This window comes from Arachis ipaensis, chromosome B4 (genome assembly GCF_059453495.1).
Source record: "Arachis ipaensis isolate K30076 ecotype BB chromosome B4, ASM5945349v1, whole genome shotgun sequence".
Classification (NCBI taxonomy): domain Eukaryota; kingdom Viridiplantae; phylum Streptophyta; class Magnoliopsida; order Fabales; family Fabaceae; genus Arachis; species Arachis ipaensis.
The window spans coordinates 121131625-121275803 of record NC_142439.1 but is presented as its reverse complement, the minus strand read 5'-3'; the positions used below and the strand labels follow the sequence as shown (position 1 = coordinate 121275803).

Genomic DNA, 144179 nt, shown 5'->3' with positions numbered 1-144179 from the left:
ACTGATTACAGAAAACCTTTATACTTGCATTTTTTGTTATCTATTCTTTGTAATATATTCTTCTGATCTCATGTAATCAATAAATAAATTTAGGTGTATATGACTGGTATTTTTGTGTATTTCAAGTGATTGGAGTGTAATTGGTGTTCTTTTTTGTAGGAGACCTATTTTTCAAAAAAGTGAGTTTTAAAGACCTTTCTGAGGAGAACAAAGAAATTTTTAGAAGGTTCCAAGGAAAAACATTAAAGAATCTGACCGATTAGATGATGGATATCGGTGTTGACAACGATCAAGATCGCCTAATGTTCAAGAGAATTTTCATCTTCTATATTCAAATGGTGTTCTTGTTTCCAACTACCATAGACAAAGTATCTCCTATCCACATGCCTCCAATTTTTTTACTAGACAACATAACAGAGTGGAACTAGGGCAGCCATGTCCTCGATTTCATCATCAAGGGAATATCCAATTACCGTTTGAAAAAGAAAAAATTGATTATTGGTTGCCTCTATGCCTTGATGATAGTATATTTTCATCAAACATAACACATAAACAAGAAAGGAGAAGCAATCCCTGGACTACCCTGGGTTAGCCATTGGAATAGGGAGCTACTGGTTCAGAGGATCAGAGCTGAAATTGACGGTCATATGGTAACTGAACAGAATACTTTCTCTAATTTGGGTGTATTTGATTTATGTAGATGGTGTAAACTAACGTTTTAACTGTTTCAAGGCATCGTCATGAGGGCAGAAGTGAAAAAGAAATTGAAGAAAATGAAAGAGAAAAAAAAGAAAGAAAAAAAGAAAAAGACAAAAAAGAAGAAGGTAAATTCATCCGAGAATGATTCATCGGAGAGTGAATTTGCTTTTTCCTCTGAGTCTGAGTCTGAACAAGACTCAGAGGAACCAACAGAAACAAGGAAACAACCCACCAGGACAGCTAAAAAGTAAGTAATATTGTTGGGTGTATTTTGTCATTTTTAGGGTATTTTTTGCTAATGATTGTTTACTCTCTAGAATGGTATCCAGAAAAAGAAAACAGATTGTAGAGGATTCCTCTTCAAAAAGTGAAAGTGAATCCGATGATGAGTAAGATTCTGAAATTGTCATTGCATTGCTTTCTTTTCTGTTTATTATCAAAATTTGATGTATTAACAGAGTGTTTTTCATTTAATTTCAGAAGTGAAAAATCATCACTAATAATAAAACAAAAATCAAAGAAAAATTATTCAGACTTCACCCAAAAAGTATGTATTGCTTTCGGGGGTATTTTATCATTAATTTTGTTGTGTTTGTCTGATTAATACTTTTTTTTATTTCCAGGACACAATCCAAAAAAAGAAAGCACATTGTTGAGGATTTGTCTTCTGAACAAGAAATTGAATCCTATGATGTGTAAGATACGTTGTAAAGCTATCTTGCTCTTTATCATCAAAATTTTATTTGTTAACATATTCTTTTGCATGTACTGTCAGAACTGATGTAAGAACTGAAGAAATACAAGAATTCTTCAGAGAATCAAAAAAGAAAAAAACCAATGAAAAGGCTGCACAGGGGTATGTTGAATTTGGGGTATATTTCCAATTTTAAGGTGTTTTTTGTTGCTGATAATTATTTTTGCTTTCCCATCGACGGAAGCTCACTATGATTCATCCAAAACGTAAGATCCTTTATTTGATAGAATTTCGAGATCATGATTTAATTAAATAGTATTTTTACTGAATGATGTTTATTTTGTGCTTAGAATGCTGGAGGTGAACTTAGGAAGAGAAAATGATCTCGTCTTTCAAACACAAATGGATCAAAGCAGCTAAACAGACCCATGGATAGTATGTAATTTATGTTTCTAATGCCATTTGCTTAATTCTTTTGTTACCATCTGCTTCTAATTCTATATATATTTTCTATAGAAAAAAAAAGTCCTTTAATTTTTTATTCAAGAAAAAAAAGCAAGATAAAAAAGAAAAATCTGCAACTACGTAAGTTCTAAAAAAACAGAGGCTGTGTTTCTTTTCAATGCTTCAGGTGTATTTTGATATTATTTTGGTGGATTTTAGGTTGGGTGTGGAAGAAGAATCAGTCGGTGACCCAGCTCAATAGAAGATGATCATTATTCGGATGGAGACACATTTGCAATCTGAACCTCTTGATATATGAGTTTTACAACTAAATTTCAACCTTCTAATCATCTACTTTAAGGGAGTTTGTTAACTTTTTATTTTTGTCTTGTTTAGAGTTCCAATTCAAGTATGCATGCCTCCCTCGCAGACGACAACAACAAGACCTATGCAAATTGAACCATCCCCCCAAAGTTTCCGAGCGAGAAAATTAGCGAAGAAACAAATAAGGGGTAAGGAATAATATTTGGGTGTATTGGTTATTATTTGGGTGTATTTGTTTTTTATTTGGGTGTATCTCATCTGAATTGAGGTGAAATTGGTTTTTTCTAATTTAAAGCCTTTTCTCTAATCCTGCAATACTCCACAACCCCAGCAACCTGCTGAAAGCACACCCATAGTGCCATCAGCTCCTTCTAAAATATAAGTTCTACATAATATAACTCTCTTTTGATATCATTCGTCTATTATTATTCTTATAGTATCTTATATGTCAACATGCAGTAATCCACCCCCTCAAGCTACTACTATATTGACGATGATGACTAGGACAGCATCCTATGTACCAAAAGAATTTCCGACGCCATCATTCAGCCTTGGCTTCACTGATTCGAGTCAGGAAGAAACACTGACTCAGGAGGGGCGACCGGGATCTGAGAAGGAAAAAAGTCCTGAGACACCAATACTAATTGAAAAATTACAGGAGCTGGTGGTAGCCTTGAATTTTGTAGAGGATAGAAGTCCCTCGCTCAAAAAGCAACCTGCTGACCAATTTTTTGAAAAGTTTGAAACTCCTGCAAGGAGGAGGGAATTGTCGGCTGACCTGAAAGAAAAGTGCTACCTTTGGGCCACACATATAAAGGCCTACGAGGATGGAGGCACTAATAAGTGGGAGCCAATGTGCATCCTTCATGCTCAACAACCAATGCGGATGTCAAAAATCTACTTCACGTCTTTAAAAGCTCGTTTAAATATTGAAGCTGAGGTAATCTTAGAATAAGCTTAATGATTTTATTATGAGTTGTGGCTGCAATGTTGATTGATGTAATTAATTTGGATTTTTTGTTTTTCTAGATTGTCACTGCTATGTGTCTGATTCTGAACAAACAAAATATTAGAAGATTTGAAGAACAAATTTACTGTCTCCCCCTAGTATTGTGGTAAGGTGTATTGAACTCAATTTTGGGTGTAATGTATTGGGTGTAGTAACTATTTTTTTTCGGTGTTACATAAATGCTGCAGAATATGGCTATTAGGAATCATGACAGCGGTGAGTTCTTACATGCAAAAACAAAAAAGCCATTTGACATTGAAAACTACAAAATGTTCATACCTTTTTTGGACCTAAAAAAATTGGCATCCCATCCATATATCACAATTCTTTCATTATGTGCCAATTAAACTAACACACTGTTTAATGTGGCCATACATAAGATATTTGCACTTGTTTTCTATGCGGAGCATTGGTGGATAAATTTTGTATCCTTGACCCGTATCACAAGAAATGTCCCTCCCCAACCAGATTGCAGCTTAATAAATTTTTGTAAGTTGATTCTCTTATTTGCATTTTAATATTTGGATGTAGTTCTGTTTAAAATAAGGTGTACTATGGGATGCTTTGGGTGTAATCAGGTATTAAATTTAGTCTTTCTTATATTTTGCTTTGTTTTTTATTTTTAAGGGTATGTGATTTGCTAAATGAGGGTATATGTCGGGAGGCACCTCTCAGAAAAGACGATCATGAAATTGAACCGACATACATCAACATTGCGGGCCAAAAAACGGAGTATAAATCTTTTTCTCTAAAAATTTTATGTTTTCTCTTGTTGTCCTATTTTAATTTGCTAATTTATTTTTGGTTTTCAGCTTTGATTGTGAGATTTATGTAATGAAATGGCTTGAAATAATTGAGCCTGAAAACATTAAAAAGGGAAAATATAACTGGGAGAATTGGACACAGGTAATTGTATTTAAAAGTATATAACTCTATATTACTTTACTAAATTAACGGAGTTCAGTAAAAGAATATTCTTTAAACTGTAGGCGAAGGTGGACCACTTTATAATTGAATAAGCTTCGTGGATTCTGTTCGATGAGATGAATTAAGACAGAGATACAACCATTAAGGAAAGCGAAACAATAAGATTGTCCAAGCCATCTGTAGTGTTGTTGAATCTATATTGTCAAATAGATTCAGATGATATTGACAGTTATTAGTTTGAGTATTGTGTAGTCTGGGAATAGTTTGAACACTTTTTGTAAAGTTTCTGAATATTTAATCCAATCTTATTATATTTTTTTTTTTTTTTGCATAAATCAACTGTCTATGTTGTATTCAAAAGCTATTAATTACAGATTCAAAAAAATCAAGGAAAACAAGACCAAACATACTAATACGCCAAATTACTTTTATAATAACCCAAAAATAACCGGAATACACCCAAATTGAGTGCTTACATATTTCCATGGAAAAACCAACCAAGAGTTATGGGAATTCAGAAATTTGAATTGTTAACCTCTTTAGGGATTGAATTGTATACGTATAGTAAATTTAAAACAAACAAATATAAATAAGACACTAATTTTCAACACAAATGGTAGCATCTCAAAAAATATAAAAAAAAAAAAGGGAAATGTCAAAAACAAGAGAATACAAAAATACACCCAAAAAATTCATCGGTACACCAAAATACTGTCACTCCACACCCAAAAATCTATCCTGTGCTACTGGATCTCTGAATTGGTAATTCATAACATGTCCATGATATTGGCTGGAATTTGGTTGTACGACTGATGCGCCATCAAAAAGGTTCAACTGGAAAAAATAAACTCACATATTAGCAAAACTATTAACAAAAATAAACTTAATTACCCCTGATTAAAGAACATCACTTTTACCTCGCTTAGAGCTTTCGTTTTCTTTTTCTTTGAGGCATTTACAATCTGTTTGTCCAACTTTGAACCTAGTCTATTTTTGAAACGTCCTCTTGTTCTCACTCGTGGAGGGCTTTGAAGCTCGTTAATGGATTCTAAATTAGCATTTTCGTAAGAAAATGAACATGTACCCTTGCTTTTGGTTTTTAGTTCTTGCATCTCAACCACAACGTTATCGTAGGCGCGGTGCAGAATCGCAGTGAGATCCTCAGGTTCTGATGCAAATTTGCATATATTTTGCGAAGGAAACACTAATTCGTCAAACTTCTTGCTTCTTGGCTCCAATAGTGGCTCGTCATGGCTGCTCTTGATGTGTGTGTCTCCTCTTTACGTTCTTGCTCCATCGTTCCAATATGTATCTCAGTGACACTTTGTTTACTCGTTCAAAGCTTAACACGCTTAGGGCGTGACGGCACAATATCCCTCTTGACTCGAATAATAACCATTGGCATTTCACTTGGGCTGCTACCATGTCGTATGTAACCACAAACTTGTTGAATGTTGAGTTGAAAACTTGTTCTACAATTTTGTATACCAAATAGCCTAGAGCGGAGTTCTTTAATCTTGTGATACAATTCACCTTCACTCTGAATTGTGCTTGAACTTTTCTGAACTTTTGGTGAGTGTACACGTGTTAAAACTGAGCTTCTATTAAGGATTTTGTTGCACATGACATAATGGTGTGAATATCTGCAGCATCCGATTCTCTCTCTCTCTCTTTGCTCCCTGCTTCCAAGGCAATTATCGTATTGTTTGACGAATTGGATAAGTGAGCTGTTATGTGTAATGAACTTGTTAAAAAAATCAAGCATGCTCTCGCTCCTTTGTGTGCTTCTCATCCCGGCCCAGAAGTGGTGATCGAGATAATCTAGAATCCATATATGACGGTCTTTGTAAAGCTCTACAAAAAAAATACCTAAATCAGAACTATAATACACCCTTAAACATGCAATTTACACCTCTGTTGCAGATTTTAAAAAACATTACCTGAAAGCCACTTATTGTCCACAAGACCATACTTCATCAGAAAATCATTCCAATTCCTATCAAATAATTCTTTGGTATGAGAGTTCCAAACAACATGGCTCATGTCTTGTTCAATTTCTAGGTGTCTCTTGTAGTCGTTTAATTTTCTTGGATCTTTTTCATGATATGCCAAATACACCAACGGTGAATTGTTGTGGGCAACAAGCCTCGATAGCCCTTTGCATTGATGCGCATAGATCGGTGAGAATCCCTTTTGGAGGATTTCCTCCCATGCAATGAAGCCAACATTCAAATAACCATTTAAATGATTGAATATCCTCGTTTTTCATCAAAGCGCATCCCAGAAGTGTTGACTGACCGTGGTGATTCACCCTGACAAAAGAACCAAAAACCAGATTATATGTGAAACAGATTACGACGAAACAGAAATAAAGTCGTTAAATACACCCAAATAATAACTCTCTGCACCCAAAATCATCCAATGTACACCTCTGCTGCAGATTTATAAAACAACATTAATTCAACATCATAAACTAGAATAGCATATTACCTATTTGTATTGCAGGTGGTGTCGAATGAAATAACATCTCCGAAATACTCACAGGTGGCCCTGCTCCTTGCGTCTGCCCAAAAAGCAAGTTTAATCGACTGATCGTCCTCGAGTTCGAGCTCAAAAAAGAAATTATGATTCTTCTCTTTCATTCTTAATAAGTATTTCTCGAATTCTTTTGCATCCTCTAGTTCTGAAACATTTGCACTTCTCTCGTGATGTAATTTCTCACGTCTTTTTCGATAAAATTTAACTCGCGGTGACCTCCAACTGCTGCCACAAATGATTGATAAGTTTTTCTTGGTCTGATTCTGGCTTCCTCGTTATTCTCTATTGTACGACGCACGGACATGCTTAGTTCCCTGTGTTGTTTAAGCATCTCTGCTTGATTTGTACAGCAAGGATGTGAATGATGCAACACGACCTTGAAAATGATCCAAACACCGATGTCCTTTAATATGTGTATATAAATTCTTGCGGGACAACTTAATCCTGCTGAGGGGTTTATCTTCTCCATCGTAATGTAATTTCTCATGTATTTTTCGATAAAATTTAACTCGCGATGACCTCCAGCTGCTGCCATAAATGATTGGTAAGTTTTTCTTGGTATGATTCTGGCTTCCTCGTTATTCTCTATTGTACGATGCACGGACATACTTAGTTCCCTGTGTTGTTTAAGCATCTCTGCTTGATTTGCACAGCAAGGATGTGAATGATGCAACACGACCTTGGAAATGATCCAAACACCGATGTCTTTTAATATGTGTATATAAATTCTTGCTGGACAACTTAATCCTGCTGAGGGGTTTGTCTTCTCCGTCGGAGATATTTTCGATTTCCATTTCTCCTCTCTGCTACATGTAATTAATTGGTTTTTAATTTCATTTCCCTTCTTATTTGTGTTCCGAACTCTTGTAGAAAAATCTGCAGCTTTCAAATAATCCTTGAAGAATTTTGCAGCATCTTCAAGGGTGTTAAAAGTCATCCCAACCTTGGGAACAAACTGCTCATCAACATCACAGAGAAACTGCAAAATACACCCAAAATAGTCCACAATACACCATATTAAAACAGGCATAAACTATAGAATGCAAATACAACTATAAAACCATCATAAAAAATAACAAAAATCATATTCATAACTCATCATCAAACAGAAACTAAAACAATTCAACTAAAACAATAAGACAATTCACCCCCAGTCAATTGAAAAGTCAAAACCTGTAAATACACCCAAACTTTCCCACGTTACACCCAAATATTCCTCATTTACACCCGAAAGTTTGATATAAAATGCAGAAGATTCATCAGAACTAGTATATTACATTTAATTCAAACAATAAACAATGAACAAGAAATTTCACAGGCAAGGTTCACAACATTATTCAGCTCCACAATCATAAACTACTAAAAAAATATTAACTGGAATTAAATCACACCTCAGGGACTTCATTGGATTCAAATTCAAAATCCACTTCGCTCTAGTTTAGTTGACAATCTGAAGTTGAATCATCCATTATCTTCAAAATAATTTCAGAGCTTGATTTCAAAACAATTTCAGAGCTTGATTTCAAAACAATTTCAGAGCAGAGCTTGATTTCAAAACGATTTCAGAGCTTGATTTCATAAACAATGGAAATCGAGAAAAACGAACAAATAGAATGCAGAGAGAAACACACGTAAATGTCGAAGGAGATCGCATAGAGAAGGCACGAAAACACAAAAGAAATTCGAAAAAGAAAACGAAATCCTTTCAAAAAAGGAAGTTATATATTCGTGCATTGATTGAAAAATCTGTTAAGGGGCGCGTGGATTAGACGTGCCAGAAGAGGCGCGTATTAGGTGTAATTGAGTAGATGGACTTGTAAGACTTGTATAGCAAAAACACTTGTATGTGGCTTATGGAGAATAATTATATATATATAATTAATTATTTACTTTAAGTTTTTTAGTTTATTAAACATATTTTTAGTATAAAGTTACATAATAATTTTACAGATTATATTTTTTGATGAGTGATTGGATAATTATTGCATAAAATATATTATTTTTTTATTTTTAAAATAAGTACTCCTCTTCATTTTATGTACACAGAGATTTTTTTTAAGCTAGAATTGCCTTAAAAACATATTTCATTAAAAATTAGTGAAATTGTGAAAACATATTTTTTTTACATCTTCAATGCGTTAAACACATAAAAAATTCTAAACATTTTTATTATTAAACTTTTAAAAAGTGCTTTTAGAATAAGTTTATTATAATAAAAAATTAAAACTAAAAATATTATAGATTTAATATTAGTTATAAAAGTTTTGCCCTAGTTAATGTTAAAAGTCTAGTTTTGCCGCCAATTGAAACTAAGGCACATGGTTTAAGTTACTATCTGTGCAGAGAAGAGTAACAAAAACGGTTTGTTGGTGGGGTTAATGAATTTAAGAAAAAATGTTACATTTTACCAGTATATTTTGCTTCCTCGAATGAATGTTTTAAGGGTAAATATAATCTAAAAAAATTAGATACTCAAATTATAGCCAATTTTAATATTAATTTTATATAGAAAAATTCTGCTGTGATCAAGATTGTGGTGTCTAAAGGTGTGTGTGGTTGGAAGAAATACAAGTATATTTTCAGGAATTTTGAAATGGGAATAAGATATTTCCATATTTGGTTCAAGATTTAAAAAATTATTTTTGGGTATGTTTTATTCCCTAGAATCAAAATCCAACCCATTTCATTCCCATCTTTCTTCTGGTTATCTTTAATTCCAATGGGAATGGAATGTGTATAATAAAGTGAAAAGACCAAAATACTCTTGTTAATTTAACTCCAACCCTTCTTTTCAGATTTTTACTCCTCATTTGATCAGAAACCCAAACCCTAGCAGAGTCCCTCTCCCATCGAAACTAAAACCTAGCCGAGCTTCTTCCCCAAATTCATGGAGGCTCCACCGGCGTCAGCACCGTCTTGCCACCGATTTGAGTTTGCACGATCGCCCCTCACCTTATTCTAGAAGGAAATTCACTTCAATCGTTCGTTTGCGTTTGTGTTCCATCATTGCAGCTCACATCAGTTCACCGCGACTGTATGCTTGCCGTCGTCGCTGACGCGCCTCTAGCCGGATCCTCCGCATCGCGTGCTCGCGTTTGGTCTCTCTCCTCCGTCCTCTCTTGCTTGGCGTCAAGTTCGCCGTCGACGAGGAAGCTTTGCCACCATTTCTCCAGTGCTTCGCATACGGTTCTGTCTCTCTTTCACTTTCGATCTCTCTCTCTCTCTCTCTCTCTTTCGATCTCTCTCTCTCTTGCCCTCTCTCACTTTCTTCTGTTGGTTGCAGGGGATACTAAATAAGAGCAAATTGATTGCTATTAATGTTGGAAACAGGGGCTACCCTCCGAATAAGGTATGTAAGTTGATGATTACGATGTTTTTGACACCAAATTTCTGATGATTTGATGATGACACTGATCTGAGATAGTTAACATCGTTGTTAAGTTTGCATAAGGTCACAAGTTGAAAAGTTATTTTTCACGGTGAGTGCTTTTGAGTTTGTGGTGTTTGAAATTTAAGGGGAGAAAATGAAGGTTAGATGGTGAATTGGTGATTGAGTTTTGGAGCACATAATCTAGTCATGTGTTTGCTGTTTTTCATTGTTTTTCAAGAACCAAAACTGCTTGCAATTCTTTTACTCTGCCAGATATTTGCAATTATGTCATTGAGAGCTAAAAAAAGATAATTTTGTTTCATTACAATTTTGTTAGCTGAACTTGAATTTAATCAACTCAATTTAACTATTATGCTTTTGCATTCTTTTACTTGTGTTCTATTTAACTATGATGCTTTTGATTCTCTTTTGCTGATATCCTACAATCAAACTTCAAGCTGATTTGGATTAGAATTGAAGTTCTCTAATTTGTATAAAGCATGTCTGTAGCATTCAATTTATTGGATATTACCTTTCATTAAAATTAAATGATGATATAGAATTTCACTTACAATGACAATGTATATTTCACTTAAATGATCATTCTTTTAGTATAAAGTTACTATAATTTTTTGAGCAACAAGCGATGGACTTGCTGGAATGCTAGCAGTGTCAATAAAGAAATCTTCCAGTGTAGCTAGGGATTTTAACTGGTTCCCTAGGGAAGCTATTATTTTCTAGCACTCTGCAAGCTTTTCGACAGCCAGAGCTAGATCCTCCTGACATAGCAGAGATCATATACATTACATGAGTTGGCCAGAATTTGAAAGTCTTATATAGACACCATTCCATGACCTCAAACTTACACATATTCACAATAAAAGTGGTTTTATTACGAGTTAGTGTCCAAGAACTTACTCGCATATATATATAACTACTTCCTCCAAGTTATGTAAAAAGTTTTGCTAGCGAGTGTCCATAGAACTTGTTACGGAGCTAAAAGTGGAATATTTTATAAAAATAATGAAATGTTTAAGTTTCTAATCCATTGAATGAATTCTGTGATATAGTTTAGTCAAGTTGGGATTTACTAACTAAAGGACAGACTTGAACAATTTCAAAGTTATCAAGTAATGTTCTGGGTATCAGGTTCTCAGGACTTGATTGTCAGTAAGAGTATACTTCACGTTTAGCTTAGTCTAAAAGATTCAAAAACAAAAGAAGCATGCAAATATTAGAGTGGTTGGTAATCTAGCGTTCAAACTCCCTTTTTAGGAGGGTTAAGTTTAGGTGGTTCTATTCTCCCGATGAACAGTTACACTTCATCAACAGTGTTTTCTTTTTCTTTTTTTTTTTTTTTTTTGCAGGGAGGATCTCTTATCATCCTGTCATCTTATTTGATTCTTCTCTACGTCTTAATGATACTCTTCTTTTATCAGGAAAAAAATGTTATTTTACCCAAAAAAATTCTCTTATCCTTCAAGTTGCAAATGTCTGCCACATACTTGTTGTGTATTTGATGTTTGAATAGCAAAACTTACAATATAAAATTTAAAAAGGCTAAAGAAGTTGCCTAAAGCATGTTATGATAGCGTATCTTGTTGAGGCCTGTGGTGCAGTGAACACTTTTGACATGCTTTCTATATTAAAGATGGAATATGAATATTGATTGGTTCATGGATTAGTTATAGTCCTAAGAGGCCCTTTTTATAAGCTTGTTTTAGTATTTGATCTAAGGTTTATATTTTTAGATCCAGCTGCTTTTGTCCAAGGGCACATTTGGCTGCTTATACACCATCAATTGAGAAGGGTCGACCTATATTACAAGAACTATTGGCTATAGATCACTTAATAAAGGAGGTAAGTTTTAACTAAATATTCTTAATATGGTAGGAAAGGTTTTAATTTCTACTTTTTTTTCCTGTCAAATAACATCATTATGAGTATGATAAGATAGGACAAACGGAATTTGGAGCTTGAACATTATTATTTTACTTTCCAGGGTACAAGGGAAGGGGGAACTCTATCCTAATCATCTACCCCATTTAGGCTAATCCCAGTTGGCTAGCTTGAACATTATTTGATGACTATCCTTGATATTTAATTTCATCTGTAGTTTGAGAATGCCAGATATGCTCCCTTTTAAATATTTCAAATAAGTTTGAAGTATGGCTATTAATTTTATTTTTTAAATGATAGAAAAAGTTTACATAGAATAAATAAATAGTTAAGTCTTCTAGCTAAATATTTTAATATTTTTTTTTTTTTTGCAGAATGGATCTCAAACAGAAGATGAAAGTTATTGCCTGCATGATTTTACATTTCAAATTAATGAATGACTTTATGGTTAAGTTGTTGATGATTTGCTATGTTTTGATTATATTGCAATTGAAAAAAAAAAAGAAAAGAAAATGGAATGATAGTTATAGTAGGCAAGTAATAAGAGATGTTAGTGTTGATAGGATTATTTATTTTAGTGATCTAGCAAGTATAGAAAACACAAGAATGGATAGATGTGCCTTTCATGCATTGTGTAACATGCTTAAAAAGGTTGGAAGGTTAGAACCAAGTAGGAATATGGGTGTAGAAGAAATGGTTGCCATGTTTTTACATATTATAGCACATGACGTCAAAATTAGAGTAATAAAGAGACAATTTGTGAGATCTGAAGAAACAATTAGTAGGCGGTTTAATGATGTATTGCTTGCTATTTTGAGATGTCATAATCTCTTACTGAAAAAACCTCAACCATTTAGCCCGGATAGAATGGATGAATGATGGAAATGGTTTAAGGTAATTTATTTTGCTAATGTTATTAAATCTCATATGGTTGGTGTTCTTTAGAATTGAGTTAATTGATCTTTGTTTTGGATTTTAGGATTGCCTAGGAGCCTTAGATGGTACTCATATCAAAGTCAATGTTCTTGAGGCTGATAAGCCTAGATATCGAAACAGAAAAGGTGACATAACAACCAATGTGCTTGGAGTGGTTGCTCCCGATATGCAATTTATCTACGTACTGGCGGGTTGGGAAGGTTCAGCTGTGGATTCTAGGGTATTGCGAGATGCACTATTTCGCAATGGATTTAGTGTTTCCCAAGGTATTTTATTGAGACTTTAATATGTTATCAAAGTAACCATTTGATCTTTCATTAATTTTGTTCAATTGTGTATGTCACACTAGGTCATTATTACTTATGTGATGCTGGATACATGAATTGTAGAGGATTTTTGGCACCTTATAGAGGACAAAAATATCATTTGAGTGAGTTTAATCCACATAATTAACCTAGTACAGCCTAAGAATTTTTTAATATGAAACACTCACAAGCTAGAAATGTCATTGAAAGGACATTTGGAGTATTGAAAGCAAGATGGAAAATTTTAAGGAGAAGGTCATTTTATCCTATTAAAACTCAAGGAAGAATTATAATTGCATGTTGCCTTTTGCATAATCACATTAGAAGAGTGATGGTTGTGGATCCTATTGATGAGATAGTAGATCAAAATATGCTTGAAGTAGATGGGGGACGATCCACCATATTGAGACGAGCGATGCTTGGGGTAGATGGAGGGATCAACTTGCACAAGAAATGTTGAACCAATAGAGAAGAAGACATCATACACGATAATTGTGTTCATTTTTCTATGTATGAGGTTGTCTATTGTAACATTGATTTCATTTTATTGATGTGTTTACGTTCTTGTACAAGAGTTGTGCATCTGTTAGTAAATTTTAACTTTTTGAGACTTCTTTGTAACTTTAATTTGGATAATAGTAAAGCTTTTTAATACATATGTAGTTAGAATCGTTGAGATTTGTTTTATATAAGTTCAATTATGGATTATGAGATAAATTATGAATTATGAAATTTTTGAAAATTTAGATACGTATTTTGTGTTAATTTTAATTAAACATATTTAATATTAGAGATATTTTAGTAAATTTAAAAAATTTAGAGTCAATAATAATTTAACTAATTTTAGTAAATTTAAAAAAATTTAGAATCAATAATAATTTTAATTAAAGATATTTGATATTAGGAGTATTTGAGTAAATTTAAAAAAATTTAGAGTCAATAATAATTTTACTAAAGATATTTGTTATTAGGGATATTTTAGTAAATTTAAAAAAAATCAGAATCAATAATAATTTTAATTAAAGATATTTGATATTAGGGTATTTTAGTAAATTTAAAAAAAATTAGAGTAAAAAATAATTTAACTAAAGATATCTGTTATTAGGGATATTTTAGTAAATTTAAAAAAAATTTAGAATCAATAATAATTTTAATTAAAAATATTTGATATTAGGAGTATTTTAGTAAATTTAAAAATAAAATAAAAAAATATTTTATTATATTTATATTTATTTAAAAAATTAGAATCTAAAAAATTTAATTAAAAAATTTATTTTATTATATTTATATTTTATTATATCTATTTACTAAATTTAATCATTAATATTCTAATTAAAAATTATAAAGATATTTTGAACAAAGTATTCACAATTTCCAAATATATTAAATATAAACCAAACAAAAACTAAAACATTCTTAGACATATTATTAATATTCTATAGATTTTATTTTTACAAACCAAACATATTCCTAATAATGATATTTTTAAGCATAAAAATTAATCATTGAACCACACACATTCTAAAAGGGTCGAAAATTAATTGACCTGTGCAGGAAAGACAGATGGTAACATGGTTGAGCTGCTTCAACTAATGATAATCATAAATGATGCGATTAGGCGGGTGCAGAGTGCGGTAAATTTCGAATGTTCACCGTAGGATATACCCGTAATTACATCTCTAAAAAAGTCTTCTATGCATAAGGTTTTGTATGTAATTATTGGACAAACATTAAACAATCGCTACTGTTTTTAATTTTTTTTTTAAATATTCATCTAATATAAGGTATTATCTAATTCTTAACGAAATATCTTCTCAAATTATTAAAGTTAGTTATTTTTTTTAGAAAAATTTATTATTTAATTAAAAAAATGTCTTCCGAAAATAAAAATTTGAGTAAAGTAATGAGAGTCATTTTAATGTTTACGTACGTAATTATTATTTATTATTAATTGAAAAATATTAGCTAAACATTTGTATTATATATTTTAAATTATAAAGAAGTAAATATAAAATATGTGTAAACAATTTTTATTAAATATACACATGCTATTATAAAATTGTTTTATAATTATTCTCGTTATTTTATTAAATATGCAATTTTTAGTTTGGTTTTTATTTTTTTTAATTATTAACTATTAATTACTATTTTTGGCATTGGCTATCATCTTGACTTGAAAAGTTTTATTTTATAAAATAAACTTCTAAAGTCTGGATATTATTTCGAATCTTTTTGTAAAATGCAAAATATATATTATGCCAGTTTTTAAATAAAAGATAAATTATTATATTAAAATTAAATATATTTCGATAAGTTATATTCAATATATATATATATATATATATATATATATGTTCAAAATGTATAATAACATCAGAGTTGGCAGTCATATGAAAATAAAAAGATACTATTTAAAACTATATCTAAATTAAATATCATTTTAAAGCTTTAGATTTATTTTAAATGTAATCAGTTGGATGTAGTTCGAACTAATAATTTTTTAAATTTTAATATTTATATTTAGAACCTATTAATTTAAATAAAATAGTGTATAATTTTAAATTATAAATTAATGTATCTAAATCATATTAGATAATTTATTATTAATTTTAAAAATAATTAAAAATAATTCACTTAAATATTAAAAAAATTATTAAATAATTTTTTATTGTAAAAAATTAATATTATTACAAAATAAAATAACAATTTGTTTCAGAATTAAAAATAAAATTTATTTAAATTAAATATTAACAAAATTTGATTTAGAAAAAAAATATATAATTTATATTTTATTTTATATGTATCATACTCTTTTTTCATCTTCTAATTATTATACAAATATTCTAGTAAAAAAATGTTTAGTTCTTAAACTTGTATTTTAGCCAATTTTCTTAAAAAAATTGTTTCAGTTTTTGTCTCCACCATTTGTGTTTTTTTTTTTCACGGTCTAGGCCCATAGACGAGCCCAAATCGCAGGAACTGGAGGCCGGAGCCCCCAACCCCAAGACCAGTCTTGGCGAACGAAGAATGCCTCCATCCCCACAACGTGACCAAGCTTCTTCGCCGGTTTCAATCCAGCTACTGCCTTCCGTTGTCTGCTTTCTCACCGTCACCGATCTTCCCATCATCGCCTGCATCGGTGCCTTCTCCTGGATCTTCATCGGTGATACCTCTGTTATGCCTGAATCACCCACTCGATCTCGACTTGCTGGGAGCGCCAAGACAGAAGCTTCACGCCTTTTCCTTCGAGGTTCATCAGCGATTTTGGAGTCCGGTTGTTGCTCTTTGTTTTGTTAATGGCGCTAAACACCTCCTCTGCTCGTCTCTAGCACAGCTTCCACCGACGGCTGCACGCTGGAAATCGTCCACTGACTTACACGACTAAGCCACCGACAATACATGAAACACTAGTACATCTTGGATGGTTCACACTACCACTTTTTTAATATTGCATTTCTTCTCCATCCAATCGTGCTTTTAATTTGTCCAATCTTGCAGACTTTAAAAGTTAGAAATTTACAGATTTATCTCAATGATTTCAAATGATGCACGGACACTGAGATGGACACGGACACGGGACACGACACGACACGGGATACGCTGACACGCGCGAATTTTAAATCTTACGTGACACGGGGAAACACATATATATAAAATATAAAGTAATTTTTAGATAAATTGTAATGATATTTTGATATTTTATTGATATTAAAATATAAATTAAAATTTTTAATTATTTTTAATGTCTTATTTTAATTATATCAAGTATTTAAAATATTTTTTGTTTTAATAAATAATAATATATACTATATCTAAATTTATTTTAAAAATATATATTAAGAATAAGACTGGACACCCAGACACGTGATGGTATTTAGGTGTGTCCAAACGTGTCCGGAGAAGAATTTTTTATTTTTTATTAAGACACGGTTGGACACAGCAGACACGCGTGTTGGACGAGTGTCGGTGAGTGTCGTGTCCGAAATGTGTCCAACACACGAATATGACAACGAAGTATCCGTGCTTCATATAATTTGTCTTATATTTTACGAAAATTATCAAGTATTCAAAGTACTTTTATGGAACATGACTGTTCCAATAAGCAAAAGGTTCTCATATTAATTTTGTCGTTTAGCAATTTTTTGAAAGACTTTAAAATCCTCTAAATTAGACATTAAATGATATAAATGGGAAGCTATAAGAGGTTTGCTGTCCCTTGAGTTGCTGGCTTTCAATAACTGGCTTAATTGTTTGTAAAAGGTATTAATAATTTTTTATAAATAATAACTTTATAATTTTTTAAGACAATAAATAAATAAATTTCAACCTAGTAATGATTTAAAAAATATAAATTCTAATATTTAAAACATTTGTATCTATTTATGAGTATCATTTATCATCAATAGTTTTAAAATTTAAATCCGTTATAATATACCATTAATCAATTAAATTTCATACTTATCATCTCAATTGAATTAAAATATGATAGTTAAATATAATTAATATTTAATTAAAATAGCTATAATAACAAATTTTAATTATAAATATTCAGAATATATAACGTTAGATTTACTTAAACATATTCAATAACACTTTTATCAATATTACTCTATTTTACATCTTCTGGATCAAATAAATTATTTAAAATATCTCTAAGTATGTTTAGCTTTAACACAACAACAAATACTTGTTTGGTATACATTCTAATATATCATGGTTAATAAAGTCTATTTATACTTCTATGTTATATATTTTGTATTTTTATTCTCAATCATTTTTTTTAATTATTTCCAAACATAAACTAAAAAAAATTACAATTAAAATTTAAAATTACACCATAGAATATCATCTTAAAAAAATATTCACACCAATAAATAAAAATAAATTTATCTGCTTATAATTGAGTATACTAGATAATTATATTATCTATTACATAAAAATACTAAAAAATACACATAAATCAATATGGGCAAAAATAACATTATAGGCAAAAATATTAATTTTTTAACTAAGTCCCTATCGTGATAAAAACATTAAAATTAACGGAATATTCTGTTAAATTATATAAAATATTAAGTCAAATATTAGGCATATTCGTTCTATTTAATGGAATATTATGTTAATTCTAATATTTTTGTCACGGCAAGGACTTAATTATAAAATCTGATATGGTATAATGAACTCAATCGGAAAGAAAAAATAGTATATAGATTTAATTGAAAATTCAAACTATAAGGATCGACAAAATAATTAAACCAATAAAATATAGAGTTTAATTTTTGATGCTCAGACTGTAAAATGTTTTACACATTTGTGTAACCACATTTATTTTTTTGGATAACCATTCACACGATCAATGAAAATAGTAATTATTTTTTATGATGTAGTATTTGTGATTAAATGCACATATAAAATTTTTTACGTATCAGTTAAATTCTAAAATATATCCATGATTTAAAGTTATCTTTTTATATTTAAATATAAAAATTATTTGTTACATTATACACAAATTAACGTAAGCAAATATGTAAATATTTTTTATTTGGATTTAAATAAAATACTAATAATACTTTTATAATAAAAAATTTAGATAAAACATATGAAATCTTAAGTTCAAATTTTACCATTGTTAGAATCTTGTTCTAATTGTTATATGTTACGTTATTTTTATTTGAGATTATTCAAAATCTAAATGAAGCAAAATAAATATGTTTAAATTAGTATATTTTAATTTTACGCGATTTCACCGTCTTTTATATTAATATTTTATTTGAGTCAAATAGTATATGTTATTACTAATATTGTAAAAGTTTTATGACCCGTTTAAAAAAAGATTACGTGATACGCAGTTTTAGCTAGTATAATTTATTTAACTATGGCTGGACTCAGAAAGAAGTCTTAAAAATCTTTTCACAAGTGTCAACTTTATCAGAGGAGAATTGGATAAGAAAATTACTAGTTGAAGACCATCTATAAACCACTCAAATTGTACACCCACAACATGTTTTCCACCTCAATCTTGATCCTTAATATTTTTTATATTAAATCTGAATGATTAAATAAATTGGAACAAAAAAATTCTAAATTCGTACGATAGAATAGGTGATAAACTTCCTATATTTTATATATATTCATTTATTAATAGACATTGACGTATATATCTATTAATTCATTTTTTTATATGAATATAATAATAATGTATAGGAAACTTTTCCAATAGTCCAGTCCACTTTTTTGGATCTTTGGTGATCCATGTACGGTTAGGTAATCAGTTAAATATTTGTCTTGTAGTAGGTTGTGTAATATCTTTAATGTCCCTGCAATAAAATGAAAACTGACCACAAGGGTAGTGATAGCTGTTAAGCTTGAGAGTAAAAGTTAAGCCAAAGTTCAGGTGAGCCAGCCGGTGTAATATGTGTAGCTATTGGACTTTATATTATTGTTTTTGGTCAGGAGGCATTGGGCCTAATTAGAGGAAAATGCAAGTAATGTGTGGAGGTTTGAAATTTTAGTTGGATTTGGTATTTGCAGGCCTTTGTATCATTGGTGGCATTGTTGAAAAAATGCTAGTTTCGGTGATCCAGTTAGGGGACAACAATGAAGGCTGTTCTAGAAGTAATGTAGGGACATGACCACAAAAAAAAAAAAAAACAAAGAAATGACGCAGGGAGGGATGGTGGGGAAACGGCAAAAAAATTTTGCTTGTTAATGGAAAACGTTGTCGTTTTTAAATCTCAACCAGTGCCCTAAATCACACTACTTTCATTTCAAATAAATTTTTTTATATTTTTATATTAACTTATAACTTTAAGTGTAAAATTATAAAAAAAAATAAATTTATTTAGAATGAAAGTAATATGATTAAGTATAATTTACTTAGATGTGATTAAAAATAATTGAATACTATGTATAGTAAAAATTTGATATTATTGAAGGATAAAACTAAAATTTATTTTTATGTATCGTTTTTGTCCCCAACATTTTCGTCCTATTTAAGTCCCTAATGTTTCAAAATCGTCTCAATTTTGTCCCACCGTCAATTCTATTAACGGATCCCTAACGGCAGAACAACATTGAGTCAATTTTAAAACGTTAGGGACTTAAATAGGACACGATTAAAATGTTAGGGACAACTTTAGAATTTACCCCAAACGTTGAGAAAAAAAACTGATACTTTACTCTATATTTTATATAATAATTATTCAATCACTCATTAAAAAATTAGTATAATCGATAAAATTACAATATATATTTGTACTAAAACTGTTTAATAAATTAAAAAAATTTAGAAGCAAATAATTAATAATTTAACACACATATGTAATTAAAAGTTTTTTTTGGAAGGGAGACCATGGTCCACGCTGGGCTCCTCGGTTCCGCCATTGGTGTTTGATGAAGAGAGAGATTGAATAAGAAGAATTTGGATTCTCTAAAATAAAGTGAGATCTTTTATTATTGAATATTTTTTTTCTTATGTTTTTCTTGGTCCCACCTATGAAATAAATGGTGATAGATCATATTTTATCCTCTAAAGTAAAATTCAAAATTTAGAGGATCCAAATCTGAATAAGAGAGGTTGATTTGTATTCGATCTTTATATGTATAAAAATATAAAAAATACATAATAGCTCATGTAAATGTATAAATAACATTTTTGAATTAAGAATATATAAAAATCTGTATGTTCATCATGAGAACTGTTCCGGGGCTTACTTAGAACCGGATGGTGGTTGGGCTTGTTTGTAAGGCTCAAGCGCTAAAGGATGGTGGCCTCCGACTTGTTTTACGTCTGGGAGCCTCCGTCTGAGTTATGTATGTTAAAGAATGAGGTGGTACTTGCAAAGACACTCTGATGCCTAAGTTAGCAATGGGGTAAACATGTTTTTAGAGTATTGGAACTTAGAGATACTTGAGGGGTGTCAGTGTATTTATAGGTGATGTGCCAATAACCACCGTTAAAGTGGATCCACTATTAGTGGATAACCGTCCATTTTATCTAGGGGTTGTTGAGGTCTCCCTTCTAGAAGTAGGGGAGAGATTTACAGAGGCAGTTACTCACTTAGATAAGTATGAGCTGCTTGCTTCAGTCTGTTCCAACCTCTTAGAAGAGGTCGGATAAGGCCACTCTTCTTAATTAGCCCTTTTAACTTTATTGGGTCTGACTTATGTTTTGGGTCAAGGTATGAACAAGAACTATCCTAATATTGTTTCTGATTAAATTATAAACTTCTACAAATTCAAATAAATTGAATTTCACAATAATATTATACAATTAACACCACATTTATTTCGACTTGAATACTCACTTATGAACAACACGAAACATATTAACTTCCTGTGGCAGACATGTTTTTGCAAGTTTTTGTTGACGTAAACAAAGGTTTTCAAATTCGATTCATTTTAGCATCGACTTAGCGTTTAATCTTATGAACAATTCTTTTGAATAAGTTAAACTTAGAGTGTATAATTTCTATCAAATTTAAATACTTAAAAAAATTAAGTTGATAATCAATTGATTCGATTAAGACAAATTATAAGCAACGAGTGTCTAAATGAGCCAAAATAACTTGTGCACATTAAAAGTAGCACATTTTATAAATCATTGAATTTTAATAAATATAAATAATTTTTTTTTAAAAAATTATTCAAGTTCTTAATAATAGAATATATTAAAATATAAATAAAGAAGTAACATATAAAATAATAGTAAAAAATAATTATTTTATTTATATATATTAAAAATAATTCGTATTCATTTTGATGAAGTCAAATTTACTTTTTTTTACCTGCTCTTATAAACAAATAAAAAATAACATAATTATAAATTCATTATGATCGAATATATATGTATACCATTAGATACATATAATTTTGACGTACCTAATTTTTGTAGATATTTAAAAATTTTTTAAAAATAATAATATTATTTATTTTTTATTTCTATTACTAATCTTAGGTATAAATGAAACAACTAAAAAATTTTACTGTTTTTTTTTTCATAAAAAGGATCAATTTCTGTATATAATTATACATGTAATATTTTAAATAAAAATCTATTTTAATAATATTTTTAACAAATATAGTTATTTAACATATTTTTAATAGTTATATGAAATAATCTATCATATATCGCAAATTAATATAAAATTTATTTATTTTATATTTTATTTGTTGCAATAAAAAAATATCCTAATATAAATTTTATTTGTTTTTTGGTTGGAATATAAATTTTATTTGTTAAAATAGTCACATTATATTATTGTTGCCACATACATTTAGTGGTCCATCTCACATTCTTGCTGTTATACAGTGTTACTTATTAACCCAATCTTTGCATCGGCTCCCATAACACTCCCGCGACTTGGTTCCAAACAATGGCTTCACAAAAAGACAAAAAATACACTCAACTGCCCACCATGTAATTTTCACAAACTCTAATTTGGTTCCCGCTTCAACCTGTTAGAAGACCAGCCAACACCCTCTATCTCTTTACTCTACCGCATAACTCTATCAATCCATCTCCACCTTTATAATTTTTTAATATATATCTCAACGACTCTGCATTATGGCACAGTAATATGCCAATAAAATTGCCTGGCACATGTGAAAGTTTTCCTAATGTATAACCACAATAATAAGTAACAAAATATTTTATTATTTTATAAATTATATATAATAAATAAAAAAAAAAAACAATATATACAGCAAAACTACTCTCATACTTTATGGCCACTATAGCTATCATTGACTCCATCAGTATGTTACGGTGTTACCATTGACTCTACCAATAAGCAATCCTACGTGTAGGGTCTATTATAGCCTCATTCCTCATCCACTTGACACATGTTGCAGCAACAATTAGACTCGAAATTTCTAAGTAGAAAAAAAAATTATCCTATTTGAACTATAAGTTTTTAGCGGCTAACTTTCATTTAGTTTCTTTGAATGTGACATTATTTTTTAGGGAAATAGTTGGTAATTAAAAAATATTAGACAAAAATAATTAAAATTTGTGTTATTTAATATTTATTGATTATTCAAATAAAAATAATAAAAATATTTTTTTATAAAGATATTTTGTTTAAAAATATAATTTATTTATTTAGTCATATTTTAAATAAAAATAACACTTTTATAAATATTAAAATCTAATCATATCATCCATCATCTAAAGATCAAAAATAAATATTTTTTTATAAAAATAATTATAAAATTTTTATTGTAATATTTTTTTTTTAATTATACTGTTTAACAACAAGTGATATTTAATGCGTGTTAGTAGAACTAACTGGTAAGAACATTGTACTCAAATCAAAAGGATTTATGCAGTACTCATCATCACATTAATTCTTCCCTTTTGGTACAAAAATAAAAACTGGGATTATCTCAGTTATCAACACTAATTATTGCAAACCTCGTCCTATCATTGAAACTGATAAGAGTGTCGCCATACATCAACAACGAAGTCATCTTTCGTACCAAGGAATCTTTCTCACTTGAGGACCGTCGTGTTATATACGATGTTTTCGGAAAACCCGTTTCGACTCTATCAAAGAAGGTTTCAAAATTTTTATACATCACCTACTCCTTCAATTCATCTGCTATATAAATTTTCTATCTTTTTGAGACTTTTAAAATAATACTTATTAGTTATTGAATCTATTTGTGCAGAAAATGTCGATGCATGATCGATGGGATGTTTTCAAAGGCCGTAGCACAGATTCCATTGATTTGTTGTTTACAGTGAAGCGATCAACATTTTTTATCTCCCAGAAAAGAAGAATATTGATTTCAATGTGTTTCTGGCTAAAAATACCACAGAAAGTGTGTGGGACTTTAAGGTTTGTGCTGGTACTGAGAAAAAGTCGTGATATAAGTGCTCATGGATCTTCTTATCAAAATAATTTTCGGAAAAGTTTAGGGCCAGCAATTTTATTGGATTTTGGCCAGCATGTAACCAGCAGAAAAATGTGAGCTATTGGATGAAATCTCACACCAATCTCATACCATTAAATCATCATTGATGGCTAATGGCTATTTGATGGCTACTAATCACAAAAGTTACTGGCTCTAGCATTGTTCTTAATTTTCAAATGACTAAGGAAATTTTATTGTCGCATGGATTCAAAATAATGCTCCATAATGAATCCTCTCTTCTCGCCCTCTGATTTATGCCTCCTAGGGTTTTGGAAGTGTAGTGCCCCTATGTCCGTTACAATCGTGCTCCCTCGTCCCCACTAGTGCATTTAGTAGAGTGTGTCCCAATCGGTATTTAGTGTCCTGAAAACAAACAAATGACTAAAGGAAATGAGTACGTGGAATCAATAGAACAAGAAAAAGAGAAAAAAAAATCCCTAATAGTGTACGAGGAAGATGATGTCTCCAATGGAGTCCAGGAATGCAAAAATAGTGTCATTGAAAAACTAATCACCAATAAGGACATCAATGTCAATTCGATCCAAACTGCCATGGCCAACATTTGGAAAAAACCAAAAAAATTCAGAATCGTTGAAGTAAAACAAAAAACCTATCAATTTTTTTTCCAAAACGAAGCAGATCTCAACAGGGTACTAAAAGGTAGCCCATGGTTCTTTAGGAATGCATGGCTCCTAGTAAAGAGATGGGAGAGAAGAGATGATCAACCAGATCTGGGATTGAGCAAGGTAGACATCAAAATACAGATTTGGGATTTACTAGAGCACTGCAAGACAATAAAGCTAGGAAGGAAGATTGCGGCTTGTATGGGAGAGGTAATGGAGTGTGATCTATACGAAATGGAAAAAGACCAAGAATGATTCATAAAAGCAACAATTAGAATGGATGTCAACACATTCTTTAAGCGAGGAACTAATTTTGGGAGCAGGAATGATGGACTCAAGTGGGCAACTTTCAGGTACGAACGACCACCCACTCTATGTTATTACTGTGGTATAGCTGGTCACAAAGAAACCTCGTGTGGAAAAGCGGCAAGGGATGAAGAACATGGAAAAACAAACTCAAAGGGACTAGGCTCATGGATAAAGGCAGAGATAAGAGGAAGCAAAATAGGGAGGTTGAAAAACAACGCAGAAGACAACCAATAACAAGAGGATCCAAAAGAAGAACTCCAAAAGGCCAAGCTCACTGAAAGACTAATGGCGAAACTAGCGAGTCTGTCAATTACGGATTCATTGGAATCTAAAACTGGAAAAGACCAAAGTGAAGCCCCTGCGACATCTCCCTTGGGCACTTTCCCCCAGCGAAAGGATCTGAGGGGTGATGACAAAAAAAAAGGAACGAGAGCCAGGAGTCTTTAGAGAAGCTAACAATCTATAACAAGCCACTGGAAAATTACAGTGAAAGGGGATAACTAAGCCAGCAAGAAAAAGCAAAAGAAGTCCAGTGTAAAAAAAAAAGTGAGGTAGAAATGGAGGAAGAGGAGCAAGCAGGCAAGGAAAATGATATCCTCTACGAGATCATGAACACAGAAAAGGAAGACAGAGCAAGCTTGGGAAGGAAATGGAAAAAACAGGCCAGAACCGGGACGGGTAAAATAGAGCCAAATAAAGAAATAGAGCCCATAAAAGAAAGATAACCATGATGGAGGACATGAAGATAGAAGACGAAGCACCACTGCAAAGGAAGAAAACAATAACAAGCAACCAGGGAACGGCAGAGGCTGCTGAGCAGCCCTGCCGAGATCCTACCAAGCTCATCCAACAAAAAGCTCCCAACCTTGTTTTCCTGATGGAAACAAGGAAGAAGGCAGATGAGATTAAGAGACTGAGACACAAAGGAGGTCTACAAAATGTGATAGGAGTTGATTGTAACGGTGAAGGAAGACAAAGAGGGGGTGGGCTTGCTATTTTGTTAAAAAGCTCAATTGAGGTAAAGCTTCTATCTATGTCAACAAATCATATAGATATGGAAGTGAAGAAGGAAGGAGAGACAAACTGTTGGAGGGCAACCGACTTCTATAGTTGGCTGGAGATCCAAAATAAAAAATTAAGTTGGGACCTCCTTGATGATCTGGGACAAAATTCAAACACTCCATGGGTAGTGTTTGGTGACTTTAACCAGGTGTTATGCCAAAAAGAAAAGAAAGGCGAAAATCCAATTATTCTGTCTCAAATCAAGAACTTTCAAGAGGCTGTCCAATCTAGTGAACTCCTGGACCTGGGCTATATAGCACGAATCCCCACACCTTCATACTGTTGTACCATCAAGTGCACTAGGTCGTCCAAGTAATACCTGAGCGAGTCAGGGTCGAAATCAGAAGGTTGTTGAATAAAATTTGAATGATTATATGTCATATATAGAGTTATAAGAGTAATGTGTGAAAGGATTACTATAACAGGGTGCTAATACTTTAAAGATAGAGTTGAGAGTTGGAGTTGCTTTGTCTTTCTGAATCAACTCTGGTACTACTGCTCTCCTTGCTTATTGTGAGTGATTTCTTCAATGGCAGGCTGTATATGATTGACACTGGTTTGAGCAGCTGCCAATACTCCTTTGAATTTGAACCCCAGGTTTAGTATGGATCCATCTCTGCTTGAGGGTGAAGCGCGTACAGTCCATTCTCCTTCATGATCCTACTCAAAACGCCACAAACAATGTCGGATCTTCCGGATCAGAGAATGCTGTATCCATGGATTCTAGCCTCTACCACAGAGACCCTAATCTCCCCGATGTCGGCTGAACTAATGTCTCGAGAAGTCCCCATCGAAATCGTGATTAGCCGTCTGAGAGATGTATATTCAAGCTGTTGGTCGTCCTTATCCGGTGAAAGACGCATTCTGACCCAAGTAGACGCGGGTGTTTGTCAGGCACGTTCGTCTTAATATGATGAACAGAGCTAATTGGTTAGATAATCCTATTCACCACGATGAAGTATGAATACACATCTTAGAATTAATCAAACACGGATCGAAGAGAAACAGTAGTACTTTTATTAATTCACAGGACTAAGCAAGGCTTCTCCCCTCAATCTTGGGATGAAGTATCTTGAATAAGATGTGATCCTCCCCTAACTTTAGGGTTAGTTCTCCCTTAGCCACATTAATGATAGCATTGGTTGTGGCAAGGAAAGGTCTTCCAAGGATGACACAGTCATCCTCATCCTCTCCTATGTCCAAGACTATGAAGTTTGCAGGGATGTAGTGGTTTTCAACTTTAACCAAGACATCCTCGGCTAAGCCAAATGGCTTCTTCATGGTCTTGTCTGCCATCTCTAAAGAGATGTGTGCAGCTTGTATCTCAAGGATTTCTAACTTCTCCATTACAAAGAATGGCATGAGGTTAATACTTGACCCTATGTCACACAGAGCCTTATCAAAGGTCATGATACCTATGGTGCAAGGAATCAGAAAGCATCTACGATCTGGAAGCTTCTGAGGTAGCTCTTGCTGAACCAAAGCATGGAGTTCTTTGGTGAGCAGTGGAGGTTCTTCCTCCAGAGGCTTTGTACCAAATAGTTTGGTATTCAGCTTCATTAGAGCTCCTAGGAAACGAGCAACTTGCTCTTCCCTAGTGTCTTCATCCTCACTTGAGGATGAGTAGTTATCAGAACTTATGCACTGCAGAAGTGCATTCAAAGGAACCTCAATAGTCTTTATGGTTTCCTTTTGTTCTGTGCTAGAGAGTTCTTGAGCGGGATTTAGGCACTCAAAGGGTGTGCTTTCACTGGTGTTCAACGCTAGCTTTGTTAGCTCATTGGGCATTGAATGCCCTTGCTGTCCACCCTGATTGGCGTTAAACGCTAACCCCTCTAGCATTCTGGGCGTTAAACGCCCAGTAGGGATGTCCTTGCTGGCGTTCAACATCAGTTTCCCTGGGCTGGTGGGCATTGAACGCCCAGTGAGGGGTTTCTCACTGGAGTTCAATGCCAGAAAGCCTTCCTTTTTGGGTGTTGAACGCCCAGCCAGTACTGAACGCCAGCTTTTCTTTCAGGATGGGCGTTAAATGCCCAGTGAGGGGTTCCTCACTGGCGTTTAATGCCAGGCTTGCTGCCATGGTGGGCGTTGAACGACCAGTGAAGGCTTCTTCACTGGCGTTCAATGCCTTCCCATTCTCCTCCAATTCGGCCTCAACCTCCATGGTTATAGCCTTGCACTCTTCTCTAGGATTAACCTCAGTATTATTGGGAAGAATGTCAGGAGGGATCTCAGGGATCCTCTTGCTCAGTTGACCAACTTGTACCTCCAAGTTTCTAATGGAGAACCTTGTTTCATTAATGAAACTATGGGTGGTCTTAGTGAGGCTGGAGACTAGAATGGCTAAGTCAGAAAGGCTCTGCTTAGAGGTATCCATATTCCCTTGAGAAGATGGGAATGGTGGTCTATTATTGAACTTATTCTGGTTCCTACCACCTTGACTGTTATTGAAACCTTGCTGAGGTTTCTGTTGATCCTTCCATGAGAGGTTAGGATGATTCCTCCATGAAGGGTTGTAAGTGTTTCCATAGGGTTCTCCCATGTAATTCACCTCCTCCATGGTGGGTTGATCAGGATTATAAGCTTCTTCTTCAAGAGAATCTTCCTAAGCACTGCCAGCTGCAGTTTGCATCCCAGTGAGATGTTGAGAAATCATATTGACTTGCTGAGTCAATATCTTATTTTGAGCCAAGATGGCATTCAGAGTCTCAACTTCATGAACTCCTTTCTTCTGAGAGGATCCATGGTTTACAAGATTCCTAAAAAATTTTTGAAAAATAAAGGTGCTAGATCTAAAAATTTTAAGTCTTGTGTCTTTTTTTTTTGTATTTTTCTCTTTCATCATAAAATTCAAAAATAAAAAATATATTTTCTAACTTAATTTTAGCATAATTATCGAAAATTTAAAATAAAATTCAGATTTCAATTTAAAATTTTATCTTATCATATCTTAGTTGTCAAGTTTTCAAAAATCTTATCTTTTTCAAAATCTTATCATATCTTTTTCAAAAATTCAAAAATTTTATCTTATCTTTTTCAAATTTCAATTTTTAAAATCTTATCTTTTTCTAATCTTAAATTTTAGTTTCAAATATTTTCTTATCATATCTTCTATCTTATTTTTAAAATTCAAAATATTTTTAATTAATATCTTATATTCTCTCTCTTAATTTTCAAAACTTCCTAACTAACTCTTCTCTTCCTTAATTTTCAAAAATAATATCTTCTTCTCTCTCTCTTCTTTTTCAAAACCACCTAACTAACTCTCATCTTCTTAATTTTTGAAAAACATCTCTCTTTACTCAAGAACACTTTGAAGACTCACAAGAACACAAAGAACAAAAATTAAAGACTCAAAGAATACAAGAACATAAAAAGAACACCAAACTTAAAATTTTTAGAAAACTCAACACAAATTTTCGAAAATCCAAGGAAAAGTAACAAGAACACACCAAACTTAAAAATTGAAACAAGATTTAAACAAAGAAAAATTATTTTTGAAAATTTTTTAGAAAGAAAGACTCAAAGGAACAACAGTTACCAAGAACATAAGCCAACGCTGTAACCAATTGAGCAAAGAAAATAAAAATATTTTTGAAAAACCTTTTTAAAATTTTTGAAAATTAGTGAAGAAGAGAATAAAGATTAAAGAAAATTAAACAAAGAAAAGAAAAATATTTTTGAAGAAATTTTTAATTTTTTTTCAAAAATTAGAAGAAGAAGAAAAGAAAAATAAAAGACTCAAGCAAAATAAAAATAAAATAAATTACCTGATCTAGGGAGCAAGACAATCCTTCAGTTTGTCCAAACTCAACAATCCCCGATAATGGCGCCAAAAACTTGGTAGCACGAATCCCCACACCTTCGTACTATTGTACCAGCAAGTACACTAGGTCGTCCAAGTAATACCTGAGCGAGTCAGGGTCGATCCCACGAGGATTGTGGTTTGAAGCAAGCTATGGTTATCTTGAAGATCTTAGTCAGGCGGAATCAGAAGGTTGTTGGATAAACTTTGAATGATTATATGTCATATATAGAGTTGTAAGAGTAATGTGTGAAAGGATTATTATAACAACGTGCTAATACTTTAAAGATAGAGTTGAGAGTTGGAGTTGCTTTGTCTTTCTGAATCAACTCTGGTACTACTGCTCTCCTTGCTTGTGAGTGATTTTTTCAATAGCAGGCTGTATGTGATTGACACTGGTTTGAGCAGCTGCCAATACTCCTCCAAATTTGAACCCCAGGTTTAGTGTGGATCCATCTCTGCTTGAGGGTGAAGCGCGTACAGTCCATTCTCCTTCATGATCCTACTCAAAACGCCACAGACAAGGTCAGATCTTCCGGATCAGAGAATGCTGCATCTATGGATTCTAGCCTCTACTATAGAGACCCTAATCTCCCCGATGTTGGCATAACAGATGTCTCGAGAAGTCCCCATCAAAATCGTGATTAGCCGTCTGAGAGATGTATATTCAAGCTGTTGGTCGTCCTTATCCGGTGAAAGACGCATTCTGACCCAAGCAGACGCAGATGTTTGTTAGGCACGTTCGTATTAATGTAATGAACAGAGCTAATTGGTTAGATAATCCTATTCACCACGATGAAGTACGAATACACATCTTAGAATTAATCAAACACGGATCGAAGAGAAACAGTAGTACTTTTATTAATTCATAGGACTCAGCAAGGCTCCTCCCTTCAATCTAGGAGGTTTAGAAACTCATACTGAAGGTAAAAATACAATGTAAATGAAAATAGGGCTGTAAAAGGTTCGAAGAACGTCCGAATTACATAAACATATTCCCTTAAATACTAAACAAATGACTAGTAAGGGTAAAACAGTCTATTTAGTGCTAAAATCTACTTCTGGGGCCCACTTGGTGAGTGTTTAGGATGAGCTTTGATGAGATCCACGTGCTATAAGACTCCTTGGGCATGGAACGCCAGATAGGGGGTCCTCTTTTGGGCGTGGAATGCCAGGAAGGGGGCAGGAAGCTGGCGTTAGACGCCAGTATTGGGCTTTCTAATCCGAAGCAAAGTATGGAGTATTATATATTGCTGAAAAGATCTGAAAGTTAGCTTTCTATAGCCATTAAGAGCGCTTCATTTGGACTTCTGTAGCTCCAGAAAATCTCTTCTGAATGCAGGCAGGTCAGATCCGGACAGCATCTGCAGTGCTTTCTCCGTCTCTGAATCAGACTTCTGCTCCAGCTTCTTAATTTCAGCCAGAAAATACCTGAAATTGCCCAAAAATACAAAAACTCATAGTAGAATAAAAAAATGTGAATTTAACACTAAAACCTATAAAAACTTAATAAAATATGAACAAAAAGTACTAAAAACTATATGAAAGTGATGCCAAAAAGTGTATAAAATATCCGCTCATCAGGCTACATAGGACACCCCTTTACCTGGTCAAATGGACAAGTAGGGCAGAGAAACATTCAAGAGTGTTTAGATGGGGCAATGGAAAATCTAGGATGGAAAGAGAAGTTTCCAAAAACAATAGTCCAACACCTTCCAAGATACAAATCCGATCATAGCCCCATCCTCATAGATCTAAATGGGGAGGTGTGAAGAAGGAGAAAACAACACCGAAAATTCAGATTTGAAGAATTGATGAAGATTGCAGGAACATCATAGAAGAGGCCTGGAAAAATAGCAACGGGGGGATTCAAGAAAAACTAAAGGTTTGCACCGAAAAGCTGGGAATCTGGGGGAGAGAAACTTTTGGAGACCTCCCAAAACGGATATAGAAAGCACAAGAAGAAATAAACAACATTAATGAGTCACTGGTGCACGAAATCGTGATCGTTCATTCCTTGGTAACGGCGCTGAAAACTCAATATGCGTGTTTATAATCTTAATTCTTTGTCACAACTTCGCACAACTAACCAGCAAGTGCACTGGGTCGTCCAAGTAATAAACCTTACATGAGTAAGGGTCGATCCCATGGAGATTGTCGGTATGAAGCAAGCTATGGTCATCTTGCAAGTCTCAGTCAGGTGGATCCAAATGTTTATGGTGAATTAATAATTAAAATAGAAATAAGATATAAAATAGGATAGAGGTACTTATGTAATTCATTAGTGAGAGTTTCAGATAAGCGTATGGAGATGCTTTATCCCTTCTGTCTCTCTGCTTTCCTACTGTCTTCATCCAATCCTTCCTAATCCTTTCCATGGCAAGCTGTACGTTGGGCATCACTGTTGTCAATGGCTACATCCCGTCTTCTCAGTGAAAATGGTCCAAATGCTCTGTCACAGCACGGCTAATCATCTGTCGGTTCTCGATCGTACCGGAATAGGATTTACTATCCTTTTGCGTCTGTCACTACGCCCAGCACTCGCGAGTTTGAAGCTCGTCACAGCCATCCCTTCCCAGATCCTACTCAGAATACCACAGACAAGGTTTAGACTTTCCGGATCTCAGGAATGGCCGTCCATGGGTTCTAACTTATACCACGAAGACTCTGATCTCACGATCAGGAGGCTAAGAGATACACATTCAAGCCTTGTTTGCATGTAGAACGGAAGTGGTTGTCAGGCACGCGTTCATAGGTGAGAATGGTGATGAGCGTCACATAATCATCACATTCATCATGTTCTTGAGTGCGAATGGATATCTTAGAATAGGAATAAGCTTGATTGAATAGAAAATAGTAGTAATTGCATTAATTCATGAGGAACAGCAGAGCTCCACACCTTAATCTATGGTGTGTAGAAATTCCACCATTGAAAATACATAAGAATAGGGTCTAGGCATGGCCAAATGGCCAGCCTCTATGATCTAAGAACTAAACGTCCAGAGATGATCCAAAGATGTCTAATACAATAGTAAAAAGGTCCTATTTATATCAGACTAGTTACTAGGGTTACAGAAATAAGTAAATGATGCAGAAATCCACTTCTGGGGCCCACTTGGTGTGTGCTTGGGCTGAGCATTGAGCTTTAAATGTATAGAGACATTTCTTGGAGTTAAACGCCAGCTTTGGTGCCAGTTTGGGCGTTTAACTCTGCTTTGCAACGTGTTTCTGGCGTTTGACTCCAGAATTGGGCAGAGAGCTGGTATTGAACGCCAGTTTGCGTCGTCTAAACTCGGGCAAAATATGGACTATTATATATTGCTGGAAAGCACTGGATGTCTATTTTTCAACGCAATTGAGAGCGCGCCATTTGAAGTTCTGTAGCTCCAGAAAATCCATTTCGAGTGCAGGGAGGTCAGAATCCAACAACATCAGCAGTCCTTTGTCAGCCTCTGAATCAAATTTTTGCTAAGGTCCCTCCATTTCAGCCAGAAATTACCTGAAATCACAGAAAAATACACAAACTCATAGTAAAGTCTAGAAATGTGATTTTTAATTAAAAACTAATAAAAATATAATAAAAACTAACTAAAACATACTAAAAACAATGCCAAAAAGCGTTTAAATTATCCGCTCATCACAACACCAAACTTAAATTGTTGCTTGTCCCCAAGCAACTGAAAATCAAATAGGATAAAAAGAAGAGAATATACTATAAACTCTAAACTATCAATGAAACTTAGCTCCAATCAGATGAGCAGGACTAGTAGCTTTTTGCCTCTTGAATAGTTTTGGCATCTCACTTTATCCTTTGAAGTTCAGAATGATTGGCTTCTATAGGAACTTAGAATTTAGATAGTGTTATTGATTCTCCTAGTTCAGTATGTTGATTCTTGAACACAGCTACTTTATGAGTCTTGGCCGTGGCCCAAACACTCTGTTTTCCAGTATTACCACCGGATACATACATGCCACAGACACATAACTGGGTGAACCTTTTCAGATTATGACTCAGCTTTGCTAAAGTCCCCAATTAGAGGTGTCCAAGGTTCTTAAGCACACTCTTTTTGCTTTGGATCACGACTTTAACCGCTCAGTCTCAAGCTTTTCACTTGACACCTTCACACCACAAGCACATGGTTAGGGACAACTTGGTTTAGCCGCTTAGGCCAGGATTTGATTCCTTTAGGCCCTCCTATCCACTGATGCTCAAAGCCTTGGATCCTTTTTATTACCCTTGTCTTTTGGTTTTAAGGGCTATTGGCTTTTTCTTTTTCTTTTTTTTTCGCCATTTTTCTTTTCTTTTTCTCTTCCTTTTTTTTCTGTAAGCTTTTGTATTCACTGCTTTTTCTTGCTTCAATAATCAATTTTATGATTTTTCAGATCATCAAATAACATTTCTCCTTTTTTATCATTCTTCAAGAGCCAACATATTTAACATTCATAAACCACAAATTCAAAAGACATATGCACTGTTCAAGCATTCATTCAAAAAAACAAAAAGTATTGTCACCACATCAAAATAATTAAACTAATTTCAAGGATGAATTCAAAATCATGTACTTCTTGTTCTTTTGTAATTAAAACATTTTTTCATTTAAGAAAGGTGATGGATTCATAGGACATTTATAACTTTAAGGCATAGACACTAGACACTAATGATCATGTAATAAAGACACAAACATAAATAAAACATAAAGCTCAAAAACCGAAAAACAGGAAAATAAGAACAAGGAGATTAAGGAGCGGGTCCACCTTAGTGAGGGTGGCGTCTTCTTCCTCTTGAAGAACCAATGGTGTTCTTGAGCTTCTCTATGTCTCTTCCTTGTCTTTGTTGCTCCTCCCTCATAGCTCTTTGATCTTCTCTAATCTCATGGAGGATGATGGAATGCTCTTGGTGCTCCATTCTTAGTTGTCCCATGTTGGAAGTTAATTCTTCTAGGGAGGTGTTGATTTTCTCCCAATAGTTTTGTGGAGGGAAGTGCATCCCTTGAGGCATCTCAGGAACTTCTTGATGATGAGCTTCCTTATGCGTCTCTTGAACTCCATGAATAGGCTCTCTTGTTTGCTCCATCCTCTTCTTGGTGATGGGCTTATCCTCATCAATGAGGATGTCTCCCTCTATGTCAATCCCAGCCGAATTGCAGAGGTGGCAAATGAGGTGAAGGAAGGCTAACCTTGCCAAAGTGGAAGGCTTGTCATCCACCTTGTAGAGTTCTTGAGGTATAATCTCATGAACTTCTACTTCCTCCCTAATCATGATACTGTGGATCATGATGGTCCGGTCTACAGTAACTTCAGACCGATTGCTAGTAGGAATGATTGAGCGTTGAATGAACTCCAACCATCCTCTAGCTACAGGCTTAAGGTCCAGTCTTCTCAGTTGAACCGGTTTGTCTTTTGAGTCAATCTTCCATTGAGCTCCTTCCACACATATGTCCATGAGGACTTGGTCCAACCTTTGATCAAAGTTGACCCTTCTAGTGTAGGGGCGTGCGTTTTCCTCCATCATTGACAAGTTGAACGCCAACCTTACACTTTCCAGACTGAAATCTAAGTATTTCTCCCGAACCAAGGTAAGCCAATTCTTCGGATTCGGGTTCATACTTTGATCATGGTTCCTAGTGATCCATGCGTTTGCATAGAACTCTTGAACCATTAGGATCCTGACTTGTTGAATGGGGTTGGTGAGGACTTCCCAACCTCTTCTTTGGATCTCAAGTCGGATCTCCGGATACTCATTCTTCTTGAGCTTGAAAGGAACCTCAGGGATCACTTTCTTCTTGGCCACAACTTCATAGAAGTGGTCTTGATGGAATTTTGAGATGAATCTCTCCATCTCCCATGACTCAGAGGTGGAAGCAATTGCCTTCCCTTTCCTCTTTCTTGAGGTTTCTCTGGCCTTAAGTGCCATCAATGGCTATGAAAAAAAAAAGCTATATTTTTACCACACCAAACTTAAAATGTTTGCTCATCCTCGAGCAAAAGAAGAGAGAAAGAAGAAGAAGAAGAAGAAGAAGAAGAAGAAGAAGAAGAAGAAGAAGAAGAAGAAGAAGAAGAAGAAGAAGAAGAAGAAGAAGAAGAAGAAGAAGAAGAAGAAGAAGAAGAAGAAGAATAGAGGAGAGGGAGAGAGGTGTGTATTCGGCCAAGGGTAAGAAGAAAGGGTTGTGTTGTGTGAAAATGAAGAAGTAATGAGGGGTTTATATAGTGGAGGGAGAGGGTTTAGGGTTCGGCCATTTAGGATGGATTTGGGTGGGAAAGAGATTTTGAATTTTGAAGGTAGGTGGGGTTTATGGGAAAGTGTGGATGGATGTGAGTGGTGAAGAGGTGATGGGGAAAAGAGATTGAGGTGATTGGTGAATGGATGTTTGGGGAAGAGGGTTATTGGATTGTGTGAGGAAGAAGAGAGAAGGTGAGTTGAGGTAGGTGGAGATCCTGTGGAGTCCACAGATCCTGAGGTGATCCTGTGGGGTCCACAGATCTTGAGGTGTCAAGGATTTCACATCCCTGCACCTTTTAGGCGTGTAAAATGCCCTATGTATGCAATCCTGGTGTTTAACGCCAGACTGCTGCCCATTTCTGGCGTTAAACGCCACTTTCATGCTTGTTTCTGGCGTTAAACGCCAGTTCCATGCTTGTTTCTAGCGTTTAACGCCAGCTTTTCTCAGGGTGCAATCCTGGCGTTTAAACGCCAGACTGCTGCTTGTTTCTAGTGTTTAACGCCAACTTCATGATCTGTTCTGGCGTTAAACGCCAGTTTGCTGCCCATTCTTGGCGTTAAACGCCCAAAATGGTGCCAGTCTGGGCGTTTAACGCCCATTCTGCTAGCCTTACTGGCGTTTAAATGCCAGTAAGCTCTTCCTCCAGGGTGAGCTATTTTTCATTCTGTTTTTGATTTTTCAGTAATTTTTGTGACTTCACATGATCATCAACCTACAAAAAACATAAAATAACAATGGAAAATAAATAGATATAGTTAAATAACATTAGGTTGCCTCACAACAAGCACTTCTTTAATATCAATAGCTTGACAGTGAGCTCTCATGGAGCCTCACAAATGTTCAGAGCATTGTTGGGACCTCCCAACACCAAACTTAGAGTTTGGATATGGGGGTTCAACACCAAACTTAGAGTTTGGTTGTGGCCTCCCAACACCAAACTTAGAGTTTGACTGTGGAGACTTTGGTTGACTCTGTAGTGAGAGAAACTTTTCATGCTTCCTCTCCATGGTCACAGAAGGAGATCCTTGAGTCTTAAACACAAGGTTGCCCTCATTCAGTTGAAGGACCAACTCTCCTCTGTCCACATCAATCACAGCTCTTGCTGTGGCTAGGAAGGGTCTTCCAAGGATGATGGATTCATCCTCATCCTTCCCAGTGTCTAGGATTATAAAATCAGCAGGGATGTAAAGGCCTTCAACCTTTACTAGCACGTCCTCTACTAGTCCATAAGCCTGTTTCATGGATTTGTCTGCCATCTCTAATGAGAATCTGGCAGCCTGTACCTCAAGGATCCCAAGTTTCTCCATTACAGAGAGTGGCATTAAGTTTATTCCTGACCCCAGGTCACACAGAGCCTTCTTAAAGGTCATGGTACCTATGTTACAGGGAATTAGGAATTTACCAGGATTCTGTCTCTTTTGAGGTAGAGTTTGCTGAACCAAGGCATTTAGTTTCTTAATGAGCAATGGAGGTTCATCCTCCCAAGTCTCATTACCAAATAATTTGGCATTCAACTTCATGATTTCTCCTAAATATTGAGCAACTTGCTCTTCAATAATGTCTTCATCTTCTTCAGAAGATGAATATTCATCAGAGCTCATGAATGGTAAAAGGAGGTTCAATGGAATCTCTATGGTCTCTAGATGAGCCTAAGATTCCTCTGGTTCCTCAAAGGGAAACTCCTTATTGGTCATTGAACGTTCCAGGAGGTCTTCCTCACTAGGATTCATGTCCTCCTCCTCCTCACTGCATTCGGCCACACCAAGCAAGGTTATGGCCTTGCACTCTCCTTTTGGATTTTCTTCTGTATTACTTGGGAGAGTACTAGGAGGAGCTTCAATGACTCTTTTACTCAGCTGGCCCACTTGTGCCTCTAAATTTCTAATGGAGGACCTCGTTTCATTCATGAAACTCAAAGTGGCCTTAGAGAGATCAGAGACTATATTTGCTAAGCTAGATAGATTCTGCTCAGAATTCTGTGTCTGTTGCTGAGTGGATGATGGAAAAGGCTTGCTATTATTAACCCTGTTTCTTCCACCATTGTTAAAGCCTTGTTGAGGCCTTTGTTGATCCTTCCATGAGAAATTTGGATGATTTCTCCATGAGGGATTATAGGTGTTTCCATAGGGTTCACCCATGTAATTCACCTCTGCTATTGCAGGGTTCTCAGGATCATAAGCTTCTTCTTCAAAAGATGCCTCTTGAGTACTGTTGGGTGCAATTTGCAATCCATTCAGATTCTGAGAAATCATATTGACTTGCTGAGTCAATATTTTGTTCTGAGCCAATAAGGCATTCAGAGCATCAATCTCAAGAACTCCCTTCCTCTGAGGCGTCCCATTACTCACAGGATTCCTTTCCGAAGTGTACATAAACTGGTTATTTGCAACCATGTCTATGAGTTCCTGAGCTTCTGCAGGCGTTTTCTTTAGGTGAATGGATCCACCTGCAGAGTGGTCCAGTGACATCTTTGATAACTCAGACAAACCATCATAGAATATATCCAGGATGGTCCATTCTGAAAGCATGTCAGAAGGACACTTTTTGGTCAGTTGCTTATATCTCTCCCAAGCTTCATAGAGGGATTCACCTTCTTTTTGTCCGAAGGTTTGAACATCCACTCTAAGCTTACTAAGCTTTTGAGGAGGAAAGAACTTGGCTAAGAAAGTCGTGCCCAGCTTATCCCAAGAGTTCAGGCTATCCTTAGGTTGAGAATCCAACCATATTCTAGCTTTGTCTCTTACAGCAAATGGAAAAAGCATGAGCCTGTAGACCTCAGGATCAACCCCATTAGTCTTAACAGTATCACAGATCTGCAAGAATTCAGTTAAGAACTGAAAAGGATCTTCTGATGGAAGTCCATGAAACTTGCAGTTCTGTTGCATCAGAGAAACTAATTGAGGTTTAAGCTCAAAATTGTTTGCTCCAATGGTAGGGATTGAGATGCTTCTTCCATTTAAATTGGAATTTGGTGCAGTAAAGTCACCAAGCATCTTCCTTGCATTATTATTTTCGGCCATGTCTCCTTCTTTTTCGAAAATTTCTGTCAGATTTTCTCCAGAGAGTTGTGCTTTAGCTTCCCTTAGCTTCCTCTTCAGAGTCCTTTCAGGTTCAGGATCAGCTTCAACAAGAATGTTCTTATTCTTGTTCCTGCTTATATGAAAAAGAAGAGAACAGAAAATAATAGGGATCCTCTTTGCCACAGTAGAGAGGTTCCTTTATGTGAGTAGAAGAGAAGAGAAAGAATTCGAATACAGAAAGAGGGAGAGGGTTCGAATTTTTAAGAAAAAGAGAAGTGTTAGTAGATAAATAAATAATTAGAAGGAGATGAGAGATGGAAGAATTCGAAAATAAAATAAAAAATAAAGCTAAATTCAAAAATTAAAAATTGAAATTAAATTAAAATTTAAAACAATTAATTATTTAAAAAGGAATTTTGAAAAAGAGGTTAGTGATTTTCGAAAATTAGAGAGAGAAAGTTAGTTAGGTAGTGATTTTAAAAAGATTTGATTTTGAAAATTAGAGAGAGAAAGTTAGAGAGAAAATTAGTGATTTTGAAAAAGAGGTTAGTGATTTTAAAAAGATTTGATTTTGAAAACTAAAGTTGATTACTTGACTAACAAGAAATAAAAAGATATGATTTTAAAATTTAAAGATCGAACCTTTCTTACTAGGCAAGTAATAAACTTAAAAATTTTTGAATCAATCACATTAATTATTAGCATTAATTTCAAAAATATGAAATAAAGATAAGAAAAAGATTTTGAAAATAAATTTTGAAATTTTCGAAAATATGAAAGAAAAATGAAAAAGATTTGATTTTTGAAAAAGATTTGAAAAAGATAGGATTTTTAAATTGAAAATTTGATTTGACTCATAAGAAACAACTAAATTTTAAAAAGTTTTGAAAAAGTCAACTCAAATTTTCGAAAATTTATGAGAGAAAAAGGGAAAGATATATTTTTTTTTGAATTTTTAGAAAGAGAAAAATAATAAAAAGACTCACAACATGAAAATTATGAATCAAAACAAGAAAAATATGCAAGAACACTATGAATGTCAAGATGAACACTAATAACACTTTGAAGATCAAGATGAACATCAAGTAGAACTTATTTTTGAAAATTTTTAAGAAAAGAAAAACATGCAAGACACCAAACTTAGAAATTTTCAATGCTTAGACACTAACAAATTGAAAATGCATATGAAAAACAAGAAAAGACACAAAACAAGGAAATATGAAGATCAAATAAGAAGACTGGCCAAGAACAACTTGAAGATCATGAAGAACATATGATGAATTTTCGAAAATTCTTGAGAAAAATAGAAATATGCAAGACACCAAACTTAAAAATTGACACTAGACTCAAACAAGAAACATCAAATTATTTTTGGTTTTATGATTTTATAATTTTTTTTGGATTTTCGAAAATAAATTTTGGAAAAACGAAAAAGGAAAAAAGGAAAATTTTTTATTTTATTTTTTTTCGAAAATAAAAATAATAAAAACAAAAAGCTTAAAATTAAAATAAAATTACCTAATCTGAGCAACAAGATGAACCGTCAGTTGTCCAAACTCGAACAATCCCCGGCAACGGTGCCAAAAACTTGGTGCATGAAATCGTGATCGTTCATTCCTTGGTAACGGCACTGAAAACTCAATATGCGCGTTTATAATATTAATTCTTTGTCACAACTTCACACAACTAACCAGCAAGTGCACTGGGTCGTCCAAGTAATAAACCTTACGTGAGTAAGGTCGATCCTACGGAGATTGTCGGTATAAAGCAAGCTATGGTCATCTTGCAAGTCTCAGTCAGGCGGATCCAAATGTTTATGGTGAATTAATAATTAAAATAGAAATAAAATATAAAATAGGATAGAGGTACTTATGTAATTCATTGGTGAGAGTTTCAGATAAGCGTATGGAGATGCTTTATCCCTTCTGTCTCTCTGCTTTCCTACTGTCTTCATCCAATCCTTCCTAATCCTTTCCATGGCAAGCTGTACATTGGGTATCACCGTTGTCAATGGCTACATCCCGTCCTCTCAGTGAAAATGGTCCAAATGCTCTATCACAGCGCGGCTAATCATCTGTCGGTTCTCGATCGTACCGGAATAGGATTTACTATCCTTTTGCGTCTGTCACTACGCCCAGCACTCGCGAGTTTGAAGCTCGTCACAGCCATCCCTTCCCAGATCCTACTCGGAATACCAGAGACAAGGTTTAGACTTTTCGGATCTCAGGAATGGCCGTCCATGGGTTCTAACTTATACCACGAAGACTCTGATCTCACGATTAGGAGGCTAAGAGATACACATTCAAGCCTTGTTTGCATGTAGAACGGAAGTGGTTGTCAGGCACGCGTTCATAGGTGAGAATGGATGAGCGTCACATAATCATCACATTCATCATGTTCTTGGGTGCGAATGGATATCTTAGAATAGGAATAAGCTTGATTGAATAGAAAATAGTAGTAATTGCATTAATTCATGAGGAGCAGCAGAGCTTTACACCTTAATCTATGGTGTGTAGAAACTCCACCATTGAAAATACATAAGAACAAGGTCTAGGCATGGCCGAATGGCCAGCCTCTATGATCTAAGAACTAAACGTCCAGAGATGATCCGAAGATGTCTAATACAATAGTAAAAAGGTCCTATTTATATCAGACTAGTTACTAGGGTTACAAAAATAAGTAAATGATGCAGAAATCCACTTCTGGGGCTCACTTGTTGTGTGCTTGGGCTGAGCATTGAGCTTTAAACGTGTAGAGACTTTTCTTGGAGTTAAACGCCAGCTTTGGTGCCAGTTTGGGCGTTTAACTCTGCTTTGCAACGTGTTTCTGGCGTTTGACTCCAGAATTGGGCAGAGAGCTGGCGTTGAATGCCAGTTTGCATCATTTAAACTCGGGCAAAGTATGGACTATTATATATTGCTGGAAAGCCCTGGATGTCTACTTTCCAAAGAAATTGAGAGCGTGCCATTTAAAGTTCTGTAGCTCCAGAAAATCTATTTCGAGTGCAGGGAGGTCAGAATCCAACAGCATCAGCAGTCCTTTGTTAGCCTCTGAATCAGATTTTTGCTCAGGTCCCTCCATTTCAGCCAGAAATTACCTGAAATCACAGAAAAACACACAAAATCATAGTAAAGTCCAGAAATGTGATTTTTAATTAAAAACTAATAAAAATATAATAAAAACTAACTAAAACATACTAAAAACAATGCCAAAAAGCGTATAAATTATCCGCTCATCACAACACCAAACTTAAATTGTTGCTTGTCCCCAAGCAACTAAAAATCAAATAGGATAAAAAGAAGAGAATATACTCTAAACTCCAAACTATCAATGAAACTTAGCTCCAATCAGATGAGCTAGACTAGTAGCTTTTTGCCTCTTGAATAGTTTTGGCATCTCACTTTATCCTTTGAAGTTCAGAATGATTGGCTTCTATAGGAACTTAGAATTTAGATAGTGTTATTGATTCTCCTAGTTCAGTATGTTGATTCTTGAACACAGCTACTTTATGAGTCTTGGCCGTGGCCCAAAGCACTCTGTTTTCCAGTATTACCACCGGATACATACATGCCACAGACACATAACTGGGTGAACCTTTTCAGATTATGACTCAGCTTTGCTAAAGTCCCCAATTAGAGGTGTCCAGGGTTCTTAAGCACACTCTTTTTGCTTTGGATCACGACTTTAACTGCTCAGTCTCAAGCTTTTCACTTGACACCTTCACACCACAAGCACATGGTTAGGGACAACTTGGTTTAGCCGCTTAGGCCAGGATTTGATTCCTTTAGGCCCTCCTATCCACTGATGCTCAAAGCCTTGGATCCTTTTTATTACCCTTGTCTTTTGGTTTTAAGGGCTATTGGCTTTTTCTGCTTGCTTTTTCTTTTTCTTTTTTTTTTTCGCCATTTTTCTTTTCTTTTTCTCTTCTTTTTTTTTTTGCAATCTTTTGTATCCACTTTTGGGGCCCGCTTGGTGTGTGCTTGGGCTGAGCATTGAGCTTTAAACATGTAGAGACTTTTCTTGGAGTTAAACACCAGCTTTGGTGCCAGTTTGGGCGTTTAACTCTGCTTTGCAACGTGTTTCTGGCGTTTGACTCCAGAATTGGACAAAGAGCTGGCGTTGAATGCCAGTTTGCATTGTCTAAACTCGGGAAAAGTATAGACTATTATATATTTCTGGAAAGCCCTGGATGTCTACTTTCCAACGCAATTGAGAGCGCGCCATTTGGAGTTCTGTAGATCTATAAAATCCATTTCGAGTGCAGGGAGGTCAGAATCCAACAACATCAGCAGTCCTTTGTCAGCCTCTGAATCAGATTTTTGCTCAAGTCCCTCTATTTCAGCCAGAAATTATCTGAAATCACAGAAAAATACACAAACTCATAGTAAAGTCCAGAAATGTGATTTTTAATTAAAAACTAATAAAAATATAATAAAAACTAACTAAAACATACTAAAAACATACTAAAAACAATGCCAAAAAGCGTATAAATTATCCGCTCATCAGTCACCACAAACTAAAAAAGCAGAAAAGAGAGGCAGGGAATTGGAATCAGAATTAGATGAGCTTCTGAGGATAGATGAGATCTGATGGTGCCAAAGGTCCCGAGTGAGCTGGCTAAAATATGGAGATAAGAATACTAGTTTCTTCCATTAAAAAGCTACCCAATGGAAGAAGAGGAACTGGGTCGACTCAATTGTAGATTGTAACACCCTACCACACAGAGTCTTATGCTTAAGTCATAAAGCTGAGCTGGCAAGGTATTACGACCTTTAAAAGTAAAAAATATATATATGTAATAGTAGTTGAAAGAAATTTTAACTAGAAGCCTGTGAAAAAGAGTTAAGCAAAGCGTTAAACAGAAAGTCACATCACTCGTGTAAACGATAACTATGAGAGAAGAATTATAAAGATACATATAGCAAGGCTTCCGACTTGGCTCGCGAAGCTTGAACCGGCCAAAGCATATATACATATACACAATTAAACCCAAAAGTAAACTGATGAGCGGATAATTTATACGCTTTTTGGCATTGTTTTTAGTATGTTTTAGTTAGTTTTTATTATATTTTTATTAGTTTTTAAATAAAAATCATATTTCTGGACTTTACTATGAGTTTGTGTGTTTTTCTGTGATTTCAGGTAATTTCTAGCTGAAATTGAGGGACCTGAGCAAAAATCTGATTCAGAGGCTGACAAAGGACTACTGATACTGTTGGATTCTGACCTCCCTGCACTCGAAATAGATTTTATGGAGCTACAGAACTTCAAATGGCGCGCCCTCAATTGCGTTGGAAAGTAGATATCCAGGGCTTTCCAGAAATATATAATAGTCCATACTTTGCCTAAGTTTAGACGATGCAATTTGGCGTTCAACGCCAGCTTTCTGCCCTATTCTGGAGTTAAACGCCAGAAACAGGTTGCAAAGCAGAGTTAAACGCCAAAAACAGGTTACAAACTGGCGTTTAACTTCAAGGAAGACCTCTACACGTGAAAGATTCAATGCTCAGCCCAAGCACACACCAAGTGGGCCCGGAAGTGGATTTCTGCATCAATTACTCATCTCTGTAAACCCTAGTAACTAGTTTAGCATAAATAGAACTTTTTACTATTGTATTTACATCTCTGGAACACATTATGTAACTTTTACGTTCTGAGACCTCCATGGGAGGCTGGCCACTCGGCCATGTCTACCCTATTTTTACTTATGTATTTTCAACGGTAGAGTTTCTACACACCATAGATTAAGGTGTGGAGCTCTACTGTTCCTCATGAATTAATGCAAAGTACTATTGTTTTTCTATTCAACTCAAGCCTATTTCTTCTCTAAGATATTCATTCGCACATAAGAACATGATGAATGTGATGATTATGTGACGCTCATCACCATTCTCACTTATGAGCGCGTGCCTGACAACCACTTCCGTTCTACATGCAAACAAGCTTGAATGTGTATCTCTTAGTCTCCTGATCTGCGATTAGAGTCTTCGTGGTATAGGCTAGCATTATTGGCAGCCATTCTTGAGATATGGAAAGTCTAAACCTTGTCTGTGGTATTCCGAGTAGGATCTGGGAAGGGATGGCTGTGACGAGCTTCAAACTCGCGAGTGCTGGGCGTAGTGACAGACGCAAAAGGATTACTGAATCCTATTCCAGCAGGATCGAGAACCGACAGATGATTAGCCGTGCGGTGACAGCGCATTTTGGACCATTTTTACTGAGAGGACGGGAAGTAGCCATTGACAATGGTGATGCCCAACATACAGCTTGCCATGGAAAGGAGTATGAAGGATTGGATGAAGACAGTAGGAAAGCAGAGAATCAGAAGGAACAGAGCATCTCCACATGCTTATCTGAAATTCTTACCAATGAATTACATAAGTATCTCTATCCTATTTTATATTTTATTTATATTTTAGTTATCAATTCACCATAACCATTTGAATCCGCCTGACTGAGATTTACAAGATGACCATAGCTTGCTTCATACCAACAATCTCCATGGAATCGACCCTTACTCACGTAAGGTTTATTACTTGGACGACCCAGTGCACTTGCTGGTTAGTTATGCGAAGTTGTGAAGAAGAACTAAGATTATGAACGTGCGTATTAAGTTTTCAGCGCCGTTACCAAGGAATGAACGATCACGATTTCGTGCACCATGTTTTTGGCGCCGTTGCCGGGGATTGTTTGAGTTTGGACAACTGACGGTTCATCTTGTTGCTCAGATTAGGTAATTTTATTTTATTTTTATTTTTATTTTCGAATAATTTTCAAAAAAAAAAGTTATTCTATGTTATTCAGAATTTTTAAGAATGAATTCTAGAGTTTCAGATGATGCTGTTATCATCACAGGAGCTAGTTGATTCCCATCAATTTAGCTGTTGTTTGTAATGTCTTGCTGAAGCTTGGCTAGCCATGTCTAGTGTTTTGGACCGGAGCTTTCACTGAAAGCTTGGCTGGCTAGTAAGCCATGTCTAATTCCTGGACCGGAGTTTCGGACTAACATTGCTTGATTCCTGGAATTCTTATTAAAAATTTTGAAATCTTTATTTTTCCTTTTCCAATTAATTTTCGAAAAATTACAAAAAAATTTAATAAAATCATAAAAACAAAAAATTTTGTGTTCATTGTTTGAGTTTAGTGTCAATTTCTAAGTTTGGTGTCATTTGTATGTTTTAATTTTTCTTAAAATTTTTCGAAAATTCATGCTTTGTTCTTCATGATCTTCAAGTTGTTCTTGATGATCTTCTTTGTTTGATCTTTGCATTTTTATGTTTTGTGTCTTTTCTTGTTTTTCATATGTATTTTCAATTTGTTAGAGTCTAAACATGAAAGATTTCTAAGTTTGGTGTCTTGCATGTTTTCTTTTGTTGAAAATTTTTCAAAAATAAGTTCTTGATGTTCATCTTGACATTCAAAGTGTTCTTGGTGTTCATCTTGGCATTCAAAATATTCTTGCATGCATTGTTTGTTTTAATCCAAAATTTTTATGTTTTGAGTCCTTTTCTTTGTTTTTCTCTTTCATCATTAAAATTCAAAAAAATCAAAAAAATATCTTTCCCTTTTTCTTCTCATAAAATTCGAAAATTTAAGTTGACTTTTTCTAAAAAAATTTAAAATTTAGTTGTTTCTTATGAGTCAAATCAAATTTTCAATTTAAAAATTCTATCTTTTTCAAATCTTTTTCAAAAATAAAATCTTTTTCATTTTTTCTTTCATATTTTTGAAAATTTCAATTTAATTTTCAAAATCTTTTTCTTAATTTCATTTCATAATTTCAAAATCTTCACTAACAATTAATGTGATTGATTCAAAAATTTCAAGTTTGTTACTTGCCTAGTAAGAAAGATTCAATCTTTAATTTTTAAAATCATATCTTTTAGTTTCTTGTTAGTCAAGTAATCAACTTTAATTTCAAAAATCAAATCTTTTTCAAAATAAATTTCAATCACATCTTTTTCAAAATCAATTTCAAAATCTTTTCTAACTTCTTATCTTTTCAAAATTGATTTTCAAATCTTTTTCAATTAATCTTATTTTTTTGTTTGATTCTTATCTTTTTCAAAACTACTTAATTAATTTTCTCTCTCCAATTTTCGAAATTACTACCCCCTTTTTCAAAAATTCCTTTTCAATTAATTGTTTTAAATTTTAATTTAATTTCAATTTTTAATTTTCGAATTTAGTTTTAATTTTTATTTTTATTTTATGTAATTTTCGAATTCTTCTCTTTCTCTTCTCCTTCTATTCATTTATTCATCTACTAACACTTCTTTTCACTCAAGGATTCGAACCCACTCTTCCCCCTTGTGTTTGGATTCTTATCTTTTCCTTCTTCTATTCTTCTATTCTTCTACTTACATAAGGAATCTCTATACTGTGACATAGAGGATTCCATATTTTCTTTTGTGTTCTCTTCTTTTTCATATGAGCAGGAACAAGGATAAGAACATTCTTGTTGAAGCTGATCCTGAACCTGAAAGGACTCTGAAGAGGAAGATAAGGGAAGCTAAAGCACAACTCTCTGGAGAAAATCTGACAGAAATTTTCGAAAAAGAAGGAGGCATGGCCGAAAATAATAATAATGCAAGGAAGATGCTTGGTGACTTTACTGCACCAAATTCCAATTTACATGGAAGAAGCATCTCAATCCCTGCCATTGGAGCAAACAATTTTGAGCTTAAACCTCAATTAGTTTCTCTGATGCAACAGAACTGCAAGTTTCATGGACTTTCATCAGAAGATCCTTTTCAGTTCTTAACTGAATTCTTGCAGATCTGTGATACTGTTAAGACCAATGGGGTTGATCCCGAGGTCTACAGGCTTATGCTTTTCTCATTTGTTGTAAGAGACAGAGCTAGATTATGGTTGGACTCTCAACCTAGAAATAGCCTGAACTCTTGGGATAAGCTGGTCACGGCTTTCTTAGCCAAGTTCTTTCCTCCTCAAAAGCTTAGCAAGCTTAGAGTGGATGTTCAAACCTTCAAACAGAAAGAAGGTGAGTCCCTCTATGAAGCTTGGGAGAGATACAAGGAACTGACCAAAAAGTGTCCTTCTGACATGCTTTCAGAATGGACCATCCTGGATATATTCTATGATGGTCTGCCTGAATTAGCTAATATGTCATTGGACAATTCTGCAGGTGGATCCATTCACCTAAAGAAAACGCCTGCAGAAGCTCAGGAACTCATAGACATGGTTGCAAATAACCAGTTCATGTACACTTCTGAAAGGAATCCTGTGAGTCATGGGACGCCTCAGAGGAAGGGAGTTCTTGAAATTGATGCTCTGAATGCCATATTGGCTCAGAACAAAATATTGACTTAGCAAGTCAATATGATTTCTCAGAGTCTGAATGGAATGCAAGCTGCATCCAACAGTACTAAAGAGGCATTTTCTGAAGAAGAAGCTTATGATCCTGAGAACCCTGCTATAGCAGAGGTGAATTACATGGGTGAACCATATGAAAACACCTATAATCCCTCATGGAGAAATCATCCAAATTTCTCATGGAAGGATCAACAAAGGCCTCAACAAGGCTTTAATAATGGTGGAAGAAATAGGGTTAGCAATAGCAAGCCTTTTCCTTCATCCACTCAGCAACAGACAGAGAATTCTGAGCAAAATCCATCTAGCTTAGCAAATATAGTCTCTGATCTATCTAAGGCCACTTTGAGTTTCATGAATGAAACAAGGTCCTCCATCAGAAATTTGGAGGCACAAGTGGGCCAGCTGAGTAAAAGAGTCATTGAAGCTCTTCCTAGTACTCTCCCAAGCAATACAGAAGAAAATCCAAAGAGAGAGTGCAAGGCCATAACCTTGCTTGGTGTGGCCGAACCCAGAGAGGAGGAGGAGGACGTGAATCCCAGTGAGGAAGACCTCCTGGGATGTTCAATGACCAATAAGAAGTTTCCCTTTGAGGAACCAGAGGAATCTGAGGCTCATTTAGAGACCATAGAGATTCCATTGAACCTCCTTTTACCATTCATGAGCTCTGATGATTATTCATCTTCTGAAGAAGATGAAGACATTGTTCAAGGGCAAGTTGCCCAGTATTTAGGAGCAATCATGAAGCTGAATGCCAATTTATTTGGTAATGATACTTGGGAGGATGAACCCCCCTTGTTCACTAATGAACTAGGTGCATTGATAAGGCAGACATTGCCTCAGAAGAAACCGGATCTCGGAAAGTTCTTCATACCTTGCACCATAGGCACCATGACCTTTGAAAAGGCTCTATGTGACCTTGGGTCAGGGGTAAACCTCATGCCACTCTCTGTAATAGAGAAACTGGGAATCTATGAGGTATAGGCTGCCAAATTCTCATTAGAGATGGCAGACAAATCCATGAAAAAGGCTTATGGACAAGTAGAGGACGTGATAGTAAAGATTGAAGGCCTTTACATCCCTGCTTATTTCATAATCCTAGACACTGGGAAGGATGAGGATGAATCCATCATCCTTGGAAGACCCTTCCTAGCCACAGCAAAAGATGTGATTGATGTGGACAGAGGAGAGTTGGTCCTTCAACTGAATGAGGACTACCTTGTGTTTAAAACTCAAGGATCTCCTTCTGTAACCATGGAGAGGAAGCATGAAAAGCTTCTCTCACTGCAGAGTCAACCAAAGCCCCCACAGTCAAACTCTAAGTTTGGTGTTGGAAGGCCACAACTAAACTCTAAGTTTGGTGTTGAACCCCCATATCCAAACTCTAAGTTTGGTGTTGGGAGGTCCCAACAATGCTCTGAACATCTGTGAGGCCCATGGGAGCTCACTGTCAAGCTATTGACATTAAAGAAGCGCTTGTTGGGAGGCAACCCAATGTTATCTAACTATATCTATTTATTTTCCATTGCTATGTTATGTTTTCTGTAGATTGATGATCATGTGAAGTCACAAAAATTACTAAAAAATCAAAAACAAAATGAAAAACAGAATGAAAAACTGCACACCCTGGAGGAAGAGCTTACTGGCGTTTAAACGCCAGTAAGGGTAGCAGAATGGGCGTTAAACGCCCAGTCTGGCTCCATTCTGGGCGTTTAACACCAGAAACAAGCACCAGACTGGCGTTTAACGCCAGAACAGAACATGGAAGTGGCGTTTAACGCCAAGAATGGGAAAAAAGCTGGCGTTAAACGCCAGAAACAGGCTGCCTTTGGGCGTTTAACGCCAACAATAAGTAGCAAGCTGGCATTTAACACCAGACATGCATGCTAAGGGCGTTTTACACGCCTAATTGGAGCAGGGATGTTAAGTCCTTGGCCCCACTGGATCTGTGGACCCCACAGGATCTCCACCGAGCTCACTTCTCCTTCTCTCCTCTTCACACCTTTTCATAAACCTCTTCCCCAAATACCCTTCACCAATCACCTCGATACCTCTTCCCCAAAAGCCCTCAACCACTCAAATCCATCCACTCTTCCTCATAAATCCCACCTACCTCCAAAATTCAAATTCTTTTCCCTCCCATACCCAACCCTAATGGCCGAACCGTACACTTCCCCCACTCCTATATAAACCCCTCACTCCTTCTTCATTTTCACACAACACAACCCTTTCTTCTTTCCCTTGGCCGAATACACACCTCTCTCCCTCTCCTCCATCTTTCTTCTTCTTCTACTGTTTCTCTTCTTCTTTTGCTCGGGGACGAGCAAACATTTTAAGTTTGGTGTGGTAAAAGCATTACTTTTTGTTTTTTCATAACCATCAATGGCACCTAAGGCCAGAGAAACCTCAAGAAAGAGGAAAGGGAAGGCAATTGCTTCCACCTCTGAGTCATGAGAGATGGAGAGATTCATCTCAAAGGTCCATCAAGACCACTTCTATGAAGTTGTGGCCAAGAAGAAAGTGATCCCTAAGGTTCCTTTCAAGCTCAAAAAGAATGAGTATCCGGAGATCCAACATGAGCTTAGAAGAAGAGGATGGGAAATTCTCTCTAATTCTATGCAACAAGTCGGGATCTTAATGGTTCAAGAGTTCTATGCAAATGCATGGATCACTAGAAACCATGATCAAAGTATGAACCGAATCCAAAGAATTGGCTTACCATAGTTCGGGGGAAATACTTAGATTTCAGTCCGGAAAATGTAAGGTTGGCGTTCAACTTGCCAAGGATGCAAGAAAACGCATGCCCCTACACTAGAAGGGTCAACTTTGATCAAAGATTGGACCAAGTCCTTATGGACATATGTGTGGAAGGAGCTCAATAGAAAGTTGACTCAAGAGGCAAGCCGGTTCAATTGAGAAGACCGGACCTTAAGCCTATAGCTAGAGGATGGTTGGAGTTCATCCAACGCTCATTCATTCATACTAGCAACCGGTCTGAAGTTACTGTAGACCGGGCTATCATGATCCATAGTATCATGATTGGAGAGGAAGTAGAAGTTCATGAGATTATACCTCAAGAACTCTACAAGGTGGCTGACAAGTCCTCCACTTTGGCAAGGTTAGCATTTCCTCACCTCATTTGCCACCTCTGCAATTCGGCTGGGATTGACATAGAGGGAGATATCCTCATTGATGAGGACAAGCCCGTCACTAAGAAGAGGATGGAGCAAACAAGAGATCATGGGCCTCCACAAGAGCATGAGAAAATTCCTTACCATGAAATCCCTGAGATTCCTCAAGGGATGCACTTCCCTCCACAAAACTATTGGGAGCAAATCAACACCTCCCTAGGAGAATTAAGTTCCAACATGGGACAACTGAGGATGGAGCACCAAGAGCACTCCATCATCCTCCATGAGATTAGAGAAGATCAAAGATCTATGAGGGAGGAGCAACAAAGACAAGGAAGAGACATAGAGGAGCTTGATGAGCGGATAATTTATACACTTTTTGGCATTGTTTTTAGTATGTTTTTAGTATGATTTAGTTAGTTTTTATTATATTTTTATTAGTTTTTAATTAAAAATCACATTTCTGGACTTTATTATGAGTTTGTGTATTTTTCTGTGATTTCAGGTAATTTCTGGCTGAAATTGAGGGACCTGAGCAAAAATCAGATTCAGAGGCTGACAAAGGACTGCTGATGCTGTTGGATTCTGACCTCCCTGCACTCGAAATAGATTTTCTAGAGCTACAGAAACCCAAATGGCGCGATCTTAATTGCGTTGGAAAGTAGACATCCAGGGCTTTCCAGCAAAATATAATAGTCCATACTTTGTCCAAGTTTAGATGACGCAAACTGGCATTCAACGCCAGCTTTCTGCCCAATTCTGGAGTTAAACGCCAGAAACAGGTTACAAGTTGGAGTTAAACGCCCAAAACAGGTTACAACCTGGCGTTTAACTCCAGAAACAGCCTAGGCACGTGAAAAGCTTAAGTCTCAGCCCCAGCACACACCAAGTGAACCCCAGAAGTGGATTTCTGCACTACCTATTGTAGTTTACTCATTTTCTTTAAACCTAGGTTACTAGTTTAGTATTTAAACAACTTTTAGAGATTTATTTTATACCTCATGACATTTTAGACCTGAACTTTGTATCTTTGATGGCATGAGTCTCTGAAATCCATTGTTGGGGGTGAGGAGCTCTACTGTGTCTCGATGAATTAATGCAATTATTTCTGTTTTCTATTCAAACACGCTTTTTTCTATCTAAGATATTCGTTCGCACTTCAATGTGATGAATGTGATGATCCGTGACACTCATTACCATTCTCAACCTATGAACGCGTGCCTGACAACCACCTCTGTTCTACATTAGATTGAATGAGTATCTCTTGGATTCCTTAACCAGAATCTTTGTGGTATAAGCTAGAATCCATTGGCGGCCATTCTTGAGAATCCGGAAAGTCTAAACCTTGTCTGTGGTATTCCGAGTAGGATTTAGGGATTGAATGACTGCGACGAGCTTCAAACTCACAAGGGTTGGGCGTAGTGACAGACGCAAAAGGATCAATGGATCCTATTCCAGCATGAGTGAGAACCGATAGATGATTAGCCGTGCGGTGACAGCACACCTGGACCATTTTCGCTAAGAGGACGGATGGTAGCCATTGACAACGGTGATCCACCAATATACAGCTTGCCATAGGAGGAAACTTGCGTGCGTGAAGAAGATGACAGTAGGAAAGCAGAGATTCAGAAGACAAAGCATCTCCAAAGCTCCAACATATTCTCCATTACTGCATAACAAGTATTTATTTCATGCTCTTTTATTCTTTGCAATTCAAACTGATAATTATAATTGATATCCTGACTAAGAGTTACAAGATAACCATAGATTGCTTCAAGCCAACAATCTCCGTGGGATTCGACCCTTACTCACGTAAGGTATTACTTTGACGACCCAGTGCACTTGCTGGTTAGTGGTACGAGTTGTGAAAAGTGTGATTCACAATTCGTGCACCAAGTTTTTGGCGCCGTTGCCAGGGATTGTTCGAGTTTGAACAACTGACGGTGAATCTTGTTGCTTAGATTAGGAAAATTTTGTCTTTTGGGTCAGAGTCTTTTATTTTCTTTTCAAAAATTTTTCAAAAATATTATTTTTCTGTATTAATTTTTAGTTTTTCTATGAGTTTAGTGTCATGTTTTAAGTTTGGTGTCAATTGCATGCTTTTCTTTGTCTTTTAATTTTCGAATTGCATGTTCTTTGTTCTTCCTTGATCTTCAAGTTGTTCTTGTTCTGTGTTATTTCTTGTTTTTCTTGTGCTTTTTCAAAATATCAGTTTTCAAAAAAAAATTATTTATTAAATACCTTTTTAAAAAACGTTAAATTTATAGCTCAATTGGCTAGAGTGTTGTGCTTATGTTATTGGTAATTGGCTATCTTCCTTTTAAAACTTTTTCAAAGATAAGTTTTCTTTGATTAAATCTTGTGTCAATTTTTAAGTTTGGTGTTCTCTTGTTAATTTTCCTTTAGTTTTCGAAAATTTCAATGTGGTTTGCTAAAAATTTTAAGTTTGGTGTTCTATCTCCATGTTCTTGTTGTTCTTGTGAGTCTTCAAGGTGTTGTTCTTGAGTCTTCCTTGTGTTTTGATCTTAAAATTTTTAAGTTTGGTGTTCCTTGGTGTTTTCCCTCCAAAATTTTCGAAAATAAGGAGCATTAGATCTATTTTTAGTTGTGTGTCTTTTGTGTGTTTTTCTCTTTCATCATAAAATTCAAAAATAAAAAAATATCTTTTCTAACTATTTTTAAGCAAATTTTTCGAAATTTTTCATAAAAATTCAGATTTCAATTTCAAAATTTTATCTTATCATATCTTAGTTGTCAAGTTTTAAAAAAAATCATATCTTTTTCAAATCATATCCTTTTTAAATTTTTTAAATCATATCTTTTTCAAAACCTGCTAACCACTTTTTCTCTCTCTTCATTTTCGAAAATCCTCACCCATTTTTCATTTTATTTTATTTTATTTTTTTAATTTCCATTTTCTATTCAAAAAAAATTAATAAAAAAATATTTTAATACTATTTGAATCTCCAATTCACAACATCTCCCTTTCTCCATCATGGACCTAAGTGGAAATGAACAGTCCAGAAGGACTCTGGGGTCATATGCTAACCCTATTACTGCTTCATATGGGAGTAGTATCTGTATACCCTCCATCGGAGTCAGTAGTTTTGAGTTGAATCCTCAGCTCATTATCATGGTACAACAAAGTTGCCAGTATTCCGGTCTTCCACAGGAAGAACCTACAGAGTTTCTGGCATAGTTTTTACAAATTGCTGACACAGTACATGATAAGGAAGTAGATCAGGATGTCTACAGATTATTACTGTTTCCATTTGCTGTAAAAGACCAAGCTAAGAGGTGGTTAAATAACCAACCTAAGGCTAGCATAAGGACATGGAAACAGCTGTCAGAAAAATTCCTGAATCAATATTTCCCTCCAAAATGGATGACATAGCTAAGGCTGAACATCTAAGGCTTTAAACAAGGAGATAATGAATCTCTTTATGATGCTTGCGAGAGATACAGAGAGATGCTAAGAAAATGCCCCTCTGAAATATTTTCAGAGTGGGTGCAGTTAGACATCTTCTATTATGGGCTTACAGAGAAAGCTCAGATGTATTTGGACCACTCAGCTGGTGGATCTATACACATGAGAAAGACAATTGAAGAAGCTCAAGAGCTCATTGATACAGTTACCAGAAATCAGCATCTGTACCTAAGTAGTGAGTCTTCCATGAAAGAAGAGGCTAAAACAGTAACTGTTGAACTCAGTCCTGCAGAACAAGTTACTGAATTCAATCAGCAATTAGATTTTCTAATAAAACAGCTAGCCGAATTCAAGAAGATACTACAAGACACAAGAATGGCTAATATGAATATGGAAGTACAGTTGAAGCAAACAAAACAGCAGTTATCAAAACAAATAACAGAAGAGTGCTAAGCAGTTCAATTAAGAAGTGGAAAAACATTAAATACCTCACTTCAAAGCAGCAGAAAGCCAAGAAATGAACAAACTGCTACCCAAAATCCCTCTAAGGATAGTAAGAGACCAGAGAGGAATAATTCTGGCGCTCAAACGCCAGAAAAGGGTGAAGAGCTGGCGTTAAACGCCCAACCCATGCTCAGTTCTGGCGTTCAAACGCCACAAACAGGCAAGGAGGTGGCGTTAAACGCCCAATGGAAGCTCAGTTCTGGCGTTCAAATGCCAGAAACAGGTAAGAAGTTGGCGTCCAACGCCAATCCAGCTTCTACCTTTGGCATTCAAACGCCAGTGAGGGATCAGACACACACAAGTACTGATAGTAACCCCTCTAAAAAGGCTTCTCCAACCACCTCTGTAGGAAATAAACCTGCAGCAACTAAGGTTGAGGAATACAAAGGCAAGATGCCTTATCCTCAAAAACTCTACAAAGAGGAACAGGATAAGCAATTTGCTCGCTTTGCAGACTATCTCAGGACTCTTGAAATAAAGATTCCGTTTACAGAGGCACTTGAGCAAATACCCTCTTATGCCAAGTTCATGAAAGAGATCTTGAGTCATAAGAAGGATTGGAGAGACACTGAAAGAGTTCTCCTCACTGAAGAATGCAGTGCAGTCATTCTGAAAAGCTTCCCAGAAAAGCTTAAGGATCCTGGGAGCTTTATGATACCATGCATATTAGAGGGTAGTTGCACCAAGACAGCTTTATGTGATCTTGGGGCAAGTATCAACCTAATACCTGCATCTACTATCAGAAAGCTTGGTTTAACTGAAGAAGTCAAACCAACCCGGATATGTCTCCAACTTGCTGATGGCTCCATTAAATACCCATCAGGCGTGATTGAAGACATGATTGTCAGGGTAGGGCCATTCGCCTTTCCCACTGACTTTGTAGTGTTGGAAATGGAGGAGCACAAGAGTGCCACTCTTATTCTAGGAAGACCCTTCCTAGCGATTGGACGAACTCTCATTGATATCCAAAAAGGAGAAGTAACCCTGAGAGTCAATGAGGATGAGTTTAAGTTAAATGCTGTCAAAGCCATGCAGCATCCAGACACACCAAAAGACTGCATGAAAGTTGATCTTATTCACTATTTAGTAGAGGAGATCAACATGGTTAAGAGTCCCGAATCAGAGCTGGAAGACATCTTTAAAGATGTTCAGCCTGATCTGGAGGATTCAGAGGAATTGAAAGAACCTCTGAAATTTCCTCAGGAAGAGGAGAAACCTCCTAAACCCGAGCTCAAACCACTACCACCATCCCTGAAATATGCATTTCTGGGAGAAGATGACACTTTTTCGGTGATCATAAGCTCTACTTTAAATCCACAGGAAGAGGAAGCACTACTTCAAGTGCTAAGGACACACAAGACAGCTCTTGGGTGGTCCATAGGTGATCTTAAGGGCATCAGCCCAGCAAGATGCATGCACAAGATCCTATTGGAGGACGATGCTAAGCCAGTGGTTCAACCACAGAGGCGGCTAAATCCAGCCATGAAGGAGGTGGTGCAGAAAGAGGTCACCAAATTACTGGAGGCTGGGATTATTTATCCTATTTCTGATAGCCCCTAGGTGAGCCCTGTCCAAGTTGTTACCAAGAAGGGAGGCATGACAGTGGTTCATAATAAAAAAAATGAACTGGTTCCTACAAGAACAGTTACAGGGTGGCGTATGTGTATTGACTACAGAAGGCTCAATACAGCCACCAGGAAGGATCATTTTCCTTTACCATTCATAGACCAGATGCTGGAGAGACTAGTAGGTCATGAATACTACTGCTTTTTGGATGGCTATTCAGGATACAACCAAATTGCAGTAGATCCTCAGGACCAAGAGAAAACAGCATTCACATGTCCTTCTGGAGTGTTTGCCTACAGAAGGATGCCTTTTGGTCTGTGCAATGCACCTACAACCTTTCAGAGGTGCATGCTCTCCATCTTCTCTGATATGGTAGAGAAATTTCTGGAAGTCTTCATGGATGACTTTTCAGTATTTGGAGACTCATTCAGCTCCTGCCTTGACCATTTAGCACTTGTTCTGAAAAGATGCCAAGAGACCAACCTAGTTTTAAACTGGGAAAAATGTCACTTTATGGTGACTGAAGGGATTGTCCTTGGGCATAAAATTTCAAACAAGGGAATAGAGGTGGATCAAGCTAAAGTAGAAGTAATTGAAAAATTACCACCACCTGCCAATGTTAAGGCAATCAGAAGCTTTCTGGGGCATGCAGGATTCTATAGGAGGTTTATAAAGGATTTTTCAAAAATTGCAAAACCTCTGAGCAATCTGCTAGCTGCTGACATGCCATTTGTGTTTGACACAGAGTGTCTGTAGGCGTTTGAAACCCTGAAAGCTAAACTGGTCACAGCACCAGTTATTTCTGCACTAGACTGGACATTACCATTCGAACTAATGTGTGATGCCAGTGACCATGCTATTGGTGCAGTATTAGGACAGAGACATGACAAGCTTCTGCATGTCATTTATTATGCTAGCCGTGTTTTAAATGACGCCCAGAAAAATTACACAACCACAGAAAAAGAATTGCTTGCAGTGGTCTATGCCATTGACAAGTTTAGATCATACTTAGTAGGATCCAAGGTGATTGTGTATACTGACCATGCTGCTCTTAAATATCTACTTACAAAGTAGGATTCAAAACCCAGGCTCATAAGATGGGTGTTGCTTCTGTAAGAGTTTGATATAGAAATAAGAGACAGAAAAGGGACAGAAAACCAAGTAGCTGATCATCTGTCCCGAATAGAACCAGTAGAAGGAGCGTCATCTCCCTCTATTGAGATCTCTAAAACCTTTCCGGATGAGCATTTGTTCGCCATTCAGGAAACACCATGGTTTCCAAACATTGCAAACTATAAAGCTGTAAGGTTCATACCCAAAGAGTACAGTAGGCAACAAAAGAAAAAATTAATTACTGATGCAAAGTACTACTTGTGGGATGAACCTATCTCTTTAAGAGATGTGCAGACGGAGTAATCCGTAGGTGTGTGCCCAGAGAAGAAGCACAGAAGATCTTATGGCATTGCCATGGGTCACAATATGGAGGCCACTTTGGAAGTGAGCGCACAGCCACCAAGGTCCTTCAATGTGGGTTCTATTGGCCTACCCTCTATAAAGATTCCCGAGAGTTTGTGCGTAACTGTGACAATTGCCAGAGAGCTGGTAATCTGCCTCATGGTTACGCCATGCCTCAACAAGGGGTCTTGGAGATTGAGTTGTTTGATGTATGGGGCATTGACTTCATGGGACCTTTCCCACCATCATACTCAAACACTTATATTCTGGTAGCAGTCGACTATGTATCCAAATGGGTAGAGGCCATTGCCACACCCACTAATGATACCAGGACAGTGCTGAAGTTCCTCCAGAAACATATCTTCAGTAGGTTTGGGGTCCCTAGAGCATTAATTAGTGATGGGGGCACTCACTTCTGCAACAAACAACTCTCCTCTGCTATGGCTCGGTATGGAATTAGCCACAAGGTGGCAACTCCATATCATCCATAGACAAATGGATAAGCTGAAGTCTCTAATAGAGAACTGAAAAGAATCCTGAAATGGACTGTAAATACCCGTAGAAAAGATTGGGCGAGAAGCTTGGATGATGCTCTGTGGGCTTACAGAACATCATTCAAGACTCCTATAGGAACCTCTCCATACCACCTTGTGTATGGTAAGGCCTGTCACCTGCCCGTGGAACTGGAGCATAAGGCCTACTGGGCAACCAGATTCCTGAACTTTGATGCCAATTTAGCTGGAGAAAAAAGATTGCTCCAGCTGAATGAGCTAGAGGAATTCAGACTCACGGCTTTCAAAAATGCCAAGCTTTACAAAGAGAAAGCAAAAAGGTGGCATGACAGAAAGCTGTCATCTAGAGTCTTTGAACCAGGACAGAAAGTTTTGCTGTTTAACTCTAGGCTCAGGCTATTCCCCGGGAAACTGAAATCCCGGTGGAAGGGACCATATGTGATTACAAGCGTGTCACCATATGGCTATGTGGAGCTGCAAGACAGTGATTCTGATAATAAGTTCATTGTTAATGGACAGAGAATCAAGCATTATCTTGAAGGCAATGTTGAGCAAGAGTGCTCAAAGCTGAGGCTAGATTAAAAGCTCAGCAAGGTCCAGCTAATGACATTAAAGAAGCGCTTGTTGGGAGGCAACCCAATGTTATTTAACTATATCTATTTATTTTCCATTGCTATTTTATGTTTTCTGTAGGTTGATGATCATGTGAGGTCACAAAAACTACTGAAAAATAAAAAAAAAAACAGAATGAAAAACAGCATTAAAAACAGCACACCCTGGAGGAAGAGCATTCTGGCGTTTAAACACCAGAAACAAGCATCTGTCTGGCATTTAACGCCAGAAACAAGCATCAACCTGGCGTTAAACACTAGAAACAAGCTACATTTGGGTGTTTAACGCCAGAAACAGGCAACAGTCTGGCGTTAAACGCCAAGATTGCACAGTAAGGGCGTTTTGCACGCCTAAATGGAGCAGGGATGCTAAGTCCTTGACCCCTCAGGATCTGTGGACCCCACAGGATCCCCACCTACCTCACCATTCAAATTCAAACCATTTTCCTCCCAAACCCGCCCATTCACACACCTCCATCGCCTCTACTTCTTTCTTCTTTCGCCTCTACTTCATTCATTAACCACTTCCCTTTCACATTTCTCATCATTTTTACCTCTTTCTTCACTCCCAAGTTACCTCAAACTCCTAACTTCTGCTATTTACTAAACTTACTAGTAGGATCTAGGGTTAACAGGGCAAAAATAGGGGGTTTAGGGTTCAAAATCATGTGTAGAGCAGAAAAATATAGGTGCTGGAAAACAGGGCGTGTGCGCATAGCTCAACAAGAAAGCAGAATATATGCGTGCACACGAATGCGTGCGTGCGCACACATCACTTATTGTGCATGCGCCTCACCTGTGCTAGCACCTCCAGCAGAAGGCCCATCCAGGCGTGTGCATGCGCACAAGGGCGTGCGTACGCACACTTTATGAAAAATACCAGATGTGCATGCACACAGAGGCGTGCGTACGCACAGGTTGATTTTTGCTTCTGTTGGGTGCGTGCGTACAGCTGTGTGCGTGGGCACACATTAGAAAACCTGGTTTTGCTGCAGCTTGCCAAAATTTAGTTTTCCACACCAAATTTCCGGTGTCCATAACTTCCTCTATAAAATTCAGTTTTTCACAAAATTTATATCAATCTCAAGCTTTTTAAACACTCTTTAATTTAAAACAAACCTCATTTTCATTCAAAATTTGAGAAGTAAGTTATGGACTCACAAAGTTCAAAAACCACTTTTTACCAAAGTCTACCAAACCCTTTTTTTTTACCACATTCACATTCCCTACCCACAAAACCTGCACAGTTACAGTATATCAAACCCCATTTTATTTTCACCAACCACCAGCACATCAATGCTCATACCATTCCATAAAATCCATACAATAATCCCAATATCCACCATTTCAACCACAAGCTACAAACTTTAAACATTCTTTAGCTTACTCCTTTAATTCATTGATGACAACTATTATCATCGACTAATCAACAAGCCATAATTGCCAATATCTCATAAATACATACCACAACATCATCAACTTATCATTAATAACCCCAAAAACACATATTCAATGACACCAACAATTCATGCTTATTAATTCCAACACAAGCCCACTCATTAATTCATAAGACATCATTGCAAAGCTAAACATTCAATGCATTTGACCATTTCAACTTATCCTATAATGCTCTAGCCTAAGTTTTCACAATACCTTATATGTTAAACACGCGAAACCTAAACCATACCTTGGCCAATCACTTTATTTAGTCCGAGGCAGCCCCCCAAGGTCACAACACAGCCCTTCAAACTTATAGAAACCAGCCAGCTTAGCTTCAATCGCCACCGAGCTTCCAAATGCTTACTTTTCAATTCCAATGCTTATATATAAAACTTAATTCATACCTAATTCACATATATATTCCAAATTCAGATTTTACATAATGAAATCAAAATTGGAATCCCTTTCTGGTGTTGGACGCCAGAATTTGGTCAGATGGCTAGCATTGAACACCAGTTTTGGGCCTTCTAATCCGAAGCAAAGTATGGACTATTATACATTTCTAGAAATCTATGGAAGTCAGAATTCCATAGCCATTGAGAGTGCTCCATTTAGACTTTTGTAGCTCCAAAAAAGCTCTTCCGAGTGCAGGTAGGTCAGATCCAGACAGCATCTGCAGTGCTTTCTCTGTCTCTGAATCAGACTTTTTCTCCAGCTCTCCAATTTCAGCCAGAAAATACCTGAAGTTGTATAGAAACACAAAAACTCATAGTAGAATCCAAAAATGTGAATTTAACACTAAAACCTATAAAAGCTTAATAAAAACTAAATAAAAACATACTAAAACTATATGAAAGTGATGTCAAAAACCGTATAAAATATCCATCATCAGTATACAAAATCAAGACTTGCTCCAATGGCTCTATTGATAGGTATAAGGGTCATTTGGTTACTCAAGAGTATAGTATTGATTACGAAGAGACTTTTTCTCATGTTATTTGACTCATATGTGTTCGAGCTCTTCTTGCAATTGCTGTAGTCCGTAAACGGTCTCTAAGTCAAATGAATGTGAAAAATGATTTTCTTAACAGTGACTTGAAAAAGAAAGTCTACATGAAACTTCCTCCAGGATATTCTTGTTCTCCTAACAAAGTTTGTCTTCTTCACAAGACACTCTATGGTCTTAAGCAAACTCCTCGAGAATGGTTTAAAAAATTAGTAATAATATCTGCAATCTCGATTAACTTGTAGTCCTTATGAGAATGTTCTTTTCATTCGCAAAAGTAACAAGGATATTGTTCTCCTACTATTGTATGTTGATGACATGATCATTACTAGCAATGATATTAATAGCATCACTAACCTCAAAGCAAGTCTTCACCACCACTTTGAGATGAAGACATTGGATCTCTTAGTTATTTTCTTACTCTTGAAGTTATCTCCTTAAAAGATAGCATCTATCATTCTCAAGAAAAGTATGCATCTGATCTTCTTGCTCGGACTGGAATTACTGATAATTGCACAAAATCTACTCCTCTTGAACCTAATGCTTGCTTCACTTGGATGGCACTGCTTTGGATAATGCCACTCGCTAACTATCACTCGATTAAATATTGTTTGTTCAGTTCATGTTATTAGCCAGTTCTTATCAACACTCCACACTATTCATTATGTTGTTGTTCTTCGGATTTTTCGCTACATCAAATGTACTATGCTTCAAGGTCTTCATTTTTCTGCTTAATCTTCTTTAATCCTTCAAGATTTTGATGTTTATTGGGCTGGTGACCCCACTGATCGTCGTTGTAGTATTGGTTATTGTTTGTTTTTTGGTGACTCTCTTATCTCTTGGCATGCCAAGAAACAAACTTTTACAGCTCGATGAAGCACCAAAGTAGAATATCATGCTTTGCTTGATACTTCTGTTGAAATCGTTGCAATTCGTTGACTTCTTGAAGATTTGAAAACTCTTTAGTCTTCTCCTACTGATCTCTATTGTGATAACATAAGTGCTATTCAGATTATCCATAATAATGTCTTTCATGAACGAACCAAATATATTGAGAATGACTATTATTTTAATTTGTACGATAACGTCTTCTCATTGGTGTTATTCATCTAATCGTTGTTGAGACTATAGATCAAATGATTAGTATCTTTATCAAAGCTCGTCGTTCTACTCGTTTTTAAAATCTAGTATCCAAACTCAAGACAATCTTTTTAACACTCACTTGAATTCAACGAGAATATTAGAATATAATTAATAAATTATTAGATATAAGGTAAATAGAGTTATTAAGAAGTTGTTAGCATTAGTAAATAATTGTTAAGATTATTATTGAAAATATGTGTATAAATTAGCTTCTTGTATCAACGAATGACATAGCATACAGTAACACATTTTTTATTACTCTGTCACATTTTTCTATCAATTTACAACAACAATTATATATATAATTTTCATCCAACATTATCCAAAGCATAGATATTTAAATAGCTCGGGAAGTACTAACCGGAAGGTTACACCTGGGGACAAGTACAACCCAAGCAAAGTATAATATTAAGCGAGGAACCTTAATACATGCACTTGGGGTAGTGCTTATTAGAATTTTCTACACACATGAAAAAATACAACATATAAAAATAATACACTATAATACAACTATACAAGAGAAGATCAGCGAACCATGCAATGGATGCTGCACCTTGATCATTATGTGAAAATATTTATTATTTTTATTTTTAGTATTTATTACTTCAAAAATTTTGTGAATAAAATAAAAACCGTAAAAATATTTTTGTTATTTTTATTTAAAAAAAGTATAGGTAACTAACAACATTTTTGAATAACATGTGAACAATATGAATTAATAGGTTAAAAAAGTAAATTAATTTTAAATTTAATTAGTAGTATTAAATTAAAGTATAGTGTATTTTTATTTGATTGGTGATTGTTCATGTTGTTCAAGATGGTCATTGTTTACCTAGTATTTTCTATTTATTTATTATTATTCACAAAATTCTAAAAAACACTAAAAGTAAAAACGAACATATAGTTTCACATGTCAAACACAAAAATCTAAAAATACATAGAGGAAAGAAAACCTTGCCACAACTAACTAGAGGGCCCTCGCCATGAAAATCTCCCAAAACACAAACCTTGGAACAGAAGAGGCTCACCAATCACCAGTCATCACTCTGCAGAATGCAGATTAAACCTCCATCACCATTCTCACTCAACATAATACATACATCAAAATAATTAAATTATTCATAATAATAAGGAAAAAATTAAAGAGACAGTTCATCAGTTTCAATAATATTATTTGCACATTATCTTTTGTTTTTATCTTTAAGTGTTCATACATCTTATTGTCCATTTTATATTAAAAAAATTGAAAAAAAATTGATAAACCGGATGAACAAGTCTATTTTTAGACGATTAACCAGCCTATTTAAAACAGTATACACAAAAGAACTTTTTTTTATCAAAATTTATATTTTATAAAAAATTATCAATATATTATTTTAAGACGGGAGACTTAGATATATATGTTATAGTTTTTTTTAGTGCTATTCATCTTTTTTAGATTAATAATGTAGTAAATGATGTGTTCTGCTCAGATCTATGGAGGTTGTACACGCTTTCTTTTTTAGTCGTCAATTAATTATCATTAGTATTTTTAATTGTGTGAAATTTTATCTAATAGTATAGAATTATTTACTTTCTTTTACTGGTTAAGTGCTGACCAGATTTTAATAAAAGTGCTGGCCTCCTAAACTTTCTCTAATGTTATTTCAACTACTCAAAATTATTTGACAATTTTAAATATGAGTAATCTGAGCAAAAAATTTTTGTGATGGGTTCTCCCAATAAACTTAAGTTGTTGAAATAGCATTGTACCTCTCCATTTGTGTCATCATCTAAAGTAGTTATTATGTTGTTATTATTATAAGTGTTTGCACCCACAGATATGGCGTTCAGAGCTGCTCCTGCGATTGTATCCGCAGCCTTGACTTCATCATTATAATTGGTCGTAGACGAAGACTCGATGTGTTTGATCTCATCAACAATGGTAAGTAGTGCAACTATGAAGCCATAATCCACGTTTGGTTGAACCTCTACCTCGAAGGCCTCTTTATTCTTCGTCATCTACACGCATATGCATAAACACATACAAAATTGGATATATACAACGACCTAAGACAGAAACAACTTTAAAGTATTGACTGTGTACACCGTGCATTTTATATAATTATTCAATAACTTTTTAGATAATTATTCGTATGACGTACGTGTGTTAAGAATAATTATTGTAACATCTAATTTGACTTCTAAACTTGATAACAGTGGATCGAATTTATCGTTATCAGTTTGATACTTTGATTAATATCGCATTAACAATAATTATCTTAATAGATATATAAAAAAATCAACTATAGAAAGATATATTTAGTATAATTTATTTATATTATTATAATAATATAAAATTATTTTAAAGAGTAAATTAAATTATCCCTTATTACATATTACATATTGCAGTATTAGTTAAAATAAGTTAATTTATCATGATTAAATTTAACTATTCTTCTAACTTAAATTTTGATAACTTAACCAATGAGCAGTATAATTTTTTTTCACAATTTATAAAAAATAATAAAAAAGTTCTATTTTGTAATTTTTTTTCAAGTCACATATTTATTAATAAATTTCAATAAAAAATTTCAAAAATTAAAATAAATAAATAAAAAATTTAAAAGGCATAAAAAAATATTCTTATAACGTTATTGTTTGATAATTTTATCTTCTTTTGTATTTTTCAAAATAAAAAATCATTTTTCGTATAGAACTTCTTTATACAGTAACGAAGACAATTTCAAAAAAAAAAGTGGTTAAATTCAGAGTTATTGATAGCAGAAAAAAAAGATAGAAGAGAAAAAAAGTATACAGTCCGTACGAAATTTAAAATTCAAATTTAATTGGATGAAATTAGGAGAGGTTATTTTATAAAATGTGTACTCTAATTGAACTGTAGTTAAAAGTAAATTTTATTGTAACAAAAGATTTTTTTAATAATTAACTACCAAATATATTATATATGAAAAAGATTTTTTAAAAAATACGAAGAATACAAGAGAGAATTATCAAGATATAGCATTTTTAAATTTTTTATCTCTCTTAAATTTTTTTATTTGTTTTTTTAGTCTTTTGAGATTTTTTTTTTAAAAATAATTAATAAATATGTGATTTGAAAAAAAATAAATTATAAAATTAGATTTTTTTAATAAATTTTATAAATTGTAAAAAGAAATATACGATAGTTAATTAGTTGAGTTGTCAAAATTTAGATTAAATAAAAAACGGGCCTGCTACATATACAAGTTTACAAGCTTACAAGTTGGCCCAGCCCAAATAGAACTCACGCGCATAAAGAGTGATAACATGGCGCGTCAAAATCACGCGCTCAACACTACGGTTACGTATGGCAGACTCTTCCACTTCTTCCACTTCTCAAAACGCTTCGAAAACAAGGAAACCCTCCCATTTTCGAGCGAAAATCAAAGTTCAAAATATACAAATCGTTGTTCGAAACCTCCATCAAAACACCATCAAACTCTCCGTGAAGAATCTGAAGAGAAAACAAAGCAACAATACTCAACGTAAGTTCATTAAGATTCCTGTATATTTTACTTTTTCTTCTACGTCGTTCTTCTAGGGTTTACTATTATTCTTGCTTCTTTGTTACACTGTTCTAAGTTCTACGTCGTTCTTCTAAGTTCTACGTCGTTCTACGTTCTTGTTCTAAGTTCTCCTGCTATTGTTGTTGATTTTTGGGGGTTTATTCCGTAGATTCGGGGGTGTATACTGCTTAACCTTGTAATGTGGCTTGATATTGAAGCATGGTTGAGTGATATCTGACTGATATCTATATGGATGTATCTGAATAATATCTATGGGTGTATCTCACTGTTATCAATGGGTGTATCTGATTCTTACATATGGGTATATCTTACTGTTATCAATGGGTGTATCGGACTCATATATGCATGTATCTTACTGATATCTCAATTAATTTGATATTGAAGCATGTTTGAGTGATACCTGACTAATATATATGGATTTATCTGAATAATATCTATGGGTGTATCTCACTGTTATCAATGAGTGTATCTGAATCATATCTATGGGTGTATCTTACTGTTATTAGTGGGTGTATCTGACTCATATATATGGGTGTATCTTACTGATATCTTTGGGTGTATTTTTCGTTTCAGAGAAAATGGCAGCAAGAAACCAAACAAAAGACCTTAAGTGTGCCACACATCTCCTGAGTGATAAGTTCAGAAACATGACTGAGGAGAAGAAGGCAATTGTGAGGGATCTCGGATTCGGTGGGTTGATGCACATCCCACCACTAAGGGTGGATCACCAACTCTTAAGGGAACTGGCAAACAACTTCAAACTTGGGGAGAACAGACTGAAGACAGGATATGGTTCTTTCCAAATAACACCAAAGACAATAGGTGAGGCGCTTGGCATCAATGCAACAGGTAACTAGCTCAAAATTATAGGTGTATATTAAGTTGATGCTTGGGTGTATTTAAGGTTGATGCTTGGGTGTATTTGAACCGACTTTGATACTTTGTTGTTTTCCTTTTTGTAGGAAATCTGTTTCCTAAAAAAGTTGAGTATAAGAAACTTTCTGATTATGACAAAATAATTTATAGAAGATTCCAGGGTAAGACCCTCAAAAGTCTTACCGATGAAATGATGGAAATCGGAGTTGGCAACGAAGAGGAACGCCTGATGTTCAAGAGGATATTCATCCTCTACATACAGATGGCATTCCTTTTGCCAACGACGATAAACAAAATATCACCCGTGCACCTGGCCCCAATTTTTAAGATGGACAGCATATCGGAGAGAAACTGGGGGGGCATGTTTTGACCTTCATGATCAAGGGCATCACAGACTACCAGGAGAAGAAGAAGAAGGCAATTGATGGCTGCCTCTTTGCCCTGATGATAATATACTTTCATCTTTCAGAAAACAAAGGCAAGAAGAGGGCTGAAAGACCACCAAAGCCTTGGATTGCCAACTGGACTAAGGAGCAGTTGGTGGAAAGAATGACTGCAGAAAGAGAGGAAATTTTGGTAAGTAAACATAATATGTTGCTTGTATTTTATTTACCTGAATGCTGCTAGCTAAAATATCTAATGTTTCAGGGGATTGTGAAGATGGCGGAGACAAGAGCAATAGAAAAAATGAAAAAAAAAAGAAAAAAAAGAAAAAAAACAAGAAATAAAAAAAACAGAAAAAGGAAGGCGAGTCCAACATCGTCTTCGGAGACAGAAACAGCTACTGACAGTGACACTTCTACCTCTGAGTCTGAGACTCAAGAAGACTCAGAGGATTCAGGAAGAAAACACCCCAGCAAAAAGGGGAAAAAGTAAGTACCATACTTGGGTGTAATTTCTTTTTCGAGTTGGGTGTATTTTGTTGATCACGTTGGGTGTATTTTTAGTATGTTCTAAATAATGATTGTTTGCCTTCCAGAATGGACTCCAGAAAAAGAAAGCAGAGGCAAGAGGAGTCAGATTCTGATTCAGAATCTGAATCTGAACCAAGTGATGAGTAATGTCCTGAAATTATTACTCCTTTCTTTTGGCTTCATTATAAAGATTTCGTGTATTAACTGAAGTGTCTATTATTAACTTATAGGAGCGAAGAATCATCACCTGCAGAGAAGGAGAAGAAAAAGAAAAAAACAAAAACAACACCAAAAAAGTAAGCACTTCTTTGCATAATATTCTGTGATAAAATTAATTTTTTATTTCTGATTGGTACTCTTTTTTTTCCACCCAGAACACAACCAAAAAAGAAAAAAGTTGTCGTGGAGGATTCACCTCCTAAAGAAGACCAATACTTTGATGGGTACAGTACCTCGTAAGCTATATTACCGTCTATCATCGTAATTATTTTTGTTAACATCTTCTTTTATGAATGTAGTGAGACATATGAAATATCAAGTGACGAACTCGATGAATGGCTAAGGGAAAACGTTGATAAATCTGCTGCAGAGGGGTATGTCTTGCTGGGGTGTCTATTTCAGATTTTGGTGTGTGTTGTTTGCTAATAATTGTTTCTTGTTTCGCAGGGAGAACCAACATGACCTGCGATCGACAGAAGGTCGCTATGTGTCCTCTGAAACGTAAGAAGCTTTATTTAATAAAATCTTGTTATCATGATTTGGGTGTATTTTGTGGAACCATTTGGGTGTATTGTGTGGATCAAGTTGGGTGTATGTTGTTTATTAAGTTGGGATATTTCGTTTGTTGTGTTGGGTGTATATTGTCCATTCGGTTGGTTGTATCTTGTGCATTCATTTGAGTGTATTTTATACCTGTATCGTATTTTGTCTGAATAACATGAAATCTGTTTTAGAATACCGGCTGTGAACTTGGGAAGTGATGGTCCTTCCTCTCAAGGACGCACAGAATAGAGTAGTGTAAACCAGCCGTCACAGAGCATGTAATTTCTCTCTCAAATAACCGTTACTTTTGTTCTTCTATTACCCTTCTACTTCTAATTCTGTATATATTTTTTTAGAAAAAAAAGCCCTTTATTATTTTATTCAAGAAAAAAAAGGCAGGAAAAAAAAGCAAAAACTGCAAGTATGTAAGTTCTCAAAAAACAAAGCCTGTCTTCTTTTTGAATTGTTCGGGTGTATTTTTTGACTTTATTTGGGTGTGTTTTAGGTTGAGTCCGGCTGATTCGAATGTGATGGTTGTGAGGGAACAGACACCGTCCGAAGCACTTGCAATGTGAGTTTTCCAATAATATTTCAACCTTATAACCTTATTATTTTCAAAAGCATTGTTAAACTTTCATTTTTATTCTTGTTTAGAGTCCCGATTCAGGTTTTTGTGCCGACATCCCAAACAACCACTGAGACAGATTTTGAACCAACCCCTATGCTACAGATTGAAGGGACTACAGAAACGTAAGAAATAGTATTGGGTGTATATTTGTTTAGAGGTTGGGTGTATATTTGCTAACAGTTTGGGTGTATATTGTTCCTGATTAGTTTTTTTTTACGCCATGATTAATTTTTTGTAACTGTGCAGCACTCCTGAACCCCCCAAACAACTTCAAGAGACCACACCCACGCTTCCCCCAGCTCCAACTAAAATGTAAGTTCATCAGACTAGAATCAATCTTTGCTTATCATCCGTATATTCTTATTCTTATTCTTATTCTTATACATGATGACACAGTCATCCAGACGCAGAAGACGCTGCTGCCCTGTTGATGATGGCACGGACAGCATCCTATGTTCCTAAAACAGATCCATGGGTGCCATCATTCAGCCTTGGATTGACTGATTCAAGCCAGGAGGGGGCGTCAACGCAGGAGACAGAAAGGGCAAAATCTCCAGAATCTGCAAATTTGATAGAACAATTGGACGATTTGGTCCAAAAAATAGCAAGCAGTGCGGCGAAGGGAAAAAACAAAAGTCCACAAATTCAGAGGGGGACTGGGGGAGAAAGTTCTGCAAAGTTTCAAACTCCTGGGGGATTATATCAGATTACGGATGATATGAAACAAAAGTGCTACATCTGGGGGACGAGACTGAAGGAAGACGCAGATGGCAATACTAACGAGTATGAGGAGATGTGCACTCTGATTGGCCAAGGAGAATACATTTTGATGAGTATGCACCTTGTATCCCTCCAGGCAAAAAGTGATATAGAATCTCAGGTAATATTAGAATAACATTAATGCACCAAAGTCAATTGGAATGCTTATTAATGTAAAATTGATTTCGGCATATATTTCTAGATTGTATCTACCATCTGCCTCATCCTCAACCAGAAAAACGAAAAGAGGTTTCAAGAACAAATATACTGTCTCCCCCCCGATATTGTGGTAAGTGTTACTTCTACGAACTTTGGGTGTATTTTCTGTATTGATTTGGGTGTATTTTTTACGTTCAATTGGGTGTAAGTTTAGTATTTCATTTCTTGTTTCGCAATTCTTGCAGAGCATGGCACTTTCGGATCACCCAAAGGGGGAATTCGTATCACCGAAAACGAAAAAGGAATTCAGGGTGGAAGCCTACCCGAGTTTCATTCCCTTCATAGATAGAAAAAAATTAACTTCGCATCGATATGTAAGTTTTCGTTTGCTAAATTTGTTAGTACGCTTATTTACTTATATGCCAAATAAAATAACGCACTGTTGAAATGTGGGAATCCTTCAGATTTTTGCTCCTGTTTGCCACTTGGGTCATTGGTGGTTATGGCTGATAAATACAACAAAGCGGAAATGTCATATACTTGACCCGCTACACAAAAAAGCTCCAAGCGATGAGAGAAAGCAGGTTAATAGATTCACTATAAGTTGCCTCTGTCTTCTTTACTTTAATATTTAGGTCTATTTCGTTAGTTGTGTTGGGTGTATATTGTCCATTCAGTTGGGTGTATCTTGTGCATTTATTCGGGTGTATTAATGATTTGTTTTGCTATTTAAGGGATATGTATTTTCAAGATTGATAACATATGTCGGCGGGGAACCTCTGCAGAAAGGGGAGAACGAGAAGAAAATTAAAACATCATATGTTAAAATATCAGGCCAAAAAACAAGGTATAAATTTGTGAGTCTGAACATTAAACTTTCGTAAATGAGATTTGTAATTTACTTTCTTCGTTTTCAGCTATGACTGCGCTGTGTACGTTATGAAGTGGATGGAGTTAATTGAGCCGGAAAACATCAAAAACGGGAAGTATGAATGGGATAATTGGCCACAGGTAACTGTCTTTAGAACTATAAAATTCTGTATTACTTTACTCAATTAATATTGCTGTTTAAACAGAATATACTTTTTAATTGTAGGAGGAGGTGGACCACTATAGAGTGGAGTATGCTTCCCGGATACTATTCAGTGAGATGAATAAAGAAAGAGATCGGGCAATTAGAGAAAGTAGTGCTATAAGGCTGTCGAAGCCATCCTCTGTATTATTGAGTTTGTTTTGTCAGATTAATTCTGCTGATATAGAAACTGCGTAATCCAACTGTGGGTAGTTTGTAAATTGAACAAATGATGTAAATATTTGCCATTTATCAACAACTTCTATTCCATGTATATTTTTTCCCATAGTTAAACTATCTGTGCTGGTAAACTGTCTGTGATGTATTCAAAAGCTGTATTACATGTGGTAAAATATGAAGGAAAAAATCAAGGCATATATAAACGCAAATTATAAACTGTTACACCCAACGCAAGTCTAATAATACACCCAAGATTGCATAAAATATACACCCAAACTGTCTGTGCTGTATTCAAAATGTATGAATTACATGTACTAAAATATGAAGAAAAACATCAAATCAAATATACACACATAACCTGCGAATTTTTACAGCTTTTGTTCTATATGTATCTATATATGTGTCTATATGTAAATTGTGAATTAACAAAAATACACCCAAAAGAACAGTGCTTTTACACCCATATCCTATAAAACTATACACCCAAAGAGTTATCCCCTGCTGCTGGTACCCTGAACTGATAATTCATAACGTGTCCTTGATATTGGCTGAAATTTGAATGCGCCGCTGATGCAGCATCAAACAGGTTTATCTGAATATAACACTCACACATTAGCTAAACTATTAACGAGAAAAATAAACTCAATCGTCACAAATTTAAAGAACATTACTTTTACCTCGCTTAAAACTTTCGTCTTCTTCTTCTTTGTGGCATTTGCAATCTGTTTCTCCAGCTTTGAACCTAGCCTGTTTTTTGGACGTCCTCTTGTTCGAATCCTTGGCGGGCTTTGAAGCTCGTTAACGGATTCCAAGTTGGCGTCTTCGTGGGATAAAGAAGATGTCACCTTCCTTTTGGCTTTTAATGCTTCCATCTCGGCCATGACGTTATCGTACGCACGGTGTAGAATTGCAGTCAGCTCCTCCGATTCGGAGGCAAATTCGCAAATATTTTACGAACGAAAAACCAATTGGTCGAACCTCTTGCTTCTTGGCTCCATTAGTGGCTCGTCGTGGCTGCTCTTGATATGTGTGTGTCGCCTCTTTACCTTCTTGCTCCATCGTTCCAGTATGTATCTAGGGGACACTTGGCTTACTTGTTCGAAGCTTAACACGCTTAGTGCGTGACGGCAGAGTATCCCTCTCGACTCGAATAATAAGCATTGGCATTTTACCTCGGCTGCAACCGAGTCGTAAGTAACCACGAACTTGTTGAATATTGAGCTGGAAACTTGTTCTCTGACTTCGTATACTGAATAGCCTAGAGCGAAATTCTTTAATCTGGTGATGCAATTCGCCTTTCCTCTGAATTGCGCTTGGACTTCCCTAAACTTTGCGTGAGTGTACGCATCTTTAAACTGAGCTTCAATGGAGGATTTGGTTGCACACGGTATGACCGTGTGAAAATCTGCAGCATCTGATTCTCTCTCTGCTTGCTCCCTGCTTCCGAGGCAATTATCGTATTGTTTGACGAACTGAATAAGCGAGCTGTTCCGGGTGATATACTTGTTAAAAAATGAATGCATGCTCTCGCTCCTTTGTGTGCTTCTCATCCCTGCCCAGAAGTGGTGATCCAGATAGATAGGAACCCATATGTGACGGTCTTCGTACAGATCTGCATAATACACCCAAACACAGACTATAAATACACCCGAGGGAACATGCAATTTACACCTCTGCTGCAGATTTTAAAAAGACATTACATGAAAGCCACTTGTTGTCCACAAGACCAAAATTCAGCAGAAAATCATTCCAATTCCTATCGAATGAGTCTTTGCTGTGAGAGTTCCAAACAACTTGGCTCATTTCTTGCTCAATATCGGCATGTCCCTTGTACCCGTTTAATTTGCTTGGAATCTTCTTCATGATGTGCCAAATACACCAACGGTGAATTGTCGTTGGCATACAGGCCTCTAAAGCCAATTTCATTGATGCGCACTGATCGGTGAGAAACCCTTTCGGAGCGTTTCCTCCCATGCAACAAAGCCAGCATTGAAATAACCATTTGAATGATTCAATTTCTTCATTCTTCATCAAAGAGCATCCGAGAAGTGTTGACTGACCGTGGTGATTCACCCCGACAAAAGAACCACAGACCAAATTATACCTGAAACAAATTACCATGGTCCAGAATGCAAAATCATTAGGTACACCCTAACAAATGCTTCGCATACACCCAATGAAACAGCCAATATACACCTCTGCTGCGGATTCGTAAAAATAAATTAATTTAGCATCATAAACAGGGACAGTTTGTTACCTGTTTGTATTGTAGGTGGTGTCGAATGAAATGACGTCTCCGAAATACTCAAAGGCAGCTCTGCTTCTTGCATCGGCCCAAAAAGCCAGCTTAATCGATTGATCCTCTTCGAGTTGGAGCTCAAAAAAGAAATTCTGATTCTTCTCTTTCATTCTTAACAAATATTTCCCGAATTCCTTTGCATCTTCTTGTTCGGAAACATTCCGCACTTCCCTGGTAATGTAATTCCTCACGTCCTTTTCGATAAAATTTAACTCGCGGTGACCCGCGGCAGCCGCAACAAATGATTGGTAGGTTTTGCTTGGTCTGATACCGGCCTCCTCGTTATTCTCTATCGTACGACGAATGGACATGCTTAGTTCCCTGTGCTGTTTGAGCATCTCTGCTTTACTTGGACAGCAGGGGTGTGAATGATCCAGCACAACCTTTGAAATGATCCAAGCACCGACATCCTTCAATGTGTGTATATAAATTCTTGCAGGACAGTTTAGACCGGCTGTCGGATTGGTCTTCTTGGTCGGAGATATTTTAGATTTCTATTTTCCCTCTCTGCTACATGTAATCAGTTGATTCTTAATCTCGTTTCCCTTCCTATTTGTGCACCGAACTCTTGTAGAGAAACCTGCAGCCTTGGCGTAGTTCCTGTAAAATTTTCCAGCATCTTCAAGGGTGGTAAAGGTCATTCCGACCTTCGGAACAAGCTCGTCATCAACAACCGAGAGAGGCTGCACAATACACCGTGTCAGAACTGTGAATACACCCATAGATATGATTCAAATACACCTAATCATGTCTAATATGATACACCCGAACCGCAACAACTCAACTACACAATGACCTTTAAAGCCATAAACTGTAAATACACAGGCTGCAGAATACACCATGTCAAAAACTAAAAACACACCCAATCATGTCTGATATAATACACCTGAACAACAACAACTCAATTAAAATAACAAAACCAGTACTGTAGATACACCCACACTTCAAGCAAGAATACATCCAAAAAAAGACCTGATCTACACCCGAGCGTCTGCTATAAATTCTAGTTAATTAATCACAACTAATACATTGAATCGACAGATTCATGTTAACGTGTTAGTTTCACAGTCAATGTTCAGCAATTTTTCAACTACACAATGCTATACAAATTACTGAAAGAAAATTCATTATGCAAATCAAACCTCAGGAACTTCGTTAGATTCAAATTCATAATCCACTTCGCCTGGATTCAGCTGACAATCTGAGGTTGAATGATCCATTATCTTCAAAACGAGTTCAAACTTTGATTTCAGAAAACAACAAATCAAAATAGAAAACGAAGCTCGAGTTGCAGAGAGAGAAAAGGGTAACGTAAACGAAGAACATACCAGTGAGAAAAGGAGAGGAAAAGAACGATGGAGAAGAAGGAGGGAAGACGCGCGAGAAGAAGAACAACCAAATCTCAAAATAACGAAAACGAAGAAGGAAACAAATATTTTAAATTTGGTAGTTAGATATATGCGGGATGTTATATAGCGCGTGTAATCAACGTACGTGGAGCAGCGGGTATTTTGATTTTATTGTTTAATGAACTTGTAAAGCATACAAGCCCTAATGACTTGTATGCAGAGCTTTTCCGAATAAAAAAATAAATTTAGTCATGATAAATTAATTTATTTTAATTAATAATACTGAGACATGTAACTAGGAATAACTTTCCTTTTAAAATTGAGAGAATTTGGTAAAATTTATCATATATATATATATATATATATATTATGATAAAGAGATAAAGATTCTCTTTGATAGATAATTAAATATTTATTTACAAAAATATATTTTTTATTTTTATTAATTTTTTTAAATAAATATATACTATTTTTCAATCTTTCAACACAAAAACTCTTTATCATAAAATTATCCTAAATGATCACATTGTAATAAATTTAATTATTTTACTATAAAATATTTGATTATTCTAATAATTGATTATTTTGTTAGAAATTAAAGACACCTAAAATAAAATACATAATATTAGTGGCTATTATATTCATTGATATTTTTGCGTTAACCAAGTGCTGAGTTGATGATCTTAACTGTTACTATTGTCTATAGCAACCTATTAATTAACAACTTGCTGATATGGTCATGTGTTCCCACTGAAACGAAGCCTGAGTTTCGACGTTAAGCAAGCATAACAGGAATTATCCAGAAAATTATTTTGATAAATTCTAAACAAGTTTTGACTAACCTTGGCAAGAAGGGTAGACGATCCATGAGCACAAATATCGCAAGACCTTTTCTCAGCACCAGCGCAAACCTTAAAGTCCCACACACTTTCTTTGGTATTTTTAGCCAGATACACATTAAGATCAATATTCTTCTTTTCTGGGATTAAAAACGTTGATCGCTTCGCTGAAAACAGCAAATCACTGGAATTTGTGCTTTGGCCTTTGAAAACTCTCCATCTATCATGCATCGATATTATCTGCAAAAATAATACATCATAGTTACATGGAACATAATAAGTTTTGGTACAGAAACAAACAAATATATGATAAGTTATATGTAAAATATTTTATGTAAAAAATATACATATGACATTTTGATACACAAATGAATTAATATGTGGGGTTATGTGCAAATTGAATGATACGCAGCACACTATTTAATTAGTGAATTCATGTAAATATGTAATAGATTTGATGAATAAGTACTATTTTAAATGTCTATTAAAATGTTTAAATATATAGTTGTGTAAAACTATATGGTAGATATAACAAAAGATCATTTTTTAGAAGATTGAACTATTGAAGTAAACTATATATTGCTAAAATATAGAAAATATATATAGGTGAACAGGTGATGAATTGAAGGAGCTTTTATGTCTAAAAAATTTGAAATAAACCTTCTTTGATAGAGTGAAAACAGGGTTTCCAGAAACATCGTATATAACACGACGGTCCTTATCGAGTGAGAAAGAAGGTTCATGAATACGAAAAATGACTTCGTTGTTGATGTATGCGACACCCTTGTCGGTTTCAATCTTTATATTGATAGGAGCAGGTTTGCAATACTTAGTGTTAATAATTGAGATAAGCTCAGTTCCCATTTTTGAATCAAAAGGGAAGAATTACTGTGATGATGAGTAGTGCGTAAATCCTTTTGATTTGAGTGTACAATAATGTTCTTACCAGTTAGTTATTAAATATTACTTGCTAAACGGTAATAGTCCAAAATAGTGTCACATTCAAGGAAATTGAATGGAAATCAGGGTATAATAGGCACTTTTTATTTTTTATATCGGATTAATATTAGTATATTTTTAAATTTGGACTGCTGTAATATTTTTTTAAAATGTGGGATGATTTAATTTAGAGGGTAAAAATCAAATTGTCTGATTATTTAGAAGTATAAAAATTAAACCGTTTAATTTTTTGGTACAAAAATCGAACCCTCTAAATTTTGTATATTTATGTTTAAAAAATTAAAAAAATTTGAGGTACATTAGTTAGAGGGTCCGATGTGTGTTTAAAAATTAAAAAATATTTGAAGTACACAAATAGAAAGATTTGATTTGTGTATCTTAAATTTTTTTAATTTTTTAAATACAAATTCGAAGGTCCGATTTGTGTATGTGTCATAGTTTTAAAAATTACAGAAAAAATACAATGTTAAAGTATATCATTTATTTGTGTATAAATTAAGACGTTCCTATTTATAGATTAACAACGTAAGAAAATTATTAGTTTAAATTTTAAAATATAGATGAAATATAAATTAACTGAGGTAGATCTAAACATTAACAAACATATATCGAATTTTATTTTTTAAATCGGTCAAAATTATATTTTTAAGAGTTTTATTATTTTAAAAATGGTATTTTTATACCTATAAAAATTAAATTTTGTATAATTACAGGTACTCGTATTTTGTTTATAGTGTAAATGAAATAATTTTAAACGTAGTTCGTTTAAACGAAATACGTTCAACATTTAAACGAAATACGTTCAAAATTATTTTATTTACACTGTAAATGAAATATGTCATACGATGCAATTTTGTAAAAACGCTGCAATTGTTTATCCGTAAATAATACATTTATTTAATTTATATATAAAAAAAAATCCCTAAGTTTTTTCAATAAAACTTCACATCCAAGTAATTTAACTAAGTCCAACCAAATCTTTTAGATTCAGATGCTACATCTTCTTCTTCTTCTGCCTCTTCTTCTTCTTATTTCAAATTCACGCATGCACATTCTTCTCCACCCTGATGCTACGTCGTCTTCTTCTTCTCCTCATTTTTTATTTTTTTCAATTTTGTTACCGTCATCACCGATAGCACCTCCTCCTCCTCCTCCTTCTTTTCTTATCGGAATTTCTTTTTCTTTTTCCTTTTCATCCTTCTCCTCCATCATCATCATTATGATCATCATGGTTATCGCCACTGTCTTCTTCTACTACGTATCGTCGTTATCGTTATCGTCGTTATTGTTATCATTATCATCGAATTTTTGCCATATTGATGACATTGTCTAATCCAAAATTGATTTGGATATATTTTTGTTTAAAATGGACTTGGTCTGTACTTGCTTTGAAACGAGTTTGTTTGTGTATCGTTATCATTAAATTTTTGGTTCATTCGAAATTTAATTTTCGGTTCATTTTGGATGTAATTTCAGTTCATTTTTAAGTGAATTAAGGTGTATTTGGTCTCGTTGTTCTGCACAATTCAAAACACATAATGCTGCAAAATTATCAAGGAGAGAAGGAAGGAAAAAAATATAACAACAAAAGAATGACGATGAAAAAAAAAATACGTGAATAAAAAGAAATGCGAAGAAGAAGGAGGAGGAGGAGGAAGATGAGGAGGAGGAGGAAGAAAAAGACAACAATAACATACTTTGTGCGTGTAAATACATTATTTTAGTGAGAGTAATTTTTGTTAATGTTAGTCAACTTAGTTAAACTTGAATAATAATAATAATATTTAGATATACAGAAGATCTAAAATTTTTTAGCCTATAATAGGCACAACTAGAAAATGGATTAATACAGACAGATTTACAGACGGATTTGGTCTTTATTACAGACGGATTTTTGGTTACCGACGAAATTACCGACGGATTTTGTCCCTCTGTAAAAGCCTCGTCGGAAATTATTTACCGACGGATTTTTTTCCGTCGGAAAATTACAGACGGATTTTTACCCATTACTGACAGATTTTCCCTCTGTAAATTTTCTATCCATTTCTCAAAGGCGACGAACTTTTCGACGGATTTTCTGTCTGTAATTACAGACGGATTTTTCGACGGATTTTCCGTCTTTAATTACAGACGAATTTTCCGTCGGATTTTCCGTCTGTAATTACAGACAGATTTTCAGACGGATTTTCCGTCTGTAATTACAGACGAATTTTCCGACAGATTTTCCGTCTGTAATTTGAACTTTGAAAAATCATCTCACACTCTGATTACAGACAGAAAATCCGTCTGTAAATCCATCAGTAAGGTAAAATATATTTTTTTTTATTTTTCCAATTACAAAATAAACTTATTTTCATACAAAATAAATATAAATTTAATACAAATTTTTATCTAATTTGTATTCAAATATTTATAATATTTCAAAAAATAAACAAATTCATTGTATTATCAAACTAAAAGAAAAATACTATAAACAAACAAGTCAATATAATTCAAAACATAAACAAAGTGTATTGATACATCAACTATAATAATAAGTAATAACCATATATCAACAAAGTGTATTGATACATGAACTATAATTCAAAATATAAATTCTGTTTTCAAAACATCTTTCTGAAATCCCATGTCCAATAAATGATCAGCTTCATCGAGCACCCACACTTTCACACCCATCAGCCGAGTTGCAAAGCCAGCAGTATTCTCCACATGATCTCTAAGCCTTCCAGGTGTAGCAACAAGGATCTGTACTGTATAGCAAGTCTTGTCCCTCCAATTACAACCTGAACACCAATGGTAGGATGATACTTAAGCAATTCAACAACTTCTGTAGTCGCTTGACTTGCAAGCTCTCGAGTTGGACATATGACAATCACATGAATTGGTGGCCGCCTATGATCACGTTCAGTTGGTGGTGAAAAGTGAGTAGCTAGCTGTACAAGTGACAAGTCTACAACTTACGTGAAAACATTTCACATCCATTGTTAGTAAAATTGCATCTACTGATATTCAAGTTCGAGAGGGCTGGAAGCTCTGGCAGAAAACAATCAATCACAATATTAACTTGTTGCTTGAATGATTCATTAGTTAATCTTAAATCCAACAAAGGAAGTTCTCTAAAAACTAAAAAGTAACGTAAGTTGGTTCAACCTGAAACTTTCAATTTTTAAATGAATAAGAAGATACACCTAAAGCTCTTTGGCATAGATATTATCAAGATAAACTTATTTCTCCCCCCCCCCACACACACACAAAAAATAAATAAATAAATAAGGTCTGTGAAGTGATTCAACCTGCAAGAGTATCCAAGCATGCAGCTGTTACAAAGCAGCCTTCCAAATTTAACAGAGCAAGATTTTGTAGCCCTGAAATAAGGCAAAAAAAGAAGATGAGCATGAAATTATGAAATTCATTTTCTCTTAAATTGTTAATCAGAAACACTCATACACAAGACATTTGGATGCCATTAACACAATATCAGTGCATTGTAGAAACAAAGATAGTGGCTATATGTTGGAACAATTCTACAATGCAATGCCCAATACCTTTTAGAAAATGGATGCCAATATCTGTGACTTTACTAGAAAACGGTGACCATGCAGCCAAATGGATTCCTTTCTGCTTGCAAAATTCTCTGAGTTTCCCTTGTTGCCATGATGAGCTCATTTCCACCTAAAGTCAAAATTGAATATAGCCACATCATTATTGAATTTAATCCCTTTAAAATATGTATATTTATTTGATAAATTTAATCCCTTTTGGCAAGTGTTGCTATTGAATTTTCTTACTTGATTGACAGTAGGAGGAATAGTTGCATTTTCTAAGAGCTGTGTGAGTTTTTTATGCCAAAGTTGCTTACACCAATGAATTTGGCTAAGCCTAATCTTTGACACTCTTCCATGGCTTCCCATGTTCCTTCTATGTCAAAGGGAAGCAAATCATCCTTTCCTATTTCAAGAACTCCATCAACTTCAGATTTCAACCTCACTGGCATATGAATCAAGTAAAGGTCTAAATAGTCCAACCCAAGTTTCCTAATCAATTTGAAGAGCAACTATACATTGGTGAGATTATATACTATATGATATTTTTTTTCTTTTTCAATTACTTTACATACTTGAGTGTGGTCTTGAGAGCTGGAAGGACAAGGTCATGGTGATCATTGTTGCACCAAAGTTTGGAAGTGATGAAGGCTTCATGGCGGCTGTTTATGATTCCAAGCTCTAAGGCCTTATCAGGCTACAAGCAAGCAGAAGGCAACAGACGCCAGCTGATAGAGCTCATTTGTCTGCATAAACAGGATTATTACTCAACAGCTCAGAAAGACAAAAATGTACAACTGAACAATGGCAATAGCCAAACAAAGACCCGAACTTGCAAAATTTCCATTCAATTGAACCATCAGTGCCATTTTCAAAAGATACATTCCCTCTGCATATTGATAATTCATTATTGGTGCAACTTGTATCTATACAAACTAATTTAATATAAAATTGTGTGGCATAAATATACTAATTCTGAAATTTCAAGGACTGTGTAAATATAATAAATAGAAAAAACCGCATGTGCAACCCGATCAGGATATAATAAATAGCAAGTTAAACTAATTAACAAAAATAAGCCTAGAGATGATCTTGACAAGTGAACATCCTTTTGTGTAATAATATAATGATATATCTTACTGCACAGAAGTACTCCGATCAGGAGAGTTTTACAACCAAAAAGATACCACTTATTAAATAATGAAAATAATAGCTTGAAGGTATACTTTACCACCGATAAGGAAATCAAGATTAAATAATGAAAATAGTAGCCGATACACTTAATTGGTCTCATCATATCCGATACACTTAATTGATCCATTGTAAGCAAGAACAAGATTAATAGCTCCTTCACCCCTGTAAACCCAGTTAGCTGCATCTTCTTCCCTTAGAGTTTGCTCCATCAATTTTCACCTGAAAAAAAACTCTCATTTTTAGTTCAGGCATTTTATCAAACATCAAGAAGACACCCAATGAAAAGCTTCAAAAAAACCAAACTTGAGTTCAATTTGAATAAGGAAACTTGTGAAAAAACAAAACAGTACCTCTGATTTATCATAGTCTGCATGTATTTAAGGACAAGGTATAATATATGTAGCTATAGTAATATAAGAATCTAATAAGCAAATAAAAACTTTAAGAAACTCATCAGTCATCATCATGATATATATACCTTTAATAGTTGAAATTGGTTCAATGGAGAGAGTTTCATAAAAAGGAAGTGAAGGGTAACACTCCATGTCTTGTATTGAAAACTCGTGTGCCCAACATTCCAGTGGTGGATATTCGTTACTGTTTCCCCTGAAATATAGATTGAACATAAATAAATGCAGCACAGTGGCAAATAATTCACAAAAAAAAGTATATATAGAGTGTTGTAACAATTTAATCTAATTAGATTACCTGGAATAATAGTAATAATCATAATCATATAAGGAAAATTGAATGGGAAGTGGGAAATGATATTCATCTATTTGTTGAGGGTTGAAGAAGTAGTTGCAACAAGCCATGGAGATGATGATGATGAGTAATGAGGGAGAGAATTGATGAAGCGAGGGATATAATGAGTGAGGGATACGAAGAGAAGTTGGCAATATATATACGGATAATGATGAAAAGAGACAAATTCATACACATTTAATAAGAAAAGAGTTTATCACCTTGAGAAATGCTACAATTCATATCCAGAAAATTTGGAGAGGTAAGCTGTCTTCTCATAACTTTCTGTCTTCACATAAATTTGGAGAGGTAAGCTGTCTTCACAGAACTACTAATTAATAAAGGAGAGAACATTTAAGATAAATAAGCATACAGAAATTGAACTAGGCAAAGCAATTACAACTAGAATGCAAATACAATATACCTCTAGTACACATATCTGCACAACATTATCAACAAACTGCCTAGAAACCAGAACTGCATCCAAAAGAAAGAAGCCTTTGTCAGTGCAACAGCAATTTCTAATCCATATTGATTTAGGCACCACCTAACTGAGCATCAATTCAAGACGTCTCACCTTTACCAAATTTGCCCACAATGGATGCAGCAAGTACAACCTATATAGGTGAAAAAAATTCAGAACATAAATTCAAAGTTGTATAAGATAATTCAAGCAAATAGAAAGAAAGACTGAAGTATTCCCCAACCCAGTTAAATGCATCATTTTGTAAAGGAATCCAGCACTGCCCCAACCTCACAATTTTGGCTACACTCAATGGGCAAGTAACTTGCATATAATCTAATTCATCACCAATTTTGTACGAAATAGAATTTACAGCAACCTATCATAGATAAATTTGAGGAGAAAGGGAAATAACACCGGGTATCATAAGCTAAATCAGAAGATCCAACAGTAATCTTGAAGAACATTCAAATACAAACCTCACCATGAATAGATCTTCTTGCATTGTTTAAAAATTGCTACACTTTTTAGATATACATAAGTAATGATAGTTGGCTAATAACTCTGTAGTTCAGAAAATAAAAAAGACTAACATGCAAGTACAAAACAGAAAATTTCAATTCACAAAATCAGATTAATTATATTTCATAACTTCATGGTAATAAATACAGTAAAGTACAATCAATAATTCTTTATGTACATCACTTTAGTGCTAGGTCTGGATAAGTGATCAGAGCTGGTTTCTCAGGATCCCCATACACTATAACAGACACAGAACCACAACCAGTTCGAATGTGATGCTCCTGAAATGATCAATATGATTTGTAACCAAAATACAGGCAAAAAGAAGAAAGAGGCAACAGAACCAAAGTTAGAAAACTGAGGAATAAAAAAAAATGAAGTATTTGTGCATCATAATCTTACCTTTATGAGACGATCTCGAACACTCTCAGCAGTGGCATAGTAAGCTTGCTCTAGCTCAAACTTGAGAGGGGAAAAATGAGGACTGAACTGAGCATGGTAACTGATATTGGAAGCAATCTCTTCAGCTTTTTCAGCTAATGGATGTGCCACTGCAGCAACCTTTGCTGCAGAAACAATATCAGAAACACCATCTTTGCCTAGACAGCAGGATAAAACAAAAAGACAGCAGAAAGAGTCACTTTAAGCAGGAAATCTTTGCCTAGACATAGAAAATCACTCAGTGCTCCTAATTAGCAGAGTAGTTGGCTAGAATGAAATAAATTACCTGTCACCAAAGAGGAAGCAATTTAGACTCATCACCTAGGGCATTTAAACATTGTGCACTGCAGAACATTGATATGATATCAGAGTAGTTGGCTAGAATGATAGCTCTGAAGGGTTGCAGAAGAGAAGTCTTGTTCGTCATAGTCGAATTCTGTGTCCATTTTACCATCCAAAAATAGGCAGACCACGGCGCAATCATTCATCTTTGAAGTCGGATACTTAAGTTTCCACTCCCGGGCTGCAGCATCTACCAGAATCCTTGCAGCTGATGACCGTGTTGGTGCCGAAGATACTATCTCAACCACCTCTTCATTGCTTAAAACATCCCAGACCTGGAAAGAATCAGAATCAGTTACATTCGGAGGAGACATGGAAAGATTCCACTGCTAAGTGCTAACAAACTATTGAGTGGTTACCTCATCAAGGCATATAATAATATAATATAGTACTGTAACCGTGTAAGCATGGAAATGATTGATAAAAATGAAATTGAAATAAGAAGGAAGTACCTCTCGAATTGCTTGAACCTTCCATCAACAATAGCAGGGAGTTTCTTGAAAGGGTTGATAGTTGATAGAGACAGATTATGGAGGTTTAATTAAAGAGGTAGATAAGTGTCTTCGGAAGCATAGTAATTGTAACGATTACCTGCAAATTCGGGAGATAACTGCTATCTTTTGGAGATTTCAACTTTAATCTCGTCGAATTCTAAAATCAGAAAAAAAACAACTTAGGGAATGAGAGCAAATAAACCAAAAGATCACAGAGAGAGTAAAATACTAAAATACAAGCTCTATCAAGCTTATCATCAAAACCATGCAAACAAAACAACCATGCATATGAACAAAGATTTAAGTTTAGAGCTCCATTATACACATTCTCATCTAAATGGACTGCTGAAAGAAATGGAACTACAAAGCATCCTTTTGGAATAACAAAATCTACTCAAACATGTAAATAACATAGTATTAGTACATGCTTATCATATAATAATATTATGGTCTCTTTTGAGCATGATAATTAACAAGAAAAATCTACTCAAACATGTAAATCAGCATCATCTCACATTCTCATAGTTGAAACTTAAACTCCATATAAGAGTTCAGAAGAGAAGATATTCTCACAACTATTAGGCACCTCTCCACAAGATCCCTACTCCTTGAATAGTCGCCACTTCGATTTTGACCTAAACATCAAGATTGAAATCATGACCAATAGATAACAAGAAATCACAAGTTGATATCAATTCTGAAGGAAGAAAATGGATTCGAGAAAAAGAAAAGGCTTACAGCGACGATATCAGGGTCACACCAGGGAAGCTGGTCTTTGCCAGAGAAGAAGTTACCAACGGAGTCAACTATCGTTTCCAGCTTTGCTTCAAGCTTCGCCATTCAACAAGAGCATAGGAGCATCGCCAGTGGCTCTCCGATGAACAACCACTGCCACAAAACCAAAACCCTAGTTCACGCACCCTATCAGTTCGAACAGGGGGAAAGAGAGAGGTGGAACCGATTTTGGTCGCCACAGAGCTAGGGCTTGCGCGAAGGTATGCGAGCCACAACTGAGGGGGATAAAAGGAGAGAGAGAGGCGCGGCGGTGGTGGAGCTTGAGCTTGCTTTGTTCTGCGAAGACACGGAGCTTGCTTTGTTTAAAAAAGAGGAGAAGAAGGAGAAGGTAGCTCCGGCGGTTAGGGTGGCCGGCGGTGGAGCTGTAGGCGAGGAATGGAGAAGAAGGAGCTCGTGCGCGACGGAGAGAAGAAGGAGCGATTTGAAGTTTTTTTTTTTTTTTGTCAAGGATTTGAAGTTAAACCGCTAGGTTTTTTTGATTTGTGTGTTGTAAATGGAGTTCGGGCATATGCTAGGTTCAACTAAACATTATCGACGGAAAATTTAAATTACAGACGGATTTTCCGCCTGTAATAATTTAATAAAATGCAGCATTTTTTCTATTTAATTACAGACGGATTTTCCGTCTGTAATTATTTTTCACGAAAAAAAATTAATTTTTTTGACGGAATTATTGACGGATTTTATTTTCCGTCTGTAATTTATGCTAATCTATTTTTTTTGTTTTCCGACAAAAAAATCCCTCTGAAATTCCGTCTGTATTTCAGTGGGATAAAATCCGTCGGAAATATCCGTCTGTAATAACTAATTTTCTAGTAGTGAGGCCCTACCCTTACGAATACATACTTTAAAAACTGAGTCGCTATCTTATGGAAAAATTTTGGAAGACAATAATATTATTGGCCAATAAAGTCAATACTTGAATAGACTCAATCAACTGTAATAATCTTAAAAAAACTTACTTAAAAGATGGTGATGAAGATTTAAATGGTTCATACCAAGAAGGAATGTATAGTCCAAACTTAGTTATTAAATATTACTTGCTAAACGGTATAGTCCAAAATAGTGTCACATTCAAGGAAATTGAATGGAAATCCGGGTATAATAGGCACTTTTTATTTTTGATATTAGATTAATAATGGTATATTTTTAAATTATAGATTATTGTAGTATTTTTTAAAAGGTGGGATAATTTAATTTAAAGAGTAGAAATCAAATTACGGGCCTGCTACACATACAAGCTTACAAGCTTACAAGTTGGCCTAGCCTAAATACAACTCACGCGCATGAAGAGAGATAACATGGAGCGTCACATTCACGCGCTCAACACTCAAACGGTTACGTATGGCAGACTCTTCCATTTCTTCCACTTCTTCCACTTCTCAAAACGCTTCGAAAACAAGGAAACCCTTCCATTTTCGAGCGAAAATCAAAGTTCAAAATATACAAGTCATTGTTCGAAACCTCCGTCAAAACACCATCAAACTCTCCATCAAGAATCTAAAGAGAAAACAAAGCAACAATACTCAACGTAAGTTCATTAAGATTCCTGTATATTTTCCATATTACAAACTACGTTTTACTTTCCTTCTACGTCGTTGTTCTAGGGTTTACTGTTATTCTTGCTTCTTTGTTACACTGTTCTTCTACGTTGTTGTTCTAAGTTATCCTGTTATTCTTGTTGTTCTAGATCTTCTGGTAACTGATTTTTGGGGGTTTATTCCGTAGATTGGGGGGTGTATACTGCTTGACCTTGTAATGTGGCTTAATATTGAAGCATGTTTGAGTGATATCTGACTGATATATATGGATACTATATCTGAAACATATCTATGGGAGTATCTCACTGTTATCAATGGGTGTATCTGATTCTTACATATGTGTGTATCTTACTGTTATCAATGGGTGTATCTGACTCATATATGCGTGTATCTTACTGTTATTAATGGGTGTATCTGACTCATATATATGGGTGTATCTTACTGATATCTTTGGGTGTATTTTTCGTTTCAGAGAAAATGGCAGCAAGAAACCAAACAAAAGACCTTAAGTGTGCCACACATCTCCTAAGTGATAAGTTCAGAAACATAACTGAGGAGAAGAAGGCGATTGTGAGGGATCTCGGATTCGGTGGGTTGATGCACATCCCACCACTAAGGATGGATCACCAACTGTTAAGGGAGCTGGCAAACAACTTCAAACTTGGGGAGAACAGACTGAAAACAGGATATGGTTCTTTCCAAATAACACCAAAAACAATAGGTGATGCGCTTGGCATCAATGCAACAGGTAACTAGCTCAAAATTATAGGTGTATATTAAGTTGATGCTTGGGTGTATTTAAGGTTGATGCTTGAGTGTATTTGAACCGACTTTGATACTTTGTTGTTTTCCTTTTTGTAGAAAATCTGTTTCCTCAGAAAGTCGAGTATAAGAAACTTTCTGAGGATGACAAAATAATTTTTAGAAGATTCCAGGGTAAGACCCTCAAAAGTCTTACCGATGAGATGATGGATATCGGCGTTGGTAACGAAGAGGAACGCCTAATGTTCAAGAGGATTTTCATCCTCTATATACAGATGGCGTTCCTTTTGCCAACGACAATAAACAAAATCTCGCCTGTGCACCTGGCCCCAATTTTTGAGATGGACGGCATCTCAGAGCGAAACTGGGGGGCCATGTTTTGACCTTCATCGTCAAGGGCATCACAGACTACAAGGAGAAAAAGAAGACGGCAATTGATGGCTGCCTCTTTGCCTTGATGATAATATACTTTCATCTTTTAGAAAACAAAGGCAAGAAGATGGCTGAAAGACCACCAAAGCCCTGGATTGCCAACTGGACTAAGGAGCAGTTGGTGGAAAGAATGACTGCAGAAAGAGAGGAAATTTTGGTAAGTAAACATAATATGTTGCTTGTATTTTATTTACCTGAATGCTGCTAGCTAAAATATCTAATGTTTCAGGGGATTGTGAAGATGGCGGAGACAAGAGAAAAAATGAAAAAAAAAGAAAAAAAAGAAAAAAAACAAGAAATCAAAAAAACAAAAAAAAGGAAGGCGAGTTCAACATCGTCTTCGGAGACAGAAACAACTACTGACAGTGACACTTCTACCTCTGAGTCTGAGACTCAAGAAGACTCAGAGGATTCAGGAAGAAAACACCCCAACAAAAAGGGGAAAAAGTAAGTACCATACTTGGGTGTAATTTCTTTTTCGAGTTGGGTGTATTTTGTTGATCACGTTGGGTGTATGTAGTTTACTAAGCTGGGTGTGTTTCGTTTGCTGCGTTGGGTGTATATTGTATATTCAGTTGGGTGTATCTTGTGCATTCATTTGGGTGTATTTTTAGTATGTTCTAAATAATGATTGTTTGCCTTCCAGAATGGACTCCAGAAAAAGAAAGAAGAGTCAAGAGAGGTCCGATTCTGATTCAGAATCTGAATCTGAATCAAGTGATGAGTAATGTCCTGAAATTATTACTCCTTTCTTTTTGCTTCATTATAACAATTTCGTGTATTAACTGAAGTGTCTATTATTAACTTATAGGAGCGAAGAATCATCACCGGTAGAGAAGGAAAAGAAAAAGAAAAAGACAAAAACAACACCAAAAAAGTAAGCACTTCTTTGGATAATATTCTGTGATAAAATTAATTTTTTATTTCTGATTGGTACTCTTTTTTTTCCACCCAGAACACAACCAAAAAATAAAAAAGTTGTTGTGGAGGATTCACCTCCTGAAGACGATCAATACTTTGATGGGTACAATACCTCGTAAGCTATATTACCGTCTATCATCGTAATTATTTTTGTTAACATCTTCTTTTATGAATGTAGTGAGAGATATGAAATATCAAGTGACGAACTAGATGAATGGCTAAAGGAAAACGTTGATAAATCTGCTGTAGAGGGGTATGTCTTGCTGGGGTGTCTATTTCAGATTTTGGTGTGTTTTGTTTGCTAATAATTGTTTCTTGTTTCGCAGGGAGAACCAAGCTGACCTGCGATCGACAGAAGGTCGCTATGTGTCCTCTGAAACGTAAGAAGTTTTATTTAACAAAATCTTGTTATCATGATTTGGGTGTATTTTGTGGAACCATTTGGGTGTATTGTGTTGATCAAGTTGGCTGTATGTTGTTTATTAAGTTGGGATATTTCGTTTGTTGTGTTGGGTGTATATTGTCCATTCGGTTGGTTGTATCTTGTGCATTCATTTGAGTGTATTTTATACCTGTATCTTATTTTGTCTGAATAACATGAAATCTGTTTTAGAATACCGGCTGTGAACTTGGGAAGTGATGATCCTTCCTCTCAAGGACGCACAGAACAGAGTAGTGTAAACCAGCCGTCAGAGAGCATGTAATTTCTCTTTCAAATAACCGTTATTTTTGTTCTTCTATTACCTTCTACTTCTAATTCTGTATATATTTTTTTAGAAAAAAAGCCCTTTGTTATTTTATTCAAGAAAAAAAAGGCAGGAAAAAAAAGCAAAAACTGCAAGTATGTAAGTTCTCAAAAAACAAAGCCTGTCTTCTTTTTGAATTGTTCGGGTGTATTTTTTGACTTTCTTTGGGTGTATTTTAGGTTGAGTCCGGCTGATTCGAATGTGATGGTTGTGAGGGAACAGACACCGTCGGAAGCGCTTGCAATGTGAGTTTTCCAATAATATTTCAACCTTATAACCTTATTATTTTCAAAAGCGTTGTTAACCTTTCATTTTTCTTCTTGTTTAGAGTCCCGATTCAGGTTTTTGTGCCGGCATCCCAAACAACCACTGAGACAAATTTTGAACCAACCCCTATGCTACAGATTGAAGGGACTACAAAAACGTAAGAAATAGTATTGGGTGTATATTTATTTAGAGTTTGGGTGTATATTTGCTAACAGTTTGGGTGTATATTGTTCCTGATTAGTTTTTTTTACGCCATGATTAATTTTTTGTAAGTGTGCAGCACTCCTGAACCCCCAAACAACTTCAAGAGACCACACCCACGCTTCCCCCAGCTCCAACTAAAATGTAAGTTCATCAGATTAAAATCAATCTTTGCTTATCATCCGTATATTCTTATTCTTATTCTTATTCTTATACATGATGACGCAGTCATCCAGCCGCAGAAGACGCTGCTGCCCTGTTGATGATGGCACGGACAACATCCTATGTTCCTAAAACAGATCCAGGAGTGCCATCATTCAGCCTTGGATTGACTGATTCAAGCCAGGAGGGGGCGTCAACGCAAGAGACAGAAAGGGCAAAATCTCCAGAAGCTGCAAATTTGATAGAACAATTGGACGATTTGGTCCAAAAAATAGCAAGCAGTGCGGTGAAGGGAAAAAACAAAAGTCCACAAATTCAGAGGGAGACTGGGGGAGAAAGTTCTGCGAAGTTTGAAACTCCTGGGGGATTAAATCAGATTACGGATGATATGAAACAAAAGTGCTACATCTGGGGGACGAGACTGAAGGAAGACGCAGATGGCTATACTAACGAGTATGAGGAGATGTGCACTCTGATTGCCCAAGATGAATACATTTTGATGAGAATGCACCTTGCATCCCTCCAGGCAAAAAGTGATATAGAATCTGGGGTAAGATTAGAATAACATTAATGTTTTTACACGAAAGTCAACTACAATGTTTATTAATGTAAAATTGATTTCGGCATATATTTCTAGATTGTATCTGCCATCTGCCTCATCCTCAACCAGAAAAATGAAAAGAGGTTTCAAGAACAAATATACTGTCTCCCCCCAATATTGTGGTAAGTGTTACTTCTACGAACTTTGGGTGTATTTTCTGTATTGATTTGGGTGTATTTTTTACGTTCGATTGGGTGTAAATTGTATATTTTTAGTATTTCATTTCTTGTTTCGCAATTCTTGCAGAGCATGGCACTTTCGAATCACCCAAAGGGGAAATTCATATCACCGAAAACGAATAAGGAATTCAGCGTGAAAGACTACCCGAGTTTTATTCGCTTCATAGATAGAAAAAAATTAACTTCGCATCCATATGTAAGTTTTCGTTTGCTAAATTTGTTAGTACGCTTATTTACATATATGCCAAATAAAATAACACACTATTGAAATGTGGGAATCCTTCAGATTTTTGCACCTGTTTGCCACTCGGGGCATTGGTGGTTATGGCTGATAAATACAACGAAGCGGAAATGTCATATACTTGACCCGCTACACAAAAAAGCTCCAAGCGATGAGAGAAAGCAGGTTAATAAATTCACAGTAAGTTGCCTCTGTCTTCTTTACTTTAATATTTAGGTCTATTTCGTTAGTTGTGTTGGGTGTATATTGTCCATTCAGTTGGGTGTATCTTGTGCATTCATTCGGGTGTATTACTGATTTGTTTTGGTATTTAAGGGATATGTATTTTCAAGATTGATAACATATGCCGGCGGGGAACCTCTGCAGAAAGACGAGAAGGAGAAGGAAATTAAAGCAACATATGTTAAAATATCAGGCCAAAAATCAAGGTATAAATTTGTGACTCTGAACATTAAACTTTCCTAAATGAGATTTGTAATCTATTTTCTTCGTTTTCAGCTATGACTGCGCTATCTACGTTATGAAGTGGCTTGAGTTAATTGAGCCGGAAAACATTAAAAAGGGGAAGTATAAATGGGATAATTAGAAACAGGTAACTGTCTTTAGAACTATATAACTCTGTATTACTTTACTGAATTAATATTGCTGTTTAAACATATTATACTTTTTAATTGTAGGAGGAGGTGGACCACTATAGAGTGGAGTATGCTTCTCGGATACTATTCAGTGAGATGAATAAACAGAGAGATCGGGCAATTAGAGAGAGTAGTGCTATAAGGCTGTCGAAGCCATCCTCTGTATTATTGAGTCCGTTTTGTCAGATAAATTCTGCTGATATAGAAACTGCATAATCCAACTGCTGGGTAGTTTGTAAATTGAACAAATGATGTAAATATTTGCCATTTATCAACAACTTCTATTCCATGTATATTTTTTTCCATAGTTAAACTATCTGTGCTGTTAAACTGTCTGTACTGTATTCAAAATCTGTATTACAGGTGGTAAAATATGAAGGAAAAAATCAAGGCATATAAAAACGCAAATTATAAACTGTTACACCCAACGCAAGTCTAATAATACACCCAAGATTCCATAAAATATACACCCAAACTGTATGTGCTGTATTCAAAATGTATGAATTACATGTACTAAAATATGAAGAAAAACATCAAATCAAATATACATCCATAACCTGCGAATTTTTACAGCTTTTGTTCTATATGTATCTATATATGTGTCTATATGTAAATTGTCAATGAACAAAAATACACCCAAAAGAACAGTGCTTTTACACCCATATTCTATAAAACTATACACCCAAAGAGTTATCCCCTGCTGCTGGTACCCTGAACTGATAATTCATAACGTGTCCTTGATATTGGCTGGAATTTGAATGCACCGCTGATGCAGCATCAAACAGGTTTATCTGAATATAACACTCACACATTAGCTAAACTATTAACGACAAAATAAACTCAATCGCCACAAATTTAAAGAACATTACTTTTACCTCGCTTAAAACTTTCGTCTTCTTCTTCTTTGTGGCATTTGCGATTTGTTTGTCCAACTTTGAACCTAGCCTATTTTTTGGACGTCCTCTTGTTCGAATCCTTGGCGGGCTTTGAAGCTCGTTAACGGATTCCAAGTTGGCGTCTTCGTGGGATAAAGAAGATGTCCCCTTTCTTTTGGCTTTTAATGATTCCATCTCGGCCATGACGTTATCGTATGCACGGTGCAGAATTGCAGTCAGCTCCTCCAATTCGGATGCAAATTCGCAAATATTTTGCGAACGAAAAACTAATTGGTCGAACCTCTTGCTTCTTAGCTCCATCAGTGGCTCGTCGTGGCTGCTCTTGATGTGTGTGTGTCGCCTCTTTACCTTCTTGCTCCATCGTTCCAGTATATATCTAGGTGACACTTGGCTTACTTGTTCGAAGCTTAACACGCTTAGTGCGTGACGGCACAGTATCCCTCTCGACTCGAATAATAAGTATTGGCATTTTACCTCGGCTGCAACCGAGTCGTAAGTAACCACGAACTTGTTGAATATTGAGCTGGAAACTTGTTCTCCGACTTCGTATACTGAATAGCCTAGAGTGGAATTCTTTAATCTCGTGATGCAATTTGCTTTTCCTCTGAATTGAGCTTGGACTTCCCTAAACTTTGCATGAGTGTATGCATCTTGAAACTGAGCTTCAATGGAGGATTTGGTTGCACACGGTATGACCGTATGAAAATCTGCAGCAACTGATTCTCTCTCTGCTTGCTCCCTGCTTCCAAGGCAATTATCGTATTGTTTGACGAACTGAATAAGCGAGCTGTTCCGGGTGATATACTTGTTAAAAAATGAATGCATGCTCTCGCTCCTTTGTGTGCTTCTCATCCCTGCCCAGAAGTGGTGATCCAGATAGATAGGAACCCATATGTGACGGTCTTCGTACAGATCTGCATAATACACCCAAACACAGACTGTAAATACACCCGAGAGAACATACAATTTACACCTCTGCTACAGATTTTAAACAAACATTACCTGAAAGCCACTTGTTATCCGCAAGACCAAAATTCAGCAGAAAATCATTCCAATTCCTATCGAATGAGTCTTTGCTATGAGAGTTCCAAACAACTTGGCTCATTTGTTGTTCAATATCGGCATGTCCCTTGTAAACGTTTAATTTGCTTGGAATCTTCTTCATGATGTGCCAAATACACCAACGGTGAACTGTTGTTGGCATACAGGCCTCTAAAGCCCTTTTCATTGATGCGCACTGATCGGTGAGAAACCCTTTCGGAGCATTTCCTCCCATGCAACGAAGCCAGCATTGAAATAACCATTTGAATGATTCAATTTCTTCGTTCTTCATCAAAGAGCATCCGAGAAGTGTTGACTGACCGTGGTGATTCACCCCAACAAAAGAACCACAGACCAAATTATACCTGAAACAAATTACCATAATCCAGAATGCAAAATCATTAGGTACACCCCAACAAATGCTTCGCATACACCCAATGAAACAGCCAATATACACCTCTGCTGCGGATTCGTAAAAATAAATTAATTTAGCATCATAAACAGGGGCAGTTTGTTACCTGTTTGTATTGTAGGTGGTGTCGAATGAAATGACGTCTCCGAAATACTCAAAGGCAGCTCTGCTTCTTGCATCGGCTCAAAAAGCCAGCTTAATCGATTGATCCTCCTCGAGTTCGAGCTCAAAAAAGAAATTCGGATTCTTCACTTTCATTCTTAAGAAATATTTCCCGAATTCCTTTGCATCTTCTTGTTCGGAAACATTCCGCACTTCCCTGGTAATGTAATTCCTCACGTCCTTTTCGATAAAATTTAACTCGCGGTGATCCCCGGCAGCCGCAACAAATGATTGGTAGGTTTTGCTTGGTCTGATACCGGCCTCCTCGTTATTCTCTATCGTACGACGAATGGACATGCTTAGTTCCCTGTGCTGTTTGAGCATCTCTGCTTTACTTGGACAGCAGGGGTGTGAATGATCCAACACAACCTTTGAAATGATCCAAGCACCGACATCCTTCAATGTGTGTATATAAATTCTTGCAGGACAGTTTAGACCGGCTGTCGGATTGGTCTTCTCGGTCGGAGATATTTTAGATTTCCATTTTCCCTCTCTGCTACATGTAATCAGTTGATTCTTAATCTCGTTTCCCTTCCTATTTGTGCACCGAACTCTTGTAGAGAAACCTGCAGCCTTGGCGTAGTTCCTGTAAAATTTTCCAGCATCTTCAAGGGTGGTAAAGGTCATTCCGACCTTCGGAACAAGCTCGTCATCAACAACCGAGAGAGGCTGCACAATACACCGTGTCAGAACTGTGAATACACCCATAGATATGATTCAAATACACCCAATCATGTCTAATATGATACACCCGAACCGCAACAACTCAACTACACAATGACCTTTAAAGCCATAAACTGTAAATACACAGGCTGCAGAATACACCATGTCAAAAACTAAAAACACACCCAATCATGTCTGATATAATACACCTGAACAACAACAACTCAATTAAAATAACAAAACCAGTACTGTAGATACACCCACACTTCAAGCAAGAATACACCCAAAAAAAGACCTGATCTACACCCGAGCGTCTGCTATAAATTCCAGTTAATTAATCACAACTAATACATTGAATCGACAGATTCATGTTAACGTGTTAGTTTCACAGTCAATGTTCAGCAATTTTTCAACTTGACAATGCTATACAAATTACTGAAAGAAAATTCATTATGTAAATCAAACCTCAGGAACTTCGTTAGATTCAAATTCATAATCCACTTCGCCTGGATTCAGCTGACAATCTGAGGTTGAATGATCCATTATCTTCAAAACAAGTTCAAACTTTGATTTCAGAAAACAACAAATCAAAATAGAAAACGAAGCTCAAGTTGCAGAGAGAGAAAAAGGTAACGTAAACGAAGAACATACCAGTGAGAAAAGGAGAGGAAAAGAACGATGGAGAAGAAGGAGGGAAGACGCGCGAGAAGAAGAACAATCAAATCTCAAAATAACGAAAACGAAGAAGGAAACAAATATTTTAAATTTGGTAGTTAGATATACGCGGGATCTTATATAGCGCGTGTAATCAATGTATGTGGAGCAGCGCATATTTTGGTTTTATTATTTAATGAACTTGTAAAGCATACAAGCCCTAATGGCTTGTATGCAGAGCTTTTCCGATCAAATTATTTAATTTTTAAAAAGTACAGAAATCGATTTGTCCGATTTTTTGATATTTGTACTCAAATCTTTTAATTTGTGTTTAAAAAATTAAAAAAAAATTTCAGATACACAAATAAGATTCTCCAATAGTTCGATTTGTATTTAAAATTTTAAAAAAAAAATTGAGATACACAAATCGAAAAATTTGATTTGTATCTAAAATTTTTTCCAATTTGTGTATCTATTTTTTTTAATTTTTAAATACAAATCAAAAGATCTAATTTATGTATTTTTCATAATTTTAAAAATTAAAAAAAACTATAATATTAAAATATATCACTTATTTTACTTTCATATCTAAATTTTTTAGCCTATAATAAACTCTACACTTACGAATACCCACTCCAAAAAATGAGTCGCTATCTTATAAAAAATTTGGCCAATAAAGTCAATACTTGAATAAACTCAATCAACCATAATAATCTTAAAAAAAATACTCTAAAAAATTATTATAAAGATTTAATTATTAAAAAGTTTTTAATAACAAAATGATTAAAAAATTAATATTAATAATATTTAAAAAAGGAATTAATTTTTTTAATAAAAAAACAAATATTACCTTAATTATTTTTTCATTTATTTTTTATAATTTTTATATTAATAATTTTTATTTTTTTTAATTTTAGTTATTTTCATTAATTATTTATTTTTTTATTTTTGTGATCTTTCATTTTTTTTATTGGGTACAACAACAAAAATTCAATATACAAATCATGCTTGGATACGTTATTGGTGCAAACTTAACATAAATCAAAAGACAAAAGTCACATGATTCATACGATGAAATTTTTGGTTCCCACTCTGGTATATTAATAAAACCATAAGATTTTATAAGAATGATCCATCATTTGGTGCAGACAATCAAAGTGAAGGATAATTATTCCAAAGGGGTTGTGGGTCCAGCATTGGGGGGCGCAGGGGAACACTTGACGGACTCGTTGAATGACCCCTCTGAGGTCGAGAGAGAGGCCGGACCGGAAACGTTCGATAATAATAGAAGAGAAGCTGAAATGAAGGAAAACTGGGAAGCATGGAAGCTTGCTGTGAAATCTGGAGCTGTGCAGTATGATGAGGAAGATGACATCATGGCAATATTCCAGGCACAGAATGAGGCACTTGCGGAGAAGAAAAGACTGGTTAAGCAGAAGGAGAAAGCACGGCGGAGTAGACCAAAAAGTCAAAAAAATGTGTGTGTAAGTGCTTTAAAATGATCTTTAGTTCCTGGAATATTAGGGGGTTGGCGGGAGTTGGTAAACTGAGCATGATAAAGAATTTTCGAAGGAAATTTAAGTTAAATATGCTAGGATTGATAGAGACAAAAAAAGAAGTTATGACAAACTTTGATGTAGTGCAACTGTGGGGTGCTGGTGCTGTTAAGTGGGAGTATGTTGGGTCGGTTGGTGCTTCTGGAGGCCTGTTATTGATGTGGGATGAGACGGTATTTCAGATGAATAATTGCTATAAGGGAAGTCGTTGGTTGTGTGTGGAGGGTGTGTTACTTAGAAATAACTGTTCCTGTGCTTTTTGCCTGGTTTATGGCCCGCATGATAGGGGGACAAGCTTGCTACATAGGAAGAATTGAGCTTTCTATTTGGGTTGTGTCAAGTCCCGTTTTGCTATCTGGGAGATTTCAATGAGATAACTCAGATAGAGGATAAGAAGGGAGCTGATTCTTTGACAGTGTCTGCTGCGGAGTTTAAATCGTGGATCCAAGATATGGAGCTAGTGGACTTAGCAATCACTGACCGATTGTTCACTTGGTTTAGAGGGCAGTCCTGTAGTCGCATTGATAGGGTTCTGGTGAGTTTGGAGTGGCTAGAAGTGTTTCCGGAAACCAGGCTGCAAGGTGGCCCAAGAGGGTTATCTGACCACTGTCCGTTGATCCTGGAGGTCTCTCAGTTGAGAGGAGGGCCAAGACCGTTTCGAAGTTTAGATTTTTGGTTCACGCATGATGGGTTTCTAAGGATGGTAAAAGAGGAGTGGAGGGCTCTAGGTGACAGGCAGTTCATGGACAAATTGAAGGCATTGACAAATCCGCTGAGCAGATGGCATAAAAAGAACTTTGGGGACATGGATAAAAGGATTACACAGTTTGAGGATGAAATAAAAAAGTGGATGATCTGACAGGCTCTGGAGTGGCTGATGGGACTGTTGAAGCTAGGAGAAAGGCGCTTGTGAGTTGCTGTAAAAGATGGTACATACGACAGGAATTACATTGGAAGCAGATGTCAAGATCTCATCATGCAAAGGAGATGGATAAAAACACACGCTACTTCCACATTCTAGCCTTATCGCGAAGAAGGTCCAATCGGATTGATGCTTTAATGGTTAATGGGAGGTTGGTAAGGAATCAAGCAAGGATAAAGATTGCTATACGGGATTTCTATAAGGAATTGTACCATCAGGAACCCTCGCCGACTATTGGGTTTAGGGATGGGCTAGTAAAACGAATTCTTGAGGAAGAGGCAACGGAGCTGGAGATGATGCCAACACCTGCAGAAATAAAGGAGGCAGTATGGGATTGTGAGTCAACAAAGGCACCAGATAGCGATGGATATAATATGAATTTTATAAAGAAGTGTTGGGGGGAATTAGGCGGCGAGTTCACTGGAGCGGTGACAGGGTTCTTCCAGTCTGGTAAATTACCTAGTGAGTCGAATGTCACTTGGGTGGCGCTGGCGCCAAAGTTTACTGGTGCAAGAGAAATAAAGGATCTAAGGCCAATTAGTATGGTGGGGTGTGTCTATAAGGTAATATCTAAGATTCTGGTTCAGAGAATGCGGAAGGTAATGCCGGGTCTTGTAGGCAAGACTCAAAGTACGTTCGTGAAGGGCAGGAAAATACATGATGGAGCTTTGATCGCCTGTGAGACTGTGCACTGGTTGAAATCACGAAAAAGGCGCTCCGCGATAATCAAGCTGGACTTCCAAAAGGCTTATGATAGAGTCAAGTGGGCCTTTGTGGATATTGTTTTGCAGAAAATGGGGTTTGGCCAGAGATGGAGAGGATGGATCAAGGAATGTGTATGCTCTGCCTCTATGTCGGTGCTTATCAATGGATCACCGTCAAAGCCATTTAAAATGGAGAGGGGGTTGAGACAAGGAGACCCGCTGTCACCCTTCCTGTTTGTTTTAGTCGTGGATGTTCTGCATAGGATGATTGGCGAGGCAGTGAGGAACGGACGTATCTCTCCGTTGGTGGTTGGGAAGAATAGCATTGAGTTGTCTCACTTGCAGTTTGCTGATGATACTATTCTCTTCTGCCCACCTGAAGAGGAGTCCATCAGAAATTATCAGCGACTTCTGCGGTGTTTTGAACTGATGTCTGGATTGAGCATAAATTTTGAGAAGTCCAACATTATTCCGGTCAACTGTGATAGGTTGTGGGTCCGTAGGATGTGTCTATTATTGGGATGTACGGAGGCGTCCTTACCGATCAGATACCTGGGCATCCCCCTGGGTGCAAATCCGAGAAGGGTGAAGACATGAAAACCCGTAATTGATAAGGTTGAGGAGAAGCTGAGCTTGTGGAAAGCAAAGACTCTGAACAAGGCAGGCAAGCTGGTCCTAATTAAATCGGTGCTTAATAGCCTACCTATTTACTACCTCAGCTTATATAAGATGCCAAAGTCAGTGGCAGAGAAGCTGATTTCTCTACAACGGCAGTTCTTGTGGAGTACAGATGGGGGAAAGCAAGGGTTGCCTCTTGTAAAATGGGAAGTAATTATGGCTCCAAAGAAAGCAGGTGGACTGGGGGTCGGGGATGCAGTTATTCGAAATACAGCACTGCTGTTGTGGTGCTGGAGGTTCTCAAGAGAAGACTGCCCCTTATGGAAGAAAGTGGTCTGCTACTGCACCAATATGGATCCTGCGGTGATGCTGCGTGACCAGCCTGTACCCACACGAGGAGGTCCTTGGAAGGATATCTGTCAGCTTCAAGTCTGTGAGCCGCGACTCAGAGAAAAGATGATAAGCGGGTTGTCTATGGAGCTCGGGAACGGTAGAACGATCCGATTCTGGGAGGATAGCTGGCTGCCTAATGGGGCGTTGAAAGATAAGTTTCCTAGGCTCTTCTCGGTTTCAACCCTTACTGGCGCCGTCGTAGGAGATTGTGGGTTTTGGGATGGATTAGACTGGATTTGGAGTTTCCAGTGGAGAAGGGAGTTGTTTCAGTGGGAGCTGGACCTGGTAAGACAACTTCATGAGACCTTGCAGTCAGCAAAGCCTACAAATGCAAGAGAGGATACGGTGACTTGGAAATTTGATAACACAGGTGTTTATTCAACGACCTCCTTTACACAGATGATGCAGGTGGAAGTCCTTCCGGGTGAAATTACAAGCTATAGCTTCATGCGTGCCATATGGAAAGGGTTCGTCCCTCCAAGGATTGAGCTCTTGTCTTGGTTTGTGCTGGTTGGAAGGGTGAATACTAAGGATCGCCTGTGTAGACTACGTGTTCTTGATCAGAATGACAAGCTGTGTGTGCTATGTTCTAAGTCTGAGGAAACTGTGTTCCATTTGTTTCTTGGTTGTGATATCACATGGCAGGTATGGTGTGCTTGGTTGCATGCGTTTGGAAGGAGTTGGTGCCCTCCCGGTACTCTCAAGGACCACTTCGAAAGCTGGACAAACATGGCAATATGGAAGATTGAGAGAAAGAGGTGGTTCATTGGGTTCTTTGCCGTTGTCTAGACAATCTGGTTAGAAAGGAATAGCAGGCTGTTTTGAAATCACGTGTCCAGTTTGCGGAAAATTATAAACAAGTCTTTTGCGTTTGTCGAGGAATGGATTGGAGGTGAACCCTTTGATTGTTGACACCATATCGAAGATAACTAGGAGTTGTTTTGTAATGCTTATTTTTATGACATTGTAGTATCTTTCTATACTCCACTCTGTTGTGTTGAGCTCCCTTTAATTCAAGAAAAAAAAATTATCCCAAAAAAATGTCATGTCCATGCATGTAATTTTATTTCTAGGAAACATGTTTAATTTTTCAGTAATGTAAATTTTCATAATAATTTTTATTTCGTTGAGATGTTCATAATTGTTGAATTTTTATATTAGATTTTTATTATTAATGAGAAAAGAAAAAAAATGAAAGATTACATAAATGAAAAAACAAACGAGAAAAATAAATGATTATGAAAATGACCAAAATTTTAAGAGAAATAAAAATCATTAATATAAAAATTATAAATAATAAATAAAAAATAATTAAAAATATATTTATCTTTCTATACAAAAGTTTGATTTTTCTTTTTAAATATTAATTTTTTAAGAATTTTGATATTAAAATTTTTTTTAATAATTAAATCTTTCCAATTATTCTGTAGAGTAATTTTTCCAATAATGTATTTTAATATTTAACTCGTGATGCTTCACGCTTGTAATAATTGAATCCACAATTTTTCCACTTATTGCTATTACAGTTACATAATCATCTCTTGTCAGATTTTATTTAATAATGTTATCAATTCTAAGCAATTTTACGTTTTTAAATTCAATCCACCAAATCATTAGTTATACGGATTATTAGCAGCAAGAGATGAACATAGAAAGGAATGAAAAGTATTGTAGCTTGTGAGTTAAGAAATTGAAAGAGTCGGTGAATATGTATTATGCAGAGGAGATACAAGGGTATACATACACAGCAGATGCAATGTAACTACTAACAACCATTCTAACAAACTCTTAACTACACTTTAACTAATTTATAACTGATTTTTTTTTTTTTTGTAATTAGTATTTTTTGTAAACACAAGACCATGTGAAATCTTTGAGGAATCTTAAGATCGTCTTCACTTCATTCCATTGTTGCAACGTAGGTTCTTGCATAAACTGAGACACAATTCACTAAATAAGAAAGATCAGGTCTAGTTGTTGTGAGGTACTGCAACGCTCCACAATTGACTTATACAACCTGGGATCTTTAAACGATTATGAGTCATTCTTGTGAATCTTTAGAGAGGCTATCATAGGAGTTGGCATTGGATTCGCATCAAGCATGTTAGCTCTATCTAATAATTTAATAGCATATTTTTCTTGTGATAAAACTACATTACCATCTTGCTGATATGCTGCTTCAAGACCTAGGAAATAATTAAACTTTCCAAGATCCGTCAAAAGAAAACTGAGTTTAATTTAACAATGAGTTCTTCAATTTCTTGAGCATTGTTTTCTGTCACAACAATGTCATCCACGTATACAAGCATATGTATAAGGAAAGTTCTATGGTGGCATGAAAAGTGGTGGTTAAAAATGACCAAGAGTTGACTAGCCTATAAAAAGAGAAATTTACGACGAATCGCTTAAGTTGAAGAAGACGAATTTACGACACTCCATCTCTCTGCAAGTCTACCGTGCTCCATATGCTCCAGTGCAAGGGATTCGAACCCTTGCCCCTAAAAAAACAAGGAAGATGATCATACCACTAGACTGAGATGCATCTTACTATTATAAATACAAATTATAATATATATAACAATCTTTTATTTTACTTATATTCAATTTATTTTAATTTTAAAGTCACTCATTTTAAAATTAATTATATTTTATTTCGATATGAATTTATTAAATATATACAAATTAAAAAGATAAACAAAAAAATTTTATTAATCACAATTTATTTTTTTTTATGATTATATGATATCTATTAATATTATTTTTTCAATAAATACTTGTAGTATATAATAATAGGTAAAGACTCACATGCAGTTGTCTTCATATGAAGTTAATAGTTAAAAAAATTTAGATGATATTTAGTCAAACTTGTCAAATCATCAAACATTTCTTAAATATCAACTTCACATAAAAACAACTGTATGTGAGTTTTCACCTATAATAATATAATAATACAATAAATATAAACTAATTAATAAAGTATTAAAATTTAAAAATAATAATTATTTTTATAAAAACAAAATAAAAGTACTTATAATAAAAGATAATTAAATTTTATATAATTATTTAATTATACTGGGTTAACCGGTTCGACCAGTGACTCACCGATTGAATCAATGACTCAGTGACCCAGTAACCTTACACCGGTTCGGTTCTGACGTTCATTAGACTGGTGTAAAGCATAATAATTTGCGTGAGTTTAATGCAGGATAGACTCGTAATTACGTTGCCCAAAAGATATTTTTTATGTTTTGGTCTTGCAAGTAAGTGGACAAACTTCAATAAATTATTATGAGCAATGCTAGGGAACCAAAAGGGTATTAGCCAAAAATCAGCCAAATACCTTTCGATGAATTCAAAATCTCTACGAGTTAATATATATGGATGTTTCTTCTGCTAAGTATCAAAATGTTTCTTTTTCATACTAAATGGATGTTCTTTTATATATTTTTCGAATTTTTTTGTATTACAAATGTGAATGTCTCTATTTCTTTAAGAATTTCATATTTTTTTTAAATTGTATAGATATTTAATTATTTTTGCTAAAATATAACTAGATATTTCTTTTGTTAAGTATTAGGATATTTTTTTTCATATTAAATGAATTTTTTTTTATAATTCTGTAATTGTGTAGTTTGCAGTCTCTTTAATCATCAAAACGACACCTAATATCCCAAAACGCAGAGAGCAAACAGCTATAATCCTTGGAAGAGAATTTTGAGGATAAGCCTTGCATGTGCTATAATCCTCAAGAAAAGACCGTGTCTTCCACGGAAGGATCCGGCATAGAAGCCACAGCCCCAAAAGCTGAACCCGGCATGGATTTTTTCACACGGCTTGCGGAAGAGGGTGGAACAAACGGCTCCGAGCTTCCGGAATTCGAAACCGCATGTGCATGCAAGCCAAATGTGTCGGCGTCAAACCGATCAAAAGCATTACTTGATTGTATTGTCCGTGTAGATCCCAATCGTTGAAATCTGAAAGCAAAGCACCACCATCGTCGCCGAATCCATAGGTGAGAGAGAGAGGTTTATGTGTGTAATTGTTGGAGGTGGGTAGGTTAATGTAAAAGAGAAGAGGAAGGCTTTTATAGGTTTTAATTAGGTTTACTTAATTAATTTTAAATTTTTTAAATTTTGAATTTAAAAAATTTAAAATTAATTATTAATATAAATTAATGTGGTTTTGTTTAGTTTTTGACTAATAACCTTTTGGTTCCATATACTTTTCCAATTATTATAGTTTCTATTTTTCTTTTTTCTAATACTGGTCCAATATAAATGTTTATGGATTTGTGAAACAAAACATCTTCTCCATTTACTAAAATTAGCTATCTTTTGTGAAAAAAAAAAAATCTGTTTAGAAAAAAGTTTATAATTTAATTCTAATAAATAAAAAATCTCAATCTGAAAATACAGCAACGATTGAATTTTGTATAATATTTATTATTCAATACTAAATATTTTTTTCTATAATATTTGTATAATAATTAATAGAAAAAAAAAAGTATGATACATATCGAATTTTGTTAATGTTTAAATTAAATAAATTGTAATTTTAACTGCGAAACAAATTTTTATTTTATTTTGCGAGAATATCATTCTTTTATATTGAGTCATTGGGTTATTGGTTCAATCGGTGAGTCACTGGTCGAACCAGTTAACCCAGTATAATTAAATAATTATATAAAATTTAATTATTTTTTATTATAAATACTTTTATTTTGTTTTCATAAAAATAATGATCATTTTTAAATTTTAATACTTTATTAATTAGTTTATATTTATTGTATTATTATATTATTATATTATTATAAGTGAAAACTCACATACAGTTGTTTTCATGTGAAGTTGATATTTAAGAACTGTTAGATGATTTGACAAGTTTAACTAAATATCATCTAAAATTTTTCAACTATTAACTTCATATGAAGACAACTGCATGTGAGTCTTTACCTATTATTATATACTATAAGTATTTATTGAAAAAATAATATTAATAAGTATCAGATAATCATAAAAAAAATAATTTGTGATTAATAAAATTTTTTTGTTTATCTTTTTAATTTGTATATATTTAATAAAATTTATAGTTAAATAAAATATAATTAATTTTAAATTTAAATAAATTGAATATAAGAAAAATAAAAGATTGTTATATATATTATAATTTGTCTATGTTATAGTAAGAAGCATCCCAGTATAGTGGTATAATTATCTTTCTTGTATCTTCGGGGCAAGGATTCAAACCCCCTTTCGAAGCACTTTGAAAACTTTTTCAAATATTACAAGCTTGACACTTGGCAGAGCGCTGGAGGATATGGAGCAATCCTTTTTGAAGCATTTTGGAAAATTTTTTAAATATTACAAGCTTGACACTTGGCAGCGCTGGAGCATATAGAGCACGGTAGACTTGCAGAGAGCTAGATTCGCCTTCAACCGAGCGGTTCGATCCGGTCCAATTCTCACCGAGTTAACCGGAACACTAAGTCAATAACCATCCGATCCAATTCTCACTGGATTAACCGGAACACTAAGTCACTAACCATCAGTCAAAGCACCATCAGTTAAAGTAGAACTCATTGTATCACCATCTATCCTCTTTCTATAGGCTAGTCAACTCTTGGCCATTCTTAGCTACCATTTCCCATACCACCACAACTAGAAAATGGATTAATACAGACAGATTTACAGACAGATTTAGTCTTTATTACAGATGGATTTTTGGTTACCGACGAAATTACCGACGGATTTTGTCCCTCTGTAAAAGCCCCGTCGAAAATTATTTACCGACGGATTTTTTTCGGTCGAAAAATTACAGACGGATTTTTACCAGTTACCAATGGATTTTACCTCTGTAAATTCTCCATCCATTTCCCGAAGATGACAAATTTTTTGACGGATTTTCCGTCTATAATTACAGACAGATTTTTTGACTGTAATTACAGACAGATTTTCAGACGGATTTTCCGTCTGTAATTACAGAAAGATTTTTAGACGAATTTTCCGTCTGTAATTACAGACGGATTTTCTGACAAATTTTCTGTCTGTAATTTGAACTTTGAAAAATTATCTCACTCTGATTACAGACAGAAAATCCGTCTGTAAATCCGTCAGTAAGGTAAAATAGAATTTTTTTATTTTTTCAATTATAAAATAAACTTGTTTTTATACAAAATAAATATAAATTTAATACAAATTTTTATCTAATTTATATTCAAATATTTATAATATTTCAAAAAATAAACAAATTCATCGTATTATCAAACTAAAGAAAAAGTACTATAAACAAGCAAGTCAATATAATTCAAAATATAAACAAAGTGTATTGATACATCAACTATAATAATAAGTAACAAACATACATCAACAAAGTCTATTGAGTAAATTAAAAGTTGTTAATGGGTATCCAAAGGGCTCTAAATGATTTTTCTCATACTAGTAAATTAAAAGACCTATATTGCAAGCAACTCCTATTCAATTTCCTAACTTATTTGAACAATTTTCGCTGCTCTAATAATTAATAGATGAAGTTGGTGAAGGAGGTCCTGTGTTAATTCCACTTATCTCATCTGCAAAATTCACTTCACTTGCTCTTTCTGCTGCTGCTTCTTCTTCATCACTGCTTTTCTCACAAGAAAACTTTGCTTTTTTGTTCCTCAATAAAAATGCCCAGAGTGAGAACATAGACCCTATCATTAATAAATTCAGATAAGTGATCAACAAAATGAAAATTGATATCTTTAAATTAATAATATGCAAAATAACAAACCATATCAAGATTAGCTGGCTAAGCAAATAGCAATTAGCAATGAAGAAATGAAGCTCAACCAAGAGATGCACTATCATATACCAAGGAAAAATACAATTACACCCTAATACAATGGAGGCTACATCATGCTACATTAAAATGTACTCATTCTGAGATCACATTCATGTGGTGTAGACTAAAGTAAACAAAAAGCCAAAATCGTCATATAATCTTTTTAGTTTTCATAGCTTCAATATAGAATTTCTGAAAACAAAGTATAGAAATAAATCAAATGGATGAAAAATGTAAAACACAATCATATGTGAATTGATTTTGGTATCATTCAGGGTGGCAGATCAACATAATTTCACTATTTCATCTATAGAATTTTTTATCTTCACTTTTTTCAGTTCTATGTTAAAAATTGTTCAGCCGCCAAAAATTGGAGAAGGATACAAATCATCTTCGTTGAAGCTAGAATTCGGCACAGAGAAATACAAACCTTGTCAGCGAAGGAAACTTGAGTTCAATTTGATCTGGCAAACTCCTATGTTAAAGTGAACTGCATTTATTGAACTAATCACAAACTTTTGGGTAAATTTTCATCTTAACTTAAAGATTAAAATAATCTGACATCAGACTAATAAAGACTCTACTCAATTAACTGGTCGAGAAAATTAGTGCAGTAATGGTATCAGAAAGATAATTGTGATCCCAGGACAACTCTATTGTTCATCAAGATATGACACTTGGTGAAGAACAGAGTCATACTAGTGGCTGATGTTCTCTCACAGCTTCTTTTCCTTGGTGTTTGATTAGCCTGAACATAAGACGGAAAATATCATAATTTAATCTTTAATTTTGTGAAATCAATTTAAAAAGAAAAATAAACCATTGGCAACATGGTCAATCAAATGCATGAAAAAAAATTGCTAATTGCAAGCAAGTTCTCACCCCCACAGTGTTGGCATCACTTCCATCACTAGAACCCCCAGTATCCACACTGTTCATATCATCAAAAACGTAGTTATCCACAAGCACCTAATAGAATAACTAACTCATGGACTAGTCTTCTAAATAGAGGGATAAAATTTGAGTTTAATCCCACTAAAGAGCATCTGATTTCCCCTCCATGACCCCACAACGTAAGAATTCAAAAAATAAAAAATAAAAAAGAATCTGCAAAAAATTATATAAAAAGAAAACAGACTAACAAACCTCTGTGACAGCTTGTTTTCAGTTCTAAGCTCTGTACTATCAGTATGGCCATTCCCAGTTGACATTGCAAGCCCCTCAAACCCTTTCAGATAGTTTCTCCCACAAGGTCCGACTTAAGAAAGGAATGCTATGCAGCTTTACTGATAACTTACACTTTGAACTTTGAAGACAACATTCTCATACATACCATCTGTGTTTTAGACTTGTTATTATCTCTAATATCATGAGTTCTGTTTCAACCAGAAATTTGTAACCTTGTTTCCATATTCAACTTGGTTTCAGCTCAGTTAAAGAAGGACACTGTGTCAGTTACATTTAAAATAAATGCAACTGAGCTGATTCAAGGAGGTCAGGCAATAGCAAAGCATGGATCTTGGACTCTGCTAAAAGGTGGCATAGTGGCCAACCACTCAAGCCCTGCTGAGATTCTTTTTCAGGTGAAGTGAATTACTTTCTAGACTTAACACCTGTATGTTTCTCAGCTTTAAGAACATGAAAGAAATAGTCAAATGCTCAAATGGTTCTGGTTTTCTTTTATTTAGATATCTTTCGAATTTTGTGAAGTGAAACTGATTCAACTATGCAAACCAAGAACTCAAAGGTGGAAATATGGAATGATTCAACTATGCAAACCTCGGATTAGTATCTAAATTGGACCGATCAACGGTAGGTAAACCTAGTAAAAATCGGCCATTTTGTGTCAAACCGGTCTTCAACCCTTGCATTTTTGGAATTAATTCTAAAATGGTACCACGAGGATACGAACCTGCAACATGAAAGATTAGCACGCATAGCCTAAACATTGCACCAGCCTTGCATTTGCTTTTGTATGAGCTAATTAATATATATATTACGTAAAAATTATATATAATTAAGGACCGAAAAGATTTTATGATAATAAAATAAATATATATAAATATTTGAATTATCTAGGTCCACAAACAGAATCAAAGGAAACACATTTGACATTTCAGTATATTAGTTTCTCTTATTCTATTGTGAACTATTGATTGATATCATTACAGTAGAAGCCAAACATTCATGGGCAAGAAACAAGACAAGCTCCAATTTTTCATAAACCATGAAATAAATTGCATGAAAGTAGCTAGACTTACAATAAGAATGGCAGGATGAGTATAAACCCCTCCAGGTGAATAAAGTGCTGCATAAGGTGGCATCATAGGCTGAAAGAAATAGAAAAAGTTGGCAACTTAGATCTGGCAAATTGTCAGCAAAACACCAATAAAACTAAACCTTGAGTTCAATTTGAAGAAGGAAACTTGTGAAAAAACAAGATTGGAACAATAGCAGTTCATCAGGTCACAAGAAGTAGATGAGATGGTTCTACTAATCAGTGGTCAGCAATTCCAGTAAAAGCAGAAGCAAGATATACTAGGATTGCATGGCTGCCAAAAAAAAAAACAAGATTAATTCCACCACTTACATAAGCATTGTAAAAAAACACAAATTCACGTATTTATAAAGTGAATTACACAAATTAGACTAACAGAACCAAAAAGTGAACAGAATGGAGGATACTTGAATAAAATACATGTCATGTTTTAGATTTAAATTAGGATATCCCAACATGTTTCCTTCATTTTGATAGCCATGATGTACATAAATAACCTTGACAATAACCTTGACAACCCAGTGATAACCAACAGGTGCAATGGAGCACCGCCATAAGCATTAAAATAAGAAAGGAGGGTTAAAAAGCATGGTTCCTTATCAAGAATTACCTCTCGAAGAGCTTCAAGTTTCCATGAACAATAGCCGGAACTTTCTGCAGATAACTATTGCAAGAACTCATCGGATTGCTTCCCAGTCTCAACAACCTCTCTCTCACACCCCTGCACAAAAACTCGAGTTATAAAAAGCAGCAAAGGAACAATAAAAAGACAAGGAGGTTTTAATTGAGTAAATGATTCTTATAGCATACCTCGTAAACTGAGATTCTTGCAACATGTGGTCCATTCTATTCCAAAAGAAGTTTCTTTTTTCTGGGAAAGAGAATATCAGTCTCAGAGAAGAAACACTGTCCTATAGTAAAAGGAATTGAGCAAACTAATATCACAGCAAATGAAACTCAAGTTCCTATAGTAAAAGGAATGATGAATGAAAACACAAAAATCGGCATTGAATATCAGTAGCAACAAAGCATAGAATTCAGGGTTAGTTGAAGAACCTGGCATGTTTGAGACAAAGCCACCTCTGTTCTCAATGCTGCCCCGCTCAGTATTAGGTTCATGGTCAGTAGTCATCTGTACAGCCTCCCCTCCCCTTGACAGAACTTGCAACATAAAAATAATTAATTAAGAGTGAAATATCAAGAATAAAGATACATATTACTACTTATGTATGCATAAAAGAAAAGCACAGCAGTGAAGAAAACAGAGACTGAATCTAAATTCAAAAATGGAGACTCAATTGAAGATACTAGTATAATTACTACGAGCAGAAGCTAGTCACTAATGCCTAAACACCACAAAAGAAGCAAAATCAAAGCCAGATTGAGGCCTAATCAATTTTCAAAACCTAATCTAATCCTATTTTAACAACCTAAAAATCCACTAATCAGAAAACAAATCTAACCAGATCGCTTGTCCCTCACAACTCTCGCCATGTTAAACGAAGGGAATCTTGTGAAGGCCTTCGACAAAACGTCGTCGTTCACCTCGTTCCCTAGGTCACCACAGAACAAGCGATGGTCGTTCTCCGGCCACTCGGCCAGCGAGGGATCCTCCCACGTCTGCCCGGCGGCACGGCGGGGAACTGCCTTTCACTTCGCGTCGGTTTTGTGGTCGACGTCGCTGCTGGCTATGGCGGCCTTCACGCTCTCGAGAGCCTCCGGGGTGATGGTCTGGGCGTCGCGCTGGAAGAGTTACTGAGCGTCGCGCTGGAATTGGTGGTGGTGTGACGGTGGAGGAGGATAGCTGTATGCGGCAACAGCGGGGCAGCGGCGACGGTGGGAGGAGGGGGACGAAGGGGTGGGGCGTAAGGCGGTTGTTGAAGGTGGAAGGGGGTGGGGAAGTAAGAGGGATCGGAGGACTAGGTGAATTGAGACGAGGAGGAGAAAGATGAGGAAGGGTTTGCCATGGAATTTGATCGATCTATTTGGGATCAAAATTAGGGTTTGTTATCAGACACATGTTAGAAGTTCAGTGTTTATTTCTTTTGATTTGTGTGCTGGAAATGGGGCTCGGGGCAATGGTAGGTTTAGTTTATTATTTCCGACGGAAAAATTTAAATTACAGACAGATTTTTCATCTGTAATAATTTCATAAAATGCAGTATTTTTGTCTATTTATTACAGACGGATTTTTCGTCTGTAATTATTTTCCACACAAAAAATTAATTTTTCCGACAGAATTATCGACGGATTCTTTTTTCTGTCTGTAATTTATGCTAATTCATTTTTTTATTTTCCGACAAAAAATCTCTCTGAAATTTTGTCTATATTTCCGTGGGATATAATCCGTCGAAAATATCCATCTGTAATAACTAGTTTTCTAGTAATGTTTCTAAAATGGTAAAAGGAATGCTTTAAGAATGTGTTATTTGTCTTTATTTTCCTCTCCCAACCCAGTACGTCAAAAATCAATCTACTACATATCTGAACTCTATTTAACAGTTTATCATGTGTCGTCAATGGATTACTGATGTATAAAGTGAAATTTGAACTTCTAACACTTGTTTAAGTGAATGAGTGAGCTAACAACTCGACCAACCCAAATTGATCAAGAACTAATTTATTACAGATCAGAACTCCATATAAAGATTTGTTCCTCACTAATGATTTATTGCATGCAAAAGTCAAAATTTAATCTCTTAACACATGTTTAAGCAGATAATTAAACTAACCACTCTACCAATTTAAATTAGTTTTATGAGTCACTCGTGAATATACAATAACAACAAGCTGCAATGAGTGATAGACATTTTTCATCTATTGGTTTTAATTATCAATTTATTTACTTCTCTTTTTATTTGATTTTATCACTCAAAATCAATTCCATTACTTTTTCTCTCATCACCGTAGCTTTATATACATGATTCAATTTAAAACTTATTGTATATCTATATTTGTGCACATTTTTTAAATGATATTTAAATATTAATTTTCTAAATAAATCTTTACTTTTTCCTAAGATGTGTGTTCATTTTGGTTTCAATTAAGATATTTTTTTAAGAAAAAACTAATACATGCTAGATACTTTTCCTGTTATGCATTTTTAATTATTTTATAAATTATATATAAATAATTGGTGTGAAAGGGGCAATAATAAAAATAGTTTTGCTTTGAAGTAAATATCTGTTGTATTAAAAAAAATGCTTAGTCATAGCATTGTATCATTGTACATGTTTTGATTATAAAAAAAAAAGTTTTATTATACATATTTAATGTAATATTTATAATTTCACACATACATATAAAATTGCTTAAAAACATACTTTAAGAAATACTTTGAAATAAACAGCTATTCTTAAACAAAAAATGCTAATAAAGTGTTACGTCCTCTTCTCTTCTTATAGATGGCACAAACTTGGGATAAGGAGGAAGGAAAACCTAACTAATTGATGGCAGAATTACCAAGGTTGCGAAAATCGAACCGGTCAATAAACCGGTGAAATTACTGGTTCACGGTTTAATGGTTTGATCGGGGTTTAACTGGGGTTCAACCGATTTAATTAAATATTAAATAAAATTATTTAAAATTTAATATATAATTTTAAATATTTGAATTTCAATAAATTTTAACCTAATAAAATTTAAAATTCAATATATAACCTAATAATCAAAACTAACCATCAATTCAGTAACAACCACCAACCATTGAATTTGCAAACAAAATTTAAATTTGGAACAAACATAATCAGAATTTGAAAAAAACAAACAGAATTATAAAAACATATAAAATCAAACAAACAAACTACCAAATCAAACTGCAGTAACATAAAAAACAGAACAAAAACAAAATCTAAAACTTAAAAAACAGAATTACAAAAACCTGATTAATTCATTTAATTAACAAAATGAAAAAAGCTAAAAAAGCAGAAGACAGGAATGAACGGAAATTAAATGCAGAAGATAGCAATCAAAAACCAACAATTAACCTAGAAAAACAAGCTAACAATCAACTTAATTAAATAAAAAAAAAAGCAATTAACTACCAAAAATGAAACTGAAGCAGGGTAGGGATGAAGGCTTACAAACTCAGAATTCAGTAACTCAAAATATCCAGAAATTAGCAACCTCAGAATAAAAAATCAAAAAACCAAATAAAAGTACAAAACAAGCAACGTTAAATTGAAGACCGGCGGCGAAGGAGGAATCCAAGTGACGGCGACAGAAGAGGGGAAGTGAGATCGGGCAGAGTGGATCGAAGACAGACTTGACGCGCGCGAGAGGGGGATCGACGATGAAGATGGAGACACGATTTCAGGGTGGCCGATGACGACGAGGAAAGAGGTGGCAACGCCAACAGCGAGCATACCTGGCGACGCGAGGTGAAGCGATCCAGGAGAAGAGAATCGCGACCGCGGAGCTCAACGCTGGCTGAGGAGAAGAGTTCGTCAGTAACAGCGGCGCTGGTCACTGGCTGCTGCTGTTGGCGGTCTGGGAGGGAGAGAGCTGCTAGGGTTTCATGAGATCAGAGAGAGAGAGAGGGGCTGAGTGGTGATGGGTCATTGCCTCGTGGGTGTGTGCTAGAGAGAGGGGGGTTAATATATTTAATATTTTTGTTTTATTTTTTTAAATTGAAAACCCGAAAAAATCGTCCGGTTCAAGCGGTTCACCGATTAACCGCCGATTTAATTGGTTTCTTTACCGGTTTTTTACTAAACGGTTTTTATCTTAACCGAACCGACTAGAAGACCGATTTCCGGTTAATCTAGTTGAACCGGCCAGTCCGGTTCGATTTTCAGAACACTGAGAATTACACGAATCATAGAATTTTAAATAAGTGGTTGAGGTCATGGTGCAATGGTAATTAATTTTTTCTTCATAATAAGTAATTATAGTCGGATTTAAAATTTGTCCAAGACCAAGTAGTGAATAAAAATTCTTAAATCTTATTTCTCCAAAGAAAGTGGATGGACTTGGAATTAGAGGTTCCCTTTGTGTGAACTGTGCTCTAATAAGCAAACTAATTTCGCAATTGTTGAATTGTAGAAATAAACTCTGGATCCAGACTATAGTTGGTAAATATTTAAAGAATCAATCTATTTTGTTGAATTGTAGAAATAAACTCTACCTTACATTCACGTATTTGATACAGATTTAACTCTTGGTGATATATATTTGGCGATGAAACTCTAATTCCAATAAGAGCTATAATGCTAGAGATGACTATCTTTGACTTTTGAGATGTTCTTATAATTGGAATTGGGTCTGGCACTCAAAAATTTCAGCGAAGATAAAATTTACGGTCTAACTTTGTATCCATTAAGCTCTACCTATGGCTGTTTTTCATGCTAGAAGGGGTCTAACGAACTATGATATATATCTGCCCCATCAGGTGTTATGAGGATAGAGAGACTGTAGTGCGTGCCCTTTTTAATTGCAAGAAAGTGAAAGCAATCTGGAGTCTTCTTGGAATTACTAAGCATATTAGAGAGATGGCTCGGAATGCAAATAGTTGGAGCAGATGCCAAAGAAATTTTATTGTCTGAAAAATTTTCTGATCTTGGCAGACTTATGCTGGATCTGGAGACACAGAAATGATATTTCAATCCAATAGATGCCTGTCTGATGAGAAAGTAGTTACTAAAGCTAGAAATTTGGCACAAGAGAAATACAACTTCAATAAATTGTAAACCTCCTCTTGAGGGAGTTTTCAAGATCAATTGTAACTCAAGTATATTCTGAGATGGGTGAAGCGGGTTATGGATGCATCATCAGGAGTTCTGCGGGGACGTGAGTAAAGGCTTGTACTAGATCCTTGCCGTTTTGAAGTATCTTCCACTGTGAGCTCTGTGTTACGGAGGGGTTTGATCTTAGCGTGGGAGTGCGGGTTTACGGATATTATCTGTGAGACGGATTTTTTAGAGGTCTTTCGAATTGCTCTAACAGTAGTGCTAGGGGCTAATAGATTTTTAATTTTTGGGCCAGCAAACAACCAGCATTGGTATTTTTTATCAGCATATAGAAAACGTGAGTACACACTCTTTACCTCACACGCTCTTCATCTTCGTAAAATCTCACACTCTCTCTCGATACTCTTGCAGTGCGCCCTCTTTCTTGCTCTCAACGTGAATCAACCTTCTTGAGTTCGCTGTTCATCGCCAATAGCGTCTCCAATAGCAACGGCGTTACTCTCTGCGGTAGCATCTCTCAGCTCTCTATACATTTTCTTTCGTTTCTATTGATGCATTATGTTTCTGCAAGGTTAAAATTTGTATCACTGAAAAATTTTAATGTGGAGGTTAATTAGTTTTAATTTTTGTTCATTTATTATTTTTTGCAACTCTTTGCTTCTCGCTTTCATTTCTAGTGTATTTGAGCTTTGGCATATATATTTTATATGCAGTAACTGGAAAAACTGCATCAAGAAGTCAGACCATGCAACCAAAATAGATTGGCTTAGCATCATTGTAATATTGATCTCCTTATTGTTTAATTCAAATTTAAATTGTCATAGAACTGCTCTTTAAATTTGGCAGCTGTAAACTTATATATATATAGTTCTATTGTATATTTGATCCTGAATCTCTGTCCTAAATAAAATGTTCATTACTGATGTCATCATTCTATATCCATTCAAAATATGCAAGGAAAAACTCATAATGGCACCCAAAATTATGACTCAACATTTTCTGTCTATTCATGAAAATCTTTAAGTATTCTATAATAAAAATATCTTTTGATTTTAATTTTAATTCATCATATCTTATTTATGAAACTTAGGTACTTTTAATTTATAAATCTTTGAAAAAAATTCATTATGTCATTATCTCAGTTACTTAACTGGTTTTTGACAATGGCTATTGTTGGCAGAGCTTTGTTGTGGCAATATTAGCAATCATTACTGATGCGTTATGCTTCTGGTCGAAAATGTACAATCGATTTGTAATGTGACTAGGTTTTTTATTTGTGTTTGTGCTAATAATACATTTTATTGGTTAATCAAGTAATACATCAATTGACTATTATTTTATTATTATTTTTTTTTTGCATCCAATAAATTGACATATGTACTTTCATAAAACATGATTAATATGCAGTGATTATTTGAAATGAAAAATGTAACACCCTACCATATAGAGTCTTATGCTTAAGTCATAATTCAGAGATGGCAAGGTATTACGACCTCTAAAATAAAAATTTAGTACGTATAGTAGTATGAATGATTGATTATAACTAGGAGTCTTTATAGAAAAAGGGGTAAACAAAAACCGTAACTCGAAAGCGCAACACTCCGATCGATAACGTAGCGAACAAGAATAAGACAACGCGAGATTATATATATACAAAGGAGTGTCAAAAACAGGAATATCAAGACTCAAAATCCGGATGCGAAGATAACCGGTCCGAGCATAGTAATATATACATATAATAAAATAAGGAAACCCCAAAGGGACACAAATACAGGAACCTATTCTCCAAAACCTCCTATAAGAGGAGTCATCACAGTTTGTATTATTTAATGGAGATAAAAGTATCTAAACAAGATATATAAACCAAAACAGAGTCCCAAGAACAAGGATCTTCGCTAATCCAGAAGTCTCCAGCATGCTTCAGCGAGAAACCTCACGTCCTGCATCTGAAAACCACAAAATCCGCATGGGTGAGAACCAGAGGTCCCCATCATGGTAACAGCTTCCACATATATAATACATAATAATAGAGGAAAGCCGAAGGCAATCCTAGAACTTCCTCCAGATAATATCAAAGCTTATAAACAAGCTAAACCATATGTGGCGACTGACTAAAGACTCTTCAGTCTAACAAATACTTCCCTTTCCAATTCCTTCACACCTCCCAACCACCAGCAGAAGTATAATATAGCAAACACAGTTATATCAGACAAGAGATTTACAATTAGGAATAAATAAGGCATTTAGACAATTAGCAAGTAATATGCAGTCAAATAGGCAATCTCAAACAATTCATGTAGTATGCTTATGATGCATGCCTGTCCCTAGTGGCTGATGATATCATCTGTCGGTTATAGAGCCAACCCGACAAGTCCTAGTAGCTAACCATTGGACTGTCCCTCTGTCGCGCATCCCCAACTCGAGTTATACTCATCATAAACGTGATCATAATCATGATCCATATCCATCACCCTCACTGGTGAATATTTACGGGGGCGAGCTCATCCGGGCCTTTCACAGTGCCCGGCCACACTTACGATATAGGGTCAACAGAGCTTCGAGTCTCAACCTGGAGCACGTGGTGGCTAGCCACTCCTTCCCCCCAGGGAAACCCTCATCTCCGATGGTGAAAGTGCAAACATTCACAATTTATTCAACAGCATATATGCATTTATACTTAGCCATAATCATGGCTTTGCCGTAACACGACAATAATCTAGCCATCCGGCTCACGGTTAAATCCATAACCAGCCAATTCATTAACAATTACGGCCCTTCGGCCCATGGCATAACAAGCACTTCCACCGCCATCCTCCGCATCTCACATAATCATCTTTGATCCTCAATGATCATTCATTTTTCCCCTTGCTTCACTCGCAAGTTATCACATTCACTAGCCCTTTTTCTCATGCTAGGCATATCATAATGATTCAAGACATAAGTGGTGAGATCGGAGGCTTAGAAGTATGAAATTTGGCTTTTAAAACTCAAAAATCAACTTCGGGATGAAAACAGGGCCACGCGTACGCGCACTCCACGCGCACGCGCGGATGGCCTTAAAACTCATTGACGTGCAAGCGTCACATGCACGAACGCGCGCATTGAAAATTAGCCAAACGGCGCGCACGCGTCAGCCACGCGTACGCGTGGGTACTCTTATGCCCCAGGCACAAAACTGGCACAACTCTCTGGAAAATGGCTGGGCATTCGATGCAGCGCATCGACGCGCTCGCGTGGATGGTGCTTTCTCGAAGAACGGCGCGTACGCGCCAAGTGCGCCTATGCGCGGGGGGTCATTCTGCTAAAAATTTTCTAAGTTAAAACTGCAGAATTCACAGATTCAACCCCCAATCTTCTGACGGACATAACTTCCTCATTTTAAATCGTTTTTCACCCGTTCTTCGAACTGCATGGACATCCCGGATCCAATTTCATTTCTAAATAGATTTGGCACAAATCAGAGATCCGTAGTCCAAGCTATGTCCCGTCAAAGTATGCCCAAAAACCATGTTTTCATACAAAACCATAAAGTGCCATTTTCAAAACAAGCCATTTTCAATTCTTTTCAAAATCAATCAAAACATGCCAATTCCATCCCTTTTCTTTGAAATCAATCAAAATGTACCAAAATCAACATCAAGCCATCCTCAACTCACACATTGACATTTTACCAAAATTCCCAAAATCACATCCAACCATTTTAACACTTCTCAATCCAATGGCTAAAGGGCAAACACAATATCATGTCATACATCCTTCCTCATCCCAATTTCCAATAATACCATTTTCAATCAACCATTATTATACATGATCAACATCATACTCACCATCAACATGGTACCACCCATCAATTCAACCTCAATCATCCATCAAGCATATATCACAACATGCATTTCTCATATATCACACAATCAAGGCATCAATATTCATAATCACATATATGAACACATCATATATCTCAACCATTCAACAACACCAACAATTCAATGCCTATCTTAGGGCCTCTAGCCTAAGTATTTCCTACCACATTACATATTAGATACGGGAAACCGAAACCATACCTTAGCCGATTTCCCAAGCTCAACCGGAGCACTTCCAAACCACTTGTCCACAAGCTCTCAAGGTTTCAACACCTCCAAGAACAGATTTTGTCACACAAAACCCTCTCCCAAGCTTTCCAAAATCACCAATCAAGCTCGAATATTCACATATACACAACCTAAGCCACAATCATCATACCAAAACACAAGAGCTCAACACCCACAACCACAAGTTCAACATTCTCACTAGGGTTTGAGATATCTTACCTTACTCAAGGTCCAAGGAGATAAGATTAATCTATTCCTTCAAGAGAGTTGGGTCCTATAACATCAAAGAGCCCAAATCTCAACATTTTTGCTCATGAAACTCGAAATCAAGGTTGGAAATTCGAAGAGCAAAACGTGGCTTACCTCAAGATTGATTGTATGGGTTTTGTAGAGCTCTCCGCGGTGAACGCGTGGCCATAAACGGAGCGGCAATCGGAGCTCTAGATCAAAAGTTATGGTGGTTTGAAGATCAAGTGAGAGATAGAACTTGAGAGAGTGTTCTTCTCCTCCCTCACTCCATTTCAGTGTGTGTGTGTGTGTTTAATGAGGAGAGAGAATGCTGAAAACTAGGGTTTTGGTTTAGTTATGTTGGGCCAAGGGCACACTTTGGGTCCGGTCGGCCAGGTTTGGCCCGTTCGGTCCAATCTTGGTCCGATTTCCATAAAATTGGTACCGAAATTCTCGTCTCAAACTCCTCTATCACATTAAGCCATAAAAATAACATTTTTGGCTTTCTAGAATAAATTCTCATTTATGGTTAATTAGCCGTTAATTAATCGGGTTTTACATTCTACCCACCTAATTGGGAATTTTGCCCACAAAATTCAAATAAAATTACCTGAGAATAAGTGCGGATAATCCGTACGCATCTCCGACTCAAGTTTCCAAGTGTGTTCCTCAACACCGCCTCGACTCCATGCCACTTTGACTAATGAAACCTCTTTTCCACGCAATCGTTTAATACTAGTATCATCAATTCTGACTGGAGCCACTGGAAGCGTCAAATCTTCCCTTAACTGAACCGATTCGGGTTCTAACACAAGGCTAGCATCAAGGGTGTACTTCCGAAGCTGCGACACGTGAAACACGTCGTGCAGGTTCGAAAGATGAGGTGGTAGAGCCATCCGATACGCCACCGGTCCGACCCTCTCCAAGATCTGAAATGGACCAATGTATCGAGGATTCAAATTCTTCGCTTTAATCGCCCTACCTACTCCTGTGGTCGGAGTAACCTTCAGGAAAACATGATCTCCTTCCTCAAATTCCAAGGGCTTCCACCTCTGATTGGCGTAACTCTTTTGGCGACTCTGCGCCGTAAGCATCCTATCTCGGATTTTCTTGACTTGTTCAGTGGTCTCAGCTATCATTTCCGGCCCCAACAAGCCTTTCTCTCCAGCTTCATACCAACATAGCGGAGATTGACATTTCCTCCCATACAATGCCTCATACGGAGCCATTCCGATGCTCGCATGGTAACTGTTATTGTATGCAAACTCCACTAACGGCATATACCGATCCCAACTTGCCGGTTGATCCAAAACACAAGCTCTCAACATATCCTCTAGGGTTTGGATCGTCCTCTCGGATTGACCATCTGTTTGAGGATGGTAAGCTGTACTCAAGCTTAATCGGGTCCCAAAAGCTTTCTGAAATGCACCCCAGAACCTCGAAGTGAAACGAGGATCTCTATCAGAGATTATAGTAGCAGGTACACCATGAAGTCTCACAATCTTCTTTATGTATAACCGTGCTAGATCCTCAAGGGTGTAAGTCATCCGAATGGGCAAAAAGTGAGCTGACTTCGTCAGTCGGTCCACAATCACCCAGATAGCATCAAAACCAGTCCTAGTCCTTGGCAATCTCGACACAAAGTCCATTGCAATACTTTCCCACTTCCATTGCGGAACCTCTAAAGGTTGCAACATCCCGGAAGGTTTTTGATGTTCAATCTTTACCTTTTGACAAGTTAAGCACTTTGAAACATATTCCACCACATCATTCTTCATACCCGGCCACCAAAACATCGCCTTTAAATCATGGTACATCTTAGTACTTCCCGGGTGAATGGAGAATCCGCTTTTGTGTGCCTCCTTTAAGATATCTTGCCTCAAAGTGCCAACATCCGGCACAATGATCCTACCCTTGAATCTCCATAACCCATCTTTTTCTTCCGACACTCTCCACTGTTTTCCTTGCTCGATAGCCGGTAACACCTTCCATAACGCTTCATCGTTTTCATGAGTCTTTAGGAGTTCGGACTTAAAGTCACTCGAGATCTCTAATCGGCTCAAACACAAGGTTCCAGATACTTATTGAGCACCAATTTTTAGACTCTCGAATCCCTTGAGCAACTTCTCCTCTTGAAGCATCATCCAAGCCGCATATAACGACTTCCGACTTAACGCATCCGCCACTATATTCGCTTTTCCCGGATGGTAATTCAACTCAAAGTTGTAGTCCTTCAATAATTCCATCCACCTTCTCTGCCTCATATTAAGCTCTTTCTGATCAAAGAGGTATTTCAAGCTCTTGTGATTGGAGAAGACTTGGAACTTAACCCCATAGAGATAATGCCTCCACACTTTCAAGGCAAACACAACAGCAGCGAGTTCCAAATTGTGCGTAGGGTAACTAATTTCGTGAGGTCTCAACTGTCGTGAGGCATACGCAACCACATTATGATGCTGCATCAGCACGCACCCTAGACCCTTTAACGATGCATCATAGTACACCTCAAAAGGCTCGTTCGGCTCAGGTAACACCAACACAGGTGCAGTGGTCAACTTTTTTTTCAATGTCTGAAAGCTCTCTTCGCACTCAGGAGTCCAAACAAACGGAGTGTCCTTGCGGGTTAACTTTGTCAACGGCAAGGCTAATTGCGAAAAGCCTTTGATGAATCTTCGGTAATAGCCAGCTAAACCCAGAAAACTCCTTATCTCAGTTACTGTGGTTGGTTGCCTCCAATCCATCACAGCTTCCACCTTAGTTGGATCTACGGCTATTCCCTTCTTACTCACCACGTGACCCAAAAACTTTACCTCACTCTTCCAAAACTCACACTTAGACAGTTTCGCATAGAGTTTATTCTCCTTTAAAATCTGCAACATGGTCCGCAAGTGTTCCGCATGCTCTTCTTCAGTTTTGGAGTAAATCAGTATGTCGTCAATGAAGACAACAACGAATTTATCCAGAAACGGACGGAATACTCTATTCATGTAATCCATAAACACTGCAGGAGCGTTCGTCAACCCAAAAGACATTACAGTATACTCGTAATGACCATAACAAGTCCTGAAAGCGGTCTTAGGGATATCCTCACCCCTCACCCTTATCTGGTGATAACCGGATCGCAAATCGATCTTGGAGAAAAACCAGCTCCTTGTAACTGATCCATGAGATCATCAATCCTCGGCAATGGGTACTTATTCTTTATGGTGACCTTGTTCAGCTGCCTGTAATCCACACAGAGTCGTATACTTCCATCTTTCTTCTTTACCAGTAACACTGGAGCACCCCATGGGGAAACACTTGGTCGGATAAAGTTCTTACCCAACAATTCCTCTAACTGAGACTTTAACTCAGCCATCTCTAACGGTGACATTCTATAAGGAGCACTTGAGATTGGTCCCGCCCCAGGCACCAATTCAATAGCAAACTCGACCTCTCGGTTAGGTGGAAATTCCTCAACATCATCGGGAAATACTTCCAGAAACTCACACACTACCGGAATCTGATCCAACCTTTGATCATCACCCGAAACACCCGCGGTTAACAACAGGATACCCTGACATTCGATTCCAGAACAGTTCACCATCATCGAATTCAAGTAATAATTATTTACCACGACCGGCCCTTCTGTATCTCCCGGCATAAAGTACACCGACTTTGTAGAACAATCAAGCAGGACATGGTTCTCAGATAACCAGTCCAATCCCAAGATAAGATCAAGACCGATCATCGGTAAACAGATTAAATTATGGACAAAATCACGCTGCTTGAACCTAATCGAAACTTTCGGGCATCCTAGCCTAGTTACCATGGCCTCATGGGTAGCATAATACACTTTTAGGTCATAACCCAAGGTTACAATCTTCAATCTTAACTCATGGGCTTTCTCAAATGCAATAAATGAATGTGATGCTCCCGAATCAAATAAAGCATTTAAAGTTTGACTAGCCATTTCACAGTTACCTCGAATGAGTGTCTCGGATCCCTCTGCACCCACAGCTGAGGTGGTGAACACCCGACCAGTTTGTTGTGCTTTCCCAGCACCTTGCTTCTGCCGCTCCGGACAACTTGCGGCTTTATGCCCCGTCTTTCCACAATTGTAGCACAAACCCCATCCGGCCTTGCATGGTACACCCGGATGGTGACTTCCACACCTAGTACAAGCTTGATCATTTTGAGGCTGCTTCCCAAACCTTTTCCCTTGGGAGTTGTTGTTGTTGGGCCTCCTAAAAGAACCTCCCCTCTTGAAGGGCGGACCTCTAGGTGCAAAGCTCTTCCCTCGGTTTTGTGGAAATGATCCTTTGTGATTTCCTTTCTCAGCGGATGCCCTCTTCACACACTCTTCAGCAACCCTACACTTGTTCACCAACTCGGAGAAAGTCTTAATCTCCATTGGCCCCACCGAACCGAAAATATCGCTCTGGAGTCCTCCTTCGTACTTAACACATTTCCATTCCTCATGTTCCACCGGAGTCCCTTGACACATACGAGAGAATCTGAACAGCTCCTCAAACTTGTCAGTATACTCAGATACGGACATAGTACCCTGCTTCAGCTGCAACAATTCAAGCTCCTTGGCCGTCCTAGCAGAAGTCAGAAAGTACTTCTTATAGAACTCCTCTTGGAAGACATCCCAGGTGATATAATCATCACCCTGCTGCAGAAGGCGTCGGATACCCTGCCACCAATGCAACGCTTCACCAGTGAGCAAATAGGTAGCGAACTCCACACGCTGCCCTTCAGGTACCACCTGCGCTTGCAGTGCTCGTTCCATAGCCTGAAACCACGTATCGGCTTCAGTCGGGCTAGTATTTCCCTTGAACTTCGGTGGATTAACCTTCAAAAAGTTCGCCAGTGTCATCGGGCCCTGAACTCCACCTCCGTCATTACCATGGTTGTTCATCTGTTGGCCAAGAGCCTCAGCAGTGGCTTGCATAGCAGCAGCCATGTTCTCCAACGCAGTCATAAAGTTCACCGGGTCATTAGGGTTATTCTCCGACGCACGAGCATTCGTATGTCCTCTCCCACGGCCTCTACCGCGTCCACGAGGCGCCATCTGGTTCCTATACACAGCAAACAATCGATATTAAGTTGATCAGTCTCAATATCGGAAGTTTAGTGCTTCAAAGTCCCAAATGCATGCTCATGAACGTTTATACCAATTATATCAAGCAGATATACTAACAGCACATAACACACATACAGAGAATGCACAGAAGCATAGTCAGTCCATTCCTCAGGCTCTACAGGAACGAATTGCTCTGATACCATAATGTAACACCCTACCATACAGAGTCTTATGCTTAAGTCATAATTCAGAGATGGCAAGGTATTACGACCTCTAAAATAAAAATTTAGTACGTATAGTAGTATGAATGATTGATTATAACTAGGAGCCTTTATAGAAAAAGGGGTAAACAAAAACCGTAACTCAAAAGCGCAACACTCCGATCAATAACGTAGCGAACAAGAATAAGACAACGCGAGATTATATATATACAAAGGAGTGTCAAAAACAGGAATATCAAGACTCAAAATCCGGATGCGAAGATAACCGATCCGAGCATAGTAATATATACATATAATAAAATAAGGAAACCCCAAAGAAAACCCAAAGGGATACAAATACAGGAACCTATTCTCCAAAACCTCCTATAAGAGGAGTCATCACAGTTTGTATTATTTAATGGAGATAAAAGTATCTAAACAAGATATATAAACCAAAACAGAGTCCCAAGAACAAGGATCTTCGCTAATCCAGAAGTCTCCAGCATGCTTCAGCGAGAAACCTCACGTCCTGCATCTGAAAACCACAAAATCTGCATGGGTGAGAACCAGAGGTCCCCAGCATGGTAACAGCTTCCACATATATAATACATAATAATAGAGGAAAGCCGAAGGCAATCCTAGAACTTCCTCCAGATAATATCAAAGCTTATAAACAAGCTAAACCATATGTGGCGACTGACTAAAGATTCTTCAGTCTAACTAATACTTCCCTTTCCAATTCCTTCACACCTCCCAACCACCAGCAGGAGTATAATATAGCAAACACAGTTATATCAGACAAGAAATTTACAATTAGAAACAAATAAGGCATTTAGACAATTAGCAAGTAATATGCAGTCAAATAGGCAATCTCAAACAATTCATGTAGTATGCTTATGATGCATGCCTGTCCCTAGTGGCTGATGATATCATCTGTCGGTTATAGAGCCAACCCGACAAGTCCTGGTAGCTAACCATTGGACTGTCCCTCTGTCGCGCATCCCCAACTCGAGTTATACTCATCATAAACGTGATCATAATCATGATCCATATCCATCACCCTCACTGGTGAATATTTACGGGGGCGAGCTCATCCGGGCCTTTCACAGTGCCCGGCCACACTTACGACATAGGGTCAACAGAGCTTCGAGTCTCAACCTGGAGCACGTGGTGGCTAGACACTGCTTCCCCCCAGGGAAACCCTCATCTTCGATGGTGGAAGTGCAAACATTCACAATTCATTCAACAGCATATATGCATTTATACTTAGCCATAACCATGGCTCCGCCGTAACACGGCAATAATCTAGCCATCCGGCTCACGGTTAAATCCATAACCAGCCAATTCATTAACAATTACGGCCCTTCGGCCCATGGCATAACAAGCACTTCCACCGCCATCCTCCGCATCTCACATAATTATCTTTGATCCTCAATGATCATTCATTTTTCCCCTTGCTTCACTCGCAAGTTACCACATTCACTAGCCCTTTTTCTCATGCTAGGCATATCATAATGATTCAAGACATAAGTGGTGAGATCGGAGGCTTAGAAGTATGAAACTTGGCTTTTAAAACTCAAAAATCAACTTCGGGATGAAAACAGGGCCACGCGTACGCGCACTCCACGCGCACGTGCGGATGGCCTTAAAACTCATTGACGCGCAAGCGTCACATGCGCGAACGCACGGATTGAAAATTAGCCAAACGGTGCGCACGCGTGGGTACTCTTACGCCCCAGGCACAAAACTGGCACAACTCTGGCACAACTCTCTGGAAAATGGCTGGGCATTCGATGCAGCGCATCAACGCGCTCGCGCACCACGCGCACGCGTGGATGGTGCTTTCTCGAAGAACGGCGCATACGCACCAAGTGCACCTACGCACGGGGGGTCATTCTGCTAAGAATTTTCTAAGTTAAAACTGCAGAATTCACATATTCAACCCCCAATCTTCCGACGGACATAACTTCCTCATTTTAAATTGTTTTTCACCCGTTCTTCAAATTGCATGAACATCCCGGATCCAATTTCATTTCTAAATAGATTTGGCACAAATCAGAGATCCGTAGTCCAAGCTATGTCCCGTCAAAGTATGCCCAAAAACCATGTTTTCATACAAAACCATAAAGTGCCATTTTCAAAACAAGCCATTTTTAATTCTTTTCAAAATCAATCAAAACATGCCAATTCCATCCCTTTTCTTTGAAATCAATCAAAATGTACCAAAATCAACATCAAGCCATCCTCAACTCACACATTGACATTTTACCAAAATTTCCAAAATCACATCCAACCATTTTAACACTTCTCAATCCAATGGCTAAAGGGCAAACACAATATCATGTCATACATCCTTCCTCATCCCAATTTCCAATAATACCATTTCCAATCAACCATTATTATACATGATCAACATCATACTCACCATCAACATGGTACCACCCATCAATTCAACCTCAATCATCCATCAAGCATATATCACAACATGCATTTCTCATATATCACACAATCAAGACATCAATATTCATAATCACATATATGAACACATCATATATCTCAACCATTCAACAACACCAACAATTCAATGCCTATCTTAGGGCCTCTAGCCTAAGTATTTCCTACCACATTACATATTAGATACGGGAAACTGAAACCATACCTTAGCCGATTTCCCAAGCTCAACCGGAGCACTTCCAAACCACTTGTCCACAAGCTCTCATGGTCTCAACACCTCCAAGAACAGATTTTGTCACACAAAACCCTCTCCCAAGCTTTCCAAAATCACCAATCAAGCTCCAATATTCACATATACACAACCTAAGCCACAATCATCATACCAAAACACAAGAGCTCAATACCCACAACCACAAGTTCAACATTCTCACTAGGGTTTGAGATATCTTACCTTACTCAAGGTCCAAAGAGACAAGATTAATCTTCTCCTTCAAGAGAGTTGGGTCCTATAACATCAAAGAGCCCAAAATCTCAATATTTTTGCTCATGAAACTCGAAATCAAGGCTGGAAATTCGAAGATTAAAACGTAGCTTACCTTAAGATTGATTGTATGAGTTTTGTAGAGCTCTCCGCGGTGAACGCGTGGCAGCAAACGGAGCGGCAATCGGAGCTCTAGATCAAAAGTTATGGTGGTTTGAAGATCAAGTGAGAGATAGAACTTGAGAGAGTGTTCTTCTCCTCCCTCACTCCATTTCAGCGTGTGTGTGTGTTTAATGAGGAAAGAGAATGCTGAAAACTAGGGTTTTGGTTTAGTTATGTTGGGCCAAGGGCCCACTTTGGGTCCGGTCGGCCCGGTTTGGCCCGTTCGGTCCAATCTTGGTCCGATTTCCATAAAATTGGTACCGAAATTCTCGTCTCAAACTCCTCTATCACATTAAGCCATAAAAATAACATTTTTTGCTTTCTAGAATAAATTCTCATTTATGGGTTAATTAGCCGTTAATTAACCGGGTTTTACAAAAAAAGATCCAAATATTAAGATGCTGCGAAGAAGTACAAATACAAAGAAATCTAAAACAGGAACAAGAAGGAAAATGCAATAGAAAACTGTTGAAGAACTAGCATCTCGGGTATATTGTGTGTTTATTACTTGCAAAATTATTGTTTTAGCACCTACTGAATTTTATCTATCTGATTTTATAACAGTTCTTTGCTTCTTTGTTCTCTTCAATAGTTTAATTTGTACTTATCTATCAGACAATTTATAACAATGAAGCTTTGGTGCATGATATGAAACCATTCTTAGACTTATTTAGGGTGCGCTTGCTTCGGATTATTTAAAAAGTAATTTTACAGTAAACTTGTGTCCTTAAAAATGCTTAGATTTCTCATAATTAAGATCTTGTTTATTGGTTGTAGTCCAGTGTTTTTATTTCAGCTATTGCTGGCTCAAGTTATCTTGCTGCTTATAAAATTTACACAAAAATGTAAGAAGTGAGAACTGGTTTTTTTGTCAGTTAAAAGAAAAAGAAAAACTGAGTTTTTGTGAAAAGAAGCAAACCAAAGGCCCCCTTAATTTATGTCTGGTGTGACTGAATATAATCTTAAATTACATTAAAAAATTAGATAGGTAAATTCGTTGGTTAAAGTTTCAATTATTTGGTTTTGACATGTAATTATATGTATGTTGGATAGTGTGTAGGTAGAATTCATTTGTGCATATGTGATGTTCATAACTTTTGAAGTAGTTCATTGCTCATACTTTGCACCCACTTTAACAAGATTTTGCACACTTTACTCAGCATACTTTGCACCTATCTTAATGAAATTTTGCACACATGAATCAGACAGTTTGTACCCATTTTAATTAGATTTTGCACACATGAATCAGATAATGTGCACCTACTTTAATGAGATTTTGCACACCTTACTCATCACAGTTTGCACCAAATGTAATGAAATTTTGCAGACATGTATCAGACAGTTTGCACCCAGTTTAATGAGAATTTGCATACATGACTTAATATAGTTTGCACCCATCTGTATCTGTATCTGAATGCGAGTATTACTGTTATTATGATTATGATTATTATTATTATTGTTGTTATTGTTATTGTTATTATTTTTCAAAAAAAAAGATAGTTAAATTGGGTGAAGATTTTTTACTTTATGTTTGTAGAAATTGATAAAATGTCGTTCTTTCAATTTGGTTTTCACAATGATAAATTCACTTACAAAAGAGCAAAAACTTGAAGTCGATAAAATGGGATTTTCATTCTTGAAGACTATTCAAGATTGAAAAGTTGATAGACGCACTACAACATTTTCAGGTTGAGGCAACATTTAAAAAGTGTTGCCTAAAGACTGACAAAAGGTTGCTTTTGATCTATGGCAACACTTTTGGACCTAAGGAAACGTTTTTGGGTGATGTTGCATATGCAGCCGTTGCCTTAGATCAAGGCAACACTTTTTTGTTTCAAAAGCAACGTTTTGAGAGCAACACTTGGTAAGTGTTGCCTTTGGTTGAAAAACAACAACACTTCAAAGGTGTGTTTGAGACAACACTTTTGCAGTGTTGTCTCTTCTCTCGTATTTTGGTCACTACTAAAAAGTGTTGCCTATTTGCAATAAAATGTAATTCTTTTACGTGTTACTTATAAGTTGGAATTTGCAATCCTTTGAAGTGTTGCCTATTAGTTTTGAATATGCAACCCTTTAAAGTATTGCCTTTTCTTTTGGATATGCAACCTATACAAGTGTTGCCTTTTTCTTTTGATATGCAACCTATACAAGTATTGCTTTTTCTTTTGGATGTGCAACCATACAAGTGTTGTCTAATATTCAAAATATGCAACTAATGAAAGGGTTGCCTTTTTGATAAAAATAAAAATTATTTTTGTAATAAAAATACAAAAAAATAAAATTTACAATAAAATTTTTTGTTCATTGTGTAATTATTTTAATTAATAAATAAATTTGTGCACAATAGAAAAAAATTATAAAAGAGACAAAATAACTAATAATAAAATTCTAATTAAAATAGATATTAAAAAGTTCAATTAGTATTTCAAATACATGTTCATCAATAATTCTCAACAAAATAATAAAATTTTTGTCTAACAATAATTGTCATAACAAAATAGTAATTAATATTTATCAAAAAGATGTCAATCTATTTGCATATTTTATATCCATGCTTGACTTTGTTGGAACAATCTGATAGTGTGTGGATCCAAAATCAGTGCCAAATGAAAGCTTTTCGGTAACATTAGAGTAATAGTATGATGAACTCAAAATCCTCTTGCCTCCACTGAGTCCAATAACTGCTGCAATAGCCATTGTTATACTCCCCTAATAACTATATGCGAGTAACATCAAACTTCCCTATTAAGTCAATAATTCTTAACCTGTGTCAGCTAAAAATACAGGTGTCAGAAAACTTCCAAATTATTCGAAGTTCTAACCATATGATTATCCATAAAATAGCAAAACAACACTAATAGAATAAAATTAAAGGAACAAAATAATTCAGGATCCATATACTTCAAATTTTTAGTGTTGAATCCATTGAAACAACTTATAAAGTTACAGCATATAAAAGCGGAAGTTTCCAAATGAAAAACAAACACATAAATGAATTGGGGTTTAGTTAAAGTTGCATTTAAAAAAAATTGAAACATAAAAGGTGCAATAACGGAAAATGATGCATGGTATGTGTTTGATGAAGTACCTGAGTAAACTGAGAAATAGAAATGCAATTCAGAGAATGATGATTGCTCCAAAAAGGTATTAGCTTAGTAGTTCTTATTTAGAATCATAGAATCAGAAGGAACAAGCTCATAGGAAGAGACTTCACTCACATAACTGTTGGTGTGGAAGGAAATAACGTTGCTGCTATATTAGATTTTTCTCTTTTTTTTAATGATTATTCTTTTATTATCACTATCATATAAAATTAATTAATTTATGTTTGAGAGAAAGCAACAGAGAAATAAATGACTGAAACATAAATTTGAAGGGGAAAAAATGAAAAGATAAAGATATGAAACAACTCCCTTGACAATTTCTGCCATTCCTGCGAATGAAACAACAGTTACTAGAGTCTGTTGCAGTGACAACACGCATCACTCCCCAACATATTCACATTATTTCAGCAATGAGAAAAAATTTTTCTTCCTCCCAGTAGCACAACGCTATAAAAATAAGTAATTAAAAGGAAAAAGAAAAAAAGATGATTGATTAAAAATAGCAAGAGTATATTGCAGAAGCCACCATGAAGTAAGATGATAGAAGACAGAGAAAGCAAAGGCCAAAAATGTTGATAGTCCATTCCCAATAAATGATAAATCACAAAAATTACTGCAAATATTTTGGTTATACCTGGTCATCATTTTGGATCACGAGTTGATGAGGAAGGACGATTGTTGCCATTCAAACATTGCTTACTATTTATATCATGTGTTGATTCCTTGGCCCGTAACAAAGACAGTGCTTCATCAATATTTGTGCCAAGAGAACTCTGTTGCAAGAGAAGCTTCACAAGATCTTCCAAACTTTGTCTCATAAAGTTCAGTTTTCATTGAACTTATAGTCTCTGCATATTGTTGCTTAATTTTAGCAATCTCCCATTCTTTCTGTAGAGATATTTTTGTGCTTGTCCTCCCATAACATCGAACTCTTCCTGGTTATTCTTTGCCAAATACTGCAGTAAATGTTTTCTCGGGAGTGTCTCCAGCTTCTTGGTGGCTCTTAAGTTTATCCTATTAAAAAAAATAACGATTTTAGCTTGTGGTAGATAAGTTTATCCTATTATCATGTTCTGTGGCAGATAAAGATAATTGCTTTCGTTATTATGACTTTGAACATTGTTAGTTTTATACTGGACAATCTGACTTAAAATGATACTGTAAATTAAGGCAGTTCTACTTCAGATCAATTTGTAAATTAAGGCAGTTCTACTTCAACTTATTATGACTTACAATAACAGCTTGTGTTCCTGAATCAAGCTCTTTTCCTTTTCGTCCAGTTCGAGTTGTAACAAACACATCAACTTGTGATGGGTCTTCTTTGTTCTCATTCATTTCACGCTACAAGTAAGGGGAAAGAGTATTAAAAATGGCCAAAAATAATATTTATCTAAGATGGTCATTATACAACAAGAAAAAAATTATAAAAAATAAAAATTATTACCATTTCATTACGCACTCTTGCAAAACTTATAGGTCCCATTCGATGTTGATGTTGTTGTTTTTTACGATTTTCAGAATTTAAACGAGATAGAGCCTATACCCAACAAAATTAAAGGGAGTTATATGTAATAAACCAAAAGCATCAAAAAGACAAAGAAACAAAATTATTTATTCTACAACTCACCTTAACAGAAGGAATACTCCAATATGCAATTAACTTTTGAAATTGAACTTCTGGAATATCTAAAGGGCAATTTTTCAGCATATCTTCAATGTTGTTATATATCTCAAAATGCTTTTCCTTGATTCTTTTTTTTGTAACCTTTCCAAGCTTCTCGAACACCAATCATCACCCACTCTTTTCCCTCTTTTGGAAGAATGAACTTTGACTACGAAAAAGTACAAAACAAAAATTGTAAATGACAATTCAAGAACACTAAAAATAAAGACGAAACTACAGCATAAAACAGCAGCTACATATTTTCACAAAACTACAGCTAAGCCATACGAAATTGAAAAATTTCAGATCATAAAAAATAGATGAGAAATAAAACACTTACGTTAATATATTTCCATATGCGCTTTTTGACTTTGAGGGGCACAGCTTTCCAACTAGTGTACATCAATGTTATGAAATCACTATTCCTTCCCATTGTTCCAATAAAGTAAGTTAAGTCCTTCACTCTTCTTGGAGTTGGTCCCACTGCCTGTCCTTTATAAAAAGTCACCTCTTCTCTTTCTTCCCAACTTCTTGCATGGATTTTAGCACACCTTATTTTTCCTCGTGTCCTTCTAGTCTTTGGAGTATCTATAAATATGTGCAATTTAACCATTTAACTGAATTATATAGCTATACATGCTAATGAATAAGTAAAATGATAATTATGTATAAAGTACAGCACCTTTAACATTGTTAGTTTCCATAAGGTGATTGTCATCACCATGAAGAATTGCATCTTCATATTCACCAACATAGTCCTCATCATCCAAGAAATCATCATCATCATCATCATCATCATCTCCAACTTCATTAGCATTTGCTCCACTATGTTCCTCCTCTCCTTCCACATGAATCCCATTTGTCTCCAAAAATGTATCAAGTGTCATGGCTTGACAACTTGATTTTGTATTTATTTTCCTAAGATTTTGTTGCTTTTCCTGAATAGATCTTTCATTTTCAGCACTTGGTTCAAAATCGTCATCTTCTCTTTTCAAATGAATCCCATGTGTCTCCAAAAATTTATCCATACCCATAGTTGGACGCTTTTTAAGATTTTCTGGTTCTTCTTCACTAGCTCCAATTTTCTGGTTCGGCATACTTTTCATTCTTTTGGAAATTGGGACTTCTTTTTGAGTGCTTTGCTTAGAAGGCATATGAGTCACTCTCTTTTGTCCATAACCACTAGCCATCATGGGAGAGATAAAATGCTGCTTCTTATGAATTTCTGCTGTATTTTTCTGCATGAATTGCTTGTTGCTTTGATACTGTTTTACAGTCTTCTCCGCTTTAGAGTAGTTCTTGTTTTCATTCTATTTTTGAAATAAAACAAAATAAACCTATTCTATTAGAACCTTAAAAATAAAAAGAAAATAAAATTAATCAGTTATGCTATAGCTGCTGTATGTCAATAAAAAAAAGAAGACTACTATTTAATAGAAATAAACAAGAAGGCATGCCATAAGACACATATATAAAAAGTGATACATCTTTCATTCTACTTCCCTACTATTTAGTGTAATGAAGGAAAAAAGTATAAATCATTCAATGCCGTCTTCGGAATTATCTTCTGATTCTGTGTTATATTCTTGTGAAAGAAGAACTCCTTTTGAAGCATCTATAACAACTTCGTGCAAGTCACCCCTAATCAAATCAATTTCACCATTATCATTGGGTATAGAAGGACCCATTGACTGGTCAGATGGCTCTTTGTCATAAATAGCTTGGGGATCAACATCAGCTTCGTCACCTATGTTAAATAAATCCCTTAGAATTGACTTCATAACATAATGTTTATTTTGATCAAATGGATCTTGCACATAGAAGCATTGGTGTACTTGACATGCCAATACAAAAGGCTCTTCTTGATAGCATTTTTTGTTGAATTGAACATATGAAGAGCCATAGCCATCTTCTTGAGTTTTATACCAGTCACATCTAAACAATACAACCTTAAAATTGTCGAAGTAGTCTAACTCAATTATATCATTTATTCTGCCATAGTAGGAAACTTTTGCATGAATTGGATTTGGATCCTTTGCACTTGCAAAGCTCGTAGTTAACACAACTAAAGTTACGTCACTATTTTGCGTCTTGCATCTTGCCTCACGTTGCCTAGTATGAAATCTATACCCATTGATAAAATACCCCGAATATCTTTTTGCAATCTTGTTGGGCCCTCTAGAAAGCTCCTTAATGCAATCTGGAACATTCTGACGCATGGCACATGCTTTAAACCATGAGGAAAAGGTTTGACTATGGTTCTTAGCTTTCACCCAACTTGTTCCTTGTTGATCAGCCTCATGCTCTCTAAATCCAAAATTAGGATTTTCGTAAGTAAAACCTAGAGATAATACCATGATTCATAATTAAAAAAATTAAAAGAAATGGACAGTTCAATAATATATGTTAGGTAAGTAGGATTTACCTAACATAGTCTTCAATTTTTCCACAGTTCAATAATATATAGCTATGGGCTTGGTTTCGAGACTTGTCGTCAAGAGAAAAAAGCTCACCCTTCTTTGCTCCCAATGGACATCTTTTCTTAGGAAACAAAATTGGAAATGAATGTGGAATTTCCGCTTCAAAGTCATTAGCATCATTATTCTGGGGTATTCTATTCAATTTTTTTTTAACACCATCATATAAATAACATGAGCAAAAAGTCAAACACTCATCAACCAAGTAGGCCTCCGTAATAGATCCTTTAGGACGACTTCTATTTCGAACATATGACTTCAAAGTACACATGTATCTTTCGGGAGGATACATCCACAAAAATTGAACTGGGCCGCCTAGTCTCACTTCATTAGCCAAATGAATAGGCAAATGCATCATTATGTCAAAAAAATGAAGGAGAAAAAATCCTCTCCAATTGGCATAGTGTTATCACAATCTCTGCTTCCAATTGATTTATCTCTTCTAATGTGATAACCTTTTGACATAACCGACGAAAAAAAGAGCCAAGCCGAATTAAAGGGATTGCGACCGAATCTGGAAGTATACTTTTGATGGGAATTTGCAGCAAATAATGCAGCATAAAATGGGCATCATGAGTCTTGTAACCAGATATTTTTCTTTTTGCAAGGTTCACACATCGAGAAACATTTGAGGCAGCACCATCAAGTAGCTTTGCTTTCTTCAAGACATCACAAAAAATTGATTTTTCAGCTTTAGTCATGGAGAAACATGCTTTTGCAAACTTCACTTTTCTATGACATATGGGCTCCATGTCAAAGAATTTAACTGCATATATAATATAACTTCAACTCATGTTACCCTGATATACAGACATTGCATTAGTTTTAAACACACTTAAATCATCTTAATAGACTTATCAGTAATTAAACAAGTATCGATATTGCCATATTGGATACGAATCTTGGAATGGCATATCAGTAATAAAAATTTTACGCAACCCTCGGTATCCAGTTTATACAAAGTCTAATTACTGATATATTTTATTCATAACTAAAATTTTCCAGAATAATTGCTAATCTCAAAAAATCAGCACTACAACATATACTTTATATATTTATTTCTACAGAGTACATTGAATGAAAATAAGCTAAAATTCAAAATCATAATAAAATAACCAAAATAAAATGGTACTACACAAAGCTATGTATGTAAAAACAAGTTTAAGTTCAACTAAAGGATCTAAAATACACATGCAGTTCTATTAAATGCACACAGTGACAGTAGAGATGGCTCAACACTAATGCACAAAGCAACAAGTTTCATATAACCAAAAATTAGGATTCAAAACACAAAACTAGAAAAGAAAAACAGAGGTAAAATCATGAGTACCTGCAGAACAATGATCAGCGGTGATGAACCCTAGCAGAAGAACGCTGGCAAATTGGAAGAGATCATAGATGAACGGCAAGTAAAACCTAGAGAAGCTCGAAACAACAACATTATTACCAAAAACCCTATAATAGCAACGTCAACATTATTAAAATTAGAATTCAAAATGGAAAAGGAAAAGAAATAGGCAAAATCATAGGTACCTGTGGTGATGAACAAGCGAGCAGAAATGATTGAAGCTCGAACTGCTAGCGGAGACGATCAAAGGTCAAACGTGAACAAAGTGGATTGAATCTCAAATGCGAGCAGAGAAGATTGAATCTTGAACTGTGAGCAGAGAGAATCAAAGCTCAAACACGTGTCAAGACCTTCATTGCCATCCTCGAAGAGAAGAAGAAGAAGATGAAGATGATTTAGCAGCACGTCAATGTCTGAGGAAGATGAAGATGGGGATGAATTAGCAGAGAAGAACACAGGTCAATGTCTCCTCTATTGCCATCATCGAAGAGAGGAAGATGAAGATGATTTGTGCTTGTAATTTAAAAAATTAGGGTTGGAGTTTTGTTTCAGACTTTCTTTCAGTAAAAGGAGAAGATGGTGAATTGAAGGCCCGTGAAGGAAAAGGGTTTTGTTTTTCTTTTTTTTAGTTAAAGTGGGAAAAAGTAATTTTTGTTAAAACATTTGGTGAGAAGATTATAATTTTAAGAAAAATATTAATTTATTTTAGGTAACATTTATAAGTTGATGTTTATTAAAAATTTTAAAGCAACTTTTAAAAAATGTAATATATGAATACAATAAATGTTGTCTATTTAATTTATTAAAGCAACATTTTTGTTATGTTTTTTAATTAACTAAAAAGGAACATTTATAACATATTGATTTAAAAAAGTTGCAATAGTCTTATTTTTTTGCAATAAATATTAAGAGTTGCCTTTTATTATTTTAGACAACACTTTTTAAGTATTGTTTAGAATATATGTTGCCATAGATCAGAATTGTTGTAGTGACGATTATTCCTCGCACTTGCTAAAGTATATAACACAACAACAAGCAAACTTGAATTAGTGGTGGGGGGGGGGGACATCGATGTGACAACAAACAAAATTGGAGAAGCTCTAGGACTACCTTCAATTGGTAAAAGCTTTCCAAAAGAAGAAGAATGAACTTCAGAGCAAGAAAGATTGATTTCCCGGTTCAAGTCTGTGAGAAGACCATGGCTACAAGAAATATTATATTCAAGAGAATGTAATGTTTCATCAACATCTAATAGGAGATATTACTTTAGAAGAGTATTTATAATGTTCATTATTAACTCATTTTTAGCACCAAGAAGTAGTCCTGTCACATCTCCAAAGCACTTACGTGCCATTGTTGATGTAGAGAACATCACAAGATACAATTGGGCAAGATTTGTCCATGATGAGCTTATGAAAGGGGTTGAAACAAGGAAAAAAATACATTAAGTATTGATGGTTTTCTTTATGTTTTAATGGTAATCAATCTATTGTACTTATCTTTTTTTTTCTTTTTCGATTTCTCTTTTGATGATAATCATTACATTTATTATTTTGCTTCTAGATTATCTACGACCACAAAGACGCATTTGGAAATAAGAAAAATTATATGGGGCTTTCACCACCATGGGTTGTTTATTGGGATAAAGAAAAACTTGACAAGAAGTTGATACAAGAGTCATCAAAACAAAGGTCAACAGTTTGTTTTATCTATTTTATCTTGTTAATTCAATATAGCTTTTTTTTTATCTTGTCACATTCTTCTCTTTTCTTACAAAACCTTTATTTGTGTGATTATTATTGTTGGGTATTGTTACCTTTTTAGTTAAGTAAGGTGTTGTTGATGCTAAATTTGCAAAAAACATAACAAAAGCACCAACTAATTTGGCTAAGAAAAGAGGGATGAAGGAGTTTAATAAAGATGATAACACAATTAAAGAGAAAAAAGAAAGGTAAACAAATAAAGTTTTGAGGTGTTATAAATGAAAGGACAGAAGCTTATGAGTTTTACAAACACTCTTTACTACTAATTAAACTTTTGGTACTACTAAATTTTTCTAATATTTTTCTATTATCTTTATGCTAGCTTCAAAGCTCAGTAATTTTTGTTCTAAGATCACCTTTAAGTTTATATATATTTGGATTAGTTTGATTTCTTGTATATAAATTTGATGAAGAAAATAATGACAACAAAATGTCAAAGGAAGAAGGCAATGTGTCAGATGAAGAAAAAGATAAAGAAAAGTAAAAATTAGTTTTGATTTATCTTTTGTGATAAAAGAGAATATAAAGTAAAATATAGAGTGTGTGCTTCTTTATAGTGATGCAAAGCAAAATAGGAAGAAGGATGTCAAAACAAGGTAAAAATAGTGTATGTGCTTCTTTAAAGTTATGATTTCTTTTTTTATTTGTCATGAAAATCTAATTTAATAGGGAAGAGAAAAAAAGATGAAAATAGTACGAGATCGCCAATAAAATTAGTAGAAGAAGCTGAACCGAACAAATTAATGAGGCCTAGCAATAGTGGTATAAACTATAGTTCTTAGTTTTTGTTGTTTCTTGTTTTGATTTTTTAGTGTAATTTTTGTTAAGTAATACTACTTGTTATTATGAGCATTCCACACTGTTTTGGCTATGAATTATGTGATTATAAATGAGATTTTGTTACTACTTTAATGAGATTTTACACACCTTACTCAGCATAGTTTGCACCCAATTTAGTGAAATTTTGCACACATGTATCAAACATTTTGCACCCACTTTAATGAGATTTTGCACACCTCATTTAGCACATTTTGTACACATGTATCAGACAGTTTACACCTACTTTAATGAGATTCTACATACATGACTTAGCATAGTTTGCACCCACATTCCTATTATTTAGATTCCTCTTTCTCTCTATTTTAAATCTCATTTTTGTGTGCATACGTTAATATAATTTATGTGTATATGTTCTGTTTTATGCTTTAGATAAGGCAATAAAACCTGAATGGAGAGAAATAGTGCAAAGCGCAGTCCAAGCATTCTTAGAAATAGAAGACCCTAATATTTATACACGTTCTCCAATCAAGAAGACACAAGAACATGTGCGACCATCAATTCCATCATTCTCCCTAAGGATAGATGAAGAAAACAAAATAGGAGAGAAGAAAAGGTGACAGAGGACAATAAGTTAACAGAAGTAGATAAGGATAATATATACTTTTGGGAAACAGATAATAGGTTGAACAAGGATGAGACTTTGTGCATCTTAAAAGACATACCTAGAGCAATATTTTTTAGGGAGGATATCATGTCAATGTTGTCAAGACATCAGATAAACAATATGGTTAGATTTCTTGACTATTACATGTTTCTATTTTTAATATTTTTATGTGTATTATGTTTTAGAACTAACATTACATTATAACATGCAGGTTCTGAATTATATGATCTTTTTTTTTTCAACAAATTAAGGTCACCTAATTTGGATGGTTATTGCATGAATGCTTTTGTTTTGGTGTGTATATAAACTACTTTTCCAATTTCATGATTGAATAGTTTAAACTTTATAATCTAACTATATCTTTATATATAGAGAGAGATATTCTTACATTGGGGACACTTGGCCAAAAGAAAAAAAATTATGTACCTTTTTCCACTTATTTTAGAAAAAATAGTGACAGCTTCTTTGAGAAAAAGAAAATTTCAAAACATAGATAGGTGAATAAAACCAAAACTACTCTCTATGTATTTGTATTAATTTTTTCATTTTATATTTGTGTTAATTTTTTTCATTTTGTGAAGAAGAAGGACCACTGAGGATTTATGTATTTACCTCTTTTTTAGTTATCTCACTTTCCTCTTCTTTGCTTTGGTCTTCTTTTTTATCATCTTGTCATTTTCAGATCCTAGCCTATTTGTTGGACAACCTTTAGTGGACACATAAGGAGGAATTTTAATATCTTGAATGCTTATTGTACAACCTCCTATAAAAATGGATAATGCATCTTTACCACCATCTTCTAATGTAATCAAATTATCTAACTCATTGGCATTAGATGATGACTTAGCAACATGTTTTTGACACTCTGCCATAGCCATATCAAGATAACAATGCAAGATATCACTTGTTTTAATGGGAACATAAATCATCAAACTTCTCTGTTTTTGGGTTCAACAAACTTGGATCATGGCTGCTCTTAATATCACTATGTCTCAACTTCACAAGTTTGCTCTAATGGTCCAAAATATATCTTCTTGGAATTTCTTTCACACGTTCATGCCCTAGGACAACTAAGCTATGATGGCATAATATGCCTATTGATTCAAACATTTGACACTTGTATGTAATATCATTCGCTTTCACATTGTAGTTAATTTTATAAACCTCTCTTTAGAAGTAGATACATCCTCCAAAATAGAATACACTTTAGATGTAGAAACTACTTTCATAAGGTGCAAAATACAATTTACTTTCTTTCTAAATTGCTTTTGTACTTCCTTAAACTTTGCATTAGTATAGGCATCTTGAAATTGCTTCTCTATTAAGGAATTAGTGGCACAAGGTATTATTAATTTGTAGTCTTCAACATCAGCCTCCCTTTCTTGTTACTCTTTCTATCCAAGTCAATTGTCATATTATTTAACAAATTCAATCAACAAGCTCTTGTTATTTAAAAATTTATCAAAATATGAATGCATGCTCTCACTTCGTTGTGTGGATCTCATACCAGCCCAAAAAGAGTGGTAAAAAAATTGGAATCCATCGATGTCTTTCTTCATAAATATCTATGTATCATAGTAAACAAATATACATAAAAAAATTCTTGTGAAAAAACTTAATAAGAGTGGATGCAAAATGTTGCTATAAATATATTAATAACACATTGAAACTTAGAAAATATTAGAATAAGAAAATTGTACTAGAGGCATATTCAAACACATGTTAGAACTCTAGCAAATAAAATATGATAGCCACTTGATACTTTCAAAATACTAATATACTAATTATTATATGCAAAATATAAAAATTCATGTGTAGAGAAGTACCTGATAGCCACTTGTTATCTTCTAGACCATATTCAATCAGAAAATCCTCCCATTGATTTTGATAATCATATTCTGGAGTAGACTCTCAAATAATATTATTTAAATCACCTTGTAACTCTTTATATCTCCTGTATTCGTTGAATTTTTCTAAAATCTTTTTTAAAATGTGCCAAATGCATAACCTATGACGTGTCTCTGGCATCACATTCTCAATTCCAACTTGTATTTCGAGGCATTGATATGTTATAATGCCTTTAGGAGCCGTAGGGGTGGCAACACTACCCGAACCCGCGGGTACCCACCCCGCTCCTACCCGTTCGGGGCGGGTAATGCGGGTAATTACCCGCCCCGCACTGGGACGGGTTTTAACAGGGCGGGGCGGGGTCGGGTTTAGGTTAAACCCGCCCCTACCCGTCTCGGTATATATAATATATATAAAATAATTAGTAAAATGATTAATAATATTGTATCATATTTAAATTTTTACTTTAATTTATGTTATGTATATAAATAATGGTTATATAATTTATAAAATTTAATTTTATTTGTTGGATTTAATAATTATAGGGGCGGATAGGAGCGGGATAGATACCCGCAGGGGCGGGTTAGAGTTTAACATTTTACTACCCGCGGGTAGAGGCGGAGCGGGTTCGATGCGGGTTTTTGTAGGGCGAGATGGGGTTGGGTAAAGCAAAAATCCGCTCCGTTGCCACCCCTAAGGAGCCGTTCCATACATACATCTAAGCCAAGCATTAAATAACTAAGTAAACAAGCCTGAATTTTTTTTTAGTCAACAAACCACACCCAAGAAGCACTGAGTTACTATGATGATTAACCCCCACAAAGGAACCAAATAGCATATTGTAATTATTGATTTTATAAGTAATATCAAATGAAACTACATCACAGAAGTACTCATATGCGGCTCTACTTTCAGCATCAGCCCAAGATATAATTTTGAGACACTTCTTTTGATCAAGTTCAACATCAAAATAAAAATTAGAGTTCATATCCTTCATCCGTGTAAAATACTTCAACATCTTCCTAGCATCTATTTCTTTCGTAACATTGCATACCTTTCTACTGAGATAGTTTTTAACATCTTTTTTCATTAAGTTTATCTTAGAAAAACCCCCCGCTTCACCCACCAACACTTAATATGTTTTGCTTGGTCTGACACCTGCTCCATCATTCCTCTTAATGACTTCACACATGTGCATACTCATCTCCCTATTACATGTCAACAATTTTGCCATCTCTGAATTACAAGGATGTGAATGATCCAAACACACCTTGGATATAACCCAAAGACCCTCCTTATTCAATCTAATAGAAATCCTTGCTGGGCAATTGTAGTTGGTTTTGGGGTTGGTCTTTTCTATTGGTGAAACTCTAGACTTACGTGTTTCCTCCCTATTACAAGTGATCATTTGATTCTTAGGAACCTTATCTCTACCAACTCTTCGGGTAAACCTTATCTTAGTAACAAAACCAACGCGCTTGGCATAATTCTGATAAAATTGATTTGCATCATTAAGGGTTCCAAAACACATGCCAACTTTGGGCACATCTTGTAAAAAAGTAAGCATACATTAGATGATAAAATAAAATCTCATTAAAGTGGGTGCAAACTATCTGATTCATGTGTGAAAAATCTCATTAAGGTGGATACAAATTATGCCGAGTTAGTTGTACAAAATCTCATTAAACTGGATGCATATTGTCTGATACATGTGTGCGAAATCTCATTACATTGGGTGCAAACTGTGATGAGTATGGTGTGCAAAATCTCATTAAAATGGGTGTAAACAATCTAATTCATGTGTGCAAAAAATTCATTATATTGGGTGCAAAATGTGTTGAGTAAGGTTTGCAAAATCTCATTAAAGTGGGTGGAAACTGTTTGATTCATGTGTGCAAAATTTCATTAAGATGGGTGCAAAGTGTGCTGAGTAAGGTGTGCAAAATCTCATTAAAGTGAGTGCAAAATGTATTGAGTGAAGTATCTCAACTACTCTTAGGTATTGAATCAACAAAACCCTTTTGCATAAATAAGAATCATTAACAAACTTCTATGATCTATCATAATCAAAGATTTAAGCCAATTAAAAATGTATTTATCATTAAAACTTCTATGATCTAGCATAGCATCATTGAATTTCATTCATTCAAAATAAAAGGCCAACATCAAAGTGTTGCATGCTTCTCCATAAAAAATAAGAGAAAAGAATGGGATGGTCAATATAAATCCAAAAATAGCTAAAACAA

The 144179-nt window shown here is 35.5% G+C and overlaps 7 protein-coding genes, 2 non-coding genes and 2 pseudogenes across 9 annotated transcripts; 3 read left to right on the top strand and 8 right to left on the bottom strand.

The window, feature by feature from the left end:
* Positions 1-38604: 38604 nt before the first annotated feature.
* LOC148569006 (small nucleolar RNA R71) lies at positions 38605-38712 on the top strand. The gene has a single exon (XR_015882515.1). It is a non-coding gene; the product is annotated as a small nucleolar RNA R71 (small nucleolar RNA).
* A 9351-nt stretch (positions 38713-48063) lies between these two features.
* On the bottom strand, positions 48064-48171 carry LOC148569005 (small nucleolar RNA R71). The gene has a single exon (XR_015882830.1). It is a non-coding gene; the product is annotated as a small nucleolar RNA R71 (small nucleolar RNA).
* A 16346-nt stretch (positions 48172-64517) lies between these two features.
* Positions 64518-77479, bottom strand: LOC107636849 (protein LURP-one-related 10-like). The gene is made up of 4 exons (XM_021121524.2): positions 77276-77479; positions 76619-76855; positions 64980-65228; positions 64518-64526 (listed from the first exon to the last, which is right to left on the bottom strand). Exons 1-4 carry the CDS (start codon positions 77477-77479, stop codon positions 64518-64520), a joined length of 699 nt encoding a protein of 232 aa, XP_020977183.2.
* LOC107636848 (uncharacterized) lies at positions 66430-69579 on the top strand. The gene is made up of 10 exons (XM_088483558.1): positions 66430-66736; positions 67352-67627; positions 67741-68230; positions 68303-68526; positions 68634-68711; positions 68799-68864; positions 68943-69011; positions 69087-69161; positions 69235-69288; positions 69522-69579. The coding sequence occupies exons 3-10, from the start codon at positions 68030-68032 to the stop codon at positions 69577-69579; spliced, it is 825 nt and encodes a 274-aa protein (XP_088339684.1). The 5' UTR covers positions 66430-66736; positions 67352-67627; positions 67741-68029.
* On the top strand, positions 70677-71589 carry LOC148569004 (uncharacterized). Its single transcript, XM_088483557.1, has 5 exons — positions 70677-70838; positions 70920-71006; positions 71122-71250; positions 71341-71460; positions 71554-71589. Exons 1-5 carry the CDS (start codon positions 70677-70679, stop codon positions 71587-71589), a joined length of 534 nt encoding a protein of 177 aa, XP_088339683.1.
* Positions 72640-75361, bottom strand: LOC148569003 (protein FAR1-RELATED SEQUENCE 5-like). Its single transcript, XM_088485757.1, has 3 exons — positions 74386-75361; positions 72806-74232; positions 72640-72720 (listed from the first exon to the last, which is right to left on the bottom strand). Exons 1-2 carry the CDS (start codon positions 74763-74765, stop codon positions 73794-73796), a joined length of 819 nt encoding a protein of 272 aa, XP_088341883.1. The 5' UTR covers positions 74766-75361; the 3' UTR covers positions 72640-72720; positions 72806-73793.
* A 2679-nt stretch (positions 77480-80158) lies between the features above and the next one.
* Positions 80159-82025, bottom strand: LOC107636850 (methylecgonone reductase-like; annotated as a pseudogene).
* Positions 82026-93474: 11449 nt separating this feature from the next.
* Positions 93475-94548, bottom strand: LOC148569002 (protein FAR-RED ELONGATED HYPOCOTYL 3-like). Its single transcript, XM_088483144.1, has 2 exons — positions 93676-94548; positions 93475-93591 (listed from the first exon to the last, which is right to left on the bottom strand). The coding sequence occupies exons 1-2, from the start codon at positions 94546-94548 to the stop codon at positions 93475-93477; spliced, it is 990 nt and encodes a 329-aa protein (XP_088339270.1).
* A 16828-nt stretch (positions 94549-111376) lies between these two features.
* On the bottom strand, positions 111377-111885 carry LOC148569001 (uncharacterized; annotated as a pseudogene).
* Positions 111886-132295: 20410 nt separating this feature from the next.
* LOC148568999 (uncharacterized) lies at positions 132296-137656 on the bottom strand. Its single transcript, XM_088485856.1, has 6 exons — positions 137064-137656; positions 136861-136946; positions 133018-133222; positions 132835-132927; positions 132624-132731; positions 132296-132404 (listed from the first exon to the last, which is right to left on the bottom strand). The coding sequence occupies exons 3-6, from the start codon at positions 133096-133098 to the stop codon at positions 132330-132332; spliced, it is 357 nt and encodes a 118-aa protein (XP_088341982.1). The 5' UTR covers positions 133099-133222; positions 136861-136946; positions 137064-137656; the 3' UTR covers positions 132296-132329.
* Positions 134592-136058, bottom strand: LOC148569000 (uncharacterized). Its single transcript, XM_088483280.1, has 2 exons — positions 135479-136058; positions 134592-135360 (listed from the first exon to the last, which is right to left on the bottom strand). The coding sequence occupies exons 1-2, from the start codon at positions 135886-135888 to the stop codon at positions 134592-134594; spliced, it is 1179 nt and encodes a 392-aa protein (XP_088339406.1). The 5' UTR covers positions 135889-136058.
* Positions 137657-144179: the final 6523 nt, after the last annotated feature.

Coding starts and splice junctions, on each gene's coding strand:
- LOC148569003 (XM_088485757.1), bottom strand. CDS start 74,765: ATGCTCAAACAGCACAGGGAACTAAGCATGTCCATTCGTCGTACGATA. Junction 74,233..74,385: donor ACCACCTACAATACAAACAG/GTAACAAACTGT, acceptor AATTTGTTTCAG/GTATAATTTGGTCTGTGGTT.
- LOC148569002 (XM_088483144.1), bottom strand. CDS start 94,548: ATGAGAAGCACACAAAGGAGCGAGAGCATGCATTCATTTTTTAACAAG. Junction 93,592..93,675: donor AGACGAAAGTTTTAAGCGAG/GTAAAAGTAATG, acceptor TGTTATATTCAG/ATAAACCTGTTTGATGCTGC.
- LOC148568999 (XM_088485856.1), bottom strand. CDS start 133,098: ATGCTGAAAAATTGCCCTTTAGATATTCCAGAAGTTCAATTTCAAAAG. Junction 132,928..133,017: donor GGAGTATTCCTTCTGTTAAG/GTGAGTTGTAGA, acceptor TGTTGGGTATAG/GCTCTATCTCGTTTAAATTC. Junction 132,732..132,834: donor CAAGAGTGCGTAATGAAATG/GTAATAATTTTT, acceptor CCTTACTTGTAG/CGTGAAATGAATGAGAACAA.
- LOC107636848 (XM_088483558.1), top strand. CDS start 68,030: ATGATCAAGGGCATCACAGACTACCAGGAGAAGAAGAAGAAGGCAATT. Junction 68,231..68,302: donor CAGAAAGAGAGGAAATTTTG/GTAAGTAAACAT, acceptor CTAATGTTTCAG/GGGATTGTGAAGATGGCGGA. Junction 69,289..69,521: donor CGCTATGTGTCCTCTGAAAC/GTAAGAAGCTTT, acceptor AATCTGTTTTAG/AATACCGGCTGTGAACTTGG.
- LOC148569000 (XM_088483280.1), bottom strand. CDS start 135,888: ATGATGCATTTGCCTATTCATTTGGCTAATGAAGTGAGACTAGGCGGC. Junction 135,361..135,478: donor AAAATTGAAGACTATGTTAG/GTAAATCCTACT, acceptor TTTTGGATTTAG/AGAGCATGAGGCTGATCAAC.
- LOC107636849 (XM_021121524.2), bottom strand. CDS start 77,479: ATGGGAACTGAGCTTATCTCAATTATTAACACTAAGTATTGCAAACCT. Junction 76,856..77,275: donor TTTTCACTCTATCAAAGAAG/GTTTATTTCAAA, acceptor TTATTTTTGCAG/ATAATATCGATGCATGATAG. Junction 65,229..76,618: donor CGTCTACCCTTCTTGCCAAG/GTTAGTCAAAAC, acceptor ATATGCGTGTAG/ATGACGAAGAATAAAGAGGC.
- LOC148569004 (XM_088483557.1), top strand. CDS start 70,677: ATGAAACAAAAGTGCTACATCTGGGGGACGAGACTGAAGGAAGACGCA. Junction 71,007..71,121: donor GTCTCCCCCCCGATATTGTG/GTAAGTGTTACT, acceptor CAATTCTTGCAG/AGCATGGCACTTTCGGATCA. Junction 71,251..71,340: donor AATTAACTTCGCATCGATAT/GTAAGTTTTCGT, acceptor GGAATCCTTCAG/ATTTTTGCTCCTGTTTGCCA.